Source organism: Rhinopithecus roxellana, chromosome 6 (genome assembly GCF_007565055.1).
Source record: "Rhinopithecus roxellana isolate Shanxi Qingling chromosome 6, ASM756505v1, whole genome shotgun sequence".
NCBI lineage: Eukaryota > Metazoa > Chordata > Mammalia > Primates > Cercopithecidae > Rhinopithecus > Rhinopithecus roxellana.
In genome coordinates, this window is record NC_044554.1 from 83,370,517 (window position 1) to 83,514,695 (window position 144,179).

At 40.8% G+C, this 144,179-nt stretch overlaps 3 protein-coding genes across 10 annotated transcripts; 1 reads left to right on the forward strand and 2 right to left on the reverse strand.

Annotated features, from left to right (window-relative positions):
• Nucleotides 1–5,744: 5,744 nt before the first annotated feature.
• HUS1 (HUS1 checkpoint clamp component) lies at nt 5,745–26,618 on the reverse strand. 4 transcript variants are annotated; one of them, XR_004058063.1, is made up of 10 exons: nt 26,469–26,618; nt 25,710–25,837; nt 25,439–25,615; nt 23,730–23,837; nt 22,609–22,683; nt 15,887–15,986; nt 14,479–14,598; nt 11,734–11,892; nt 11,012–11,079; nt 5,745–5,883 (listed from the first exon to the last, which is right to left on the reverse strand). XR_004058063.1 is itself a non-coding variant. In XM_010374411.2 (8 exons), the coding sequence occupies exons 1-8, from the start codon at nt 26,611–26,613 to the stop codon at nt 11,810–11,812; spliced, it is 936 nt and encodes a 311-aa protein (XP_010372713.1). In that variant the 5' UTR covers nt 26,614–26,618; the 3' UTR covers nt 9,794–11,809. The 4 variants fall into 4 exon arrangements, 1 of the variants encoding a protein (XP_010372713.1); XR_004058064.1 differs by having other exon boundaries at nt 11,699–11,892; XR_004058062.1 differs by lacking the exon at nt 5,745–5,883 and having other exon boundaries at nt 10,747–11,079.
• A 13,040-nt stretch (nt 26,619–39,658) lies between these two features.
• SUN3 (Sad1 and UNC84 domain containing 3) lies at nt 39,659–87,184 on the reverse strand. Of its 2 annotated transcripts, none has more exons than XM_010374414.2 (11): nt 86,903–86,980; nt 83,798–83,859; nt 76,363–76,460; nt 75,141–75,244; nt 66,635–66,675; nt 65,095–65,257; nt 63,809–63,893; nt 54,208–54,323; nt 52,627–52,794; nt 47,741–47,833; nt 39,659–39,959 (listed from the first exon to the last, which is right to left on the reverse strand). In XM_010374414.2, exons 2-11 carry the CDS (start codon nt 83,845–83,847, stop codon nt 39,840–39,842), a joined length of 1,038 nt encoding a protein of 345 aa, XP_010372716.2. In that variant the 5' UTR covers nt 83,848–83,859; nt 86,903–86,980; the 3' UTR covers nt 39,659–39,839. The 2 variants fall into 2 exon arrangements, with proteins under 2 accessions (XP_010372716.2, XP_010372715.2); XM_010374413.2 differs by lacking the exon at nt 76,363–76,460 and adding an exon at nt 87,115–87,184 and having other exon boundaries at nt 39,668–39,959; nt 86,903–87,030.
• Nucleotides 87,185–93,567: 6,383 nt separating this feature from the next.
• On the forward strand, nt 93,568–120,576 carry C6H7orf57 (chromosome 6 C7orf57 homolog). Of its 4 annotated transcripts, XM_010374417.2 has the most exons (9): nt 93,568–93,719; nt 94,310–94,465; nt 99,352–99,537; nt 102,157–102,265; nt 105,687–105,843; nt 109,087–109,184; nt 111,865–112,085; nt 114,054–114,065; nt 119,497–120,576. In XM_010374417.2, the coding sequence occupies exons 2-9, from the start codon at nt 94,411–94,413 to the stop codon at nt 119,541–119,543; spliced, it is 885 nt and encodes a 294-aa protein (XP_010372719.1). In that variant the 5' UTR covers nt 93,568–93,719; nt 94,310–94,410; the 3' UTR covers nt 119,544–120,576. The 4 variants fall into 4 exon arrangements, with proteins under 4 accessions (XP_010372719.1, XP_010372720.1, XP_010372721.1 ...); XM_010374418.2 differs by lacking the exon at nt 94,310–94,465 and having other exon boundaries at nt 93,606–93,719; nt 111,913–112,085; XM_030932344.1 differs by lacking the exon at nt 93,568–93,719 and having other exon boundaries at nt 94,371–94,465; nt 111,913–112,085; nt 119,497–119,925.
• The last annotated feature ends 23,603 nt before the right edge of the window (nt 120,577–144,179 follow it).

The following is a 144,179-nucleotide window of genomic DNA, read 5'->3' on the forward strand; positions in this document are numbered from 1 at the left end:
GCATCCGGGCCATTTCCTCTGAGATGAGTATGTCCTAAGTGATGTTCATTTGCAGGAAAATATGTGTTAATCTATCTGTGAGGCTCAATCGTAGCTCCACTAAAGAAAAACAACATAGTTATTAAAGTATCATGATTTTGTGAAAAATGGCTGAGTGCCCTGTAATTTGCAGTGGGAGGGCATCATGGGACACTTTTAAAGCTACTGTCAAACTAGAAAAGACAAATTTGCTGGGACTAAACACCTGGGACTAAACACTTTTAGTACACCTGGGACTAAAAGTAGGTACTTTGTCTTATATAAATCCTCAATAATTGGAATTATAAATGGCATCTCTCTCTTCTGTAGTCTTCTGTGCTTTCTATTGGCTTCAAAATAAAATTAAGTATCCATGGCTTGATATGTGATAGGCTGCCCCCAAATGCCTTGAGTCCTTTAGCCACTTGGCGTGTAGGGGAACATAACCATCCCCTAATTGTTCTCTCTCTGCAGAGTCACACGCAGCAATTCCACTGAAGGAACGCGGTGGTCACAGTAGGAATCATCTTTCAGCACTACAGAGTTTGGTGATCTCTTTGATTTTTCCCTCTCAAAAGTACGTTACAAATAGGGAATTGCCATAACCACCTTTGCATTTATCTTGTTCCAGTGCAATTGTTAAGAAAAGCACAACACATGTATTATATGGGGTAATGTATTAGGTTCTGATGCACATATTTTGTGTAGTATACAATTATCCGTATCATCTCAGCTTCCTTACCCTCACCCACCCACCTTATTTTCTTTTTTTTTTTTTTTTTTTTTTTGAGACGGAGTCTCGCTGTGTCGCCCAGGCTGGAGTGCAGTGGCCGGATCTCAGCTCACTGCAAGCTCCGCCTCCCGGGTTCACGCCATTCTCCTGCCTCAGCCTCCCGAGTAGCTGGGACTACAGGCGCCCGCCAGGTCGCCCGGCTAGTTTTTTTTTTTTTGTATTTTTAGTAGAGACGGGGTTTCACCATGTTAGCCAGGATGGTCTTGATCTCCTGACCTCGTGATCCGCCCGTCTCGGCCTCCCAAAGTGCTGGGATTACAGGCTTGAGCCACCGCGCCCGGCCGCACCCACCTTATTTTCATCAAAGTCTGTCCTTTCATCTGGAGTGGTTTCTCCACACTGAATATTATTTGATATAGACAACTGATATTTCATAAAGTATGAATAGAATCCTCTTAGGAAAGTATTGCTACTTATCTGAGCCCAGATCATATGATGGTAAATGCCAAGGCAGACCCAGGACAAGTCCCATGGTCCCTGGGCATGGCCCCTCTCAGCTTCCCCATGGAGCTGAGCTGGAGCACCACTGTTTCTCTTGGTTATTTCAGACTTGTCCAGTGTGAAGGGAGGCCCTGTCATTTGGGACAGGTTAAGCCACTAAACATCTAAGAATCACACTGGGCATTTCTTTCTAGATTTAAGACTGCATGCTCCAAAAACTGGTAAAGCCCCAGGTAGCAGCTGCTTTGGGAAGGCCAAATTTGAACTAGGTGAAGTGTTAATGAGGAGGTCCTGCATCCCATCAGGCACTTCCCTCATGAGGGCCCCTTATGTCCTCTGCCTCCTTGGCAGGGTTTATTTGCAAACAGTGAAAGAAGTGAACAGAGAAAAGTACAAAAACACAAGGTAGACACCCTCCACTCAGTTCTGGTTCTCACTTCCATCTGGTCATCTGTTTTTCTTTCCCTGTAAGGGGAGGATCCTCACCCAGAAGACTTCACTAGAATTTTCTCTCAATAAGGAAGATAACCAAACATAATTTTAAATTGAAACTAATATGGCAAAAAGTGGTTACAGTGTGTATATATGTAGATTCTTTTAAATTTTTAAATAGCTTGAGGTTAGAAATGCAGGGCTGTCTGGTTACAAGGTTTGAGCCCTAAGGTCACTGGATGATGTCATGGTGTGCTGAGACATGCCAACTAAACCTCTGTGAGCCTCGTAAGAGCCATGGAAGTCACCCAGTCTGCACTGTGTGCTGCTGTGAACTGGCAACATCTGGTTAGCAGCGTATATTCACTGAGAAAAAAGCAAATTTTTGCTTGTTTCGTTTTGTAAGGCTTATGTTATGGTTTGGGTGTGTCACCTAAATTCCTATGTTAGAAGCTTGGTCCTCTGCAGTGGTGTTGGGAGGTAGGGCCTGATGAGAAGTGATGAGGTCACAAGGGCTCTGCTCTCATGATGGCTTAATGCTGTTATTGTGAGAATGAGTTGTTATCAAAGACGGCCGCCCCTCTTGCCTCCTTTCTGTCTCCTGCACACGCTTCTGCCTTGTGCCCTTCTGCCAGGGGACAATACAGCAAGGAGGGCTTTACCAGATGCATCCTCTTACCTTACTTTGGACATCCCAGCTCCCAAAACTGTAATAACTCTCTTTTCTTTATAAATGACTCAGTCTGTGGGAATCAGCTATAGCCACACAACACAGACTAAGACCACTTATAAATGCTCACATTTTACACTTTCCAATTTAGAAACCTGCCAATGAGTAATGCTATTTTCTCTAATTCCAACCACCACAGGTGGTCAGCACGTTTAGTCACTGTTAGAGAAACTGTCTCAAGAGGCTGAATGACTTGCCCAAGACTAGGACGCTGGAAAGAGCCAAAATCCATTCCCAGGTCTTAGGGTGTAGAATTTAGCATCTTTCCAAGCTATATACGCTGGTTATGGTTTAAGATTGGTTCATTTTGTGCTACAGGCGAATAGGACCCAGATTCCAGGAAGGCAGCTACATTTTCTCATGCTACCTGTGGGGTCATCTTCCTTACTGTCCAGTGATTTGTGAAGTCCTCTGTGTGGCTGGTCTCTCCCAGAATCCTTTAGCCTAGAACTTAATAAGTGGTCACTCTGCCCTCACTGCAAAGACTTACAGATACTGATTGATCCTCATCCATGTTAGGCCCATGGTAAAAAGAGATGACTCTGCAATGTGGTGCCACCTTATTGATTGAGACTCCAGTATTCTAAACCTGGCATAATATCAAAGTGACAAATAAAAAGTCTTCTGTGAAGAGTCTGAAGTTCAGTGTTCAGGAAACTGTAATTGCCAAGTGAATACATAAAGCACTCAAATAACAAATATTTATTATTTAGTCCCTTAAAAATAATTTACTTCATTACAAAGATAGTAATACAATTTTTAGAAAATACACACATGTACAAAGATTGAAATAAAAAAACACTCATAAATATCCAGATTTAAATGTCAGTGTATACCTTCCTGATCTTTTTCTATTATACTGTATATATCAATGTCTAACCTCCTTTTTTAACTATGTCATATACATTTTGCCATATCAGTACACTTTTTTTCTGTAACATTATTTTTAGAGCCTATCAAACCATAGTTTATTTCACCGATCCCCAATTAATTCATAATTAGAATATTTCATGTTTTTCCAGCATAACAGTTCTAGAACATCTTTGATGATAACCTTTGTGTAAATTCCTTTAAGTACCGAGTCAAAGGAGACACACATCTTTTCAGGAATTCTGTATAAAATAAATACTAAACTAGACTCCAGGAAAGTGATAACAAATCACATTCCCAACAGCACTGTCCCAATGGGGCTAATTTATCTCCTTTTTAATCTCGGGCTTATTTCCAGTTATAACATCATTTTTATCTCTTGATTCAACAATTGTACTTAGAAGAAGCTCTAAAAGTCCCAAACTGAAGCTTCTTTTTAGACCCTCCCTATTAAAATCCATATGAAAGAACAGAATTCAAGAGCCATCAGCAAAATGGAGGAGTTAAAGTTACTGGCTTCTGGCCGGGCGCGGTGGCTCAAGCCTGTAATCCCAGCACTTTGGGAAGCCGAGACGGGCGGATCACGAGGTCAGGAGATCGAGACCATCCTGGCTAACATGGTGAAACCCCGTCCCTACTAAAAAATACAAAAAACTAGCCGGGCGAGGTGGCGGGCGCTTGTAGTCCCAGCTGCTCGGGAGGCTGAAGCAGGAGAATGGCGTAAACCTGGGAGGCGGAGCTTGCAGTGAGCTGAGATCCGGCCACTGCACTCCAGCCTGGGCGACAGAGCGAGACTCCGTCTCAAAAAAAAAAAGTTACTGGCTTCTGTCCCCACGACATAATTTCAACTAAGCAAATACCCAGTGGCAAGATTATTGCCCTGATTATCCCAGAAATTGGGAGTGAAGCTGTGACAACTCACTGGACCACAGAGCCAAGAAAAACCATGATCAGAGGGTAAAGAGAATGGTTCTGTTTGATCATGACACCACTCCCCCAAGCGCACATAGCACCTCACTTGGAGAATTTCTCTGGAATCACAATTTCTACAGTGGGAAAAAAGAGCAGGAGGTGGGTATTCACCTTCCCCACCATTCTGAGACTCTTCACAGGGGCACACTATGGTCCTTTCCCACTGGAAGCACTGCAGGTGCCATCAGGGTCAGCCTACTAGGTGTAAATTAGAAACAAAGAATGGGGGTGGGGCTTACAGCAATCAGTAAACAAATCACAGAGCCAACTGTAGGGAACCTGGGCTTAGGGCACCATTTGGCACTACACGGGCTGTAGCACTCAAGGGCTTAAAGACCAAAAAAGACAGTGTGCTTACAATTTCTGGACAGACCTACTGTACAAGGACAATCACAGACAAGGCCAGATTGTAAAGACTGTTTATAAATACCTATATATTCAATGCTCAGATATCAATGTGTAACTACAAGGATGAAGAACAGTCAGGGAAACATGATGTCACCAAACAGACAAAGTGCCAGTGACTGACTCTAAAGAGGCAGAGATATATGATATTCCTGAGATAATTCAAAATAGCTGTCTGAAGGCATAAAACTCACTGGTAAAAATAACTCAGGAACTGATAACCAATGATGATGATGATGAACAACCCAGATGACTGGCTGAATTCATTGCTCAAACTAGAGAAAAACACTGTCCTACTAAATGATACCATTTTAAATAAACTGATTGGTCATTACTGTCAAGCAATTGAAGTACTTTGTCCAGATACAAATAAAGATGAAGGTTTTGCTCAAATTCAAGTGAGATTTGAAAGCTGAATTAAAAGCTATTCAAGAGTCAGATGACGCATAAGCTGCTATAGCAAACTGCAAGACATTTGCTTTTGTGCATATATCTTCTGCACAATTTGAAATGTCTCAAGGTAATTTCAAAAAAAGTAAACACCTTCTTCATAAAGCTATAAAATATGGAGCAGTACCACTAGAAATGCTGCAAATTGCCATGCAGAATTGAAACCTCCAAGAAAGTAGCTGCTTTCAGAGAAGGAAAAGAGTTCATCAACATTGACAATATTAACTATCCAAGAATCATTCTCTAGTTCATTGGACATTTACAGAACAGGAACATGCTGTAATTAGGCAATTAGGCAACAGAAAGCAAAGGCATCCAAATTGGGAAGGAGGAAGTTAAACTGTCCCTGTTTACAGATGACATGATCATAAGTATAGAAAATCCTAACGACTCCACCAAAAAAACTGTTCAAACTAAAAAACATTCAGTAAAATTTCAGGATACAAAACCAACACACAAAATCTGTATTATTTCCTTTTTGAGACAAGATCTCACTCTGTTGCCCTGAAACAGAAAGTGCAGTATTGCAATCACAGCTCATTGCAGCCTTAGCCCCCTGGGCTCAACCAATCCTCCCACCTCAGCCTCCCAAGTCGTTGGGACCACCACATCTGGCTAACTTTTGTATTTTTTGTAGAGAAGGGGTTTTGCCATGTTGCCCAGGCTGGTCTCAAACTCACGAGCTCAAGCAACTCACCTGTCTTGGCTTCCCAGAGTGTTGGGATTACAGCCATAACACCAGTATCATTTCTATACATTAATGGTGAACTATCTGAAAAAGAAATCAAGAAAATCCCATTTATAATAGCTATAAATAGATACTATATATATATATATATAAAAACTTAACCATGGTGAAAAATCTCTAGGATGAAAACTATAAAACGCTGATGAAAGAAACTGAAGACACAAATAAATGGGAAGTTATCCTGTGTTCATGGATGGAAAGAATTATTTCTTAAATGTTCATACTGTCCAAAGCAATCTGCAGATTCAGTGCAATATTCCTATTCAAGATACCAATGAAATTCTTCACAGCGATAGAAAAAAAATCCTAAAATTCGTATGTAACCACAAAAGACCTTGGATGGCCAAAGCAATCTTGAGCGAAAAGAACAAAGCCGGAGGCATCATAATACCTGACTTCAAAATATACCATAAAATTAAAGTTATAAAAACAGCATGGTACTGGTATAAAAATAGATAGATCAGTGGAACAGAGAACCCAGGAATAAATCCACACATTTACAGCCAACTGATATTCAACAAAGGTGCCAATAACAACATTTATTGAAAAGAAAGGACAGTCTTTCAATAAACGATGCTGGGAAAACTGAAAATCCACATGCAGAAGAATGAAATTAATCCCTTATCTCCCACCATATACACAAATCAACTCAAGATGAATTAAAGACATAGATGTAAGACCTGAAACTATGAAACTGCTAGAGGAAACATAGGGGAAATGCTTCACTAGATTTATACAGGCAAGAATTTTATGAACAAGACTTCAAAAGCACAGGCAACAAATGCAAACAATGGGTAAATCAAACTACATCAAATTAAAAGGCTTCTGCACAGCAAAGGAAACAACCGACAGAGTGAAGAGACAATCTATAGAATGGGAGAAAACATTATATTTGCAAACTATACATCCAACAAAGATTTAATATCTAAAATATAAAAGGAACTCAAACAACTTAATAGTAAGAAAACAAATAAGCCTATTTAAAAATGGGCAAAAGACCTGAACAGACTTCTCAAAAGAAGACAAGCAAACGGCCAATGGGTATATGAGAAAATGTTCATCACTAATCATCAGGAAAATGAAAATCAAAACTATAATGAGGTATCACCTCAGTCACCTCATAGCAGTTAAAATGGCCATTACCAAAAAGATAAAAGATTAGCTTTGTTTGGGCCTTTCTTGGGGAAAAAAAAAAGACAGAAGGTAAGTGTTGGCAAGGATGTGGAGAGAAGGAAGCTTCTGTATGCTGTTAGAGGAAATGTAAATTAGTATCCCCATTAAGGCAAACAGTATGGAGGTTCTTCAAAATATTAAAAATAGAACTACCATATGATCCAGCAATCCCACTACTGGGTATTCACCCAGAGGAAATGAAATCAGTATATCAAAAAGACATCTTGCACTCCCATATTCACGGCATTATTCACTACAGCCAAGATATGGAAACAACCTAAGTGACCATCAACAGATGAATGGATAAACAAAATGGACATATACACAATGGAGTACCATTCAGCGATAAAAAAGAACAAAATCTGGTCATTTGCAACCACATGGTTGAACCCCTGGAGAATATTATATTAAGTGAAATAAGCCGGGCACAGACGATGCACGATCTCACTTATATTTAGAATCTAAAAAAGCAAATCTCATAGAAGGAGAGTAGAATGGTAGTTACCAGATGCTTAGGTGTTTGGGGGCAGCAGGTAAGGGAGATCCTGGTCAAGGATATATAATTACAGTTGGATAAAAAGAAATGCTGGGTGTGGTGGCTCATGCCTGTGGTCCTAGCACTTTGGGAGGCTGAGGCAGGCAGACTGCTTGAGCCCAAGAGTTTGAGACCAGCCTGGGCAATGTGGCAAAACCTCATCTCTACAAAAAATACAAAAATTAGTCGGGCGCAGTGGCACACACCTGTCGTTCCAGCTACTTGGGAGGGTGAGGCAGGAGGACTGCTTAAGCCCAGGAGTTTGAGACTGCAGTGAGCCGTGATTGTACCACTACACTCCAGGCTGGGGGACAGAGCTAGACCCTGTCTCCCCCAAGAAAAAAAAAAGAGCTATAAACCAGAATAGTCAAATATATAGAGACAGATATTAGACAAGTAATTGCCTGGGGCCAGGAGGTATATGCTGGGGGAGAGCAGAACAAGGGAAGAGAGAAAAATGAAAAATGATTACTTATGGTTAAGAAGTTTCTTTATTGGGTGATGAAAATGTTCTAAAATTGATAGTGGTGATGGTTGTACAACTCTGAGAACATACTAAAAACCACTAGACAGTCTATTTTAAATGGGTGAATTTGTGTGATATGTGAATTACATCTCAATACAGCTGTTTTAAAAAGTACTGAATTGTTACCTCTTCAAGATGATGGATGCTTTGCTAAATTGGCAACATACACTAAGAACATGAATGTCATTAAACACCTTTGCCTAGTGGCTGAACCAGAAGTCCAGCCCCAGGACTACTGTTGAGGCCACATTCTAGGTCCCCAAAAGTGGGCTCCTTCACACCAGGGACAGTCCCTCACTGTAAACTCAGCCTACAGAACTGACGGCTAAGCAGTTCCCTGCTGGGCCAAGGAAGCGCTGGAGGACAACAGGGCCACTTGGATGCTAGCCAGGAGCAACTGGAATGTGAAATTCTTAAGTGTCTCCAATATGGCACAGAATGACCTCAAAACTCGGCTGATAAAATTCTTGGATAAAAAGAATTGCTGGCTGTGGTGGCTTACGGCTATGATCCTAGCACTTTGGGAGCCTGAGGCAGGCAGACTGTTTGAGCCCAGGAGTCCTGGGCAACATGGCAAAACCTCCTCTCTACAAAACAATTTAAAAATTAGTCAGGTGGCCGGGCGCAGTGGCTGAAGCCTGTAATCCCAGCACTTTGGGAGGCCGAGACGGGCGGATCACGAGGTCAGGAGATCGAGACCATCCTGGCTAACACGATGAAACCCCGTCTCTACTAAAAAATACAAAAAACTAGCCGGGCGAGGTGGCGGGCGCCTGTAGTCCCAGCTACTCGGGAGGCTGAGGCAGGAGAATGGTGTAAACCCGGGAGGCGGAGCTTGCAGTGAGCTGAGATCCAGCCATTGCACTCCAGCCTGGGCGGCGGAGCGAGACTCCGTCTCAAAAAAAAAAAAAAAAAATTAGTCAGGCACAGTGGAACACACTTGTGGTTCTAGCTACTTGGGAGGGTGAGGAAGGAGGACTGCTTAAGCCCAGGAGTTTGAGACTGCAGTGAGCCGCCGTGACTGTACTACTGCACTCCAGGCTGGGGGACAGAGCCAGATCCTGTCTCCCCCAGGAAAAAAAAAAAACAGCTAAAAACCAGAATAGGCAAATATATAGAGACAGATATTAGACAAGTAATTGCCTAGGGCTAGGAGGTATATGCTGGGGGAGAGCAGAAAAAGGGAGGAGAGAAAAGATGTGCCTACCAAAAGGACGTGGGGCCCTCAGCCCAGGGCAGGCAAGGAATGGGACTGCCTTATTTTACCCTGGCATTTAGGACAGTACTCCACAAACCATAAATTCTTAAAAATCACAGCCAGTAAAAGTATGTCTCAAAATCCAGAAAGCCATTTAAAAGCAGGTCTCAACACTTTGAGATGTTAGTCTTGAAATAAGTTAATTTTTCAAATTATATTCGTTCCTCTAAATGGATTAAATTGCTATTTCTTGACCCGGCAAAACTGTACCTTGGGAGAGCATTCAATAAAGCAGCACTGTGCCTTTCTCTAAGTCTGTGGTTTTGTACGGGCTCCCGCCATCCTTTTTCACAGCTCTTTGAGGAGCAAAGAGGTGGAGGACTTGGTAGACACTAAGTAGCAAGTTGTGATAAGAATCAGAAACAGACACCAACTTCTTGAATCTCAACTAAGGTTTCTTCAGCCACATTCTACACAAAGATAAAATCTTAAGCCACTCATTAAAATCTTCAAAATTATGTGTATTTGATAATAAATATCATATAGAGCAAATGGTTAAGTCACTAATACCATTCTCTTTAACAATTTCAGTTTTATAAAACTACTTTCAGATGTTGTTTCATTTTGTAGCATGATTTTTAAGTTTTCTCACTACAGCTGGAATTAATTTTGTTACAGTGAGAAAGGGTTTAAAAATTAAAATGGTGCCTTCTAATTTTAAAATGTTAATTTAACAAAATATTCTACCCTATTTAAACATTATTAAACATAGGCCAGGCATGGTGGCTCACGCCTGTAATCCCAGCACTTTTGAGAGGCCAAGGCAGGTGGATCACGAAATCAAGAGATCGAGACCATCCTGGCCAACATAGTGAAACGCCATCTCTACTAAAAATACAAAAATTAGCTGGGCGTGGTGGCACACGCCGGTAGTCCCAGCTACTCGGGAGGCTGAGGCAGGAGAATCGCTTGAACTTGGGAGGTGGAGGTTGCAGTCAGCCAAGATCGTGACACTGGCAATCCGGCCTGGCAACAGAGCGAGACTCCGTCTCAAAAAAAAAAAAAAACCGAAACAAGCAAACAAACAAAAAACCATTATTAAACATCAAAAGAACCATTCAAATACACTGGTTTTACCAAAAAACATGAAAAAGCCAAAATATAAATTTTCATGTTAGCTAGTCTTCCATTTCTTCATCTTGTCCTAAGCAACTTAGGCCTCAGTTTTGTAATGTGACATTAAGATAACGTTTATGGATGCGTGTGATGGCTAATGCCTGTAATCCCAGCACTTTGGAAGGCCCCGGTGGGTGGGTGGCTTGAGCCCAGGAGTTCAAGACCAGCCTAGGCAACACAGTGAGACTCTGTCTCTATGAAAAATTAAAAACTAGCTGGATGTGGTGGCGCACACCGGTAGTCCCAAGTAGTCAGGAGGCTGAGGTGCGAGGATGCCTTGAGCCAAGGAGGTCAAGGCGGTGAGCCATGATTGTTGCACTTCACTCCAGTCTGGGTGACAGAGTGAGACCTTATCTCAAACAAAACAAAACAATAAAAGATATTGTTGATCATGTCCACCTCCACAGGACAATGAGATAGAATTATAATAGGAAATATGATACGTATGTTTCAGGGAGAATGAGCACATCTATCAGTACTGAATCAGCTTTGATGTTCAGAAACATCAAAGAAATATGGTCTCATCACTTAACACAGATGATACCTTAGAAGTTTCGTTTGTTTCTACTCTAAATAGAAGGGTCTTCTTTCCAGAACAACAGATCCGATGCACTGCGGAAGAAAGAAATATAAGGAATTACAACCTAAACCCAAAACTGGCCCCAGGAAGAAACTAATTGGAATGGCAGAAGGAGCTCCCAGCGAAGAGCTGTGTTGGCTGGGCCAGCTCTCCACACATCAAGAGGGGAGTGGACTCAGGTGGGCTTGAGTCCTCAGCAAGAGAGAGAAAGAGACCCCAAATGCTGCAGCTGTGACACCCCATAGCGCTCTGAGTAACCAAGGCAGTGGCGGCGGGGTGACAGAGGCTATACTTTCTGTCACTGGGCTCCAAGGGGCAGGAGCAAGCAGGGTGAACACACTGAAATGCAAGACTGACTGTACGCTACAGGCCGTGCTGAGCTAGAGCCTCTGCCTGGAGGGAAAGTACCCAGCTCCCAGGCAACAGCTGCACGAATTCTGGCTACTACACCAAGTCTAAATACATGGGGATTTTCACAACGTCAATGAGAAATTGTTCTTTAAAGCCTGAATAAATAAATTCTAGCTTTTCTTTTCAATGTCTTAAAAACAAAACAAAACAGACATGAGCAACATGAAGTGATATGTTTATCCAACTGTGTGCCATTAAGTCAACTTTTAGTTAAAATGTTAGAGAGGGACAGATAAGTACAGTGTGTCGATGTGCGGTGCTGTGAGGACACAGACCAGTGATGAGAACACAACGCCTACGGTCTCTCCCATCCTGACAAAGTCTCTGCATGCCAACTCCAGCAACAGGGTGCTAGGACAGCGCGGGGATGAAATACTGAAGGGAGACGTCTTCGTGAAGCAGATCAAAATGCACCATCTTGTTATTCACAATATCTGGGAAGAGAAAAGCCATGATTTTAAAGACCTAGTGCAGCACACATTTTGATATTTACTTTTTCAGAACAGCCTTCCCAGCCTGTGCCTCCTGTTTTAGGCATCTGTCTTCCCTGAGGCAGCTGTGGAGACCACAGTCTCTCACTCTCACTGCCACAGCTGAGGCTGCATCACTGGCATTTAGGACAGTACTCCACAAACCACAAGTTCTTATAAATCACAGCCAGTAAAAGTATGTCTCAAAATCCAGAAAGCTATTTAAAAGCAGGTCCCAACACTTCGAGATGTTAGTCTTGAAATAAGTTAATTTTTCAAATTATATTCATTCCTCTAAATGGATTAAATTGCTATTTCTTGACCTGGCAAAATTTTACCTTGGTAGATCATTCAATAAAGCAGCACATCTACCAGTACTGAATCAGCTTTGATGTTCAGCACTGGCGGCTTCCTGCAGCGAGGAAAGGAAGAGTGAAGCGGCCCAAGCCCTTGGCAAAACCCCCAGCAGGCTGGCAAACCACATTCACCCACATCAGCATCCTTCTGCAGGGAAGAGCAGCTCCTCACCAGTGAGTGGAGGAACTGTGCTGAGAAGAGCCAAGAGCCAGGATCCCCCAACACCTGGGACAGACTATGTCACACACTGCTACATGGGATGGACCCCTGCATCTCAACGGTCCTGCCAATCCCGTGAGGGCCATGGGTGATGGCTAAAATCCAAGGCATCAGGCATGCAACCAAGCAGGGAAGTAAAGACAACATGAGGGTGGGCAGCAGCACACAGTGTGACAACCACCCAGAGCTCGGCGAGCTGCAGCACAGCAGCCGAGGAAAGGTCTCCAGCAGATGTGAGTGAGTGACAAGAAACCATGTATGAGCAGGCTGCAGAGAGGCCAACCCCAGGAGATGGGAGGTCAGGGAAAGGACCAGAAAGGACAAGCAGGAAGACAAGCATTCTTTAAGAGAGGTGGTACAAGGGCACAGGAGAGGCAGAGACTGAGGGTGGCAGGACCTAGCTAGAGGAAGGGACAACTGATCCAACACCTGAAGGAGACTGATAGAGACAGAAAAGGGGCTTTGGGAAGTTAAGAAGGTATGAGAAGTTCAACCTAGGGTTTTTTTTTTTTTATTTTTGCTACATCACAATTTGCTGGTCCTCCTTCCTCTGCTACACGTGGGGACACCAAAGTGAATGTTGAGAAGACATATGGCTTAGTCAACCACCTTTGATAAGAACTCTTCTGTGTTCCTCATCAGCCTTGGATTCAGAAGGTCCCCAAAATACCAAGTTCAAAGACTGATGTTGTGCAGCGCAGGGACCCCCCAACCCCTGTGTTTCCATACTCTACATAGACGAGGAGTATTTCACCCTCTCACCATTCACACTGTGCTTGTCAGGACCAAGGGTCTGGGCATTGTACAGGAGCTTGGGAGAAGTGCAGCCATGAGGCCCAGCCCAAACTATGAACAAGGAGTCCCTTTACACGACCTCCAGGTGATCTCCATGCACATCAAGGTTCTGAGAAGCACCTTTAAGGACCTGGCACTGCCACACAGCTCCCACTATGCTCGGCCTTAGAAATATGACACCGTTCATGTCAAAGTTCCTTAAAAAGCAGCACAGCTACCTCACTCCAAAACTCCTCATGATCTGGCCTCATCTAGCTTCTCCATCTCTACCCTCAGAGCTGCTTCTCTGGTGGTATCTCCTTCTGTGCCCATCACTCCAACAGATGCCTTCCCCAATTCCCTAATACCCATCGCTCCTCCCATGGTCTCTTCTGATTCTCCTCATGTCTCTCATTTAAAAGGGCTGGTCCTTGACATTGCCACCTAGAATGTTCTGTTCCTTCTCTACAGCACACTGCAGATCCGAAGGGGATGAGGTGCAGTGTTGGCCCAACCTCCTCTCAGCTCAGCCTGGGAGCTATTCCACAAAACGTGGAACTTCAAATCCAGGCTGCAGTCGCTGTGATTTCAGTAGAAGGTGACAAAAATGCCTTGAAAAGCTCTTGGCAGGTAATGACCTTCTCATGTGTGGCCAGCAGATGAATAGCGCTGGAGCAGGTGTGTGACCTCACAAGACGGGGCCCAGCCAGAATCAAGAGGCAACTGTTAACCAGCAGCCAAGGGATAGATATGGGGCAGCGAGTGCAGGCCAGCGTAGCCACAGAAAGGAAACAAGACATCACAAGGGAAAACTTAAATCCAAGCCAAACCGTGTCTGGCACTCTGAGTAGGTCAAATTAGATGGCCATGGAGAAGGTGGGATGATCTGCACCCATCCTCCCGAGGGCGTCGCCAGGTGCGCTGGCCAGCTGAGGCAGCACACAACCCACCTACCAACCAGTGTGGCTGCAGGTTTCAGGCGCTAACAGAGTGCCCAGGGGTTGTTTCTCTGCTGCCACCTTAGGTACTTCTAAATCCAGGAAAATTTTAAAAACCCGACTGTCCTAGGAAGCTAAAGTCCACATAATTGAGCTTTTTTTTTTGGACTTACGAGACTATATGCAATCTGTTAGATTAGAGTTGACTGAAGCATTTAGAATATGAAAGAATATGAAAAACAAAACAGACAAGCACACTCACTGCATAAGGCCTTTGTGGGATTTACTTGTTGTCCAGCAAGAAACTGCAGGAGCTTCCTAATATCTACGTGCACTTCAGCCATGTGTTCCACGTTCCTGTCTTGATGGGTGCTTTCAGAGGCTAAAATGATAGGAATGCGTTTAAATACAACATCTTCGCACATAACAGGAAACCTGGAGACACTTGCATTTTACTTGAATAAGTGATTCACTTTAGCACTGGTTTTAGCATCCTGGAGAAGTACTGCAACTTGTAAATGTTGTCATTCATTAAGCATTAGGTCCTAACTATTTAAAATACTATGATAATTTCCAGGGCATCTTTATTTACAGGGGACTTGAAATATAACACAATCCCCCTCTTTAGGTCAAAGAAAATTGTATTTATTTGTACTCACTATGTATTTTAAGAGTGAAAATATATACATTAACTAATGCAAGGCCTCTCATTCTCAAGTGCAATAAAAAAAAAATCCTTTCAACTTCTGAGAAAGTACCAAAGGTAAGTCCCACCTTATGTTTATTAAAAGAAACAAAATGAGTGACATCAGAATGAATCACTTTACACAATATTATCAAAGGTATAACCACATGGATTTCACTCTGCTGGAATAGGATGCTCTCAACTAGAAAGTAAACATTCCTTCCAACTCTATGCTAAAATCTGCGTTTATATTCAAGCAAACTTGTAGTAACTTAATTCTAAACGTGACCAGGGCCGATTTTATTGGTTATGGAACACCTATGTATCATAAAATGATTTTCTCATCATCCCCAGGTGTTTCTCCCCTGGTCCTTTGCCTGCTTTCCTGCTGAGGCAGCTCCTGCTACTGTGCAGCTGCCCACTTTCCAGCCATGATTCTAACCCCTTCTTGGCTTATGACTCGCCAGACTGTCCAACCGTCCCCTCTTTCCCCACTTGCTGAACTGACTCTATCATCCCTTATTACCTTGTATGAGATGAGAAATGTGATCAAGTGAAACAGTTTTGCATCTGCTACACTAATTTCTTACATATGGAAGTAACTAAAGGAGGAGAATATAAGAACAAATGTATCTACCTTTCTGAATCCATTCCAGGTGAGAAATGGAAATCTTTAGGAGTAGAATAGGAATTGAAGAGCTGGAAGGGATCTTGGAGGTTATTTAACTTGGTCCAAATTCTACAGAGTATGGAGACCCTGCACAGATCCGTCAGCTACTTGGTGGCACAGCTTCTCCCCCTGGTGGCTAACTGCTCCACTACACCACAGAGATACGTAGTCCAATCTCAATTCCTTTGTTCTTTACCCAAGCATGAAACAAAGTCAACTGAATTTCAACCTTTTTACATTAAGAGACCTCAATAGGTAGGTTATCTGACACAGTTAACTTATCAAAAGCAAAATATAACCCACTAGAACACTTACCTAAAGGAGGATTTCCAAGATCTTTAAAATGAGTTGTAACACATACTAATTCAGTTTCTATTTTCAAATTCAATTCTCCATCTAGGTTTGCTTCAATAACCTGCAAATTGAGTATTTTACATAGTCTTAGAGAAGGAAGACAAAAGGAAAAAAACTCCACGGGCGGCAGCTTTCACACAACCAGATGACAAAGTACCCTACAAAACCTCAAAACACCTCAGAGCGCCCTGAGACCCCCGTGCTATCAGCGAAAGACAAGATAAGGCCCAAGAGCCAAGAACTCAGAAACCTCCCAAAAATCTCAAAGGGGCAGTCCCCCTGCCTGCCTCCCAGAATGGAGAACACAGTAAAGATGTGAAAACAGGTTTGCCAGGAGACTACAGCAGCACAAGGGCAGGGCTCTAGGGAGGGCTTGGTGGGGCTGATGAGAACTCCCTCACAGCAGGAGAGAGTCCTGCAGTGAGACAGAACCACGGGAAGTAAGAGCCTCAACTGAGCAGAATGGGCACCTTGGGCAAAAAAAAAAAAAAAAAAAAAAAAAAAGGGAATGACGCTTTAAATGAAGGAAAAAGAGGGACAGATCTCAGAAAGTCCCGGAGACGTGGTGAGGATGCATGTTTTAATATTTTATGGTTACAAAGAATAGAGAATTCTAGAGTCATTAAGTTAGAAAATTATTTTGGTCCACCTTCACTCCTACAATGAAACTTCCTCCTAAAATAACCAGAAAAACCACCTACAACAGCAACAACAAAAGGATTGTGGTTGACTTCCATATAATAATATTCTGAAAAAGGAAAAACAGAAATTATAATGTCCAAATAGCACACTCAGAAACTAAAGGCACTCTGCAAACCAGATGCAGAGTGTAGCCTATTATTTCAAGACCAACTAAAAGAAATGAACAATAATAAAAGCTATGACAGAACAACATAAATCAGAATTAGGGAAGCTCAGACATGAGATGACCAGACAGCATGCACATATGAAAACATAGCTGACAGTACAGGAAGTAATTAGAAACACAAGGAAAAATTTCAGAAACAGAAACTAGTTTAGAAGGAAGAAGACTAGAGCAAATAGGTGCCACAGAGAGAATAGTAAGAGAAACTGGGATGGAAAGGAGAAAAATAAAATTTACCAAACAGAAACAAAGAGATGAAAAGGATCTGACAGAAAATAATAAAGATGGTAGAGAAGAACCAAGCCCTCTGAGTCCCAGAAGAAAAAGAAAACACTGGAAAATAAATGCTATCAACTACAGCTCAAAACTTTCCTGAAGTGAATGAAGAGTTGGGCCCACTTACTGAAAGGACACACCACACACCTGGGAAAATTGACCCCGGATGGTCAAGACAGTTGGATTTAAAGAAAATGGGAAAAATCCCCAGAGTATTTAGTCCCCACCTTCAAATGAATAAATCCAAGCTGTGAAACAAAATCAGAATGGAATCAGACTTTTTGATAGCAATAATACACACCAGCAGACAATGCAGTGCAGTGAGCCAAACTGACATTCTAAATACATGATAACCAATGGAATCCTATTCCTGTGAGCCCTTGCTGAGTGATATGCTAGAGAATAAGCTTTTAAAAACCAAAAAGTCATTGGAGAACTTACAGCATAAACAGTGTGAGCCTTATTTTGACCTTTGGAACCAAAACTAAACAACAGGAGCGAAGAGGACAGAATAATGTGTAGTAATAAAATTTTATGCTCTGAGGATGTAGACATAATATAACCATTACAAAACAGGAAGGAGGAAAATGAGAAAATAATGTGGAAATCAGTGTCTTACTTTTATAAAATATAATAAACCATTTGTCATAAATACACATTTAATATGACCATAAGGCCTTTAGAATTTCACGAGAACATAGCCATTTATTTAGAAAATAAACTCACATGTTGGAAAATGAAATTCCCAAATCCAGAAGGGTCTGGGGCTGCTGTTGGGTTACCAGGACTGAGGATTGCTGAGCTGAACTCCACATGCCCAGGCTACCAGACTTCTGCCTCTCCCTCACATACCATCGGGCGCCCCTCTTCTACTCCTGCTCTTGCTGCCTTAGGACAGTCTCCACAGGTCACAAGGGGCTCCTTTCCTCTGAAGCTCCTCTCTACCGCCCCCCCCCAACAACCAATCAGTTCTTTTAATTGGATGGAACCTAGAAATGAAGCATATGTCACAGTGTGGTTTGAGGTTTTGCTAACCTATCCTGGTCCACTCCCGCACCTACAATGAAACTTCCTCCTAAAAGAACCAGTACATATTATTTCTCTTTTTGACGTTGATATCTGCCCAATGTTAAAGCCTAGGAGGTCTCTGGAAAGCCCGTGTGTAGTCTGCCAGACAGCATTTTGCCATCTTGTACTATAAAAGTGTCATCTAACAACTAGTCTTATTTAGGGCCATTCCATCCTCACAGTGCCACAGACAGAAAAGAGAGAAGGCATCCTGTCTGCACAGTTCTGTATCAGCGTCCATGTTTACTGAATACAATTTAGTGTTCCTTGTTCCTGTTCCTTAAAATTGGTTAACTCTGGCCGGGCGCGGTGGCTCAAGCCTGTAATCCCAGCACTTTGGGAGGCTGAGACGGGCGGATCACGAGGTCAGGAGATCGAGACCATCCTGGCTAACACGGTGAAACCCCGTCTCTACTAAAAAATACAAAAAACTAGCCGGGCGAGGTGGCGGCGCCTGTAGTCCCAGCTACTCGGGAGGCTGAGGCAGGAGAATGGTGTAAACCCGGGAGGCGGAGCTTGCAGTGAGCTGAGATCTGGCCACTGCACTCCAGTCTGGGTGACAGAGCGAGACTCCGTCTCAAAAAAAAAAAAAAAAAAAAAATTGGTGAACTCTGAATAGTTTTCATTCCAAAAACAAAGTTTTTCTAACTTGGGTGAACTCTTATTTCTGAGTTTTTCACATTAATAGAAAAATAGTGCCCCAGACTTACTTGTTGTATAATCTACTTTGAATGAGAAATACTCACTTTCAACCCTTTTCTTTCATTAATCCAAAAAACAGATTGTTATATTTCCTAACCCGCTTTCCTACAATCTGGAACAATAGGTGACTGAAATAAAATACATAAAACAATCTTTGTGAATATGCTGGACTGCTTATTGGGGCTCTGTAAGGCTAACACATGACTTATGCTCATTTGTTCCAAATAACCACACACTCAAGATCTGTAAATTCCCATTGTTTTGAAAAACAATGGTTTTAGATATAAATAAATAAATACTTATTCAAAAATGCAACTTGCAATGGTCTTAGATGCACTTCAGGCTTAAATGTTCTCTTGCATTTTTTTTGAATTCCTAAAAGTCTCAGTAACAGAACATTAGATTCTAACTCCCTCCTAAATGTTAACACCTGGTGCCTAGCACATGGTGGCCTTGAGTCAATACTTATTGAAGAAATTAACAAACAATTAATTCTCTGAACACTGGTCACCCATGTCTATTTTATGATTCGGTTATTTGGAATATTATGCACATCAACATACTTGATTTCTTAAGTATCAGGGTATGATCTTTTCAATGATTTCCTTAAAATAGTCACCTATTGTTTACTGAATGCTGACTATACTGGGCACCTAGTAAAAATTATCTCTAAATTTATAAAAAGTGACGAAGCCCCTGTCATAGCTGCACTGTTATCCCTATTTGGGGTAGTACCCAGCACTAGGGCACTCACTGCACAGCGCAGCCTGGAGCTGAACCCAGGTGTGTGGCTCCAAAGACTCCCCTCTTCCACATCATGACTCTAAACATAGACTCTCTGGTTTCCATCATTAAGGTGACCCTGCAAAGCTGTTTCTCAGATAACAATTGAAGTACAATATAGTATGGCACTGATATGGTTTGTTTTGGCTCAGTATTCCCACCCAAATCTCATCTCGAATTGTAATCCCCAAGTGCTGACGAAGGGGCCTGATGGTAGGTGACTGGATCACAGGGGCAGCTTCTCCCATGCTGTTCTCATGATAGTGAGGGAGTTCTCATGAGATCTGATGGTTTTAAAAATGACAGTTTTTCCTGTGCTCTTCTCTCTTCAGCTGCCATGTAAGACGTGCCTTGCTTCCCCTTTGCCTTCTGTCATGATTGTAAATTTCCTGAGGCCTCCTCAGCTAGACAGAACTGTGAGTCAATTAAACCTCTTTTGTTTATAAATTCCCTGGTCTCAGGTAACATATTTATAGCAGTGTGAAAACGGAGTAATACAGGCACAAATCACAAAGTACTGTTACGTGATGTGGTCTGAAAGCAGGCAGCACTGACATCCCCCAGGAGCCGGTCAGCAATAGAGCCTTAGGCTCCAGCTCAGACCTCCCAAATCAGAATCTACACTTTAACCAGATCCCAGGGGATTCACACACATGGTAGAACTTAGAAGTAATGTCTTAGAACATGATGTCGATTCCCTCCAGTTCTTGCTTATTTTTCTGTTCCTGCATGAGTCACATACACAACCCACCCCATCAGTCACACTTCACATTTAATGAAAGGAAGTGACTGGGCATCTCTAATGGGAAGATGGACATTTTTAGTGTGTTGAGTCTACCATTTTCCTTAATTCTACTGCCTGTAATATTCAGACACAGAATTCTGGATACCCAGGAAGACCTCATTATGTACTTTGCTACAGTAACTTGATTATGTACTTTGCTACAGTAACTTGATAACTTTCCATTTAGTAATTCCAGAATGTAGTAGCCACTCCACAAAATGTCTGTTTTTTAAACTACAAAAAAGAGAAAACAGAACACCTCTGATGATTCTAAGCTACTCTTCTACCTCTCTACTTTGCTGAATCATTTTCATTGAACAGAAAGAACAAACAAATGCCATCCTTCAATTAACCATCCTGTCTTTTCTCTCCTGGGCCTCTTTAAATTTCTCTGGAAGTCCCCAGGGTATCCCTAGATGAAGCCAGCCTGACAACTGGATCAACATCACTGCAGTCACAGGTGACACCAATGTCGGCACAGTGCACACTGCTTCATGGAAAACAGATTTTAAATTAAAATGAGCTCTATATAGAATTTATGAAAGAAAAGCCTTGAGTTAGGTCCAACGACAGCAATGCTCTTAGTGAGCAGAACTCTAGGAAAAAACAGCCCAGTGTACATTTTCTAGGCTTCAAAATACTTTTGTGATTTCAAAGACCTCTTGAAGCTAAATTTTAACACTAAAAATTTAACACACTAAAAATGTCCACCTTCCCATTAGAGATGCCCAGTCACTTCCTTCTTTCATTAAATGTAACACTTAACTGCTGCCTACCGAGTGGCAATCTCAAACTGGGCAGCTGGGACACAAAGATGATTAAGACGGGGTTTCCCTTATCAAGAAGCTGGTGGTTCAGGAGACCTTCAGAGATATTAGCAGGTGATTTACCATGTACACTGGACAGCTCAGCTCCATGGAGGAGGGGCTTCCAGAGGGGTGGTGGGGAAAGGTCTGCTATGAAGCATGAGAATGGCTAAGTGCCTTCCAGGGAGATGGAGAGAAGAAGCCATGTGCGAAATGGCAAAGAAACTGAACAGAAAAGAAGAGGCATTGTTGGGGAATACCAGAACCCAGCCTGGTTCTGCGGGGAGGGTGTGGCAATACAACAGAGATGTGGCTACAGAGGTGGCCTGGTATGCTAGGAAGATCAAAAGTTTATGCTTCATCAGGTGGACAGTGGTCTTTAAAAGATTCAGGGACATAACCAAGTGTGTTTTTTGGAGTGGGGTAGGAGGGAGCAGGGGGCAGGGGGAGGGGCAGTGAGTGAAGGAAGAACTCAGAATAACCCCAGGTATGAATGAGGATAATCCACGTATTTCCCACCACTGTCACACACTGTAACATTTCGAGCCACGTGGCCATAGGAGACTTTCACAAAATAAACAGAAAATAAACAGAAATATAAAAGTGCCCCCTAGCTTGGTGTGAGGGGTGCTTGGAATAAAGGCTGCTATGGTGTGGCATACTTTTGTCCCTGGCTCACTGAAAGACATTTGGCATGCAGACAGGAAACTCCAAACTCACTGTCAATCGTATCAGTGACTCATAGAAAAATATGGGCACATTAGCATGTAAAAGATACAATGTTCTGGCCGGGCGCAGTGGCTCACACCTATAATCCCAGTACTTTGGGAGGGATCACGAGGCAGATCACGAGGTCAGGAGATCGAGACCATCCTGGCTAACACGGTGAAACCCGTCTCTACTAAAAATTCAAAAACAAAACAGTAACTGGGCGTGGTGGCGGGCGCCTGTAGTCCCAGTTACTTGGGAGGCTGAGGTGGGAGAATGACGTGAACCTGGGAGGCGGAGCTTGCAGTGAGCCGAGATCGCACCACTGCACTCCAGCCTGGGCGACACAGTGAGACTCTGTCTCAAAAAAAAAAAAAAAAAAAAATGTTTCATCCAAAATGTAAGAGGAAAAACAGGCAGAACGGCTGAACAGATCCTTAATATACTATAAACACAAGGGATTAAAGGCAAATATAAAAGCTTTCCTCAGTGAATGAGACTTGAAAAGTACTGGGATAGGTTTCTAAATCCAACTAGCAATCTGCAGGTTCTCAGCACTAGGCCAGGTCCTCATGAGTGGGAACTTGGTTAGGAGGTGCCCATCTGCGTGGACTGCTGCAGGGTGAGCTAGAGCACCCATGCCGCCCCACCAAATACTTCAGAGTTCTTTTCTAAAGAAGTTGTGACTTACAAGGTGATTGCTGATGTTTTTCATTTTTTCCACAACACTCTTCATAGTCTTCAAGACTGGTAAATAAATACTAACCTACAAAACCAATGAGAAAAAGCACAAGTATTAAAAATATTAATATACTCTAGTAATGACAAGGGCTCCATAACTAACTCTGGAACACACTGCATGCTCAAAAACTACGGGATACTATTTTACAATTTTCTGAATAAAGTTCTTTTAAAAATATAAAAAGAAAACCAATTCTATTTCACTAACTCAAGGATGCTCAAGCAAAATTAAAGAATGGAATGTCTGCCTCTGGTTACCTCAGCAACCATGTCCCTGCGGGCATTCTTCTGGCTCAAGAAGGAATAGGGCACTTCAGCTGAGAAGCCCCTATATTGGTCCAGGGGGAATAAAACTCAGGCACTCAGCAGTAGGCCCTCCTCTAAGGGACATTTACACCTATGATTCAGGGGCCTTTTCCATGCTCTGTGCAAAAATATGGCACAGAGTCACTGCATCACACCTGAGACTGTTACCAAGAGTGCTCTATAAAACATGGGCTTTTTCGAAATCAGTGTAGAAGTCGTCTAGTAAAAGTCAAGTAATTATTTTACCCAGCATATTTTTGTACTTTCTTCTTAAATAAATTGTGAGCAAGAGGAAATGGGCCCTTTGGCATCACCTTTACCTTCTGGGGTTCTAGGGTTAACCATCAGCATGACTGTTAACCCATATTAGCCCTAAACCATGCAATTCCTCTCTTCTTGGCTTTCGTGCACATCCAGATATCGCTCCTGACTGGCTGAGGAAAAGATCAAGTCTTGGAAACCCAAATTGGTGTCTAAGGTCAAGAATACTAACAAATACTAATTGTCCTCCAAAGTATCATTTCAGTTGTGTTTTAAATGATGTTGCTGAGTGAGACATTTTCTACATATAGGAAGGCATGACATTTCTATCATATGCAACATGTTTTAAGATGTTTTATGTAAATAACAAAAGGCAAATATTCTGATGTTTTCCTTAAGAATCCTTTAAAAATAAAATATACTGCAAGACTACAACTGAAATTAGAGAATTCAAGTCATGCCATTTAATGTGGGGTGTACAACAGGATTGCGGGCATCACCTACATCAGGATCTGGGACCACCGGTTCTTGCAAGTCCTTCCACAATTTCCTAGGAATCACCTTTATGGGGATGTCATGTGTCACAATGCGGCTACTGCTTGACATAGATAACTGCCAAGAAAAGAATTAATTTAAAAATATTTCTGTTGTTAATATTAAGCAACAACAAAACAACCCAAAGACAGGAGGACAAAAAAGTTGAAATGCCAAATCTAAGTGGAATGCTGTCAATTTATTCCCTGAAAAGCCATTCGACCAATATTGATGGTGCCAATATTTATGGAACAGACTCTGGGTACTTTCAGGAACTGGGAAGTGTGGTGAATAAGACAAAAAGGTCCTCAGTGTTCCAAACGGATCAATAAAAATGCAAACAAATGAAATTGCATGACATGCTCATTACAGTCGTGAGAAAGCAAACCACAGTGACCAGGGTGAGTGTGGGGGAGTTTCCTTAGACTGACGAGGTGACATTTCAGATACCACCAAAAGCAACAGCCATGGGAAGACAGGAACAAGGGGACAGGGTTTCAGGCTGGGGAAACAGCACATGTAAAGTCATGAGGCAGAAAGAAGCAAGCCTGCTATGTTGACGCAACCAAGAGAAGGCCACTCTTTGGGCATAGGACACTCAGGGTGCTGCAGTTTCTAAACAGTTAAAAGGCAAACTATATTTACTTCTAGGGGCTTCTATGAGACTCACAGAACAAAATATCTTGCACTTTTGGACAAAAAGTATTATACATTACTATCTTGCTTTTCCTTAAGCAATAGAAAAAACATACCAAACTTATGTTGTGACATGAAATACCCTAATTAGCTCTAAGAACTGCCTGACTGCAAAGAGTCGAGAGTTATGAAGAAAAGTTGGGTCGGGTGCGGTGGTTCATGCCTATAATCGCAGCACTTTGGGAGGCCTTTGGGAGGACGAGGTAGGTGGATCACTTGGGATCAGGAGTTCAAGACCAGCCTGGCCAACATGGTGAAACCCCAAATCTACTAAAAAAATACAAAAATTAGCCGGGTGTGGTGGTGGGTGCCTGTAATCCCAGCTACTTGGTAGGCTGAGGCATGAGAATCACTTGAACCTGGGAGGCGGAGGTTGCAGTGAGCCCAGATCGCACCACTGCACTCCAGCCTGGGTGACAGAGAGAGACTCAGTTTCAAAAAAAAAAAAAAAAAAAAAAAAAGGAAATATGAACCTCATTCCATGAGTAACAAGAGCAACTCTGGGTTGTATGTGTGCGCATGAGGTTGTGTATTTGTGTGTTTGGAGGACAGCTGTGCACTAAATTCATCTGGCAGTAGCATATAAAACATATGTGTACTGAACAATGAGGGGCCATTTAAAGGCTATTACAGCAGATGAGGCAGGGTACGAGTGGGGAGAAAACATGTCAACGGTGAAAATGCATAGAAACCATGATTTCTAGACAAGGTGACAATACCACTACAAGAAATAGAGAGGCTGGAAGTTTTATGGCTTGGAAAAAGCAGCAGTCTAGCCGAATGCATATGATAACAACACTATTTTAAAATGAGGAGGAACTGACTCTAATGCAAAATATAGTTATGGACCAGATCTTTAAATTTAAATAAACCAAATAGCTTTCAACAATATTTATTGTTAAAGAGGCTAGGCTAACTGTGTCTATTCCTTCGAGGCCAAGACTTCTGCGGGAAATTTCTGAAACCCTGACTCTCCTACTCACCAGCTCCACGGAGACTGTGAGGCAGGGAAAGTGTTTATTAGTCAGTTTGATTTTCAAGGCTCTGGCATTCTGGGCAGTTTTCAAGGCTCGAGATAAGTTTTCCGATGTTAGCTCTAAATAAATCTCATTGTTTTCTGCAGAGACACCTTCCATTTGAAATTCGTTGAAGAAGTTCTCCTATGGGAAAAACACGGGGGATGAGGCAGGGCATTTGTGGTCTTTCCAGAGACAATCTGCAGAGTGTGCGGGCCTCTCAGAAGTTTTTGCTCACCTGTTCCAGCTCACACCACATGCTCACCCCTCCATTAGCCAGCTTGTCACAAAGGATGAAGTTAAGCTTATCAGGGCTGATGCGGAGGGTGCAGGTTTTGGCAAGCTTGGCTATCATGTTACTGATTCCTAAAGCAGGGGTTAAAATAAGGAATTACTAAAACGCACATCATGTATCCTAGAGACCAACTTATTTTACAGAATTTCTTGTTCATCATGGTGCAACTTCTCGGTGGAAAAATAATCACTTACACTGGTATCACACTGGAAAGTCTGATGTCACGCAATTCTCCCAACAAACCCGGGGAGATGTACAGCACACATCATCAGTGCTCAAATACGAAAACAGGCACCTACTAGTCATTCATTCATTTAACACGAACTTACTGCAGTACAGAGTTCAATGCAAGGTTAGGCACTGTCAGGGTGCAGGGACGAATGGGGCCTTGAAGGAATGTCAATGCCTGATAAAACCGTCTGTGGGAGCAGTGGCCGCTTGCTTTTAAAGCCGCGTGATCGGAATCAAGTTTCAGAAACGTCCCTTGAAAGCCGCCTTCACCCCCACAAGTGCCCTCCGACCCGACCCGCGCACTCCCTGCCCCATCCTCTCGCGGCCTCCACCAGCACCCCTATGCCTGCCCCATCCTTCCGCGGCCCCTTCCGCCGCCCATCCCCGCTCTGATCTTCCACCGCGGTCCACACCGCGCGCTCACTGCTTCCTTCCGTTCTTCCCTCGCTCCCCTCCGGCCTCCCTGCTCACGTGTAAAGTGGTTCAGACAGGCCCCATCCACGATCTTGGCCCGAAACTTCATGGCCCCTCCTGCCGCAGCCGCGACGGCCTCTGTGGTAACAGATAAGTGTCGCGCCCTGAGTATCCCCGCCCGGAAACACGGCGGCGCGCACATTGGTTCCGCCCGGCTCCGGCTACCCGGTTTTTGCCAGGATTGCCTCCGGGCCACGCCCCTGGGGTGGTGGGGCCAGGGGTAACGCCCCAGAGAAGGTGGGGTCACGGGTCAAGGATCACAGGTCACGCCCCGAGGAGGTGGGGTCCCAGTCTCCGGGTATGCCTCCGCGCTCCGGGGTAATGGTGGAATCTACTTTTAGTGAGGCGGTGGCTTCAAGCCCCAGATTTGGGGAGGTGGTTCTGAGAATTCACGTTTTGAAAGAATTTTGTGACACCTACTTCAAGTGCTATTTTAAAATATCCAAATACAATTAGTCGTTTATAAAGGTTAAACAATATTATCTTAAATATACCTCTCTAAGGTAGAGCAGCTTTAAACCCTCCAGCCTCAGATGACGGTACCGGTACTTTGGTATTGAATCATCTTGGTTGATTAAGGTTCTGAAAACTGTTTTAAATGACTTTTTAAAAAATTTAACATATTACTGGCTAGTTGGTAAAGACGGGATGCTTAAAGAACACTGACGTTAAGTGATAATTCTGCAGTTTGCCTCAAGACGAACTTTATTACATCCGATAAAATTCTTATTAGCATAAATAATGTCATTAGGTTTTTTTAAAAGGAAAGAAATTTTAAAGGAGGAAATGAAGTAACAGTTGTATCTAATTTGGTTTTTCAAAGACTAAAGATTATCTAGGTTAATTGTTATTTTTAATGCCCTTTGCAAATAGGAGCCTAGACCGTTGTCTTTAACTTGACATATAGAATCAAGACAATGCAGGTGATGATTATGATGATGATGATGATGATTTTGAGATGGAGTCTGCCTCTGTTATCCAGGCTGGAGTGCAATGGCGTGATCTCGGCCCTCTGCAACCTCCACTTCCCGGGTTCAAGGGATTCTCCTGCCTCAGCTTCCCGAGTAGTTGGGATTACAGGCACAAGCTACTAGGCCCGGTTAATTTTTTTTTTTAGACGGAGTCTCGCTCTGTTGCCCAGGCTGGAGTGCAGTGGTGCAATCTTGGCTATAATCCCAAAGTGCTGGGATTATAGGCATGAGCCACTGCGCCAGGCCCAGATTATTTTTAAAGACACATGCACATGTTATGTTTATTGTGGCACTATTCACAATAGCAAAGACTTGGAACCATCCCAAATGTCCATCAATAACAGACTGGATAAGGACAAGTTGGACATATACACCATGGAATACTATGCGGCCATAAAAAAGGATGAGTTCATGTCCTTTGCAGGGACATGGATGAAGCTGGAAACCATCATTCTCAGGAAAATATCACAAGGACAGAAAACCAAACACTGCATGTTCTCACTCATAAGTGGGAGTTGAACAATGAGAACACATGGACACAGGGAGGGGAACATCACACACTGGGGCCTGTTGGGGGATGGAAGCCTGGGGGAGGGATAGCGTTACGAGAAATACCTCATGTAAATGACGAGTTGATAGGTGCAGCAAACCAACATGGCACGTGTATACCTATGCAACAAACCTGCATGTTGTGCACATGTACCCTGGAACTTAAAGTGTAATAATAAAAAGGTGCAAAATACAAAAATTGCAGTTTTTGCCTATTTTAAGACTATAACATGAAGCAAAATTCTAATCTTCATTGTCACATGCGAGTGTTTACCAGACCAAACTTAATATACCACTTTCAAAGTTATGCCAACAGGCAGGGCAGAGTGACTCTCTCCTGTAATCCCAGCATTCTGGGAGGCTGAGGCGGGTGGATCATCTGAGGTCAGGAGTTTGAGACCAGCCTGGCCAACGTGGTGAAACCCGGTCTCTACTAAAAATACAAAAATTAGCCCGACGTGATAGCTTGTGCCTGTAATCCCAACTACTCAGGAATCTGAGGCAGGAGAATCACTTGAACCCAGGAGGCGGAGATTTCAGTGAGCCGAGATCTGCCACTGCACTCCAGCCTGGGCAGCAGAGCAAGACTCCGTCACAAAAAAAAAAAAAAAAAAGTTCTGCCAACATTTTTTATTTGCCCCATATGATCTGCAGGAAAAAAGCATGTTTTTAAATTTCCTCATGAATGAGTAATTTGAAGAATTGAGCATCACATTAAATAAAGTGGCTGCTAGTAGATAAATGAATATAATTAAAGAGTGTATCTAAATAAACTTTGTAAACAATGTTTTGTAACTTCTTGAACTTTACTGTAAATTGCTTAATTTTATGTCATAAAAACTGATAAAGCAATTTTTTAAATTTCCTAAGAAGATGTGATATTATACATTCTGCATTGATAAAGGCCCAAATCATATAGGAATTTGACTCAAGAAATAGAAAATAAAGCTGCAGTTATCTTTTCTTGGAAGAAGAAAGGAATATTTTGTGTGCTCTTGCAATTTTCTTAAATAGGTTTAGCAAATTAATTCAGTAACTTCAGAATTGATAATTAAATATACTGACACTACTTCTGTACTTTCCAAATGATTTTGAGGCAAGGAATGTGATCTCTAGAGATTTCTAGAAGCCGCATGTGCCACTGAGTTTTCTAATGCAATGTATATTCATGTTCTCATCCAGCTACGGTAAATTGCCTTCTGACTTAAGAACTGCTAAACCTCAGAGGTTAGTAATTCAGTCACACAATGATTTGGGAAACAGTGTTGACGCTGTTCGTTAAGTTTGTTTAGTGGGGAGGTAAATGCCTTAATCTTGTGTTAGAAACTGAAATAAACAGTGGTGCAAATAAAATGTCAGTCAGGATGCATGTAGTTGGAAGTAAGGGAAATAACCTCACTACAGCTGCAGATGGTCAGTTCTGTCTAGGTATTTGGCCAGTCTCTTTCAGGTACTTACTCGCCTTCTCTAGTCCCTGGGGGAAGAGAAAGCAATTTGCAGCCCTGTTGTTAGCAGTTAATGTCGGAAAAATTACCCAAGGGAAACATGTGACTAGCTCAGTTGTTACGCATCAAATTTGAAAGGCAGTATTTGTCTTCTTTTTTAACATGAGAAAACTGTAAAATGAAGGAAAGCATACCCTAGAGGTGGCATGAGTGAATGTCTTTTGAGAATTGTACTTGTTCTAAGAGATGGGTTTTTGCTTAAGCACCTCTTCAAAGACTCTTCTCATCTTTAAAGTGTCAAAAAATTCTTCAATAAATTCCATAGATACTTTTTTAAATGAACATTTGTGGAGCACATGAGAAGTGTCAGGCATGGTAGTGAGTGATGGGGATTAAGGAAGGGGACCAGCCCCACTCAAGAGGAGGGTGATCAACATTTGTTGGATGCCTTTAAAGCACTATCTAAATATTATTGATCAGTAGGATGAGATAGATAGCTCTAATTTTATAGCACTCTGCACTGATATCATCACTTAGATAACATTAACACCCATAAAATAAGCACTATTATTCCTATTTTATTTTATTTTATTTTATTTTATTTGAGATGGAGTCTTGCTCTTGTCGCCCAAGCTGGAGTGCAATGGTGCAATCTCGGCTAACTGCAACCTCGGAGTCCTGGGTTCAAGTGATTCTGTTGCCTCAGCCTCCCGAGTAGCCGGGATTACAGGCACCTGCCACCATGCCCGGACAATTTTTTGTATTTTTAGTAGAGATGGGGTTTCACCATGTTGGCCAGGCTGGTCTCAAACTCATGACATCAGGTGAGCTGATTGCTTCAGCCTCCCAAAGTGCTGGGATTACAGGTGTGAGCCACCACGCTTGGCTTGTTATTCCCATTTTAAAGATGGGGACAGATAGAATTGGCAATTTTGGCCATGGCATGCCCTACCTCACACTCTTGATGAGAATCTGCATCACTGGATTGCTGAGTGTCCAGTGACCCACATGCTCCTGCTGACCGGACCAGCCCTATTTACACTTGACTTTCAGGAAAACAATTGATAGTGTGGAAATAAATGAAGACCAACCAAATGGAACAGGCAAAGCCTATTTATTCAGAGTCAGCCATCATCACTTGCATTTCGGCAGAGACTCAAAGGCAGGCAGAGAAGTTGGAATGCTTTATAGTGGAAAAGGGAAGGCCCTGGGTGAGCCCTGATGGAGGCTGTCGGCCTGGAGAAGCTGAGGGGGCTCACCAGAAGGGGTGCTTCCCACATGATTGTTTAGGGGAGGATATTTGCCTATCTCTAGTTATTCCTAAGTTGCAAGCAGGGACAAAAATTAGGGAATCTGCCAGTTATTAATCAAATCCTGGCCATTTGCGGTGAATTATTAGAGGAGTTGTTTGGCCTCCTGCATCAGTTGTTAGACAGAGTTGTCTGTCTCCTACCCGGAGTGTGTCTCCTAGGTAGCAAGCCGGCACCTGGGCCGGTTACTGTAGAGAATGGCTTGGTTTTCTGGTCAGCTTGCTGCAGATTGTGGGCCAGAGTTCAGTTCTGTTTTCATATATGGTCTGGCCATTTGCATATTCATTCTCTCAATAGGCTGCCAGCAACTTGCAGCCTGGGTAAAAAAAAATAGAAATGGAACTCAGTGGATTCAGGGTCCTCTTTCAGAAACTGGGGATAGGAACCTGGGGAATTGCAGTAATTGGGGAGTGGGAAGTATGTTGGTTCCCTATTGATGTGTAAGACACTCCCCCAAACATGTGACTTCACCAAGGATTTAGGATGTTGGCTGAGTGATTGCTCTGCTGCTTTCACCTGCGCTCCCGAATGAGGCTGCATTTGGCTGAAGGTCTGCTGGGCTGGAAGGTCCAAGGTGGCCTCATTGACATGCCTGAGAGTTGGTGCTAGGATGTTGCCTGGGCACCTTGTTCTCTGCTACATAGTCTCACACCCTCCAGCAGGCAAGTCCAACTTCTTGACAAGGTGGTTTCTGGACAGCAGTCCAAACAGAGAGTGGAAACCGCAAGATCTTTTAAGGCTAAGGCACCGGAGCTCCTAGAACATTACTTCCATCACAAACTACTATTCAGAGCAATCCATGAGCCAGTCTAGATACAATGGACTAGAGAAACAGACTTGCCTCAATCATTATCAATAGATAACTAATATATTCCCCATTTCCTGATTGCTACAATTTCTCAGGTTCCTATTGCCAGTTTCTTCTCTTCCCCCTCCACCTCCTTGTCCTCCTCCTCCTCCTCCTCGCCCTCCTCCTTCTTCTTCTCCTTCTCCTTCTCCTTCTTCTTTGAAGTTTCACTCTTGCCCAAGCTGGAATGTAGTGGTGCGATCTTGGCTCACAACAACCTCCGCCTCCTGGATTCAAGTGATTCTCCTGCCTCAGCCTCCTGAGTAGCCGCCTGAGTAGCTGGGATTACATGCCCAGCTAATTTTTATCTTTTTAGTAGAGATGGGGTTTCGCAGTGTTGGTAAGGCTGGTCTCAAACTCCCAATCTCAGGTGATCCACCTGCCTCGCCCTCTCAAAATGCTGGGATTACAGGCGTGAACCACCACATCCAACCCCTATTCCCTGTTTCTAAAAGATAACTCTGAATTGGTTGAGCTCTGTCTCTATTCATTTTTTTATCTGAGCTGTAAGTTGCTGGCCACCTAATGAGAGAATGAATTTATAGAGACAAGTTTCTTTTGATTTTAATTGATAGTAGTGGCGGCATGATGACACAACGGGATGGGCCAATGCCATAGGAAGAGTCCCTCTTCAGGGTCACACAGGGAAGCATCAGTTTTTGGTCATGCTATGGTTTGGATGTTTGTTCCCTCCAAATCTTATGTTGAAATGTGATTCCCAATGTTGTAGTTAGGACCTAATGAAAGGCATTTGAATCATGGGGACAGATACCTCATGAATGGCTTGTTGCCATACTCATGATAATAGTAAGTTCTAGCTCTATTAGTTCCCGTGAGAGCTGGTTGTTGCGAAGAGCCTGGCACCTCTTCTGCTTTCTCTCTCTCACTTCCTCTCTCTCCATGTGGCCTGCATGCCAGTTCCCCTTTGCCTTTTGCTATGAGTAGAAGCTTCCCGAGGTCCTCATCAGAAGCAGATGTTGATGTCATGCTTCTTGTATAGCCTGCAGAATTGTGAGCCAAATAAACCGTTTGTTCTTTATAAATGACTCAGCCTGAGATGTAATAGAGTAATCCAGCCTTGAAATGCACTTGAAAACTTTTTTCGCTTCCTTTCTGATTTCAAAACGTAGCCTTGTACTGTGAGATTCTTTGTTTCTCTGCCTTTCCCACCAGGCACATTGGTGCACAGCTCTTGCTTATCTAATTATGTGCTTGCTTAGAAATTCCCAGGACCAATTTTGAAACAAACCAGGCAGAGAGACCCAGCTGCAGAATCTTCCTGCTCACAGGAAGTTAGAAACGTTGAGCCTACCACTACCAGGCCAAAGGCAGGATGATGCAAATTGGTCTTCAGGATGGGTGATTCCTCAAGGTAACCATCGGAACAATATAAGCAGCCCATAGTTCGGTGCGGTGGCTCATGCCTGTAATCCCAGCACTTTGGGAGGCTGAGGCAGGCAGATCACCTGAGGTCAGGAGTTCAAGACCAGCCTGACCAACATGGTGAAACCCCATCTCTACTAAAAATACAAAATTAGGCAGGTGTGGTGGTGCAAGCCTGTAATCCCAGCTACTTGGGAGGCTGAGGCAGGAGAATCGCTTGAACCCGGGAGGCGGAGGTTGCAGTGAGCTGAGATCGCACCATTGTACTCCAGGCTGGGCGACAAGAGCGAAACTCTATCTTAAAAAGAAAAAAAAAAAAGGGACAGGCAGCCATGCACTCTCTTTTTCACTACTCCTGTAAGTTTTCCACACCTTTTTTCTTCTTAAAGCCCTTTACTCAGCCCAGAAGGCTGAGAGGGTTCCTTTGAGGCTGAGTCCAGCTATTCTCTCATCTGCTAGCATTTGATCAATAAAAGCTGCTTTCCTTTTACCACACCTCAGTTCTCATTCTTTGACTTCTGAGTGGCTAGCATCTGGACGTGAGTCAGTTACACAGGTATTTCTTTTTTTTTTTTTTTGAGATGGAGTCTCACTCTGTTGCCCAGGTTGGAATGCAGTGGTGTGATTTCAGCTTACTGCAAGCTCCGTTTCCTGGGTTCACACCATTCTCCTGCCTCAGCCTCCTGAGTAGCTGGAACTGCAGGTGCCTGCCACCATGCCTGGTTAATTTTTTGTATTTTTAGTAGAGACGGGGTTTCACTGTGTTAGCCAGGATGATCTCGATCTCCTGACCTCGTGATCTGCCCACCTTGTCCTCACAAAGTGCAGGGATTACAGGCCTGAGCCACCACGCCCAGCCAGGTATTTCTTTATAGCAACACAAATGGACTAAGATAGATCAGGTGGCAAAAGTAGGAGCAAGCAGACAGCCTGAGCCAGAGCCGTTATGGGGATTTCCATGGCAAAGGCAAGGCAGGGAAGGGTGAACAATTTAGAACTGGCCCATTTGAATGATGTTGGCAGACACTGGGCTTTAGGAGTGGTCTCTAGTTGTCTGGTACCTGGCCCTGGATGATTTAAGGCAGGAGAAATATTGGCTTTAGATAAGGAAGTAATTGGGGCGGTTGTGTCCGCATATGAAAGATGTGTGATCTCTAAGAATTGGCTAGCCCTGGATGGGGCAATCTCGCTTCAGATTTTTATTTTAATTTTTTTTAACGTTTTTAAAAATTGGCCACTTAGAACTCCCTCCTCTCCCCAGACTTTTTTTTTTTTTTAAAACAGAGTTTCTCTCTTGTTGCCCAGGCTGGAGTGCGATGGTGCAATCTTGGCTCACTGCAACCTCTGCCTCCCTGGTTCAAGCGATTCTCCTGCCTCAGCCTCCCAAGTACCTGGGATTATAGGTGCATACCACCACATCTGGCTATTTTTTTTGTAGTCTTAGTAGAGTCGAGGTTTCACCATGTTGGTCTGAAGCAGGAGTTAAAAGAGAAAAACAAGTTTCCTGTACTTAGCTCACTCATTCCAAGGACAGTGGTAGACAGGGCCCTGGCAAAACCTTGACAACACTGTCTGGAAAGTCGGAGCCCAAAGGACTGGGCTCCAGACATTCCCCCAGAGCAAGGTTAAGAAAAACAAATTCCTTTACTGTCTCCCCTTCCCCTTGCTGTAACTCATAGCTATTTTTATAAGCACCTGTATTTTGCAAGTTTTGTAAGTTTCTGTTTCTCCTTCAATGCAGCTGCAAGGTCACAAGCTATGCTGAAGATTATGAGCCCTGTCACTGTTTGATTAACTGTCTTTGATCTGTTTCTGTAAGCTTGCTTGTAAAAGTCAAGCCCTGTTTTTGTTCAGGACTCAGCCTTTTGGTTGTGAATCTGCTGAGCTGGTGTGCACCTTAATAAAATCCTCCTGTTCCACCCATTGGTCTCTCTAGTCCTCTGATTTCCTGCAACAGGTCAGGCTGGTCTTGAACTCCTGACCTCAAGTTATCCACCTCCCTCAGCTTCCCAAAGTACTGAGATTACAGACTTGAGGCACCACACCCAGCCTCCCCAGATTTTTATAATGCCAAATCATCATAAGATATAGAAAAGAGAAAAGAATGATTGAAACAAGACTTCACCCCTGGATGGGAGGAGCAGCAGAGTTCCACTGTCAGGGGGCTTGCACATGGGATGTGTGGAAGCAGGAGTATGTTGCCATTAAACAGCTCCCCCACTCCCAGGAACCTGGCTGGTATTGAACAGCCATACTAGTCATGACTGCAACTCCAGAGAACAGCTGCAGCTTCAGACCCTTGGTCCTATTCTCATGAGGTCTGGCTATATTTCATTTCCTGTCCTTGCATTTCATGATCTTTTGGGAACTTTATAAGAACCCTCTCCCAACTACTGCACTAGTTGTAGGGCCTTTCTCTTTCTTATAACCAAAAATTCCTTTCTAGAACACTCTTCAAGGTCACAGTGCTTGTTAGCTTTGAAATTGATTTTTAACTCACACCTCCTGATTTCAAGCCTGCACTCTAAATTTACACCACCCTACTGGAATTAATATCCACCACTTGAAATAGAATTCCATACTTTATTCCTCAACCTAAGGAAAGCCAAGGGAACACAAAGGGATGCCAGCATCATTACTACCTGTGAGAAAGCTGGCTTTGCCAAGTATTGGTGCATGTCATGGGTAATTGCTGGAAGGAGGCTTAGTTCAACTGCCTTAAGGAAAAGACTCTTGCGAACTGATTTCCACTTTGAAAGCATGGAAGCAATTGCTTTATTTACCCCATGAGAGCAGTGGCTATTTGTGACTCAGAATGGATCCCATCCTAACCAGCCTACTGGCCCTTTCCATTGATTCTGTTTCCCCTTTTATTTCCATTTGCCTCTCTCCATCCTGCTGTCCCCACTAATTGCCACCCGGACTATTGCAGCAACTCTCTCACTGACCTCCCCTGCCTACTCCTGGGCCTCTATGGTCCATTCTCCACATGCCAACCAGTGTGATATGTCTAAACTCCACTTCAATTATATCACAATCTTTTCTTAGATCCTCAATGGCTACGAAAACATTGCTCCTCAGTTAAAGTCTAAAGTCTTTTGTCTACTTCCCTGAGTAGCACTGCCTACATTTTCCAGCTACTCCATTTGTCTGCTGCCATCCCATCAGTCTTAAGCCATTTTTGCAAAGCTCTTGAACTTATAGTTCCTCCAAAGTGTCACACATGTGCCCCCATTATAGTCAAAGAATGACCACCCCTAGCACTGCTGCCACTCCCAACCCCACTTCACTGCACATGGCTTTCATGGTTTCATAAAAAGCCGCCTTTTCAATGAAGTGGTACGTTTTTGGTGGGCTACCTGTCAGCAGGTAGAAAACACACATTTACATAGAGAATTGTTTGCTAAAGCTTCCAATCTGCTTAGCAAAGAGACAGAAACTAGGCTACGGCTGTGTGGCCACATGAATAGGAGGAGTTTAGAGCTTCTCTTAGCCCAGGGTTGCTAGAAGTGGACCCTGTATTCAAGAGGGTGATTTAGAAGGAGATGAGGATCATAATTTTGTGCTGGTTTTCCATGCTGAAAATGGGAGGGCTGACATTACTATGCCTCATAAAAGGCACCCAGGTCTTTTCCATTTTCACACCACCCCATCATATCCACATCCTCAAGAGGATATACAGAGGCAGCACCCTGGTGTTGTTTTCTCTACCTTCATCTTTCCAGCTCTTGGGTGTTTCAGAAAGCCCACTGATTTTTCTGGTATGACCAGGGGAATCTAATACAGAGGGTAGCCCGAGACCACTATCTCACAAATGGTTTTCCTGGCAGGGGGCTTCCCTAGTCTCCTGGCTAAGGTCCCCTGGTTTCATGTGTCCCTTTCTTATTTTTTTCTTTTCATTACATTTATCACTCTTTACTTATTGAATATCTGTTTTCTCCTTGACCATTGTATTAAAAAACAAAAGAACATGTCTATTTAAAATATCGTGTAATGCCTTAATTGGCAAAATATTCACATGGTTTAAAAACAAAATAGTATAAATATACAGTAAAACACTTTGGTCCTGCCTATGTGGGGACCTCCTGCTACCCCATTCCTACCTCTCTCATTACATTTCCTCCTGGGAAATATTGCTGATGAATAACATTTTGTATATGGCATTTTGCACATAGTTAAGTTTTTCAGTCAAAGGATATATTCATCTCTAATTTTTATAGATAGGCCAAGTTCCCTCCATAAATGTTATACCTATTTGCATTCCTTCCAGCAATATGTGAGAGATCCTGTTTCCCCAAAGCCTTGGAATAAAATATTATCAAACTTTTGGATCTTTCTAATTTCATCAGTGAAACACGGTACAATATAATTTTTGCCAATTTTCTTAAGTAAATAAGCTTGAATATCTTTCATATGCTTCTCTAGATGATCTATTCACTGGCCGTTTTTCTAATGGGTTATTGATATTATAATTGCTTTCGGGGACTGTGTATATATTGGAAAGGTTGGTCCTTATAATGTCAATTGTGAATATTTTTTCCATTTTAAGTTTTGTTGGCCATGCAGAGGTTCTTGATTTTTATATAGTAGAATTTTTTTTCTTTTGTGGCTTCTAAATTTTGAGTCATATTTAGAAAGACATTCCTCTATTCAGTGCCATACAGGAATTATCCCAAGTTTCCCTGTTAATATTTTTATGGTTTTATTACCTACTTGTATATATTTTACCATATTGGGAGTTTGTCATATTGTAAAGTGAGAAATACGGATGGAATTTTATTTTCTTAATGACTAGATAATTGTCCCAAGTAATTTATTTTTTTCCCTCATACTCTTTTGAGATGCTACCTTTATCATACACCCAACTTCCACATACATGTAAATGTATTTTTGGACTTGTTTATCTGTTCCATTGGTCTATCTGTTTGCCAGTATCATACGGTTTTAACTATTGTTTTATACCTATGTCATAGAGCTATTTCTTTTTGTTGATTTTTTTTCAGACATTTTCTGGCTGTCCTTTTGCTAAGTTGATACTTCCATATGAACTTTAGAATCAATTTCATTTAAAACATACCCCCCCTTTGGGTTTTTAAAAATATATATGTCTTAATTTTTTAAAAAACTTTTTAATTGAAAATATCAAAAATTTATAAATCTAGACAGAATAGTATAATGAAGCTCCATGGACTGGCAGCATCCAACTTCAATGATCATTTCATGGCCAATCTTTTTCATGAATTTCCTTATCAATTTCCTCACCTTACATTATTTTGGAAAAGATCCCACATATACCATTTCAACTTTAAATATTTAAATATGTAAAAAAAAGTTAAGGTTTATTTTTAAAGCATCATTGTAGTACCACAATGACACACACCTATAATTTGTTTTTTTCAGACAGGGTCTTGCTCTGTCGCCCAGGCAGGAGTGCAGTGATCATGGCTCACTGCGGCCTCAAATTCTTGGGCTCAAGTGATCCTCCCACCTCAGCCTCCCAAGTAGCTGGGACTGCAGGTGTGCATCGCCGGGCCCAGCTAATTTTTTTATTTTTAATAGAGACAGGGTCTCACTATGTTGCCCAGGCTCATATTGAACTCCTGGAGTCAAGTGGTTCTTCCACCTTGGCCTCTCAAAGTGCTAAGATTATAGGTGTGAGCCACCATACCCAGCCCTAATTATTTTTTTAATAATAATTCTTTAATATATCATAACTGTCCCATAAATGCCATATTTTTCTGGTTTTTAACTGAGATCAAGTTACATTTATAAATTAACTTACAATTGACATCTTGACAGTTGAGATTTCCCATCAAAGGATATGGCATATAGTATATCTATCTTTCCATTTATTTTATTGAAGTTTTTTTTTTTTTTCTCCAGACAGGTCATCCAGGCTGGAGTGTAGTGGCTCGAACACACCTCACTTGAAGCTTCAACCTCCCAGGCTCAAGTGATCCTCCCACCTGTCTCCTGAGTAGCTGCAACATGCAAGACGTCTGGTTAATTTTTAAATTTTTTGTAGGGATGGGGTCTTGCTGTGTTGCCCAGACTGGTCTCAAAACTCCTGGGCTCAAGTGATCCCACACCCTTGACCTCCCAAAGTGCTAAGATTACAGTTGTGAGCCACTACGCCTGGCCTGAAGTCTTCTTTTAGTCATTCACTGCTGTTTGGGATTTCTTCACATAGATATTTTATTTTCTTCTTTTATTTGATGTTTATTATCTAAAGATAATAATGGATTTTGTAAGTTATACTCTGTAACTGGTTGTTGTTTTTATTTATGAATGATATTGATTTATATGTGAGAATTTTGCATCCACTAACTTACAACAGTTTTTCCTTGTTTGCAATTCTTTTAAAATAGACTCTATTGCATTTCAAAGAATTCATCAAATTATCTGCAAATGGTCATGGTCAGAACTCCTCACTAATTTTTACCTCTAATTTAAAAATTACTGGTTTCCTATCTAATTGCGCTGACCAGTGCCTCCAGATCAGCACTAAATGATAGTGGTAATAGTGGACACCCAAGCCTGGTGTAAATAAATGAGTCAGTGAAGGCAAAGATGGTATTATGAGAAAGACTGATGATGAGACTATCTTCTTCTAAATACAAAATGAGTTTTCAATGCTCTAACAACATGAAGCATCCTTCAAGACTAAACTATGGCAAGGATATTTAATTTACTTCCATATTTTTTATTAGTAAAATTCGTTTACTTTTTATAGGCAAGTATGAACCACTTTGAGGTTTTCTTCCCACTCCTAATTCTCAATTCCTATGGGTGCAGTATCATCTAAGAGAATAAATGTTCTTGAATATTCGGGACATGTGGCATGACCTTCTGCACCAACTCTTCTAGATGTGCTTGCCTGGTGTGCCGTGGACCCTGAATCGATATAAACAAGTATACTTCGGGTGTCCCCAGTTGCTAAAGATGTTAAGTTTCACACATAATAAATATTCAGAAACAGCATGCTGAAAATAAAGAAAAGAAAATCAATGCCTCATAAAGAAGTTCATCTCAAGTAATCCCAATGAATACTGATAAAAATTTTAAATTATATACTCTTCTTTTTTTTTTGAGACAGGATCTGGCTCTGTCACACAGGTTGGAATGTAGTGGCATGATCACGGCTTGTTGCCACCTCTACCTCCTGGGCTCAATGCCATCCTCACAGCTCAGACTCCTGAGGAGCTGGAACTGCAGGCACATCCCACCACACCTAGCTAATTTATTAATTTTTTGTAGAGACAGGGTTTTGCCATGTTGCCTAGGCTGGTCTTGAACTGCCTGGCCTAGGCCTCCAAAAGTGATGGGATTACAGGCGTGAGCCACCACACCTGACCTATATACTTTTTTCTTTTCTAACATAACTATTTTCAAATATCAGTCTAATGAATGAGAAAATAAGCTACTGGAATAAAGAGCTTATGAAAAGATAAGTAGAGGGAGAGGAGGATAATACGGCAGCCAAGTGACCTCTGTGTTCCACTGTTTCTCCCTTCTACACTCCTTGCTGGCTGTGCCAAGGAGCAGGGGAGAGAGGGCTTGTTGTCTAAAAACCAGATCTATAAAGCCAACTATAAGAACAGATAATATGAGTTCAAATGCATACGAATATATAATCAAATATGAAACTCGACAAATATGCTCATTTCTAACATATATTATTATCTTTATTTTCCCACTATTTGGCCAAAAAGTGTCATAAAGGGGAGCGTGCCCAAGAAGGCCAAATAGGAACAGCTCCAGCCTCCAGCTCCCAGCATGAGCAACACAGAAGACGGGTGATTTCTGCATTTTCAACTGAGGTACCAGGTTCGTCTCACTGGGGCATGTTGGACAGTTGGTGCTGGTCCGCGGATGCAGCCCGACCAGTGAGAGCTGAAGCAGGGTAAGGCATCACCTCACCTGGGAAGCACAAGGGGGAAGGGAATTCCTTTTCCTAGCCAAAGGAAATTGAGACACACAACACCTGGAAAATCGGGTAACTCCCACCCTAATACTGCACTTTATCAAGAGTCTTAACAAACGGCACACCAGGAGATTATATCCCACACCTGGCCCGGAGGGTCTCACACCCACGGAGCCTCCCTCATAGCTAGCACAGCAGTCTGAGATCTAACTGCAAGGTGAAAGTGAGGCTGGGGGAGGGGCGCCCGCCATTGCTGAGGCTTAAGTAGGTAAACAAAGCTGCTGGGAAGCTCGAATTGGGTGGAGCCCACCACAGGTCAAGGAGGCCTGCCTGCCTCTGTAGACTCCACCTCTGGGGACAGGGCATAGCTAAACAAAAAGCAGGAGAAACCTCGGCAGAGGTAAATGTCCCTGTCTGACAGCTTTGAAGAGAGCAGTGGATCTCCCAGCATGGAGGTTGAGATCTGAGAACAGACAGACTGCCTGCTCAAGTGGGTCCTAACTGGGAGACATCCCGCACTAGGTGCAGACCGACACCTCACACCTCACACAGCTGGGTACACCCCTGAGACGAAGCTTCCAGAGCAAGAATCAGACAGCAACACTCACTGTTCAGCAATATTCTATCTTCTGCAGCCTCCACTGCTGATACCAAGGCAAACAAACAGGGTCTGGAGTGGACCTCAAGCAAACTCCAATAGACCTGCAGCTGAGGGTCCTGACTGTTAGAAGGAAAACTAACAAACAGAAAGGACACCCACACCAAAACCCCATCAGTACGTCACCATAATCAAAGACCAAAGGCAGAGAAAACCACAAAGATGGGGAAAAAGCAGTGCAGAAAAGCTGGAAATTCAAAAAATCAGAGCGCATCTCCCCCTCCAAAGGAATGCAGCTCATTGCCAGCAATGGAACAAAGCTGGATGGAGAATGACTTTGACGAGTTGAGAGAAGAAGGCTTCAGTCGATCAAACTTCTCAGAGCTAAAGGAGGAACTATGTAACCAGCACAAAGAAACTAAAAACCTTGAAAAAAGAATGGGTGAATGGCTAACTAGAATAACCAATGTAGAGAAGTCCTTAAAAGAGTTGATAGAGATGAAAACCATAACATGAGAACTACGTGAAAAATGCACAAGCTTCAGGAACCAACTCGATCAACTGGAAGAAAGAGTATCAGCGATTGAAGATCAAATGAATGAAATGAAGCGAGAAGTGTAGAGAAAAAAGAGTAAAAAGAAATGAACAAAGCCTCCAAGAAATATGGGATTATGTGAAAAGACCAAATTTACATCTGATTGGTGTGCCTGAAAGTGACGGGGAAAATGGAACCAAGTTGGAAAACACTCTGCAGGATATCATCCAGGAAAACTTCCCCAACCTAGTAAGGCAGGCCAACATTCAAATTTAGTAAATACAAAGAACACCACAAAGATACTCCTTAAGAAGAGCAACTCCAAGACACATAATTGTCAGATTCACCAAAGTTGAAATGAAGGAAAAAATGTTAAGGACAGCCAGAGAGAAAGGTCAGGTTACCCACAAAGGGAAGCCCATCAGACTAACAGCAGATCTCTTGGCAGAAACTCTACAAGCCAGAAGAGAGTGGGGGCCAATATTCAACATTCTTAAAGAAAAGAATTTTCAACCCAGAATTTCATATCCAGCCAAACTAAGTTCCATAAGTGAAGGAGAAATAAAATCCTCTACAGACAAACAAATGCTTAGAGAGTTTGACACCACCAGGCCTGCCCTACAAGAGGTCCTGAAGGAAGCACTAAACATGGAAAGGAACAACAGGTACCAGCCATTGCAAAAACATGCCAAAATGTAAAGTCCATCCATGCTAGGAAGAAAGTGCATCAACTAACGAGCAAAATAACCAGCTAATATCATAATGACAGGATCAAGTTCACACATAACAATATTAACCTTAAATGTAAATTGACTAAATGGTCCAATTAAAAGACACAGACTGGCAAATTGGATAAAGAGTCAAGACCTATCAGTTTGCTGTATTCAGGAGACCCATCTCACCTGCAGAGACACATATAGGCTCAAAATAAAGGGATGGAGGAAGATCTACCAAGCAAATGGAAAACAAAAAAAAGCAGGGGTTGCAATCCTAGTCTCTGATAAAACAGACTTTAAACCATGAAAGATCAAAAGAGACAAAGAAGGCCATTACATACTGGTAAAGGGATCAATTCATCAGGAAGAGCTAACTATCCTAAATATATATGCACCCAATACAGGAGCACCCAGATTCATAAAGCAAGTCCTTAGAGACTTACAAAGAGACTTAGACTCCCATACAATAATAATGGGAGAGGCCAGGTATGGTGGCTCACGCCTGTAATCCCAGCACTTTGGGAGGCCAAGGTGGGCGGATCATGAGGTCAGGAGATTGAGACCATCTCGGCTAACATGGTGAAACGCCATCTCTACTAAAAATACAAAAAATTAGCTAGGTGTGGTTGCAGGCACCTGTAGTCCCAGCTACTTGGGAGGCTGAGGCAGGAGAATCACTTGAACTTGGGAGGTGGAGGTTGCAGTGAGCCAAGATCGTGACACTGGCACTCTGGCCTGGCGACAGAGCGAGACTCCATCTCAAAAAAATAAAATAAAATAAATAAAAATAGTGGGATACTTTAACACCCCATTGTGAACATTAGAGAGATCAACGAGACCAAAAGTTAACAAGGATATCTAGGAATTGAACTCGACTCTGCACCAAGCGGACCTAATAGACATCTACAGAACTCTCCATCTGAAAGCAACACAATATACATTCTTCTCAGCACCACATTGCACTTACTCCAAAATTGACCACATAGTTGGAAGTAAAGCACTCCTCAGCAAATGTAAAAGAACAGAAATTATAGCAAACTGTCTCTCAGACCACAGTGCAATCAAACTAGAACTCAGGACTAAGAAACTCAATCAAAACCGCTCAACTACATGGAAACTGAACAACCTGCTCCTGAATGACTACTGGGTACATAACGAAATGAAGGCAGAAATAAAGATGTTCTTTGAAACCAGTGAGAACAAAGATACAACATACCAGAATCTCTGGGACACATTTAAAGCAGTGTGTAGAGGGAAATTTATAGCACTAAATGCCCACAAGAGAAAGCAGGAAAGATCTAAAATTGACACCCTAACATCACAATTAAAAGAACTAGAGAAGCAAGAGCAAACACATTCAAAAGCTAGCAGAAGGCAAGAAATAATTAAGATCAGAGCAGAACTGAAGGAGATAGAGACACAAAAATCCCTCCAAAAAAATCAATGAATCCAGGAGCTGGTTTTTTGAAAAGATCAATGAAATTGATAGACCACTAGCAAGATTAATAAAGAAGAAAAGAGAGAAGAATCAAATAGACACAATAAAAAATGATAAAGGGGATATCACCACTGACCCCACAGAAATACAAACTACCATCAGAGAATACTATAAACACCTCTATGCAAATCAACTAGAAAATCTAGAAGAAATTGATAATTTCCTGGACACTTACACTCTCCCAAGACTAAACCAGGAAGAAGTTGAATCCCTGAATAGACCAATAGCAGGCTCTGAAATTGAGGCAATAATTGATAACCTACCAACCAAAAAAAGTCCAGGACCAGATGGATTCAGAGCCGAATTCTACTAGAGGTACAAGGAGGAGTTGGTACCATTCTTTCTGAAATTATTCCAATCAATAGAAAAAGAGGGAATCCTCCCTAACTCATTTTACGAGGCCAACATCATCCTGATACCAAAGCCTGGCAGAGATACAACAAAACAAGAGAATTTTAGACCAATATTCTGGATGAACATCGATGCAAAAATCCTCAATAAAATACTGGCAAACTGAATCCAGCAGCACATCAAAAAGTTTATCCACCATGATCAAGTGGGCTTCATCTCTGGGATGCAAGGCTGGTTCAACATATGCAAATCAATAAACATAATCCAGCATATAAACAGAACCAAAGACAAAAACCACATGATTATCTCAATAGATGCAGAAAAGGCCTTTGACAAAATTCAACAGCCCTTCATGCTAAAAACTCTCAATAAATTCTGTATTGATGGAACGTAGCTCAAAATAATAAGAGCTATTTATGACAGACCCACAGCCAATACCATACTGAATGGGCAAAAACTGGAAGCATTCCCTTTGAAACCTGGCACAAGACAGGGATGCCCTCTCTCACCACTCCTGTTCAACATAGGTTAGGTTTGGAAGTTCTGGCTAGGGCAATCAGGCAAGAGAAAGAAATAAAGGATATTCAGTTAGGAAAAGAAGAAGTCAAATTGTCCCTGTTTGCAGATGACATGATTGTATATTTAGAAAACCCCATTGTCTCAGCCCAAAATCTCCTTAAGCTGATAAGCAACTTCAGCAAAGTCTCAGGATACAAAATTAATGTGCGAAAATCACAAGTATTCTTATACACCAGTAACAGACAGAGAGCCAAATGATGAATGAACTCCCATTCACAATAGCTTCAAAGAGAATAAAATACCTAAGAATCCAACTTACAAGGGATGTAAAGGACCTCTTCAAGGAGAACTACAAACCACTGCTCAGTGAAATAAAAGAGGACACAAACAAATGGAAGAAAATACCATGCTCATGCATAGGAAGAATCAATATTGTGAAAATGGCAATACTGCCCAAGGTAATTTATAGATTCAATGCTATCTCCATTCAGCTACCAATGACTTTCTTCACAGAATTGGAAAAAACTGCTTTAAAGTTCATATAGAACCAAAAAAGACCCCACATTGCCAAGACAATCCTAAGCCAAAACAACAAAACTGGAGGCATCACGCTACCTGACTTCAAACCATACTACAAGGATACAGTAACCAAAACAGCATGGTACCGGTACCAAAACAGATATAGACCAATGGAACAGAACAGAGCCCTCAGAAATAATACCACACATCTACAGCTATCTGATCATTGACAAACCTGACAGAAACAACAAATGGGGAAAGGATTCCCTATTTAATAAATGGTGCTGGGAAAATTGGCTAGCCATAAGTAGAAAACTGAAACTGGATCCTTTCCTTACTCCTTATACAAAAATTAGTTCAAGATGGATTAGAGACTTAAATGTTAGACCTAAAACCATAAAAACTCTAGAAGAAAACCTAGATAATACCATTCAGGACATAGGCATGGGCAAGGACTTCATGTCTAAAACACCAAAAGCAATGGCAACAAAAGCCAGAATTGACCAATGGGATCTAATTAAACTAAAGAGCTTCTGCACAGCAAAAGAAACTACCATCAGAGTGAACAGGCAACCTACAGAATGGGAGAAAATTTTTGCAATCTACTCATCTGACAAAGGGCTAATATCCAGAACCTACAAAAAAACTCAATCAAATTTACAAGAAAAAAACAACCCCATCGAAAAGTGGGCAAAGGATATGAACAGACACTTCTCAAAAGAAGACATTCATACAGCCAACAGACACATAAAAAAATGCTCATCATCACTCGCCATCAGAGAAATGCAAATCAACCCACAATGAGATATCATCTCACACCAGTTAGAATGGCAATCATTAAAAAATCAGGAAACAACAGGTGCTGGAGAGGATGTGGAGAAATAGGAACACTTTTATACTGTTGGTGGGACTGTAAACTAGTTCAACCACTGTGAAAAACAGTGTGGCGATTCCTCAAGGATCTAGAACTAGAAATACCATTTGACCCAGCCATCCCATTACTGGGGATATACCCAAAGGATTATAAGTCATGCTGCTATAAAGACACATGCACACGTATGTTTATTGTGGCACTATACACAATAGCAAAGACTTGTAATCAACCCAAATGTCCATCAGTGACAGACTGGATTAAGAAAATGTGGCACATATACACTATAGAATACTATGCAGCTGTAAAAAAGGATGAGTTCATGTCTTTTGTAGGGACATGGATGCAGCTGGAAACCATCATTGTCAGCAAACTATCACAAGAACAGAAAACCCAACACCACATGTTCTCACTTATAGGTGGGAATTGAACAATGAGAACACTTGGACACAGGAAGGGGAATATCACACACCAGCACGTATTGTGGGGAGGGGAGGGGGGGAAGATAGCATTAGGAGATATACCTAATGTAAATGATGAGTTAATGGGTGCAGCACACCAACATGGCACATGTATACATATGTAACAAATCTGCACGTTGTGCACATGTACCCTAGAACTTGAAGTATAATAAAAAAAAAATTGCCATAAAACACTTGGTTTTACATGATATAAAATGTCTTCTACATCTCTTCAGTTACTCCCTGTGGCTAATTTAAAAAATGAGTGTATATTTCATACGCCTTGGTGAGTTTCAGGGGATTTACAAGTTAACAGTTGATATTTTCCCCCATTGGATTAGGAGTTGTACTTGTATTATCTGATATTAAATCTTTATCCACTCTTCCTTTGAGCTTCTCTCTGCCTCTGTCCACTTCATATTGTACCATCATCCTCCTCCCCTATACTCAAGCAAGGTGAGGTAGTAACTACTACACTTAATAATATTCAGGGAATGGAATAGCTGAGAAAGAACCAAGAAATTAAATATATATTATAAAAAAGTGATAGCAGGTGAGGAAGAATTTGACTTAGAAACTGGTTTTGCATTTGTCTGTCTTTTGCATTAAAATCCTTGTAAGCACTTGGAGCTAAGAATTGAAGTTCAGATAAGCTTTGTGTAACTCATGCTTTTGTCATAATTATTTTCATACATCACTTTACAGGAAGCAATCCCAACAAATTTCTTCCAGTGATAGAGCTACTTATATCATTTCCCAGGGCACACATTACCTGGAGTTCAAATGTTTGAACGGTGGTTCCTGTTTTGTTGTATATAAACTGACCTAGAAAAATTTCTTCTCCTTCACATTTTTTTGTGACGCCCTATAAAGAAAGCAACAGATATAGAGATTGTAATGAATGGATACAGTTGTGTTTTCAAAAAGAAGAAATAATTCACCAGATATCTCTGTGTGTACACCAGGGGCACAGTGTTGTGATCATGCCAGTACTAATCTGTGCACCCAGAGGGCATTTAACAAGGGACCAGTGAGGCCAAAGGCTGATCACGGGACTGACTAGAAGGACAGAGGATGGATGGATACATAGATAGATAGATAGATAGATAGATAGATAGATAGATAGATAGATAGAAGACAGATGAAAGATAGATGATTGATAGATAAACAACTGATAGATGAAAGACAGATACATACATGTAGAGCAAATCCCAGCATTAACTCTGGTCTGATAACTATATTTGCAATAAGCATACTTTGAATAAAATAAAAATGGGTCCCCATATTGAACTGATGTTTTCCAAAATGAGATAAACATAGGCCAATTGCTAGATTTTGATCACACAAATAATTTCCTCTAAAAAGTCAGCTTCTGTTGACTGATAAAAACACTGATTTTTTCTTTGTATGCAATTTCTCTTGTGCTTTTTGTTCTTCCTCTCTACCCTTCAAATTGAAGATTTGTGAGAGGAGAATGCACTGCTGCAAACTAATTCATTATGTGAATCTGAAGTTTATTGTTAGGTTCCTTAAATTGTAGTAACACAGCAAAACAAAGAGTACATTTGTTAAATCATTTTGTAATAAAAATATTAATATCAAACTATAACATTTTTATTAAAAGAGTTGGATACATCATGGTTACATAATGTACTGACAATTATATATGTATATATGACTCAAGCCTCATATATTCTCTTTAGCTTAAGAGAGGAGTGCTAGTTTTATTTCTACCTTCTTTATCACCTTCTTGGGTTTTTTTTTTAAGAAACAGGATCTGATGGAATACTATGCAGCCATAAAAAAGAACAAGATCATGTCCTCTGCAGGGTCATGGGTAGAGCTGGAGGCCATTATCCATAGCAAACTAACACAGGAATAGAAAAACAAATACCTATGTTCTCACTTATAAGTGGGAGCTAAATAATGAGAACACATGAACACAAAGGGGAACAAATAGACACTGAGATCTACTTGAGGGTGGGGTGGTGGGAGGAGGGAGAGGAGCAGAGAAATACTTGCTGGGTATTACTACTTACTGCCTATATAACAAACCTGCACATATATCCCTGAACCTAAAATAAAAGTTAAAAGAAAAGAAAAACAAACAAACAAACAACAACAACAACAACAAAACGGGGTCTGGCCGTGCTGCCCAGGCTGGCCTTGAATTCCTGGGCTCAGGTGATCCTCCTGCTTTAGCCTTTTAAGGAGGTGGGATCACAGGAGCAGCTACTGCACCCAGCCCTTTTATCACCTTGTTTTGATTTTACTTGTTTCGTAAATTCTCTAATGTAGAAAAAAATAATGAGAAGCAGTTTTTATTACTAAAGGATCCCTGCCTTTGGGATTCACCCGTAAGTTTTCTAAACAATGAATATGTTCACCTTTCTGAGATGGAACTCAGCTGCTCAAACTCAACTTTTCAGACACCACTTGCAGGTGGTGCGGGCTTCTATGAAAGGACAGCAGCCCTTTGTTGTGAAACTCTACATATGGAATGTAGAGGCATTTGGGTGGCATGTAAGGCAGGCTGTTTAACCCGGGGCCCTCCTCCAGATGGGAGGATCAAATAATTGAAGTAAGGCATAAACCTATAAGGCAAAAGTGGGAGTAGACAGTAAAACCAAAAACCAAACCAAACCAAAACAAAAAGAAAGAAAGAAAAAAACACCAAAAAGTGAAGATGGCCAAATGGCAGCTGGAGAGAAAGAACACAAACTACTCTGGCTTTAGGTGAAACTAGCAGCGCAGGACTTAAGCGGCAGGTTCCCAGAAAGGCCGGAAGAGGGAGTCCACGTGGGGCGGGGAGGTGTGGGGGAAAGGAGCCCAAATCTGCGGTTTAGCTGACAGTCATTTCAAAAAGCAGTTACAACCTCTCCACGCCCCTCCAGCCCCGCCTGGCCCAGCAGAGGGCTCTGTTCTTCTCCCATCTCTAAGACCACTGCCGGCACCGCCCCAGAACCGCCCACAAGAGCATGACCCCTGCACAAAGTGGCTGCCCCGCGGCCCTCCTCTCCCCAGCAGTTCCTGGTGTGGTTGGCCAGGCTGGTACCTCCTGTGCACTGCAGGAGTCCTCTCAGGGTCAACTCTCCTGATGGCACACTTGTGACTCCCGACGAAATGGCCTGACCTGATGATTCCCGGGGCAAACTCACGACATATGAGCCCCACCGTGCGCGCAAAGCTTCCTGCTGGTTTTGCATCGCCTAGGAATTCATGTGACAAGCATCACAGACATGGGAGAAAAGCGTTGTACAGGAAACAGAGAGACCATACGCACAAGGGGGAAAAGTGGGGCTAGGAAATCCAGACCCGGAAGCGAGCAGAAGAAAGTGAGACAAACCTACAGTTAATATCTTCAGAAGCATAAGAGAAGGTACTGCCATCATAAAAGAAAAAAAAATATAGGCTCTAAAAAAGGGAATATGTATAGAAACAAGAAGTCTCAGAAAGTATAATCATGACGGCAGGAATGAAAATTTCCATAGAGGGGTTAAAATATGAATTGATATGATCTTCCAGAAGGTGGAACAAAAAACAGAAAAGGGAAATAAACACTTTTTAAAAATAATAAATTAGACAATAAGTTGAATCCTCAGGATGCAGGCATGAAATCCCATGACAACAGTTGTGCATCAGGCCTACCTAACAAGTCTGGAGCAAAACGCTGAGGGCGCCAGAGGGATATCTTGGGGAAAAAGAAAAAAGAAAATAAATGAATAGAAAATGAAGGAAGGGATGAAGAATAGAAGAAATTTATAAATTATCTCATGTGAATCAACATAATGGGGGAATATTTGCACTTCTGAAGAAGAATTTGGAAAAGTTTTAGTAATAGGAATAGAGAAAACTAAGCAAATTAAAGAAAAATAGGCTGGGCACCTGTGGCTCACGTCTGTAATCCCAGCACTGTGGGAGGCCAAGGATGGAGGATCCCCTGAGCCCTGGAGTTTGAGACCAGCCTGGGTAACATATTAAGACCCTTATCTCTACTAAAAAACTTAAAAAACAATCCCATGAGTTTGAAGTTGCAGTGAGCTGTGATTGTGCCACTGTACTCCAACCTGGGCGACAGAGCTGAGACCCTGTCTCAAGAAAAAAAAAAAAAAGTAAAGCAATTATTACACTCAGAAACATAAAAAAAATGGAAGAAAGTAGTATTTAAGTACACTAAATAGTTCAGCTGAGAGCTGTTTTGTTCACATAGTCACCATGAAAACATTGAGTATTGCTTGAACAAAAAGATAATACAGTCTTCTAGCAGTGCCTCAAATGTTAAACCTACGTTTACCATGCTATCTAGGAATTCCAGTCTTAGGTATACACCCAAGCAAAACAAAAACTCATGTCCACACAAAAACTTGTACATGAATGTTTATTGAAGCATTATTCATAATGACCAAAAAAATGAAAATAATTCAGATGTCAATCAACTGATGAATAGATAAATAAAATGTCATATATTCATACAATGAAATGTTATTCAGCAATAAAAAATAAATGAAATATTGAGACATACTATATCATGAATGAAACTTAAAAACAGTGTGCTAAATTAAGCCATTTGCAAAAGATCACACATTATAAATGATTCAATTTATATGAAATGGATAGAATGGTAAATTTATTGAGACAAAGTAGATTAGTGGTTGCAAGGGGTTGGAGGAGTACACTAGGGGAATAGGAGGTGATGGCTAAGGGGTATGGGGTTTCCTTTTAGGGTAAGAAAAATGTTCTAAAATTGATTATGATGATCGATACACAACTCTGTGAATATACTAAAAGCCACTGAAGGGTGTACTTTAAGTAGGTGAATTAATTGTTATGGGAATTATATCTCCAGAAACATGTTTTGTTTTGTTTTTGTTTGTTTGTTTGTTTGTTTTTGAGACGGAGTCTCGCTCTGCCGCCCAGGCTGGAGTGCAGTGGCCAGGTCTCAGCTCACTGCAAGCTCCGCCTCCCGGGTTTACGCCATTCTCCTGCCTCAGCCTCCCGAGTAGCTGGGACTACAGGCGCCCGCCACGTCGCCCGGCTAGTTTTTTGTATTTTTCAGTAGAGACGGGGTTTCACCATGTTAGCCAGGATGGTCTCGATCTCCTGACCTCGTGATCTGCCCGTTTCGGCCTCCCAAAGTGCTGGGATTACAGGCTTGAGCCACTGTTCCCGGCCACATGTTTTGTTTTTTAAATCAAGACATAAACATGTTGGGAGGATGGAAGTGCCATGGAAAAGAGCTACTCTTCACTTTCCGTGAGAGGATGTCATAACCAAAACTGAAAAATCAAGAAGTAATGGTAAAAGCCAACACGGAGGCAAGTACCCAAATAAACATCTAAAATTGTTGCAAATAGAAGCTCTGGGATAATGAGAATTGGAGATGTGGAGAAGTGGGACAAGGAATAACTATTTCTTTACAAACTTTATGGAAATACTTGATTTTTACATGTACATGTATAACTTTAATAAAAGTAAAAAAAAAGTTGAATAATATAAGTCATTTGGTCCAACTCTCTCTCTTTGTAGGTGAGAAAGCAAAAGTCCAGGAAATAAGTGACACAACTAGTTATCAGTCCTAGTTCAGAGGACAGCCCCTAATTCCCAGCCAACTACCTTCTATCAGGCCAATCTGAATGACAAATTTAGATAGCTTCTTACATAGACAGAAAATTCCCTGGGTGCACTGGAGATGTTTCCTGAGGGAGACACCTTCTCTGAGATGTGCTCCATGGTAACAGCAGTAGGTATAATCTTTGTAGCAAGCTTGATTAGGGTATGACCCTGGGAACCTGGAAAAGCCCAGCACTTTCCAGGATAGACATCCGGCTGGAAAGAAAACACTGAATTAATCTCTTAACTAGTTATGTGAATCCATTCCCACAATACTGATCAGCTAATCACTATTGACTGCAGATCTCTCTTATGCCTATAAAATAGGAAAACTCCCAAGACACCTCTAGTGTGGTTGCTCTTCCAGAGCACTGTATGCTTATATCAATCAGAGTCCTTTATCATATGAGCATGTTTTCTTTCATTGCTCTAACTAAACTGTGACCTGTTATAAGGCAGCTAGAGGGCATGAGTGGGGTGCTGGTAAGGCTAGTGATGGTGGTAGTGAGGATGATGGTGGTGACCACTGTGGTGATCATTGTGGTGATGATGGTGGTAATAATGGTGGCAGTGGAGGTGATGGTGGTAGTGGTAGTGGTGATGGTGATGGCAATGGTGGTCATGGCAATGGTGGTGGTGGTAGAGGTAATGGTGATGGTAGTAATGGTAGTGGTGGTGATAGTGATAGTGATAATTGAAGTAGTAGTGGTGAAGGTGGTGATAAAGGTAGTGGTGGTGGTGGCAGTGATGGTGGTGGTGGTGGTGGCGACAGTGACATTGGTGGTTGTGATGATGATGGACATGGGGATAGTGATAAAGAAAGATGGTGGTGGAGGTGGCGGTGGTGGTGGCAGTGATGGTGGCTGTGGTGGCAGTGATGGTGGTGGTGGTGATGGTGATGGACGTGGAGGCTGTGATGAAGAAAGATGGTGGTGGTGGTGGTGATGAAGATGAGGGTGTTGATGGAGATGGGAGTGGTGGTGGTGATTATGGTGGTAGAGAAGAAAAATGAGGTCTACTACTTTGTAGGTATAAACTACAGCCTGGAATAAGATCAATGGGTTTTACCCCTGAAAGTTCTAAATTTGCGACTACCTTCAGGTGTATGGATCAAAGTTGAGAGGTGCTCTGCTGTCTATTGATGGCTACTGCCTTTAGAATGTAACTGAAAAGTTTGGTGGGGATCTTACTTGGAGATTTCTCCTGTTATAATTAGACTTAAGAACATGTGGTCTGAATAGCACTTAACACAGTACAGTACTGGCACTTAGCAGGCAAGTACTTTCAACAAATGTTTGTTGAATGACTGAAGTTTTCAATGGAAAAGGATGGTCACAGAATCAACTTACAGAAAAGACACGGAATGTATATGTTTTATTTGAGAATAAAATAATCTAGTTTACTAATCTTAAAATGATAAACAAGTAAATAATTAATCATAGTTTACTGACCATAAAATAAGACATAATTCATGCAGTGTACTGACTATAAAAAATGTAATGAGATGATTTCAGGTTCTGTAACAAGTTCGCACACTCTTATATTGCCTCTATTTTAAAATTAACATTTTCATGATAAATAAGAACAGAATTCTAAAATAGAAATAAGTGATTCTTAATTTAGCTTTACCTGAAGAATAATATCTGGAGGCATTTCATGATTTAGGAAACCTATCCCATGCCAGTACAATTTTGCTTTATTATTTTTATAACTTTCTGAGGTCCCAGCTTCAATGATGGAAGCTCCTAAAATTATAAAGTAAATTTTAAAATAAAGAAACAACATACACCATTCAAAACACATCATTTGAATTTTAACAGTGTCTCTAGAAAATTATTACTGGGCAAATTATAAGTGAGGTAAAATTCATACTCAGGAATTGATAGGAAAAGTATGACAGTTTTCACTACTACTGAAATTTTGTCATTTTGAAGAAAACAAGTTTGCTCTGTTTAGTTTCACAAAATGTAAGATAAAAATTGAATTTTGAGGCAAGTAAAGTAGAGATGAGAATATTATATGGATTCTGTATCACCTAAAAATGTATATAGATCTCTATATTTTAACAGCTCATGCGATAAATGAGACTTCCTGTCATCCCCATTCACTCAATAACAAAAAAAACAGAAAACCAACAATGCTCCAAATGTCCTTCAAGTTACATTTGCAGCAATTATGCAGATTCATTGAACTCAATTTTAATCAAATAAATATGAAATATACTCATCAAACATTATCCCTTCAGGTTACTTCATTTTAGAAGCAAAATGTATTTTATGCATAAGAAATAAAGAAAATGCAAATGGCTTTTTCAAATTGCTAAAAATACATGTGCCTCATCAAGTTTTTTTTTGAGACGGAGTCTCACTCTGTTGCCAGGCTGGAGTGCAGTGGCGCAATCTTGGCTTACTGCAACCTCCGCCTCCTGGGTTCAAGTGATTCTCCTGCCTCAGCTTCCCCAGTAGCTGAGGCTACAGGCGCCCACCACCACATTGGCTAAGTTTTTGTATTTTTAGTAGAGACGGGGTTTCACCATGTTGGCCAGGATAGTCTCCATCTCTTGACCTAGTGATCCACCCACCTTGGCCTCCCAAAGTGTTGGGATTACAGGCATGAGCCACCGCACCCAGCTGATTATCCATACTTTTTCTAAGATGACACACTTTTTGAAATAGTAAATAAGTTCCTAGAGTTGCCAGATTTGGCAAATAAAAATAAAAGATGGCCATTTAAATTTGAATTCCAGGTAAACAAAGAATAAGTTTTTAGTTGTAGTCATACAACTTTGGGATATATACATACAATATTTGGGATATATTTATACTAAAAGATTATTTACTATTTGTGTGAAATTTAAATTTAACTGGGCTCCCTTCATTTTATCTGGAAACCCTATGTGTACTTCGTCTTTGAAGGCTGATACTGACTGCCCACTCACTATTCCTACTCGACCAAGTGGCTGGACAGAATCTACACTTTCAACTGCTAATGTGAGGACTGAGCACCCCATCCGCATCATCCTTTTCAGAAAAAAATTAAAATTTTAGTGTTGTGGAATTTTGAAAATAATTCATATTTATTCATTTTCTCATTCATTAAAAAATTTAAGTCAGCTTTATTAAGATATCATTCACATCCTAAACAATTCACTCATTCACAGTGTGTGACTCAGGGTTTTGTATTATATTCTTAGAGTGGCACAGCCACCACAACCAATTTTAGATCATTTAGTCAGCCCCAAAAGGAACCCATAGCAGTTAGCTGTCATTCCCCATTTCCCCCAACATCCCTCCCCAAGCCTTGGCAATTATTAATCTATTTTCTGTCCCTGTAGGTTTACCTATTCTGGACATTTCTTTTGCTGCTCCCTTGTAGTCAGTCACAGTATGTAGCCTTTTCACTAAGGCTACTTTCATTTAGCCAATGCGTTTGAGATTTATGAATGCTGTAATGAGTATCAGAAGTTCATTCCTTTTATTGACTGCAGGTTAATATTCCGTTGTATGAATGCATCTGTTATTCTTTGTTGATGGACATGGGGTTATTCTTAATTTTGATGATTATGAATACAGTTGCTATAGATGTTCTTGGCAAGTTTTGATGTGAACATGTTTCAATGTATCTTAGATAAATATGTAGAAGTGGGATTGCTAGGTCAAGAAGATGTTATATTGAACTTCATAAGAAATTGTCAGACTTTGCCAGAGTGGCTGTGCCAGGTTACATTCTCACCCACAGTGTATGAGAGGTCCATTTGGTTCATGCTGTTGCCAGCACTTAGTATGGTCAGTTTTGTTTTGTTTGGCATTCTAATAGGTGTGTAATGATATAACATTGAGATTTTAATTGACATTTCACTAATGAATAATAATGTGAGGCATTTTTTCATATACTTTTTTGATATGCATATATCTTCTTTAATGAAGTGTCTTCTAAATCTTTTGCCTATTTTGTATCGGGTTGTCTGTTTGCTTAATTGAGGCTTGACAGTTTTCTATAAATTCTGGATTCAAGAATGTGTGTGGTTTCCAAATATTCTCCCCCAGCCTGTAACTTGTCTTTTCCTTCTCGTAACTGTTTTTTGGCAGAGCAGAAATTAATTTTGATGAAGCCTGTATTATCCATTATTTTCCTTTTACAATCATAGTTTTTGATGTTGTGTTTAAGAAAACTTTTTCTAACTCTAAAAAATTTCTCTTATTTTTTTCCTAGCTTTAAGATTTATATTTAAGACTGTGACCCATTTGGGGTTAACTTTTACAAATTGTGGGTTTTGGTCCAAGGCTTTATTTTTTTTTCTTTTTTTGCATATGAATGTCCACCTGTTCCAGCACCACTGACTTGCCTTTTTTCCGTTTTTCAAAAATCTATTCACCACAGGTGTGAACTACTTCTAGACTTTTTGTATTGTTCCATTGATTTCAGGAATACCACATGCTCTTGATTACTGTAAACTTATGGTAAGCCTTCAAATCAGGTAGTGTGAGTTCTCCAACTTTGTCCCCTTTTTTCCCAAAACAAATTTGGCTCTTCTAGTTCCTTCACCATTTCACATACATTTTGAAAACAGGTTCTCAATTTCTACAAATAATCCTGCTGGAATTTTGATTAGGATTATATTGAATCCATAGAAAAGCTAGACAGTATTGTCATCTTAATGGTATTGAGTCTTCTAATCCATAAACATGGTATACCCGTCCATTTATTTAAATCTTTTTTTATTTCTTTCATTATTATTTTTTAGTTTTTAGCTCTCAGTTCCCACATTTTATTACCCTTATACCTCAGTATTTTATGTTTTTTTACTGCATTTATGAATAGTGCTGCTTTTAAATATTTTCTAATTTTCTATTGTTAGCACATAGAAATTGTGTATATACCCTTGAACTTGTAAACCTCACTTATGCTAGTAGATTTTTTTGGTGGTTTTTCTACATAAGCAATCATGTTGTCTGTGAATAGAATCATTTTTATTTCTTCCTTTCTAATTTGCATGCCTTTCCCCCCACCCTCTGCCTTTCTTACTCTCTCTCTCTCCCAGTTTTTCTTCATTTCCTTTTCCTGCCTTTTTTAATATTAGTTGAAATTTTTAATTTAAAAAAATTTTTTTATTTTTTTGAAACTGAGTCTTGCTCTGGGGCCCAGGCTGGAGTGCAATGGCACAATCTCGGCTCACTACAATCTCTGCCTCGCCTTGCGGGTTCAAGCGATTCTCCTGCCTCAGCCTCCTGAGTAGCTGGGATTACAGGCACGCACCACCACACCTGGCTTTTTGTGTTTTTAGTACAGATGGGGTTTCACCATGTTGGCCAGGCTGGTCTCGAACTCCTGACCTCAAGTGATCCACCCGCCTCGGCCTCCCAAAGTGCCAGGATTATAGGCCTGAGCTACTGTGCCTGGCCTCCATTTTGATTTCTCTATTAGCATTTGGATATCTCTGTGTTTTAAAGTAATTATTCTCATGATTACAACGCACATACCTAGCAGCTCATGGTTTATTTAAGAGTTAACTTTTTATCATTCATGTAAAATCTTTACATTTACAGATGCCCATTAAATCTCACCCACTGACTTTTCCTTTATGGTTGTCGTAGTATTAAATCTATTTATATTAGCCCTCCACCCCCAGATAATGCCATACATTTTTTCCTTTCAACAGCCATACATATTTTGAAGTACTTAAAGAAAGAAAATTACCTCATCTTTTGTTGCTGTTTTGAGATGGAGTTTCACTCTCGTCACCCAGGCTGGAGAGCAGTGGTATGATCTAGGCTCACCGCAACCTCCACCTCCTGGGTTGGGTTGAAGCTATTCTCCTGCCTCAGCCTCTGGAGTAGCTGGAATTACAGGCATGCGCCACCATGCCCGGCTAATTTTTTATTTTTAGTAGAGACAGGATTTCACCATGTTGGCCTGGCTAGTCTGGAACTCCTGACCTGACCTCAGGTGATCCACCCGCCTCAGCCTCCCAAAGTGCTGGGATTACAAGGTATGAGCCACCGTGCTGGGCCACCTCATCTTTACTCACAGATGAGACTGTTGCTCCTTCTTCATTCTTTAAGTCCCAAGTTTCTTTTTGGTGTCATTTCTATTGAGCTGAAGAACTTCCTTTAGCGGATTCATTGGCAGAGAATTTTCTTAGTTTTTCTTTATCTAAGAGTGTCTTCATTTTGCCTTCATTTCCTGAAAGATATTTTCGCTGGATCTACAATTCTGCATTACTAGATCCTTTCCTTCCGCACTTTAAACGTAGTTTCCTTCTCTTCTGGTCTCTTTTTTTTTTTTTTTCGAGGCGGAGTCTCGCTCTGTCGCCCGGACTGGAGTGCAGTGGCCGGATCTCAGCTCACTGCAAGCTCCGCCTCCCAGGTTTACGCCATTCTCCTGCCTCAGCCTCCTGAGTAGCTGGGACTACAGGCGCCCGCCACCTCGCCCGGCTAGTTTTTGTATTTTTTAGTAGAGATAGGGTTTCACCGTGTTAGCCAGGATGGTCTCGATCTCCTGACCTCGTGATCCGCCCGTCTCGGCCTCCCAAAGTGCTGGGATTACAGGCTTGAGCCACCGCGCCCGGCCCTCTTCTGGTCTCTTTAACTTCTGGTAAGAAGTTAAATACGCATTATTACAATGCGTAGTTTTTTTTTTTTTTTTTTTTAGCCTCTTTCAAATATTTTTCTTCATCTTTGATTTTGAGCAATTTAACTGTGATGTGTCTGTATGTCATTTTCCTTGAATTTATCTTGTTTCTGATTTGCCATGCTTTTTGAATCTGTAAATTTATTTATTTATTTTTAAATCGAGTTTGAGATGTTTTTGGTTCTTACTTCTTTAGATTATTGTCCTACATTGGTCTCCTCTTCATCTCCCTCTGAGACTACAAGGATAAGAATATTATACCTTTTTATAGTGTCCTATACGTTTCTGAAGTTCTGTTTGCATTTTTTTTCAAACATTTTTTCATTCTTTGAATTGCATAATTTCTTTTGATCTATGTTCAACTTCACTACTTCTTTCTTTTTAATTTTTAAGTTTGGGGTATATGTGCAGGTTTGTTACATAGAAAAACTTGTGTCATGGGGATTTGTTGTACAGATTATTTTGTCACCCAGGTGTTAAGCCTAGTATCCATTAGCAATTTTTCCTGATCTTCTCCATTCTCTCACCCTCCATCCTCCAATAGGCCCCAGTGTGTGTTGTTGCCCTCTATGTGTTTATGTGTTCTCATCATTTAGCTCCCACTTATAAGTGAGAACATGTGTTTTTGGTTTTCTATTCCTGTGTTAGTTTGCTAAGGATAATGGCCTCCAGCTCCATCCATGTCCCTGCAAAGGACATGATCTTGTTCTTTTTTATGGTTGCACAGTATTCTATAGTGTCTATGTACAACATTTTCTTTATCCAGTCTATCATCGATGGGCATTTAGGTTGGTTCCACGTCTTTTCTATTGTGAATAGTGCTACAGTGAACACATACATGCATATATCTTTATAAAAGGACAATTTACATTCCTCTGGATATCCCAGTAATGAGTCTGATGGTTCGAATGGTATTTTTGTCTTTAGGTCTTTGAGGAATCACCACACTGTCTTTCGCAGTGGTTGAAAGAATTTACACTCCCACCAACAGTGTATAACCATTCCTTTTTCTCCACAACCTTGCCAGTATCTATTAGTTTTTAACTTTTTTATAATAGCCATTCTGACTGGTGTGAGATGTTATCTCATTGCAGTTTTGATTTGCATTTCTCTTATGTTGAGATTTTTTTCAAATGATTTTTGGCCATATGCGGGTCTTCTTTTGCAAAGTGTCTGTTCATGTCCTTTGCCCACTTTTTAATGGGGTTGTTTTGTTTTCTTGTAAATTTGTGCAAGTTTCTTATAAATGCTGGATATTAGACTATTGTTGGATACAGAGTTTGCAAAAATTTCCTTCCATTCTGTAGGTTGTCTGTTTACTCCGCTGATAGTTTCTTTTTCTGTGCAGAGCTCTTTAGTTTAATTAAACCCCATTTGCCAATTCTTACTTTTGTTGCAATTGCTTTTGATGTCTTTGTCATGATATCTTTGCCCATGCCTATGTCCTGAATGGTACATACAACTTTCAGGCTGAGACTATGGGGTTTTCTAGATATAGGATTATGTTGTCTGCAAACAGGTATAGTTTGACTTCCTCTCTTCCTATTTGGATGTGCTTTATTTCTTTCTCTTCCCTAATTGCCCTGGCCAGGACTTCTAATACTGTGTTGAATAGGAGTGACTTCATAGGCAATACCTAGGTTGTCTTCCAGGGTTTTTTATTTATTTTTATTTTTTATTTTTATTTTTGTAGTTTTGGCTTTTACATTTAAGTCTATGTTCCATTTTCAGTTATTTTTTATTTTGGTATATGGAAGGGGTCCAATTTCAGTCTTCTGCATATGGCTAGCCAGTTATTCCAGTACCATTTATTGAATAGGAATACTTTCTGCCATGTTTGTTTTTGTCAGATTGGTAGAAGATTAGATAGTTGTGTGTGGCGTTATTTCTGGGTTCTGTACTCTGTTCCATTGGTATATGTGTCTGTTTTTGTGTCAGTACCATGCTGTTTTGGTTACTGTAGCTCTGTAGTATAGTTTGAAGTTGGGTAATGTGATGCCTCCAGCTTTGTTCTTTTTGCTTAGGATAGCCCTTGCTATTTTTGGTTTCATATGAATTTTAAAATAGTTTTATCTAGTTATGTGAAGAATGTCAATGGTAGTTTAATAAGTATAGCATTGAATCTATAAATTGCTTTTGGCAGTGTGGCCATTTTAATGATATTGATTCTTTCTATCCATGAGCATGAGATGTTTTTCCATTTGTTTGTATCATCTCTGATTTCTTTAAGCAATGGTTTGTAGTTCTCTTTGTAGAGATTTTTCACCTCCAAAATTATCTGTATTCCTAGGTATTTTATTCTTTTTGTGGCAATTGTGAATGGGAGTTCGTTACTGATTTGGTTCTTGGCTTGACGTTTGTTGGTGTATAGGAATGCTAGTGATTTTTGCACATTGATTTTGTATCCTGAAACTTGGCTGAAGTTGTTTATCAGCTTAAGAAGCTTTCGGGCTGAGACTATGGGGATTATGTTGTCTGCAAACAGGGATAGTTTGACTTCCTCTCTTCCTATTTGAATACCCTATATTTCTTTCTCTTGCCTGATTGCCCTGGCCAGGACTTCTAATACTGTGTTGAATAGGAGTGACTTCACTACTTTTTTTTTCTCTATTTTTGTTTTTCTATTATTAAGCATATATAGTCAATTTTTATTTTAGATATTGTATTTTTCAGTTCTAAAATTCCATCTAGTTCTTTTTATTCTCTTGGCTGAGAACAGGTGTCTTTTCATTCATTTCAAGTGTACTTAACTTTCACCTCATAAAGCATAATTATGCTAACTGCTTCAAGTCTTTGTGTGACAATTCCAACATCTGTATCATCATGGGGTTGGCATCTGTTGTCTTTTCCCTTGGTAGTTGGTCTTACTTCCCTAGGAGTTTGCATGCCAAGTAATTGTGATTTGTACCCTAGACATACTGAATATTATATCGTAAGACTCTGAGCCCCATAACAATCCACTAGGGAATGCTTGCATTTGCTTCATCAATCAGCCTAGAAATGTGAGTCCTCCCTCCTTTTATGGGTGGTGGTTCCAATCTCAATTCAGTCCTCAAAACCTTTGCTACAGGCCTGTCATGTCCATGTACCACTCAGGGGTTAGTCCAAGACTTGAGCCATAGTTTACATCGTTGCCAAATGCGCAAAGCCTCCACTTTGCTGCTTTGGGTCTGTTCCCATGAATGGGCAGCTGAGAGGTGAGGCCAGAAGCTGGCCACAAACCTGCAGGTGAGCAGGCATCTTCTTTGCAGCTTTGCCTTCCCAGGCTTTCTCCCCACCCTCTCTGGCCCATAGGACTACTTTATTCTGCGTCTTTGGCAAGAAAAATGGGGCCTCTCTCAGTTTTAGCTGCCCAACTTGCTGCCACGTTTGCAGCTCTGTAATTGCTGCCTGCCTCAGCCTATGCTGCAAGAGAAAAGAAAAGAAAAAAGGAAACTCCCACAGGGCTCACAACTATAGTTTTTGGTTCCCCTCTTCCAACTGCCTGCTTTGTTTACTTTTCAGCCCACTCAGTTAGTTGCTTTTTGAATTTTGTCCAGATTTTTTTTTCATTGTAATCAGTTGGAAGGGACTTAACAGGCTTTTTCCATCTTGGCCAAAGCCAAAGCAGAACTGACATTTATTTCCACATCTATGGTTACAGAGAAGCCCGATTATCTCCTTCTTTTCCTCACTCTCCATGCGCTACTTGTGCACCTACATTTGTCATCATAGGCTTTTCAAAATGAAAGTTGTAATTACATCAATTGATGTAAATACATCAATACAAAGAAGAAAGCATTTAAAAAGTGTATCAGAATGCCAAGACCAAAAAAAATAAAAAAATAAAGAACTATGGTCCCTCTCCCATCTTACCCCAACACTGATGCTTTAGGGAACCAGGTTCAGGAAAGTTCTGCCCTGTAACTCACTCTCTCAAAAAACACACACTCACAAGCCTGAGTAATCATGCTGTTCCAAATGCTCTCCAGTTCATGCAAGCTGGAAATTTATTTCCCTGGCATAAATTTGACTATCAATTGATTAAAATTAGCATTACTGTGTGTTTTATATTTCCTTTCTCCTTCTGTCCCTTTCTTCTTTCCTTCCACATTGTTCACTGAACACATATTGTTCGTAGTCTATTATAGGCAGAGCATGGTAGAGAAGATTAAGGTTAATGATTCATAGCCTTAGCCCTTAAGAATTAATTTTAATTGAAATATATTAGGAACATTATATATAACCTTTAAACACTGTCATTTAATCCCTAATAATGCATTTAGATTGGTTATCATGGTCATTTTAGTATATAATAATGTAAAATGTCCTAATATTTTGTGCCTTTCACAACTTCACTGTGGCATCTTGGTTTTCTTGGTGGTTCTTTTAGATGCGTGTTAATGAAGTTGCACAGGCTTTGTTCCCTGGAACATTTGCACACAGAAAGCAATCAGTGACAGCTATTTCTATTCTCTTCTTTATTATCTAAATTGATTCATTTCCCCCCTTTCAAGTTACCAGATAAACATGTTTTCCTCATAAACAAACGTAGAGGATAGAGACACTCCTGAAGCATTCTTTTTTTAAATGTTCCTCTTTTCACTTTTTCTGTACTCACCGGCCGACTTCAGAGCATAATCAGCCATCTGGACTTGGTCTTCTCTCAACTTTTTAAGTACATAATTGACCAAGTTTGACATTTCCTGTAGAAATTTTAGAAACAGTTTTCTGTTAACAATATCTGCCAACTGCTTGAGTTTTGACCATTCGTTTTATTGATTTGGACCTAATTTGCAAAATTAGAATAGCAGTGAGCACCCATCAGCTGCACTCTGAGCCAGGCACTGTGCATGAGTCATGGACTGACATCTTCACGGCTCCTGGAAGTGTCCCTCTCAGGGATATGATGTAAATAAAGCCAAGGTGTGTTCAGGGATTCCCACAAGGTCACGCAGCACGGTGGACCTAGGGTCACTTCTGAAGCCCTAACCATTGCATCACAGTGCCCTCCCGGTGAGGTGTGAAGTGAGGCTGTGCTGTGACCTACTGCGTTCCATCCCTCATTAGTGTCCTGTGGTTAGCAGTAAAGACTGAAAGACTTGAACATTCTAGAGTTACTTGGGAATCAAGGCAGTTTACACAGACTACATGATTACTTATATTAGACATTTTTCACCGACACTAATTAATACTGGGTTCTGAAGGATGCTGTCATTCTAAAAAACAAAAACAAACAAACAAACAAACCAACAAAACCATAAGCACCCTAAGCAGGCACAACAGTTCAAGTTCCAGCTGCTTAAATTTAACACCTTCACAGTGACAAGGATGAAATGGGGCCTGGCGGGCGGCAGGTGGTCTGTGTCAGATTGCTGCGTATTTCAAAAAGTAGACATTAGGGAAGAAAAAGAAAGTAGTAATGACAGCAGAAGAGAAAGAAGCAAAACAGAGCTCATGGTTTCCAACACAGTTTTGCCTGAATCTGATGCTGACTAGACTAACTACATTAGCTACAAAGATGATGAATGCAAATCTTTTGCTATTTAAGGTATTTGTGTATACAGCTCAGAGACTGTTCTTTCTTTCTCTCTCTCTTTCTTTCTTTCTTTTGTTCTTTCGTTCTTTCGTTCTTTCTCTCTCTCTTTCTTTTTTTTTTTTTACTGGAAAATAGAACAGTTATTTATTTTGGTGTGAAGTAAGTCATATGCAATAGAATGTCTTCTCTGTGACACAGCATTTATGAAACAGTGGGTTTCTGTACACGAACCAAATATCAGTCAACACTGGACTTCCCATTGGGAGAAGAAGTGGATGTGACACTGGAAGGACATACTCCCCGTCACTCTGGACATCGTCACTATCCACCACCCCATCCCGCCCAACACGCCTTGCCCCATCCAGGACCTCCGTGTGGTCCGGGTCCTCCACAGGGTCTCCATGGGTGTTCCAGCTGTGATTATTGTCCGTACCATCCTTCATATCTCTAAGCAATGCCTTCAGGACATCTATTTGTTCAATCAAAAGTAGAATTTTACGAAAATTGTTTTCCAGAGTCTGGCTTTCCTTCCTGTAAAGGGAGAACCTCAGCATGAGAGGAAGAAAGTGTAAAGCTCCTGTTATCAGCTGTGGCTGGGCTTCGGAGCCTGCCATGTGATGAGGTGCTTTATATTGTTGAAGATATACATTCTTGAGTGAGGGGAGAGCAGAGCACGCCCATTTCTCTAAAGCATCATGCTTCACTAAAAAAAAAACAAACCCGAGGACATCCAGGGGTCACATGGCTGAGGGTGTCCTAGTGCTTGGCCGGGCTCTGCAGAGGGCAACAGGCAAGGCTCAATCAACCTGAGTGATATCACACAGGTGAATCCTAAATCCCACTGGTTCCCTCCTTCCGACTGGGAACACCTTGCATTTCCAGTGTAGTACAGAGCAGTGGCTTTTGAACTGTAGCCTGAGTTCAGTGGAAGTGCCTTGGGCAAGGGGTGCTGGAGGATCCAGCCAGTGGGCAGCGACTGGTTACCAGACTGACAGCCTGAGCATGCAAGATTTTACTTCCCAAGAATGGGTTTTCTGTGTTTACAGTTTGAAAATTACTAGTAGAGAGAAAAAGAAAATGTCAAGCGAATAGGTATTTCTTTATGCTGAAAAAGTATAAACACTACTTATCTAGTATTTTTCCCCATTTGTAAAACAATACATGCTTAAAATTGGGGAAAAACCAAGCATTTAGAAGAAATAAACACTGTTAAATTTTAATGACTTTCTACCAGTTTTTATTCCATACAAAAAATTAGTAACAAAATAGAAATAATATTTATAATTTTGTGTCTCCACTACACTTCCAAATGATTACACCTATTTTAAAATTATTTAAATGGCTTTATAATTCTTCATTTCATGAATATATTCCAATGTATTTAACCATTGGCCTATTTTTCTTATAGGGTTGTTTTCCGTTTTTAATTATCATAAATAACATGGAAAGCACACCTCAGTGTGTATTTTGTTAAGGAATGCTCCATAGAAGTAGAAATATATAAAGGGGCAAGTAATTTTCTAAAGTACTAAAAATGTTACTGTTTTAAATTATGTAGATGCACAAGTGAGAGAAGGCAACTTTAATTGGGTTGTTTCCTTCTTCTGAGAAATCTAAATGTACTATTTTTAATACTAAACACAGCAGGAGTAGATTAATTCACCTCTAACCCTTTAATCTTTTCTATCTTCTTTTTTTTCTTTTTCTTCCTCTCTTCTTTCCATCTGCATATATACATAGAGAAATGCTAGGAATGATGTCATTAACTATTAATAATAGTTATTTCTGGGAATGCAATTTTGAGTTATTTCAGGGAGTAACTTTTCTTTCTTATACTTTTTTGTACAAAAACATTTCAGTATTTGAAACCACACCAAAAAGAGATACATAGCAAAAAATCTCACTCACTTTAAAAATTCCAGTTGCTCTTTAGGCATACGAAGTCTGGCCTGAAAACAACAGAAAAAGATAAATCATTCTGAGTTCTGCTTATTCAAGTAGAGTTTTTTGTTTGTTTGTTTGTTTTCTCAGAAAAGGAAAATAAATAGCATGTTGACTCCTGATATATAGATGTGCTGGCTGGAACTCAGGAGCGTCCTCTGAGTGGCCCGCCTCTTTCCCAGCCTCATCTGTACATCATGAATATATTTGAAGGAGATGAGGTAATGCAAATCTATTTAATGAGTGACATTCAACAGGAGCTCTTGGATGGGCACATCATTTCCTGTTTCTCAAGACTGTAAAGGCCTGAACACAGTCTGATGGGGAGGAGAAAGGGAGGTTGGAAGAGGAAAAAATAGAGGGAGGAGGAAGAGAGGGAAGGGAAGACAAAGGCGAGAGGCGCCCCTGGTGAATGTGGAAAAACCCAAGGAGCACATGGCGACATTAGAGGGCATGCTGAGCTCTTTGGGCTTGTCCCTGAACAAGGAGGGAGACTCCCATTTACAAATAAGAAAGGGATGTGATTACTTTTGGGCTAGATTGGCCATCACAATCAGAAAACTGCAAAAATGTATCTAACATTGGTGACATGTGTGATATAGATAGTCTTTGGGTGGATGGTCTTGGTGGTTACCAAACTAAGACAAGAAACCGGGAAAAGGTAAAATTACTGTTTGGACACAACGTTTGCCTTCAGAGGACTTTCTTCTGTGGAGGCGGTCAGTGAAAACATAAACACTGGAGAGATAGAGGATGCCAGAATGCAGGCAGCACTCTGGTCTGCAGTACCGGGCTACTGGGCTGCTGGTTCCTCACCTGGAATGGGGGAATGGCCTAGCCCCCTCTTCCTGTCACTGAGAAGACCTTGGGCCTGGGTGGCCAGCACCTCTATGTCCCTTAGCTCATCCTGCTGTGTGTCTTCCAGGCCCTGCCACAGATGACGGTGGTTGGTCAGGTGCTCACATTTTTCTTTTGAGAGGGACGTCTTGCTCTGTCGCCCAAGCTGGAGTGCAGGGGCGCCATCTCGGCTCACTGCAAGCTCCGCCTCCCGGGTTCACACCATTCTCCTGCCTCAGCCTCCTGAGTAGCTGGGACTACAGGCGCCCACCACCATGCCCGGCTAATTTTTTTGTATTTTTAGTAGAGACAGAGTTTCACCGTGTTAGCCAGGATGATCTCGATCTCCTGACCTCGTGATCCGCCGGCCTTGGCCTCCCAAAGTGCTGGGATTACAGGCCTGAGCCACCGCAGCCGGCTAAGGGTGCTCACATTTCAAATGCCCTACAAGTCATTAGCCTGGGAGCATCCAAAGCCCTGCACTCTCTTCCCATCTGTCTTTACCCAGCATGAGACACACACACACAAACACACATACTCCACATACACACACTCATACACATATATGCCCATGCTCATATGCACACATGCACAGCCTCTATTCCGAAATGGGATGGTTGGAGAAGATCAATAATATTACCAACAGAGAAAGGAGGGCAAAAGAGAGCACCTTGGGGCACCAATCTTGAAGGGCTCAGAAGCCAACTGAGTGGACAAGCTGGTGAGAAGGGGAGGACAAATGTGGAAGGGTGATCTCTTCCCCCAGAGAATTCCAGGAAAAATAGTCAACAATGCCTATCAACAGATGGCTCCTGACATCCTTTCTTCATATCTGGAACTCTCCTACCCTGATATGTTTTACTCAAGTGATTTATCAATTAAGAGGCAGTATCTTTGACTACGTACCAAGAAAATAATGTAGATCAGAGTGGAGGAATGATAAGTGTGAAAACGAAGTCTGACCCAAGCAATCAATTCCCTTGGGTTTAAACTTAAATCTTGGAGGATTCCCACAACAGTTTCCAGAATTTTGTCTCATCCACATACTCTCCCTGCCAGGCTGGGAAGCAGACACCTTTGCCTTTAATGATCACTTTCTTGTAGCAACAAAGCTCATACTTCAGGCGCCCAACAGATAACTCAAAGTGACCATATGAGTTTCCTGGGGCTCTTGACACACATGACCACAAACGAGGTGGCTTGAAACAATGGAAATTTATTCTGTTGCTGTTCCGGAGGTCAGAAGCGTAAGGTCAACGTGTCTACATGTCCTCAGGGAGATTCTGTTTCTTGCCTTTTCTAACTTCTGGTGGTTCTGGGCACTCCTAGGCTTTTGGCTACATCGCTCCAGTCTCTGCCTCTGCCTTTACGTGGTCTCCGCTTCTCCTCACTGTGTCTCTCTCCTCTGTAAGTCTCCTAAAGAGATCCCTGTCATTGTATTTAGGACCCATCTGAGTAATCTAGGATGATTTGATATCAAGAACCTTAATTACATCTGCAAAGACCTTTTTCCCAAATAAAGGTCACGTTCCCAGGTTCTGGGGGTCAGGAGGTAGACATATCTTTTTGGGGATCACCTTTCAGTCTCCTACAGTGACCATCAATGTGTTATCTGGGAAATAATGCTCCATCTTTATTCAGTAATTAGCCTGCTTTTCTGTTTCAAAGACTGGCTTTTTATCAGTTTGCTCTGCCCAAAATAGTGCCACATACTGTAAATGTGTTGTATCTTGTATGGTGCTGTTGTGTCACGTGTGAGAATGGTGTCAGAATGGAATGTAGTGTGACACATGGAAAAATATTGCCTTACTTTTGTTCTGAGCAATTACACTTCTTATATGTTCTCCTCATCATTTTGATTTTGACAAGGATGTGAATTTGGGAGCTTATCATTGGTAGATATTCTCACTTCTAGTTTTTCACATTCTGTTTGAGCAAGTTCCCTGTCAGTAGGAGCAGTGTTTTCAATTTGTTTCTTTTTTCTGTTCTAGCCATAAAATAACATATAGAAAACACTCCTCAGTTAGTTTGCTGATAAATGAACTTGAGAGTTCCTTGAAAAATAAAATTTTTCACAATTTTAAAAACATTTTTATTTTGCCTCATTCCCAAAGGCATTTCAGGCAAGTTCTACTATGGGAACATATGTAGTATAAGAACATGTAGGACAAAACAGTAAGTGAGGAAGTCAAAGTGAAGATAAAACAAAGATTGGAAAAGTAAGGTAATGCAAGAAGGATGAGGTTGGAACCTACTCGTGCCTGAAATTCTTGAAAGTTATTAGCTGTGGGCTATAAATTTGTTTCAGAGCATCACAGCAACCAAATGGGTGGGAAAGGGGGCAGCAGGCCAATGACCAAAATTTACCACATCCACAATGTGGAAAAAGAAAATCAAAAGTGTTATAAAGGCTGCCTTGTGTATAGTTGATGATCTTTCTGCAACATTTCTGGCAATGAGATGGGGGTTCAGTGTCCTAGGAACCTTCCTAAAACATCCCTCCCTGTAGGCTGTTGGCCTCATGACAAAGCCTACCTCAGAGAAAGCCTCGTCAGATGTGAAAATGTCCAAAGCACTCATTAAGAGGACACAGCCTCCAGGGATATTGTTTTCAGCAACAAAGCCCCTGTGCCCTATCCTAACCATGGATTAAGGTAGGGTCTGTCTGCATGTGCTGTCAATTTACAGCCTCCTGAGATATGAAAGCGTCAGGTAGAGGCTGGCAAAGAAATAGCCACGGGCAAAGCCCAGTTTTATTTGTTTTTTGTTTGTTTGTTTGTTTGTTTGTTTGTTTCCAGATAATGTTGACTGAGACCCAAAGCTTTATGCCTTGGAACATGGCTGTAGTAATTTGAACCAGGATAAATTCAATGATGTGTTAACAAATTTCTTACATAGTATTAAAATTTTTTTTCTCAGTGAAGTCCCATAAGATATCTAATTTTAAACCATATGACTTCAAGGTGAATCCTACAAACTATAGAGATTACAGACTATGTTGTGGGTAAATAACTAAGCTTGCTGCTTAATACAGGTTTTAAGATAGAAACCAATTAAATACTGGAGTAAGAAATTTGAAGTCATTTGTTTTGAACTCACGACTGTGATCACTATGGCTTGAATATCTATCTATGTTTCTTCCAAAATTCATGTTGAAACTTAATCTCCATTGTGGTGGTGTTAAGAGGTAGGGTATTTTGGGGAGTGATTAAGTCATGAAGGTACCAACCACGTGAATAGCATTAGTGCTTTTAATGAAAAGCTCAAAGGAATTAGCTTAGGCCCTTTTTGCCCTTCGACCTTCTGCCATGTGAAGACACAAGAAAGCTCTCATTAAACATAGAATGCTCATGCCTTGATCTTGGACTTCACAGCCTCTAGAACTGTGAGAAACACATTTCTGTTGTTTATAAGTTACCCAGTCTATGGCATTTTGTTATAACAGCACAAATGGATTAAGACTGTGCTGAAAGTGCCATGTGACAGTAAAATTTTGTTCTCAGTGTAGCAGTGAGCAAAGTCTTAATCTGAATGGCAGGCCCAGTCTCAACAAAATCTGGATCCTCAGGGAGGACTATTTCAGCTCTGGAATATGCAGTGGTGTGACCACAGGTTGCCTTCCTTCACTGTGCTGATCCAGCTTCCTAATCTAGAAATGGATTTAGTAATACCCTTACTGAAAGGTCATTTCGAGGATAAAGTGTAATATATATTTAGTGTTCTTAGGATCCCTTCTGATGCATAATTATTGCCATTATCCTGTTCTCCATGGTGGAATATGGGGCGATATATCCAGCTTTTTGAAAAGTAATATCAAATCATTAGGATTCAATATGAAAACAAAGTCACCTAAAAATTATAAATATTCTTTACTTGTTTTTCTTTTAAGAGTTTATCCTAAGTAGGTAATCAATGAGAGGCAAATTGATTAAGCCATAGGATGTTTATGTTTATAATATTTAAAAAATTAGAGACAATCCAATTGTTTAGAAATAAGTATTCATTGGAAATATTCATTGGAATATTTTACCATCCATTAAATGTCATTATAAAATAATATCTAAAGGCAAGGGGGCATATTTAAAATCTATTACTGGCTGAGTGCAGTGTTTCATGCCTGTAATCGCTTGAGCTCAGGAGATTGAGAAACAGCGTCTACTTCATGTAGCTTGGGATTTATAAAGAACTCACGTAGAAATAAGTTACAATCAGTCTCCAGTGATTTCTGACAGTGCTCTTGTCTATGTGAAAACCAGGTTAACACTGGTCAAAAATTAAATGATCGTAGCTCAACCTCAACCTCACGAAAAATACTGTCCTTAGAAACACGGCCATAGACATTTTATTTTATATTTTGAGACAGAGTCTTGCTTTATCACCCAGGCTGGAGTGCAGTGGCATAAGCACAGCTGACTGCAGCCTTAACCTCCCAGGCTCAAGTGCTCCTGCCACCTCAGCCTCCAGAGTAGCTAGGACTACAGGTATATGCCACCATGTCTGGCTGATTTTTTTGTTGCTCAGGCTGGTCTTGAACTCCTGGAGCCAAGTGATCTGCCCACCTCACGCACCCAAAGTGCTGGGATTACAGGAATGAGCCACCATGTTGGGCTGGCTAGACATTTTTAAAGGGTTGAATTTGCTGTTGAGTATGCTGGTTAGTCTAAAATCAAAAGGTAGAAGGGAAGGATGCCTTTTTAAAATGTGATTAGTCTCAGATAATTTATTTATTTATTTGTTAATGTATATATTTATTAAGCCTCCATTTACCTGGGGACTCTTCTAGGCTCTAGATAAGCTCCTTGATCATTACATTTTAGTTAAAAGGGGAGAATGCAAAAAGAGAGTTGGTAAAGAAATCGATGAGTGTCTAAGATAAAGCAGGGGTAAAACTAGGATGCATCTACACCTGGATATTGTCACGGGTGGTTTGGGTGGTCACAGAAGCCTGTCTGATGAGGAGACATTTGAGCTAGCTGGAATTTCAGAAAGAAACCATCCCTGCAAAGATCTGCAGCAGAAGACTATGGGCAAAGGGGCACCCGATATTCAGGCACTAACAGAACCTGCCAGATAAACTTATGAGTGTATTAGTCAGGATTCTCCAGAGAAACAGAACCAAGCCAATGTATATATATAGGGAGATTTATTTTGAGAAATTGGCTCAAGGGGCTAAGTCTGAAGTTTTCAGGGCAGGCTGGCAGGCTGGAGAACCAGGGAAGAGTTGATGTTGCATCTCAAGTCTGAAGGCTATTTGGAGACAACATTTCTTCTTTCTTGGGGGATCTCATTCTCTATTCTGAAGACCTTAAAATGACTATAAGATGAACCCACACTGTAGAGGGTAGTCTTCTGTACTTAGTCTATAGATTTAGATGTTAATCGCATCTAAAAAATACCTTCACTGAAATATCTAGACTGGTGTTTGACCAAACATCTGGGCACCATGGCCTAGTCAAACTGACACACAAAATTAACCATCACAATGAAGCTTAGGCACAAATTGGCAATAATTGGAGCCACCATTGACCACTCTGCATGCTCATCTCTGCTTTTCTGGTGATGACCTAACTATCCAGCTTCAGTTCCCATGGGCTTGGTCTTAGTCTTTGATGTGAGGACCTCGTGGAGTAGGAGCTATCTGAGCTGACTCTCTCTGTGGGGTTCCCAGGTGGCTGTGCTTTTGTCTAGGACTGGGGTCTCACAGATTCTCAACATATGCAGACTGAGTAGCACATTTGAGATAGGAGTTATCCCGGGCATCAACCTATGAACGTCCAGGGAGGCTTCCTCACTGGACTGGAATGCTATGGGCATCATACACGTGCAGTCTCCTCCCTTTAGGGACTTCACATGGCAAGACACGTTGAAATGAGGCAGTTGCTGGAGGAACTGGGAAGAAGAAGATTTCAGAGACCCTCAGCGAAAAGGGTATGAAGTATGAATCTGATCAGTCAGGCCCAAGGTCACTGACTGGGGTCACTGAAGTCACTATGGGTTAAAAGGTCAGCATACTGGTGGAGACAGGTCAATATGTCTGTCCATCTTCCCACAGAGCAGCAGGGACCTGGTCATAGCTTCTGCTGAAACCATCTTTGCAAAAATGATAACTGAGGGAATTATGACAGTGAAAGAGACAAGACCCATCCTACTCCATTGTGCTTCTAACCTTTAAGCTGTCCTTGTTCATTCCTGGGAGTAGTAGGCCAAACTCACTTTGGGAAGGAACTCAGTTCATGGTTTGACTCTGAAACAAAATTGATAATAATAACCCTTTCCTGAAAAGATCCCCTTCTTTCTTGGGGACCAATCTGCCTTTTTAGGACTAATAAATTCTCTACAAGATGAGAAATTACAGTTTAGGGGTCATGCAGCCCCTGGCTCCAGGAGTCTGAACCTCCCCAAATTGTTCCTGGGGATAACATCACTATTGTAAAACCTGAGATCAGTGCTTGAGATATTTTGCAGACCCTGCACTGGATGGATCAGCTGATACCACCCAGACCGGTAATGTGACTCAACCAGTTCTGCCAGCCCACCCAGGAACAGAAGACAGCAAGAAAACCTCACTTTGACCCTCTATGATTCCATCTCCAACCTGACCAATCAGCACTCCTCACTTCCGAAACCCCTACCTGCCAAATTATCTTTAAAAACTTTGATCCTCAAATGCTTGGTGAGACTAATTTGAGTAATAATAAAACTCTCGTCTCCTGCACAACCGACTCTGCATGAATTAATCTTTCTCTATTGCAATTCTCCTGTCTTGATAAATTGGCTCTGTCAAGGCAATGGGCAAGGTGAACCCTTTGGGTGGTTACACTGCCATCCTCCTCCCTCCAGTCTTCTGAGTTTCTGAGCATAGGATGGGCAAGTCTTATTCTGGAATGCTGGGGGTAGAGTGAATCAGAAAGAGGACATTTAATGACTGGCCTCAGTCTAAGCTGACTTAGATCTAACCAGCTTCAGGATAAAGGGAAGTGCCATACTCCTGTCTGGTGTCAGGCAGTGTCAGGCAGTGTCAGGCAGAAGTTGATGATAAAGATTTATTTGCCATTTTATTTGTGCTTAAGATTCTCTTGGGGAACTGTGGAGAATTTTTAGGATGTCATAGCTATAAAGTGATTGTCTTTGTCTGTTTTCTGCTGCTATAACAGAATACCACAGCCTGGGTAATTTATAAACAACAGAAGTTTGTTTGGCTTGCAGTTCTGGAGGCTTGGAAATCTGAGACCATGGCACTGGCATGTGGTGAAGATTCTACCATGGCAGAAGGATGAAAGGACACAGGAACATGTAAGAGAGTGAAATGGGGCCAAACTCATCCTTTTATTAGGAGCCCACTCTTCAGTTGACTCTCGCATTCCAATGATAATGGCATTAATTCAGAGCTCTTATGATCCAATCACTTTTTAAAGGTCCTACCTCTGAACACTGTTACAATGGCAATTAAATTTCGACATGAGGTTTGGCGGTCACAATCAAACCATAGAAACCACTTAATAGAATTCCATTTCCTACATTTACTTTATCAGATATTCTCATATAAAACAAAGATAACATATTGAAAGTTGAACTAGCCTTGTAGCATATTGAACTTCAAATGAGTGATATACAAAATGATTTAACAAAACATCACCTGATATTTATAAAGCCTTGAGCCATATTCTGCAATTATGGCATATAATTGTCTGGATTTCTGAGGAACCTCTGTTTCTTTAAGCCACTGATGACTTAGGAGTCCTGTTAAAGAAAAGACAAACTCTGATTAAAGAGTTTCTCTGGAAACATAAAATATTTTACATGTATTCATAAGAATTTCCCTAAACATGAAGAATATATATACTCTTAAGAATATCAGATCCTTGGGTGACATCATGGAAAATGGTGGAATAGTACACACAAAAAATCAAGCCTCCATATAAACAGTATAGCTGGTAAAGATTGACAGAATCAAATTTTTTAGAACTCTGGAATCTAATCCAAAACCTACAGCAGCCAGATAACTAAGGATAGGAGGGCTAGTTTCTAGAAACAGATCATGTGGCATTTTTGTTTACCTGACTACCATCTTCCATTTCCCAACCTGGTGGTGGCAGCTATAGGGACAGCATTTCACATCCCTTTAATATAGACCTTGTTCTTAAAATACCATGGCAATGTTTTCTGACCCATCTAGTGGTTCCCTGAGGGGCTGGCACAGAAACTGACCTGTGTTTATTCCACTCCCATAGCTTTCTAGGAAGTGGCAATATCTATTGAAAGACTTCAAAGACACACTGCCCAAGCCCAACTGGGACAAAAGACAGTAGATGATGGAAGTGGCAGACAGACCCAAAGGCCCATGAATAAAGAGGCAGTCTCTTGCTGGAAAAAGGGCTCAGAAGGACTGCTGCATCATATATTAGGAAAGAGAGAATGTAATGTACATTTCTAGGACTGGATACATGTTCATAAATGACCTCAAGAAGATACTGGGTTGCACCTCTGGTGGATCTGTAGATTGTGTATAAGCAGGAGGTGAAGGCTAAGGCAGAGTTGTAAGTGGCCTGGCTTAGTCTCGAAGGAGTGTCCCAGCTTAGAGCCAAGCTGCAAAGACTGAGAGAGTAATCCTCTCTGTCTCTGTTTCTCTCTCTCTCTCTGGATTCAGGAATTCAAGGAAATATGTGTTAAATCAGTGGCTAACCACTGAGATAGTGGAATAGTAAACATATATGACAAGAAATACAGTCTTAAAAATAGTTTTGGGAGGCCAAGGTGGGCGGATCATGAAATCAAGAGATTGAGATCATTCTGGCCAACATGGTGAAACCCTGTCTCTACTAAAAGTACAAAAATTAGCTGGGCTTGGTGGCACTTGCCTGTAGTCCCAGCTACTCGGGAGACTGAGACAGGAGAATTGGTTGAACCTGGGAGGTGGAGGTTGCAGTGAGCCGAAATCACGCCACTGCACTCCAGCCTGGTGACAGAGCAAGACTCTGTCTCAAAAAAAAAAAAAATTTTTTTTGAAAATGTTACTAAACAAACAAGTGATTGCAGCCCTCAACATGCAACAGCAGGCAAACCCTGGGGAATAGGAAAATCTGATTTCTAGAGCTGTTAATTATAATATTAAAATGTTCAATTTACAAAATCACATGGCATACAATAAAACAGGAAAGTATGGCCCATTCAAAAGGAGAAAATGGCAGAAACCATCCCTGAGGAATCTGACATTGGAATTACGAGACAAAAACTTTAAATCAGCTATTCTACACATGTTCAAAAACTAAAGGAAACCATGGACAAAGAACTAAAGGAAACCAGGAAGATTATGTATGAATAAAATGAGGATATTGATAAAAATAAATTATGAAAGAAACCAAATATAAATTCTGAAGCTGAAAGAGGAGTAACTAAAACGAAGAACTTACTAGAAGGGCTCAACGGTCGATTGAAGCAGGCAGATGAAAGAATCAGTTAACTTAAAGATAGAGCTATTCAAATTATTGAGTCTGTGAACAGAAAGAAAAAAGTGAAAAAGTGAACAGAACCCAAGAGACCTATCAGACACCATGAAGTGGATCAACATATGTATTGTGCATGTGTTGAAACAGGAGAGAGAGAGAGAGAGAGAGAGAAAGGGGCAGAAAGAATATTTGAAGAAATAAACAAAACCTATGGGATACACCAAAAAACGTACTAGGAGGGAATATTATAGTTCTAAGTGCCTATATTGAAAAAGAGGAAAAACATACTATAAATGACCTAATGATGTACCTTAAAGAACTAGAAAAGCAAGAGCAAACTAAACCCAAAATGAGCAGAAGAAAAGAAATAATAAAGATAAGATCAGAAATAAATAAAATTGAAATGAAGTAAACAATACAAAAGATCAATGGGACAAAGGTTTTTAGAAAAATTAAATGAAATTGGCAAACTTTTAACCAGATTAAGAAAAAAAAAAAAAAAAAAGAGAAGATACAAATGAAATTAGAAATAATAAAGGAGACATTAAAACTGGTACTGCACGAATTTAAAGGATGATTACTAGCTACTATGAACAACTGTATGCCAATAAATTGGAAAATCTAGAAGAAACGGACAAATTACTAGACACATACAATCTACCAAGATTGAACCAGAAAGAAATTCAAAACCTGAACAGACCAATAAAAAGTAATGAGATCAAAGCCATAATAAAAAATCTCCCAGTAAAGAAAAGCCCAGGACCCCATGGCTTCACTGCTGAATTCTATCACACACTTAAAGAAGAGCTAATACCAATCTTATGCAAACTATTCTGAAAAAGAGAGGAGGAGGGAATACTTCTAAACTCATTCTACAATGCCAGTTATTACCCTGATATGAAAACCAGACAAAGACACATCAAAAAAAAAAAAAAAAAAAAGAAGAAGAAAAGAAAAGAAAACTACAGGCCAATATCTCTGATGAATATTGATGAAAAAGCCCTTAACAAAATACCAGCAAACTGAATTCCATAGTACATTAGAAAGATCATCCATCATGACCAAGTGGGATTTATCCCTGGGATGCAGAATGGTTCAACATATGCAAATCAATCAGTGTGATACACCATATCAATAGAATGCAGGATAAAAACCATATAATGGTTTTCAACTGATGCTGAAAAAGCATTTGGATAAAATTCAACATCTCTCCATGACAAAAACCACAAAAAAAATGGGTATAGAAGGAACATACCTCAATGTAATAAAAGCTATAAATGACAGACAGATTCATAGCTGATGTCACACTGAATGGGAACAAACTGAAAGCCTTTCCTCAAAGACCTGGAACATGACAAGGTTTCTCACTTTCACCCTGCTATTCAACATAGTACTGGAAGTCCTAGCTAGAGCAACCAGACAAAAGAAAGAAAGAAAGGGCATCCAAACTGCAATGAAAGAAGTTAAATTATTCTTGCTTGCTGATGATATGATCTTATATTAGGAAAAAACCTAAAGACTCCACAAAAGAACTATTAGAACTGATAAACAAATTCAGCAGTGTTGCAGGATACAAAGTCAATGTACAAAAATCAGTAGCATTTCTATATGTCAACAGTGAACAATCTGAAAAATTAATAAAGTAATCTCATTTATGATAGCCACAAATAAAATCAAATATCTAGGAATTAACCAAAGAAGTGAAAGATCTCTACAATGAAAACTACAAAACATTGATGAAAGAAATTGAAGAGATTTCTTCAATTTCAAAAAGTAGATAACTCATGTTCATGAATTAGAAGATCAATATTGCTAAATGTCCATACTATCCACAGCAATCTACATATTCAATGCAATCCTTATCAAAATATCAATGACATTCTTCACAGAAATAGAAAAAACAACCTACAATTTATACAGAACCACAAAAGACCCCAAATTGTTGAAGCTATTCTAAGCAAAAAGAAGAAAATTGGAGGAATCACATTACCTGACTTCAAATTATACTACAGAGCTTAGTAACCAAAACAGCATGGTACTGCCCTAAAAAGAGAGAGATAAGCTGATGAAACAGAATAGAGAACCCCTACAGAAAACTCATTTTCAACAAATGTGCCAAGAACATACACTGGGGAAAACATGATCTCTTCAATAAATGGTGCTGGGAAAACTAGATATTCATATGCAGAAGAATGGAGCTAGACCCCTGTCTCCTGCCATATATAAGAATCAAATCAAAATGGATTAAAGGCTTAAATCTAAGACTTTAGACTATGAAACAACTATAAGAAACAACTATAAGGGGGAAAATCTCCAGGTTATTGGTCTGGGCAAAAATTTCTTGAGCAGTACCCCACGAGCACAGGCAACAAAAACAAAAATGGACAAATGAGATCACAGCTAAAAAGCTTCTGACAGCAAAGGATACAATCAACAAAGTGAAAAGACAACCCACAGAATGGGAGAAAATATTTACAAACTACCCATCTGACAAGGGATTAATAAGAAGAACATATACGGAGCTCAAACAACTCTATAGGGAAAAAAAACTGAATAATCTGATTTTAAAAAATGGGCCAAAGATTCAAATAAACATCTCTCAAAAGAAGACACACAAATGGCAAACAGGCATATGAAGAGGTGCCTGTTTCATTGATTGTCAGAGAAATGAAAATCAAAACTACAATGGGATGTTATCTCACCTCAGTTAAAATGGCTTATATCCAAAAGACAGGCAATAACAAATGCTGGAGAGGATGTGGAGAGAAGAGAGCCCTCATACACTGTTGGTGGGAATGTAAGTTAGTACAACCACTGTACAGAATAGTCTGGAGAATCTTCAAAAAATGATAAACAGAGCTAACATGATCCAGCAGTCCCACTGTTGGGAATATACCCAAAATAAAGGAAATCAATATACCAAAGAGATATCTGCACTCCCTTTTGTTGCAGCATTGTTCACAATAGCTAAGATTTGGAAGCAGCCTAAGTGTCCATCAGCAGATAAATGGATAAAGAAAATGTACATATTCATAAAGGTGTACTACTCAGCCATAAAAAAGAATGAGATAATGTTATTTGCAACAACATGGATGGAATTGAAGATCATTATGTTCAGTGAAATAAGTCATGCACAGAAAGACAAATATCACATGTTCTCACTTATTTGTGGGAACTAAAATTTAAAACAATTAAACTCATGAACATAGAAAGTAAAATGATGATTACTAGAAGCTGGGGAGGGTAGTGTTGAAGATGGAGGAGGTGAGGATGGTTAATAGGTATGAAAAATAGAAAGAATAAATAAGACTACTATTTGACAGCACAATAGGTGATGACAGTAAAAAATTACTTAATTGTACATTTTAAAATAACTAAAAGATTGTAATTGGATTGTTTGCAACACAAAGCATAAATGCTTGAGGGGATGGATACCCCATTCTTCATGATATGATTATTTCACATTGCATGCCTGTATCAAAACATCTCATGTACCCCATAAGTATATATACTATGTACCCACAAAAATTTAAAAATTTATGAATTCTAAATAAGAAAAATAATATTTAAATAAATAATAGCTGAAAAAGTTCTAAATTTGATAAAAAGCCATGAATCTACACATCCAAGAAGCTCAACAAATTTCAAGTAAGACAAACTTAAAAAGACTCATGCTGAAACCTATTATAATCAAACTGTTGAAAGACAAAAACACAGAGAGAATCTTGAAAGCAGAGAGAGAGCAATGCCTTGTCATATAGAAGGAAGTCTTCATTGGATTATCACCTGATTTTTTCTTCAGAAACCATGGAGGCCAGAAGAGAGTGGGATGACATATTTAAAGTGCCAAAAGAAAAAAAATTCTATATATGAGAAAACTATTCTCCCAACTGAAGAAAAAACTAACATATTCTAAGATAAATAAAAGCTCATGGTGTCTCTACCACTAGACCAACCCTTCAGGAAATGCTAAAGGGATTCCTTCAGGCTGTAGTGAAAGGATATAGAGAGTAACTCAATGCCACATGGAGCAATCAAAATCTCCAGTAAAGGTAATAGAGAGGTAAATATGAAACCAGTATTATTGTTTTGGGTTTGTAACTTCTTTTTTTATTTCCTACATAATTTAAAAGACAAATTTATAAAGCATAATTATACATCCATGTTTATGGATACCCAATGTGTAAAGATGTAATTTCTGACAACATAAAGAGGAGTAAATCCCAGTGAATACAGATCATAAGGAGGAAAAAAAAAGAGGAGCAGAGCTGAATAGGAGCAGAGTATTTGTATTCTATTAAAGTTAATTTGGTATAAATTTAAACTATATTGTTATAAATGTAGGGTCTTAGTTGAAATCCCCATGGTAACCACTAAGAAAATATCTAAAAAAAATATAAAATGAAACAGAACAGAATCAAAACAGTACACTACAACAAAGCAATTAATCACAAAAGAAGGCAGTAAAGAAGGAAATGAAGGACAAAAAAGATATAAGGTATAGATTTTCTAAAAAATAGAAAAATGGCAGAAGTAAGTCATTCCTTATTAGTAATTAATGTAAATGAAAATTGATTAAACTTTCCAATCAAAAGGCAGAGGCTGGCAAAATGAATTTAAAAACGTGATTCAACTATATGCTGCTTACAAGAGATTTACTTTAGAATCAAAACTGAAATTTATAAAACATGGCTGAAAGAAATAAAGAAAACCTAAATAAATGGAAGGACAACTTGTGTTCATGAATTGGAAGATTTACTATTGCTAAGATGGCAAAACTACCTAAAGCTGTCCATAGATTCCAAGTAATCTTTATCAAAATCCCAACAGCATGATACTGGATAATGATAGACATATAGACTAATGGGCTAGAATATCCAGAAATAAACTCACTCAACTATAGCCAATTCAGTTTTTGGAAAGGAGGACAAGGCATTCAAAGATCCCTATAGGGAAAGAGTAATATTTTTAGCAAATGGTCCTGGCACAACAGGCTTTCCACATGCCAAAAAATGAAGTTGGATCCCTTGTATCATATACAAAAATGAACTCAAAATGGGTCAATTACCTAAATATTAGAAGAGCTAAAACCACAAAACTCTTTAAAAAAGATTTAGCAATGGGTTCTTCGATATGACACCCTTAAAATTACAAACCTTTGTGTATCAAAGGACAGTATAAAGAAAGTGCAAAGACAACCCAGAATGAAAGAAATATTTTCAAGTGATATATCTGAGAAGGCTTTGGTATCTAGAATACATAAAAAACTCTTCCAACTCAACAACAAAAGGACAAACAACTTAATCAAAAATGAGCAAAAGACTTTAATGGACATTTCTCCAAGGAACACATACAAACGGTCAATAAGCACATAAAAAGATGCTTGACATCGTTAGTCATTAGAGAAATCAAACCATGATGAAACATGACTTTTCATCCACCAGGATGGCTGTAATGAAAAAAAAAAAAAAAAAGGAAAAAAAATGTTAGTGGAAATCTAGAGAAACTGGACTTCTTGTTTTAATCCATTTGTGTTGCTGTAAAGGAATATCTGAGGTTGGGCAATTTATAAAGAAAAGAGGTTTATTTGGCTCACAGTTCTATAGGCTGTACAAGAAGCATGGCACCAGCATCTACAGCTGGTGAGGGTCTCTGGCTGCTTCCACTCATAGTGGAAAGCAAAAAGGAGCCCGCATGTGCAGAGACCACATGGTGAGAGAGGGAGCAAGAGAGAGTTGGGAGAAGTCAGGTTCTTTTTAACAATTAGCTCCCACAAGAACTAATAGAGTGACAACTCATTACGGCAAGGATAGAACCAAGTGATTCATGAGGAATCTGTCCCCATGACCCAAATGCCTTCCATTAGGCCCCCACCTGCAACATTGGGTGTCAAATTTCAACATGAGATTTGGGAGGACAGATATCCAAACTATAGCACTCCTCCTACACTGCTTGTGGGAATGTAAAATAGTGCAGCCATTGAGGAAAACAGTCTGGTGGTTCCTCCCCAGAAATCTCATTCCTAGGTATATATTTGAAAGAATTGAGAACAGATGTTCAAATAAGCACACATACACACTTATGCACAGCATCACTATTCGCAATAGCCAAAACATAAAAGCACTCTAAATGTCCATGAGTAGGTAAATGGATAAACAAAATGTGGTATATACATACAACGAAATATTATTTAGCTACAAAAAGGAATGAAGAACATGCTAGGATATGGATGAACCTTAAAAACATTATGCTAAGTGAAAGAAGTCAGATAAGAAAGATCACATGCTATATGATCTTTTTTATAACAATAACTGGGTTGAAACTTTGATTTTAATGGGAGATACATGCCTTAAGTTGTCAATATATTAAAGAACAATTTTCCAATGTGCTGGGGGTTGTGGATTGTGATATTTCCCAATATGAAACTACACACTGCACATTCTGCAATAATTTTTGGGGGAACTGTGTGATGAGCAAGAGTTTCTGGTTGTCAAAACCTCCCAAATGCAGTCACTTAAATTTAGAAAAGGTAAAATGTATAATGTGTTTGCAATAAATATATTAGAAATCCTTAACTTTAAAGTAACATATATGACTGCAAAATTTGCAAAAAGCAAACCACAATTCTAAAAGAAAAAAGTCCTTTCTAAATTTTCTATTTAAAAGCCAATATTACCTTTACAATCAGAAATAAAAAACAAACAAAAAAGCTTTGATAATGTGCAGGTCACCTCCAGCACTTTCCGTGGCATTTATTTACAAATATGAGTCATTCTGTTGAGATCTCTCTCACCAGGCAGACAGATAGAGAAATGGTTTTTAAGGATCATTACTTAGGAAGACTTACCTACAAGAAGAAAAATCAATGTAAACATTGTACTTAGAATAATCTTCCATGATCGAGTTACCCTAAAAGAATAAAAACAATGATTAGAAAAAGAATTTAACAACATCATGCATTTAACTTGGACTTTAGCCACTACTCCCAAGTCAGCAAACTTACTTATTCTCATTCTTGCTTAATCTAGGTTGAGTCTATGAATTACTTTAATTTCCAATCCACTATTTTTTAAATCGAGAGATCATTTTCATGATGATACACACTTACCAGCATATATGTGAGCACATAGATTTAGTCATACCTCTCACTTTCACATATGCAATGCTTATGCTAGTATATGTCTATTTATATTCTTAAAATGCTTATAAGAAAAAAACAAAGGCAGTTTTCTAGAGGTCTCAAATGTAGAATTAGCTACGAAAAAAGAAAAAAAAGAAAAATCAGGCTCTAATTTTATGGAAATTCGGTATTAAGATAAAAAACTATGACAATTAACAAATATCTGATAAAATTCTTTGGAATCATCATGACCTTTTTTCCTACTCTGTGTTGAAGTATAGTATGCTATACAAATACGATTTATGCTCTTTTCTGTATAATTGTACAGCCCAGTAATGCTTCACAGAAAGAACACATCCATGAAACCTCACCCAGGACTGGAAATTGAGCACACTCAGTTCCATGGACTGAATTGCACTCCACCTCCCAACACAAACACACACCACATGTACTTTCATTTGTTGAAGCCCTACCCTCATTGTTACTGTATTTAGAGATAGGGTCTTTAATTGCTAATTAAGGGTAAAAGAGGTTATCAGTGGGACTCTAAACTAGCAGGATTGTTGTCCTTAGAAGAGGTGGAAGAGAGACTAGAACTTTTTGCCTCTTTGTGCAGTCAGAAGAAAGGTCACATAGGGACACAGTGAGAAAGCAAACCAGGAAGAAAGCCCTCACCAGAGACCAAATTAGCTGGAATCTTGGACTTCCTAGCCTCCAAAACTGCGAGAAAATAAATTTCTATTGTTTCAGCCACCAAGTCTGTGGTATTTATTGTTGCAGCCCGAGCAGATAAATACGCCAAGCCCATTAGAAGCCCATCTTGTGCCCTCATCAACCCTATACCTCCCACCTCTGAAGGTACCTGCTCTCCTGAGCTCTATCCCCATTAAGTGGGTTTGCTGGGTTTGAACCATCTGTAAATGGACCCATGCGGGTATGGGCCCTATCTGTCTGCCTCCTGTTCCCAGCCTTATGTCTGTGAGAGTCAACTGTGCTGTTGTGTATAGCTGTGGTTCATTCATTCGTATAACTGTATAGTATTTCATTGTGTGAATATACCATGTGGTTATCCATCCTAACATTGATGGGTGTTTGGGGCTATGATAAACAATGGAGTTATAAATATTACTACAAGCAATGCAGCTATGAACATTCTTGTACATGGTTTTTGATGAAGACAAATATGTATTTCATTTAAGTATATTCTCAGGTGAGGCATTGCTGGGTCATAGGATACATGCACAATCCGTTGCAGTAGATTTTGCTCAGTTTTACAAAGTGGTTGTAATGATAACCTTTTCACATCCAACCTTTTAAAAAGCCCTAAAGGGTGGATGGGGAGGGAAGCTAAAATGATCACATTAAACTAAGGTGAAAGTTGTAAACTTCTGGATAAAGTATTACAAGTTGGCAAACTAAAAATTTCTACTTAAAACATAAGAAAAATCACATTAAGATGGATCATTTGTTAACTGTATTCACTAGAGTGGGCCACCTAATTCTCCCAGAACATAATCTTTAAGTAGCTTATCTCCCCTACATAAAGCAGTCATACCTATTAGCCATCCAAGAGTGTGAGACAGTATGGAAAGCAACTAAGAAGAGAATTTTCTTAACTCTCTTCCCTCCAGCAAATGTATTCTGAAACCTCTTCCTTTTAACTATTATTGGAGATGTGGAGAGCGGTAGGGGGTCCACTGTATAAAAAAGTTGTTCGTAGGTCAATTATGGTCTATAAGAGCTCTTCTGGTGGGCTGCATTAAATGAATATTATCACATTACCATATTTACCAAAGATTAATTCCAGTGTTTTTTTTTTTTTTTTTCTACTAGAAAACTTGCTGCCAGGCTCTGCATTGCAAAATTCCTTCGGTGCCTTCGCCCAGCCAGTGGGATTCTGCCATTTGGGGCAAGCATATTTTGTTATTACTGTGATTTTGAAATGCTGCTCTACTTATACTAATAACTTTGTAGTATTCCTTTTATTTTTATTGGCAGTTTTGTTTCTGTGCAAGTGCTTCATTGTTGCCAATAGGAAGGTTATTTCATCACCATTCATAATGCAGATGGCCACCACACCCAGCCAGGGCATGGACACGCATCTGCCTCTCTGCTTCAAGGGCCTAATTGTATATGTCAAACCCACTGAATAATACAAAGCCCCCCACCCCATATACTTACCACTTTTCTATGGCAAATCTGGATGTTTTGCTGTGTTTGCTTCAGTGCTTTTCTAATAAAGTTTTTGTTTTTCCAGCAGGCAGCGCATGGGCAGGGCATTTGTAAATAGGTTTAGGGTCTTTGGATTCCCTGCTATAATAATCCCCACATATGTTCTCACTAGAGGAAGCAGGGTGATTCACTCAAAATGTGCATCCTCTACCAGAGTCTTTAGTCAATTATCACCCAAGAATGTAATAAATGCCACTCTGTGCCCAGAGTCCTGAGCCCGGTGCTAAGCTCTGCATACCACCAAGACTATACAAGCTAGGCCAATGACCAAAAAAAAAAAAAAAAGTGAATTATCTGGAAGGTTTTAAGTTCCTGCTTCTGTGGCTCATTCTTTTAAACAGGGTGGCTCTCCTTTCTTAATCCTTGTCCCCAGTCTGCTGTTATTAATCCAGATACTGTTGACATAGAAGTATTGTGATCAAGTGTAAGTACTGTGATCAAGAGAAACCTTCAAAGGAAACTGTTTCGAAATGATTTTCTCTATAAAGGAGGAAAACACTGTCTGTCAGGTAATAGGTAACAGGTGAACAGGACACAAGTGACAGATGTAACACATACAACCTACAAGTTCAGGCACACCATTCTGCCATGTTTACCTACCCATTCGCATCAGGGTTTTCATCCTCTGATAACAAAGTATTGCCACTGGTGCTACTGCTGGCGTCTTCAGAGCAACCTCTAAAAAACATGGCAGCCCTTCTTGCCTTTGCTTTTCCACTCATGATCCCCTACCAAAGAACAAACAGCTGGTAGGATGAAGAGCAACATTTGTCCTCATTCCTATTTTATTAAAAACATGAAGCTATACATACAGTTTTTAAATTTTTGTGTAATGTCTTCTTCCTCCATGGGTGTTTCTTCTTGAAGAAAGAATTTTGTAAAGCTTCTGAGTCTTCTGTTGCATCATCCTCCGTGACACCTCATAATGCAGATGGCCACCATGTCCAGCCAGGGCATGGACATGCATCCGCCTCTCTGCTTCAAGGGCCTAATTGTACCATATGTCAAACCCACTGAATAATACAAAGACCCCTCCTCCCATGTACCTACCACTTTTCTGTAGCCAATCTGAATGTTTTGCTGTGTTTGCTTCAGTGCTTTTCTAATAAAGAAAATATCAGAAATATAGTGGTAGACCCCCAGGTATCCTGAATCTCAGCCCTCTCTCTTATTTTCCACAGATAACTACAGCCTGAAAATTGATATACTCTATTCTCATTATTTTTGATACTTTACTATGTAAATGTGTATCTACAAATAATATTGTTTTCATGCTTAAAATGTAGACTAAATGTTATGCCACTCTTGGTTTTCTTACAATATTATCCATCTTGAGATATTAACTCCACTCAATTTAATTGCTCTATGGTATTTCATTATATATACCTCACAGTTCATTTGCCCATCCTTCTACAGATGCATACTTATGTTGTTTTCAGTTTTTTGGGGCAAAGAATAATGCTCATTGCATGTTGTTATATACACATCACAAAGTTTTTCTAAACGTACACCTAGAAACAGAATAGTTAGGTGGAAGGATGAGCTGGTTTATTTGGGGCATAAATTCTAGGATGACGGTTATTTCACTGTCAGCACTTTGGAGATACTACTCCATGGCCTCATGGATTGATTGTTGCTGATGAGAATTCTGTCTGATCTTCATTTCTCTTTTGTTTTTGGCAATTTCTCTGGTAGTTTTTAAGATTTTCTGTTTATCCATATTTTCCAGTTGTATTTTAGTGTATCCAGGTTTGATACTAGTTTTTGTTTTTCCTCACTTATAACTCAGAGAGTCTTTTCAGTTTGGACACTTGTGTGTTTGTTCAGTTCTGGACTATTTTTCAGCCATCAAGTCTTCAAATATTGCATCTCTGCCACTGCCCCAATTTTCTTAGAATGGTCCACCTATTGACACTTGTATCTCCCCTTTACTTCCCGTATAGTTCAACTGCTCCTTCATATTTGTTTTTGCCCTTTTCTCTTTTTACTTATGCTGATTTCTGGGTGAATTTGTAAGTGTTATTTTTCAATTTACTATCTATTTTCTGAGAGTCTAGATCTATCCCAAGAAACCCCCAAGTTTCTACTTTTTTACTTATTGGTCCAAAATTTGAAAGTTACAAAATGGTACACAGCAAATATGGCCTTTCCACCCTGCATTTGCCTTCTAGCTATTGGTTCCCCTCCCTCCTAGCATCTATGCTATTATTTATACTACTTCCTTTCAAAGATGTGATATGCATGCACAACATGTGACATTGTATTATATATGTAGCATTTTATATGTATATTTATCTCTCCACATTCCTAATGGTAGCTTACTATAAACTGTGCTCTCCATCTTCCTTCTTTCACTTAAACATTTATCTTGGAAGTTTTTCTGATGGTTTGAGATAATCTTCCTCATTCATTTATGATTGAATAGTGTTTCATTGGGTGCATGGGCCATAGGCTGTTTAGCCTGTCTCATTTGATGGGCAATTTGATATTTAAAATAATGTGCAATAGTAATCTTATATTTAAGTTATTATCCATATGTGTGAATATATCTTTAAGGATATATACCCAGAGGAGGAATTTCTGGGTCAAAGTCTGTGTGTATTTTTCAAGAATAAACCCGTACATATACAGCCAACTAATCATTGATAAGTTTGCCAGGTGTACACAATAAGGAAAGGACACTGTATCCCTTCAATGAATGGTGCGGGGAAAACTAGATATTCACATGCAAAATAATTAAATTGGACACTTATCTTACACCATACCCAAATATTACCTTGAAATAGATAAAAGACTTAAACATAAGAGCTATAACCATAAAATTCCTAGAAGAAAACAAGAAAAAATCTCTTTGACATTGGTCTTGACAATGACTTTTTACATATGCATCAAAAGCACAAGCAAAAATAGATAACTGGAACCACATCAAACCAAAAACCAAGAAGCTTTTGCACAACAAAGGAACTTAATAGCAAGAAAACAAATAACTGAATTTAAAAGTTGGCAAAAGTCTTGAATAGACATTTTTTTTTTTCCAAAGAAGACATACACATGGCCAACAGGCATATGAAAAGATGTTCAACATCATTAATCATCAGGGAAATGTAAATCAAAACAACAATGAGATATCACTTTACAGCTGTTAGGATGGCTATTATAAAAAAGATAAGCAGCTAGTGTTGCACAAAGTGGTACACGCCTGTAATCCCAGCTACTCGGGAGGCTGAGGCAGGAGGACTGCTTGAGCCCAGGAGTTTGAGACCAGCCTGGGCAACATAGCCAGACACCATATTTTTAAAAATTTGTTAATCTTAAAACAAACAGAAATATGTAAAGATAAGTGTAGGCAAGAATGTGGAGAAAAGGTAACCCTTGTATACTGTTGGTGGGATGGAAATTGGTATACTCATTATGCAAAACAGTATGGAAGTGCCTTAAAAAAATTAAAAATAGAACTACCATATGATTCAGCAATCCCACTTCTGGGTATATATATCCAAAGGAAATGAAATCAATGTGTTGAAGAGATAGTTGTACTTCCATGTTCATTGTATCACTATTTACAAGCCAAGATATAAAAACAACCCAAGTGTTCATTGATAGATGAATGAATGTGATTTATGCACACGCACGCATGCGTGCGTGCACACACACACACACACACAAGGTGGGTGGGGGTTGTGGGGGGAGAGAGAGAGAAAGAGAATGGAATATTATTCAGCCGTAAAAAGTAGGAAATTGTGTTATTTTTGTCCACATGAATGAGCCTGGAGGACATTATGCTAAGTAAAATAAACCAGACACAGATAGGTGAATACCGTATGATCTAATTTATATGTGGAGCCTAAAAAGTCAAATTTGTAGAAGCGAAGAGTAGAACAGGAGTTGCCAGTGGCTGGTGGGCAGAGGGAGTGGGAATGGGCAGATGTTGGTCAAAAGGTGCAGAGTTTCAGTTACAAGAGGAATACATTCTGGGGATCTAATGTACAGCAGGCTGACTACAGTTAGCAATACTGTACTACATACTTGAAATGTATTGAGAGGGTAGATCTCAAGTGTTCTTACCCCACACATGCATACACAAAGGTAACTAAGTGAGATGATGAATATGTCAATTAGCTTGATTGTAGTAATTATTTCACAATGTAGATGTGTATAAAATTAATATGTACAACTGAAACATAGAAGTTTTGTTTGTTAATTATATCTCAATAAAGTTGGAAAAAATCCAAAATGTGTCATTTTCCTCGGGAAGAATTTCAAAGAAAAAGGCCATTATTTTAACATGCGGAGCACTGCAGAGTCAAAGAAATCCAGTCTCTCTCCTGTGTGAAAGAAGATGATCTTGTTTCTCCAACGAGGTTGAAAACCCAAACTGCTATATAACATTGAAATACATAAATATATATCAAAAAAGAAAAGCTTGTCTTTAAATTACTCAGATTATCAGAAAAAAGCACAAAATGTAAAAGCCCCTCCAGTTTGTGAAACCCTGGTGAGAGTGTGTTGTATGTTCTAGGGGGAAAGACTGAACCCACAGAGGTGAAGTTTGGCGAGGGGAATTATACAAGGGTTTTCAGCTGCTTGAGATAGGAACAGACAGTAACAAGCAGGGCAAAAGTGGAGAGATGGAAAAGCACACACAGAAGATGTGTCCTGAAAGTTTAAATAAACCAGCTTCTGCCAACAACATGGGTAAACCAACAGAGACCAGGCAGGAAAGAAGGACCAGAGGGCTTTGAAAAATCCGAATTTGTACTCAAATACATTTTTCCTCTTCTCAAAAAGGTCATAAGCAGGAGATTATCTGCATATCTACAAGTAAAGTGAATAAAATTAGGCATAAAGTGAAAACATATGTCAGAGAATGTGGGCTCTTTCTAAATACTGAGGGCCATAATGTGGTAGAAAGATGATCATGTCATAAAGTATAGAAAATAAAGACATTGAGATATTCTCATTATAAATAAATTATTCTTGTATCATGTTTTAATTTGCATGGTATCATTACCTACATTCTTATCTGATCTGGTTTGCAAATATTTGTAAGTTCAATCACACTGCAAAAGTCAAAAATTGGCCAGGCATGGGGGCTCATGCCTAGAGGCTGAGGCAGGAGGATCCCTTGAGGCCAGGAGTTGGAGACCAGCCTGGGTGACATAGCAAAACCATTGTCTCTACGAAAAAATTTTAAAATTAGCTAGATGTGGTGGTGTGGGCCTGGAGTCCTAACTACTCTGGAAGCTAAGGTGCGAGGATCTCTTGAGCTCATGAGTTCAAAGCTTCACTGAGCCATGATCACACTAATGCATTTCAGCCTGGATGACAGAGCAATATCCTGTCTCAAAAAAATAAAAAATAAAAAAAAAAATAAAATAAAAAGTTTCTTCTAAAGAATGATAACACTTCATTATCACTCAACTTATGATTTCAGCTAGTCAAGAAGTTATCAGCTTGGATGAATCTGTACTCTTCTGTTAATCTAATGGAGAAATAAAGATGCTCTTTGGTAATGACAGCTCCAGTTATTGTGATCAATTAAAAAAAATAACCTTCTTGACCAGGAGCCGTGGCTCATGCCTGTAATCTCAGCACTTTGGGAGGCTGAGGCGGGTGGATCACGAGGTCAGGAGTTTGAGACCAGCCTGACCAACGTGGCGAAACCCCGTCTGTACTAAAAATACAAAAATTAGCCAGGTGTGGTAGCACGTGCCTGTAATCCCAGCTACCCCGGAGGCTGAGGCAGGAGAATTGCTTGAACCCAGGAGGTGGAGGTTGCAGTGAGCCAAGATCGCGCCACTGCACTCCAGCCTGGGCCACGGAGCAAGGCTCTGTCTCTAAGTAAATAAATAAATAAATAACCTTCTCTTGACCATACAATCGTGTAGCTAGAGAATGCCGTGACTTGCACAAACAAAAGCATTTGTCATGCTTGGCAATAACCTAAGAGCCTGTATATGCAGTGGAACAAACATTTGACATTGCAGTATGAAGTCTTGATTACTCATGACTGGACCACTGAAGATGCTTAGAATTTGTTATGAAATTATATTACAGCAGGATAAACCACAGAATTAGTTAATTCCTGAACAAAAACTATCTTCTCTTTAACCAGTTCTGATATTACCTGTCTCCTGCTAGATTTCTAAGGCTATACTCATGTAACAGAAACAGACTTACGTTCAGTTCAAGTTGTCCAATACCCACCATTACAAAAAGTCTTGATTTTTAAAAAAATTTTTCAACAAGAGAAAACCAAGGCTACTAACTGTTGGTGCAGTCGTTGGAACAACAGGATTTCTTTGAATGTTCTCTGTATCAACTTATCCCCTCAAACTCTCACAAGGGGTTACCACTGGGTAATTAGCCCTATTATTTTTGCCAGGGTGGCATGGGGCTTACTGGGTATCAAAAGTGTCTCCTACCGAACTGTGCCATAGCTGTTGGTGTCTATTGACCTAACCAAGCATATGCCAGATCGATAATCTTCATTCCCATGAAGCACCATTGGTAATATATTCACTGTACTTTCTGTAGACCTCAAAATCCACGCAACCAAAAAGTTCGCACTTAAGCCAAGTGTTTGGAGTTCTAAACACGATTCTATATAAATATGGTCAAGAGCTTTAAAAAAAAGTCTCTCAACTTACAAAACAGAATTATTCCCGAAAAATAAGATATAAGGAAGAATGTTCACATAATTTTATCATCGACACACGATTTCCAAATACTTATTAGTCTTTAAAAAACGCATTACATGAGAAATTTGCAAGCAAACTTGTCTAAAATTAAGGATTCCTTTACTAAGTGAACCATTACTCCTGCATCGCATTAGTAAATTTTTTTTTTTTTTTTTTTTTTTTGTATACTGGTGGGGTGTTTTGCTTTGTTTTGTTTTTAGGGTGAGACAGTTATACTTTGGAAAACATGATGTATGTCCCCAATTTTTCTGGACCTCTCTGCAATAACTGTGGTTCCCAGCCAGAGCCGCACTAGGACTGAGGCCTGACTCTTGCCTTTCGCCCACGTCCCCACGCCCCCACACCCCCACACCCCCACACGCTTGCAACAGTGAGGCCCTGCTCCCATCCCCGCTAAGTCCCGCCCGGCTCCGGGTGGCATCGCGGCGCAGCTCTGCTGTGGTGCGGCTCTGGGCTCCGGGCAGTTGACACGCGGCGCCCGCGCTCTGCTTCCGGCCCTGATTGGTCCACCGCTGCCCACCAGGCTTCCCCTATTGGCTGCCAGTGATCCCGCTGCGCCCGCCGGTTGGCCGTTCAGCCGTTGCCCTGGCGACGCCGATGTTGTGGTTCCGCAGTGCCCTGGGAGTTTGCGTTTGGTTGGCTGCAGCCCGCCAGCCGTGTAAAAACTCCAACGCCTGGCGCCGCAGGCAGCACCCACGGAGACCCGCGGGGAGCTGGTGAGCCTGAGCGGGCTGGAGGACAATGGGGGCGCCCACAGGGGTCCCGGACAGGGTCCCCGGCCTTGTCCACTGTGCGGAGCTCACGGTGCGGGCAGTGCGCGCCGGGGCTGGAGGGAGGGGACCACCTTGTCGCCGAGTTCTGATGAGCACAGGGCGGGATCTCCCAGCCTGCCCAAGTCCCGCGGTCCCTTGGTTACCTGTTGTTTGTCCTCTCTGTACCTACTGTGTCCCTGGCGTGGACGTGCCTGTACTGAATACCCGACGTGACGTACCCCCTGCTGTGTGCCCTGCACGCACGCGTCTCTGCTGAATACCCTGCGTGAATGTGCCCCTGCTGTGTACCCGGAGTGCGTACGCCCCTGCTGTGTACCCTGTGTGGACATGCCCTGCTGTCTACCTGGAGTGCATGTGTTCCTGCTGTATACCGGCGTGATGTGCTCCCTTCTGTTTACCTGGCGTCGACATGCCCCCTGCTGTATACCCTGCATGGAAGTGCCAGCGCTAGGCGATCGCAAGGCGCCTGCAGGCGTGTCAGGTGGAGGCGTACAGACCGACCCAGAGGGGGCGCGCAGATTCTGCTTTTGCAGTTGCAGCTTCTGGCAGCGGGTCAAGCAGGCAGCGTCCAGCGCACCCGCGAGCACCAGGTCCGGCAGCATCTGTCTTTTCCCGCAGCGTGCAGCGCCTGACCATGAGGAACACGAGCAAGGAACTTCAGGGCGCCACGCACCGCTACGCTCCCTGCGGTGAGTGCGCCCTGAGCGCGTCCCGGCCAGAAAGAGCTGGGTGCGTGCACTCTGCTTGCTAGACACGCTGTGGACCCGTCGTCCTCTATGTGGGCTGGAGGGGGGTGTGAACGATGGAGGACCAACTGATAAAACTAACAAGTCAAAGAAAGCCACAAACTGCTCCTGTGCCTGCGTGTGAAATCAAGACTTAAAGAGACATATGAGTGGGGGAAGTCTTGTTTTTCTTTATTTTCAACAAGAGAGAACCAAGGCTACCTATCTTGGTTCAATCTGGAGCAACAGGATCCCTTGGAAGTTTTCATTGTCATAGTTCAACCCTATACAATTCTCACAACTGCGTTCCTGAATGTTGACCTGGGAAGTTTCTTTTCTAGCAGAATCAATCCCCTAGGTATTTCACTGAATCCCTAGACCTTGCTCCTACTTTAGACCCCAAGCAAGTTAAACATACATTTTGGTTTTAGTGTCTGGATACAGGAAAAGGAATTCAGTGAGGTTCATGTCTTCTTATGTGCCAGGGTTTGAAGCGGAGGAGAGGGGAAGGAAGATTAAGTCTTGAGATGCTGTCATTTTTTTTTCTTTATTCCTGTTGTATTTTATTGTGAAAGACTGTAAGAAGGTAGAGAAGAGGGTCATGGGGATCAGCTGGGACAGCCGAGTTGGAGCTGGTCGGCACCCTGGAGCCAGCACATCTGCTCAGAAGTGAACCATTTGTGGCCCTTCTTCATACTCTAAACATGCTGCTAGGCCAGAGCGCTACCTTGTGACCACTATTGAAGATAGTGTGGCCATGCTGGGGATTGGAAAGGGAACAGCACAGAAGGCCTGACTGATTTGCCTTTTCCCAGTGGGCTCTGGAGCCTTTATGTGACTTGTTGGTGTCTTCTAGTGGCCTTGTCTGTATGAACAGCACTAAGGAACACTAATAACTGCCAGGCACTATTCTAAGTGCTTTATATTAATATATACTAACTCATTTAACCTCATAACAGCCCTACAAGGTAACACTACCCTCGTTTTATAGAGTTTGGAGTAATTTGCCCAAGGTCACACACTTTGTAAGTGACTCCACAGCTGTTAAGTGAGGCCACAGCAGCCTAAAGCAGGAGCCTGTGCCCCGCGGGTATGTGAGCATATAACACGCTGCCTTGTGCCTTAGAGACCAGAAGAGCTGGGGGATCTTTAGTTTATCTTATAGACTGTCACAGACTGTGTTTCCTCACTGATGAAATAAGGGTACTAATATTTGGCAAATGAGAAGGCAGGGAAGGCTATATATAAAAAAACCTATAGGATAGTAAATGATTGATACAGTACAAGTGCCAACAATGTGTTTTGCATGATAAAAGCTGTGATAACTCTTAGTCCCTTTAACCCTCTGTGTGTGTGTGTGTGTGTGTGTGTGTGCGCGCGCGCGCATGAGGTGATCACGGTTGGTTCTTACTGATCCGGGCCCTTGCTCTCTGAGTGCCTCCTTTGCCTGCATTTAGAAATGGCCAACCAGTTCAGTGCCTATTCACAGCTTCCAGTAATGAGAAGAAGGTAGACAACACACTGTTCTCTGTGGATTAATTAGTAATCAAAACACTGAGTGGAAAAATAAAGCAACAAAATGCCTTCTCTCAAAAAGAAAATATTTGAACTGAATATGATCAGACTATGAAGCTCCTAAATTCTCCTATTCATTCTTAAATTGATTCTGTGTGATCTTTTGTGCAATTCTTTAAAACTTTTCCAATTTTTTTCTTTCCTTTACAAAATCATATCGTGTTTATTCAGCATTTAATGTCCTTTAGGTACTTAAAAGATTGTCTGTATTAAATACCATCCATTAAAAATTCAATGTCTAAGCTTTCAGCTTTAAAGGATGGTTACTTCTCATTTCTCTATGCTTACATGAATTGATTTATTCACTACTATTTTCCTGTGTGTCTACTGCATTAGTCAGCATTCTCCACACCAACATAACCAACAGCATATCCATGTCTACCTTTCTATATACATACACATATATACATAGATAGATAGATAGATAGATGTAAAGAGAGAGAGAGAGATTTGTTTTAAGGAATTGGCTCACATGATTGTGAAGCCTGGCAGGTTCGAAATTTGCAGTGCAGACCAGCAGGCCAGAGACCCAGGGAAGAGCTGATGTTGCAGTTTGAGTTTCAGAGCAGTCTGGAGGAAGACTTTCCTCTTTCTGAGGGAATCTCCTTCTTTTCTCTTAAGACTTTCAATTAATTGCCCACAAAAAGAGTCAAACTCTGTAAAATATTTAAAGAGGTTTATTCTAAGCTGAATATGAGTGGCCAAGGCCTGTGACACAGCCCCAGGAGGTCTTGAGAACATGTGCCCAAGATGGTTGAGTCACAGCATGATTTTATACATTTTAGGGAGACAGAAGTTATAGGAAGACATCAATCAATCCATGTAAGGAATACATTGATTCAGTTTGAAAAGGTGGGATAACTCCAAGTATGTGTGTGTGTATGTGGGTGGGAGTTGGTTTCAGGTCATAGGGGGATTTAAAGATTTTTCTGATTGGTAATTGGTTGCAAGTTATTATCCAAAGACACAGAATCAATAGAAAGTAGTAACTGGGTTAAGATAAGGAGTTGCAGAGACTAGGGTTTTTGTCATGTAGATGAAGTCTCCAGGTAGCCAACTTCAGAGAGAGTAGATATAAACATCTCTTATCAGACCTAAAAAGGTGTCAGACTCAGTTCATTCTCTCCTGGATCAGGAAAAGAGCTGGAAAGGGAAGGGGATTCTCTACAGAATGCAGATTTTCCCCACAAGAGACAGCTTTGTAGGACCATTTCAAACTATGTCAAAGAAATCTATTTTGTGGTAAAAGACTTCAATTTCTTTCAGGACCTGCTATCTGTCATGTGATGTTCTACTACAGTCAGGTTGCAATTTGGTCTCTGATTGCCACAAACAGTCTGTTTTTTCAGTCTTAAGATCTCTGTTTTAATGATAATGCTGGTCTGCTGTGCCTGAATTCCAACGGAAGGAAGGTATAAGGAGGCACGTGCAACCTCCCTTCCCATTATGGCCTGAATTAGTTTTTCAGGTTTACTTTGGAATGCCCTTGGCTGAGTAGGGGGATTCATTTAGTCAGCTGGGGGATGGGGGGGCATGGGGCTTAGCATTTTATTTTCGCTTTACTCTGATTGGAGGAAACTCACCCACATTACAGAGGACAGTCTACTTCACTCAAATTCTACTGTTTTTAATGTTATTTTCATCTAAAAAACGTCATAGACACAACTAAAATAATGCCTTACCAATATCTGGGTACCACGGTCCAGCCAAGTTGACACATAAAATTAGACATTATATCTACCCAAGAAGAGGGTATTGTGTTAGACTCTGAACATACTGCCCCCGTGACAGTACATTCTGATAGGTGCTACTGAATACACCCAGTCACTTATGTCACATTAATTGCATCTTTTGTATCTGACATTCTTCCTGGGTTTTGTTTCTAAAGTTCTCAATCAGGTGTGATTTTTTTGTCTTATATTTGGGTATCTGGTTAATCAATTTCAGATTCAAATAGTTACCTAGAACACCAGTTGTCTGAATGCCCCAGATCTCTTCTCTTTGTGAGGGTCATCAATAAACACTGGTAACTCCAGGTCCCTGGGATTTTGCCAACTCACTTGACAGAAGCTCCCAATAGGACTCCAGGGAGTCTCCTGCATGGTCCCAAGCCAGTCTGCAGGGCCTGTCCTGGATGCCCTCAGCTCAAGGCCTTAGGGAGCCTCATGGCTTCACCAGGCCCATGTTCAGCTTCTCCGTCCACAGCCCCTTCCTGCATGGGCTCCAATCAGGAAGGGAGGAAGGACAGAGAGTAGCTCTCCTCCTCCACTTGATTGTGCCTGGCTTCTTCATGGGACCTTTGACAATAGAAGCCACACAATCTACACGCCCTGTGTTTCAACTTGATCTTTCTCAAGGGAGCCAAACCCAGTCACCTTAAGAATCTCTGAGTTTCCACCTGAGAATTTTTTCCATAAGACATAGTCACTTGTTTCCACCACTTTTCAGGAACCATCTAGACCTCTGGCCACCTTTCACTGCCCTCTTTGGCCTCAGGCATAAGCAAAGCCATTATTATTGAAAACAGTAATTACACATTAATAATAATGAAAGGGACAAGGAGAGACGGAGAAGGAGAGTGATAAGGTGATATGAACTCTCATGTGCGGAGTCTGGGTGGAGGGAAGGTACTGTACTCGCTCATATGGAGACGGGCTGCTGAGCTGATTCGAGCGCCCTTGCTCCGTGGACAGGTCTCTTTGACCACTCCCCAGTCCTGCTTCTTCTCACTTTTGTGCTAGTGGTAAATGTGTTCAAACAGGCTGTTATTTCTGTGACAGAACTTAGATTTCAGTATTTTTAGCATACTAAATTTAGCAAATCTTGGTCAACATTTAGCCATATATTCCACAGGCTTACCCATAACATTTTATTTAAGTGATTTGGGATTTTTCAGGAATGTATATTTCCCAGCATAACCAGAAATACAGTTGTCTTATTTTTATGGAGGATTAGGAGAGAGAGACAGAGACCTAATGAGGCTTGGGTAACTCCCTGGGAAGCTAAAGCGCTCATGAAAGAGGCTGAGCCCTCAGAGCTTTCCCCTCGGTTGGTGCCAGTGGTGGCATCTTGGTGGGAAGTAGAGACTGGATTGCATGGCTTGTGTTATGATTCACATCAGGAACTCAGAAGAGGGCATTTTCTTCCTTGCTAATAGGCTCTGTGGTCTGCACTACTCCACCTGATGGGGGTGTCTGCATTGACACTCTGGTAGAGGACTAGAGGCCACCCTGGCACACAGCAACAGCGTGGCCCTCTGCCTCTCTCCTCTATAGATTGGTATTACCATGTTCCAGTGAAGCGCTCTGAGAAGGCCGTGGATGCTCCACCAGCGTCCCAGATCCCAGGTCTCAGCAATTTGGGAGACTCACACAGCAGGGACCTGCCTGGGACTCGGAGATACTGGATAAAAGAAACAGATTCGGAATATGTGAAGCTGGCGAAACAAGGTGGCAGGCCTGGTGAGCCCCCTCCTGCCCTGTTCAATGTGGCAGCCTCGTGGGCGGTGAGGGGGGCATTTGTTCCTAATTTCTTCCATATAAAAGTATTACTGTAGAGTCTACATGTTTAGCTTAGGGCCTTTGGAAATTTAGGTTAATTAACTAGGTGTAGGGATGGGCATGCTCTCCAGGGATGAGCTAATTTTTATGATGTTAGAATAAATGGGCCGAATTCACAGAATTGCCTGTGTAGGGTATTTCTTCTGAGCAATGCCTTTGCGATGATTCAACCTTCCTTCACCCACTTTGTATTCTTATTACAAAGAGAATCTCAGGAAGTTGCCTCCAAGAGAGAATCTGTCTTTGCACGCTACCAATCCTTGGCTAATTTTTGAAAAGGTTTTGTTTCCTGTTGTTTATTCTCATTGCGGCTTGTCCTTTGTATGAAAATGTTTTAGAAAATGAAGACCATAGATGAGTTTCAGTGTGATGTTGATGAGGATCAAATTTTGATACATGATTTAATTGAGAAAGGACTGCTTAATCATGCTAAAAACTAAGGTATTTGAGCTCAACAGAAATTACTCAGAGGGTTAGGAGACCACATCTAAAATGTCTCAGAGCCAGTCTTGGGGTCAGTGACTCGGAGAGACACTAACCTTCTTTCCCCTCTGGCTGCCATTACTCCTGTGGGGACTGTCAGAAAGAAAATGGGAACCAAAATGGTGACATCTTGGCTTTAATATTAAAAATGTTGGACCAAACAATGTGAGGGACTAGGTGTGACACTCAGAGAACAGGACCTAGACATTTTTTCTTAGATTCACCTCCTTCTGCTGTTGTTTAAAAGACCATTACGGGGACAAACTCTGAATGTCGGCAAATCAGATAAAAGAATTGCATCGGCCGGGCGCGGTGGCTCAAGCCTGTAATCCCAGCACTTTGGGAGGCCGAGACGGGCGGATCACGAGGCCAGGAGATCGAGACCATCCTGGCTAACATGGTGAAACCCCGTCTCTACTAAAAAATACAAAAAACTAGCCAGGCGAGGTGGCGGGCACCTGTAGTCCCAGCTACTCGGGAGGCTGAGGCAGGAGAATGGCGTGAACCCGGGAGGCGGAGTTTGCAGTGAGCGGAGATCCGGCCACTGCACTCCAGCCCGGGCGACAGAGCGAGACTCCGTCTCAAAAAAAAAAAAAAGCCGGGCGCGGTGGCTCAAGCCTGTAATCCCAGCACTTTGGGAGGCCGAGACGGGCGGATCACGAGGTCAGGAGATCAAGACCATCCTGGCTAACATGGTGAAACCCCGTCTCTACTAAAAATACAAAAAACTAGCCGGGCGACCTGGCGGGCGCCTGTAGTCCCAGCTACTCGGGAGGCTGAGGCAGGAGAATGGCGTGAACCCGGGAGGCGGAGCTTGCAGTGAGCTGAGATCCGGCCACTGCACTCCAGCCCGGGCGACAGAGCAAGACTCCGTCTCAAAAAAAAAAAAAAAAAAAAAAAAAAAAAAAAAAAAAAAAGAATTGCATCAATAGTAGTTTCCTGAATGTGATCATTGTGCCATGATTATGTCAGGAATGTCTTTTGGCAACATCCGCTGAGGTACAGGGGGATGACTGGGCATTATGTCTGCAACACGCTGCCCAATGATTCTGAAAACAATAATGACAACAAAAATAATAATGAGAGAGAGGGATAGACAAAGAGAGAAAACATAAAGCAAATATGGTAGAATATCATCTGGGGAGCCTAGGTCAGGGTACAGGGGAACTCATACTATTCTTGCAATGTTTCCTGTAAGTCTGAAACATTTAACAACGAAAAGTGCTTTAAAAGTGAAAAAAAAAAAAAAAAAAAGAAAAGTTAAAATTTTATTATTGATAGTAATAGGTCAGCCAAAGTTGTCTGCTACTGCCATGGGCACTGTTATCATTTTGCTGTCCTTATTATCAGGAAAGTCAGTTCTTCCCACTCCCTGCCTTTTGAAACCAGAGGAGGGAAGTGTGGGGAACTAGAAAGCAAGTGGGCGAGTCGGGACTGGCCTGGGCCTCTGAGAAGGACCCTGTACTCTCTGTGCCTCTCAGGGTTGGCTCCAAGGTAACTGTGAAATCTCCCAGGTACCTTTCAGGGGCTTGTATCCAACTTTCCCATCTGGAAACATGCAGGGGTAGCTTCTTCTGGAAATGGTGGGGGTGGGGTTAGGGACAGCTCCACAGTGGCAGAGGACAGTCAGACTGTCCTATGCTAGGAGAATGGTGTGAGGATAGCTGAGGATGAGGGAGCCAGCTCATGTGTAGCCCCTGGAGACCTCAGCAGTGGAGGGATGGGCCCCCTCCAGGAACTGGTGGATGCTGGCCTGCATAGATGCAGCTCAAGACCAAGAGCTCTGTCCAGATCTGCAAAGAGTGAGATGTGGGGAGGCATACAGGATGTCCCTTCCTGAGCACAAAGCAGGACGCCCACCTGTCAACCTGTGCAGAGACAGGTGAGGATCAGGGATGCTCTGTTAGCCCCTGAATCCCAGAGGCAACCCCAGGGAGACCTACAGTTCCCCTTATAAATTGAGCCTATCACTGGCAATGCTGTGCGTCTGTGTAGGGGCAACGAGGTGTCTCACAGCCATGTCTTTTTCTCTTTGAGATTTGTTGAAGCACTTTGCCCCTGGGACCAGGAAAGGCTCCCCGGTGGCCTACTCCCTGCCAGACTGGTATATCCACCACAGCAAGCCACCGACAGCCAACCAGCAAGAGTAAGTATCTTAAAGCACTCACATTTTTGTTTATCTTTACAGGAAAAAAAAATAGCCCAATTTGAATTTTAAAAATACAAATGTCTCATACTGATAGCAAGCATGTGATATGACAACTTCAGGTTCTCTTTTACAATAGCCTGCTCTTTGAGGGATATAGCCTAAGTTGTCAGAAAACCAGGGTTCTGGAAACCTGAAGAGTGTGCAGTTGCAAGATTTAATACAGTGCAAACAGAGCTCCCATACAATGGGAGGGGACCCAAAGGAGTTTGCCACTGCTAGCTCAGATGCCTGGATTTATATCCTGATCATTGTCCCTCCCCCTGTGCTCTCAGGCAACAGATGATTGACTATTTCATTATCTCCTGCTTTTAGCCTCATTGGTATTTTAGTGAGCTCTCTTTACTATCTGATTGGTCGGGTGTGAGCTGAGTTACCAGTCCGGTGTTTAAAGGTGGGTGCGGTCACCTTCGCCAGCTAGGCTTAGTAATTCTTTTTTTTTTTTTTTTTTTTTTTTTTTTTGAGACGGAGTCTCGCTCTGTCACCCAGGCTGGAGTGCTGTGGCCAGATCTCAGCTCACTGCAAGCTCTGCCTCCCGGGTTCACGCCATTCTCCTGCCTCAGCCTCCTGGGTAGCTGAGACTACAGGCGCCGCCACCTCGCCCAGCTAGTTTTTTGTAGTTTTTAGTAGAGACAGGGTTTCACCGTGTTAGCCAGGATAGTCTCCATCTCCTGGCCTCGTGATCCGCCCGTCTCGGCCTCCCAAAGTGCTGGGATTACAGGCTTGAGCCACCGCACCCGGCCAAGCTTAGTAATTCTTAGCCGGCCTAGGAAATCCAGCTAGTCCTGTCCCTCAGTAGGACTGACCACATCCTCCTGACATAGAAATAGCAGCCTATCCCAAAGGGTTCTCATTAAAGACAAAAGGCACTAGGTAAAGCTACAAATAGATGAAATCCTAAATTTCTACGTTCAGTATTGAGTTATGAGGAGCCATTTTTCCCCTAATATTTGAAATGTCTAAGAAATGTCTATTTGTGGACATGCAAACTTTGTGTCCAAAACCACCTCTCTTGGATTGAGAGGTAAAATGAAATATCATTTCAGGCCATTTCCCCATTTTTTTTGGTTTGAAAATAGGACTACCATAGATATATTTTCAAGTAGTTATCTGGTGTTACTTGAATATTCTGCCATGGTCACAGTGCGGCTTTTGTCTTCAGGATTCTGGTTCCCTCTGTAGTTTAAAATGAATACGCAGGGTGGCTCACACCCAGGTGGGTGGATCACCTGAGGTCAGGAGTTCGAGACCAGCCTGACCAATATGGTGAAACCCCATCTCTACAAAAATTACAAAAATTAGCTGGATGTGGTGGTGTACGCCAGTAGTCCCAGCTACCTGGAAGGCTGAGACCGGAGAATTGCTTGAACCCAGGAGGCAGAGGTTGCAGTGAGCCAAGATAGCACTGCTGCACTCAAGCCTGGGTGACAGAGCAAGACTATCTCAAAAAAAAAAAAAAAAAAAAAAAAAAAAAGGAATACTCTGTGCTAACAGAGGTTACATCAAAGTGGATGAGCTGAGCAAGAAGAGAGAGTCTTAGAAGGGGAAGCAGGAGACTGGGGGCACTCCTGCAATGCTGCTTGCGCTTGCAAGAACAGAGCAGGGCAGGCAGCCTCAGGTGAGAGTAGAGCCCGAGTACCCCAGGCAGATGTGGAGGGATTTCCTGAGCACCCTTGACCCTGAGCTCTGACTGAGAGGTGCCCAGTGGTCCTGCGGCTACTGGACTCTAAGCAGCTGTGCACTTTCTTGCAGCCGAGGGCGGCTCCTGTTCTAGCTGGGTGCCCTGAGCCAACGGTTAATTCTTGGGGGGAGTTGGGGGCACTTCATGTCTCTGGGGTGCTCCTGGAGAGCATTACCTCAGGCATGCCCCTTCCTCCCATATCCACACTTCCACATGGCCTTTTTCGTCCCTTCTTTCTGCTTTTTCCTTCCAAACTGTTGGTACCCCTGTCCCTTTGCTGTCTTCTCCCACCCCATATGTCCTTACGAATTGTCCAAGCCTTCTAGTGATGATCTACTTCTGGGGCCTTTAGTGTTTTTTGTCCTCCTGGGACCTTGTCCTCCTCTGGACTGCAGACCACCTGCTCCGGGTCCTGGGACAGGCCGAGGATGTGAAGAGCGGGAAGCACAGGAGAAATGCGTCCTTCATTGAAAATCTGGGAACCCAGGAGCTACAACTTAACATGCTTTTTTTAAAAAAATTTTCCCTCCCTTTGTTCTTTTCAATGCTCATCTGTCTCTGTGGGCTTTTTACTGCCCTCAGACTGTATCAGAAGTGGGAGGGCTGGGGAGAAGTGCCGCTTCTCACACCTGTGCTCCCTGAGCAACTCAGCCACACTCGTGGCTTCTCTTACTGGGTATCTGCGGCCACCTTCCAAGCCTGCATTTCCAGCCTCTGACCGCTGCTCCCTGGCCTCTTCACTTGTTCTCTCGGAGGCCCCCAGCCACCTCCTTTAGGTGCTTTGCTGCAGTGGTACCCTACTCCTCAACCTTGCCCTTGATGCCCACTTTGCAGCTGGGGCCTCTTTTCAGCATCCTGGAGCCCTGAGCAGGTGCAAATGAGGAGCAGGACATGGGCGGGGTGGGGGGGTGGGGTCCCTGCAGCCCCTCAGACACTGCGTGGGGGGGTTGTGCTGCCACATCAAATTTGAATGCAGTGTTCTTCCCTGTTCAAACCTGTTATGTGTACAGGGATCTAAAGGCTGAAGCATTCCAGTGCCTTTGATGCCCCTTCTGTATGCGCTGTGTGTATGGGAAGACTGGTTGCTAGTTTAAATGCCCACAATAAAAATGACCATCCAACAGGAAACAGAACATGTTATTATTATGTTAAATGAACATGTTAAATGGTAAACGTTTAAGGGTGCTTAGTTATTTTAAGGGGTCAAAGTGGTAGATGCTATTCTAAAATAAATAATTATTTTAGAAGATATGTTTTATAATTTCATATTTTAGTATATCTCGTTTTACTAATGTTGAGACCCTGTGATTTCTGAGTGGGCCTCCTGATCCTGGGAGGCAGACCCCGGAAGGGTTGGTGTGTTGTTTAGCAGGCACAGAAGGGAAAGGCCCATCTGTGTTTTCAAGGAGGATGGGTAGTGCCGATGTCAAGAGAGACCGAAGAGAAAAGAATAAGGGAGGGAGAGAAAGAAAGAGGGAAAGAAGAGGAAGAGGAAAAGAGAGAGAGAGAGAGAGAGAGCAAGAGAGGGAGAGAGACAGGAGAAAGGAAAGGAGGGAGACAGTGAGAGAGGGAGGGAGACAGAAGGAGAGGGAGAGGGAGAGCCAGCAATGGAGATGGAAGGAAGGGAGGGAGCTGAAATGGCTCAGAGCACCGGGCTATAACTGCTGTCTGTCCCTGCAGAGTGCGGGCTGTCTCCATGCCGGATTACATGGTTCATGAAGAATTTAACCCCGATCAGGCCAATGGTAGCTATGCATCCAGAAGAGGGCCCTTCGACTTCGACGTGAAAACAGTTTGGCAAAGAGAGGCTGAAGAACTTGAAAAGGAGAAAAAAAAGGTGACGGGAGCCCATAAATAGATGGCATCTGCATCCACTTTGCTTCTGTGGCCCCGAGTAATTAAGTGCTGTGATGTTAGCTGCTGGTGGCGTCTTATGTTGTCCGTGGCATCGGCCGCGTGCTCTGTGTTTTAAGTTTGGATCTACTAAAAGGCAAGCAGCCACCATACTGTGGTCTTTCTTTTTCTTTTTATGAATAATGACTTTAAGAGGTAAGATTCCTTTTTGCTAAATGATTTATAGATAGTTAATGCTTATCTAGAGGAAAACTGGCTTAGCACTTCTGATCTGGCAAATACAGAAAAGGAATTTTATATTTAGTCATCCCATTTCTGAATGTTTTCATTTATTTAAGTATTGAGCATTTTCTGGAATACTCTTTGTTGATAATAAAGGAAACGAAGATGAATTCTCTTCTTCTATGTGAAGTCCTGGTGGTGTATTTGATCGCAAAGGAGTGACTGGCCGTGCAGCGAAGGCTTCTCAGAGGATGTGTATTTTAAGAATGCAATGAAGAAAGTTGGAAGCAATCTTGAATTGGTGGCTCTGTTGTTGGGAAGTCTTGATCAGAGGCCCTTCTATCCCCTTTCCTTGTGCCTGGAAGAAACAAGAGCCAGGCCTGCAGCTCCGCCAAGGGCTCAGTGTTGCCCGGGGCTTCAGCACCAGGTCTCAGATTAGTCTCAGTTCTTGCAACTTTGGGGTTTATGAGTGAAACGGTGAAGTTCACATTACAAATAACTGTAGTGTTTGATACTGAGAATAAGAGTGAACACCGTTGTCACTTGACGGGTGATCATTTTGAACAGTGAAGAGACTGGATGTGTCTCAGCATAGGCGGCAGTTGTTATGAACTATCTATGCCTGATTCCTAGACTGTTGCCTCAGCATCTTGGTTTGAAGGGAAACCCCTCAGTTTATTTTGGGGACTTGAGTAGCTGAACACTAAGTAGAATGTCAACTGGCTGCAATGGGCCACATGCTTTTTCTTTAAGATCTCCATGTCCAGCTGTGATTCGGATTTTGGGTTGTTTCCGTGATCCGTGCAAAGGCACTGGACCTTTTATTGTTGTTTTTGTTTTTTATTTTTTTTTTAATTAGAAGTTCTCGCTCTGTCACTCAGGCTGGAGTGCAGTGGCATTATTATAGCTCACTACACCCTCGAACTCCTGGGGTCAAGGGCTCCTCTGCCACAGCCTCCTGAGCAGCTGGGTCTACAGGTGCATACTACCGTAGACACTCAGCCAAAATGGACCATGTTAAGAATCAGATCTATCTCTTAATGTTGTGCAAGTGGCCAATTACACTGAGTTATAGCCTCTAGTGACAAATGAACCTTTGGATATTAACCATGGTTACAGCTCATATCTACAGAAATCTTAAAATGCTAAATGCTGTATCATTCTCAAGTGGGGTTTCTAAGTTAGTACCCATTTACAAAAGGTGTGCTAGGGGCTGCACGAAGTTCCTGAAGCCAGCCCCTCACTGTGGGGAAGGAGATAGGGTGACAAGTGGTGGTGGTTAAAGATACACATGCTGAATATTTAACAGGTAGAGGGACATGGTGTTGGGTAAGGTGCAGGGGATGAACAGCGCATTGGGATGGGCTCCGATTGCCCTAATAAGACAACACAATCACCACTTTGGTACGAAGGTCACCTATGAGTGATGATCACATCCTGGGCGTTGGCCAGCCGACAAAGTGCTTCCTCAACTGTGCCCTGGCCCCACATGGGGCATGTGGTGGACGCTTGACAAGACTTGGGGCACATGTGTTGCCTGTTGGTTACCAGCATTCATGGGGGTCTTGCTCACCTACAGGGTGATCGGGCGATCTTGTTTCCTTTTTTTGAATAGCCATCTTTTCTTCCTGTAATTGTTAGCAATACCTCCATGGATTTTGTTTGCTTGGTTTGGTTTTTTCCAGTTTTCCTGTAGCATTTATTTATATTTCTTTTAATAAGAAATAATTTACATAGAGTGAAACCCACCTTTTATAGAGAATTGCTCTCCAGGTTTTGACTAAGGTGTCCCTTGTGTACCACCACAGCTGTCAAGGAACATAGCAGTCCTGTTGCCCCAGCATTTCTACAGCTTTTTGTGGTCAGCCCCTCACCAGACCCTTGCAAGTCCTGATCTGTTTTCAGTCTTTATAGTTCTTCCGGACAGAGCAGGAGCATCGCCATCTTGGACAAGCCTCTCATTCTAAAAGTTCACCTTAATAAAAACCGCCTAAATCCAAGGGGCATTAGCCTAACAGCTAAGGTCAACATGACCATGAACCACAGGTAACATCTCCAACCAGAAACATTCAAACTCCTCCCTGACCAGAGACATGGTGGCCCCTAAATAAGCTCCCTCCAGCCAGGAAGATGCCAGACCCGAGTTAACCGCCCTCCAGGCTGAAAAATGTCTGCCCCGAGATAACCTCCCCTCCTCCCAGAGAGTTTCCAACCCCACCATGAACTTCTCCACACACATGGACATTCCAAGCTTCTCATAAGCCCCCTCACCCTAAAACCAATATATACTTTTAGTCTGTAAGAAAAAGTGCTCCTGACCACAATCGGCCAGGAGTGCATCTCAGGTTTTAACTAAAGAAAACCTGTCTTTGACTGTCAAGCCGCATTTCGTGTTTCTTGCCTCTTTCTTTAATTCTTACACTTCCTTTTCCAGAATGTGAAATCAATGGAATCATATGGTGTGAAGTCTTTCCTGCTTGACTTCTCCAATGTGGTGTAATGCATTTACATTATGCATCTACATTACATACGCGTGGCCGTGCTGTTCCGAGTATCAGTAGTTCATTCATTTCTGTTGCTGAGTTTCATTGGCTGATCATGATACAATTTGTTTATCCATTCATTTGTTGGTGGACATCTGGGTTGCTTCCAGTCTGGGTGATTATTACAAAAGCATACAGGTGCTTTTGTGAACATATGTTTTCATCCGGGTGTGGGAAATTCCTGCAGGACCAGGCTGTTAGTTGTTCATTGTTTTTTCTCCTGAGCAGATGGCATCTTTACTCGAACATAGCAACTGCTTTTGAGTTACAGATAGTCCCTTTTACATAACTATCTTGTTGAATGAGATGATTGCTGAATTATATTTTATTGTGACCATTTACAATGACCACATTGAAAGTCCAGCCCTACAAGCTTTGTATCTTTGCTACCATTGGTGAGTTTTCTTCTAGTTGTTGAATGCTTTCCACTAACTCAGGGTTTTGTGTGTTTCCTCACACAGCTGAGGCTACCGGCCATTGACTCAAAGTATCTGAGCAAAGCAGACACCCAACTTGGCCCTAAGGACCCTACAGGAAGTAGACTGTCCTTCCCCCCCATGTAAGTGCTTGAGCTACGCCCGCACTGTCTGGACTGGGTTTGGGTTTGGCCTTCCGTCTTTCATCTGGTGATGACTGCGCCAGTGACAGCATCCACACAACTTCTCGAAGCCCTGTCTGCGGCCTGGCCTGGCTGTGCCTGTCGCCCCCTCACTGTGGTTTCTCTTCCTTCCTAATGTCATTCTGCCGCTGTTGAACACATCTGCCCTTCCACGTCATGCTTGCTGCAGGTTGGCAGTGTGGAGGCCATGCTTCTCCATCAGGCTGTGTCCTGCCTGAAGCACCCACCCCCTCCAAGACACCACCTTCACCATAGTTTGCCGGGGCTGCTTGTCCTGCATGTAGGGGCCACTAGGTCCTGACGTTTCTGTGTCCAAGGCCTGAACTGAGGTGTCTGTGCCTTGTAAGCGTGCTGGCTCTGTTTCCAGTTAGAAGATATAGCAGGCACACTGACATTTGCTGATCCTCCAGCTGGAGAGTGAAATCCCTGAGGCCTTAGGTGTCTTCTTGCTCTCTCAGAATCCAAGTTTAATGCTAGGATAAATGTTATTCATTACCTGACTAATTCTTCAAACAGCTTCTTGTCCAATGGGGAAAAAATAATTAGATACATTGCATTATGACAAATGCCATGACAGCACCAAGCTAGACTGATAGAGAGGGGAATATACATGTATTCATATGTGTTTATATATATGTAATTATATAGGTATACCTAGACATGTATTTATAGATGTGCAAGAGAGAGAAAATGAAGCATTAGGAGTGGCCTTGATAACAAAGTGATTGGGCGCAAGAAATCCTCCCACCTCAGCCTCACAAGTAGCTGGGGCTATACACATACACCACCACACCCAGCTAATTTTTTATTTTTTGTAGAGATGAGGTCTCATTATGTTGCCCAGGCTGGTGTCAAACTCCTGCACTCAAACAATCCTCCTGCCTCTGTCTCTCAAAGTGCTGAGACGGAGGCTCAGAGGGAACAGGTGGTGGGTTGCTACTGATCGAGCTGAAAGCTCACACTACCTCTACCGTGTCAAACTGCCCTGTCACTCTTCAGTGTGGGTCAGGGCAAGATATGTGAAGATGCAGTAGATGGTGAAAGGCTAAGCTAACATCAAGAAATGACTGGAGACAAACCTGTATCAGAGAGTGAAATAGCAGCAGGTAACCATTGATAAGGACAAGAAAGAACCAATAAGAAAGTAATCATTTCTTTTTTTTTTTGAGATGGAGTCTTGTTCTGTTGCCCAGGCTGGAGTGCAGTGGTACAAACTCAGCTCACTGCAGCCTCCACCTTCCAGGTTCAAGTGATTCTCCTGCCTCAGCCTCCCAAGTAGCAGGACTATACGTGCCTGCCACCACAGCTGGCTTTCTTTTTGAGACAGAGTCTCGCTCTGTCCCCCAGGCTGGAGTGCAGTGTTGCGATCTTGGCTCACTGCAAGCTCCACCTCCCCTCCCAGGTTCACACCATTCTCCTGCCTCAGCCTCCTGAGTAGCTGGGACTACAGGCGTCCGCCATCACGCCCGGCTAATTTTTTGTATTTTTAGTAGAGGTGGGGTTTCACCATGTTGGCCAGAGTGGTCTCGAATTCCTGACCTCAAGTGATCTGCCCGCCTCGGCCTCTCAAAGTGCTGGGATTACAGGTGTGAGCTACTGTGCCCAGCCCCCTTCCTTCCTCCCTTCTCTCCCTCCCTCCTTTCTTTCTTTCTTTCTTTCTTTCTTTCTTTCTTTCTTTCTTTCTTTCTTTCTTTCTTTCTTTCTTTCTTTCTCTCTCTCTCTCTCTCTCTCTCTCTCTCTCTCTCTCTCTCTCTCCCTCCCTCCCTCCCTCCCTCCCTCCCTCCCTCTCTCTCTCTCTCTTTCTTTCTTTCTTTCTTTCTCTCTTTTCATTCCTTTCTCTTTTTTCCTTTTTTCTTTTTTTTGAGACTGAGTCTCACTCTGTTGCCCAAGCTGGAGTGCAGTGGTGTGATCTCGGCTCACTGCAACCTCCACCTCTCAGGTTCAAGTGATTCTCCTGCCTCAGCCTTCTGAGTAGCTGGGAGTACAGGTGTGAGCCACCATGTCCAGCTAATTTTTGTATTTTTTGTAGAGACAGGGTTTCACCAGGTTGGCCAGGATGGCCTCGATCTCTTGACCTCGTGGCTGCCTCCCTTGGCCTCCCAAAGTGCTAGGATTATAGGCGTGAGCCACCGCACCCAGCAGTTTTTTTGTTGTTCTTTTTGTTTTGTTTTGTTTTTAAAGGTAGTTCTGAGCAATCCATTACTATGAAGGAAGGGGGTGGTGTTTTCTTAGGAAGGCTAATACTAGAATTATTACTAGAAATACTAGAGTGAAATACTAGAGTGAAATACTAGAATTATTACTAATTCTTAATTGACTATCACAAAGAAAGATTTTGGAAGCTGAACTAAACATGCTCTCATCCCTGTACAAGAGATGCTTTGACATGCACTTGTTATGCTTAAAAATGGAGACAGTGAGACAGACAGAGAAGCAGAGGGGGAGATACGAAAGGGCAGAGAGAGATAGAGGGAGAAAGAGAGAGGGAGAGGCAGAGAGAGAGGTTTTTTAGGTTTGAAGGGACGGTGACACCTCCTATTTAGTGTGTTCACGGAATGCTGCTTCTGCTTTATCATTAACCCTTGTGCTTAAGTTTCACATTACTTTTACTCTTTTTAAGGCCTGGTCAAAAAAACAGTTCACCTACCAATTTTTCCAAACTCATTAGCAATGGTTATAAGGATGAGTGGTTGCAGCAGCAGCGAGCTGACTCAGGCAAGAGGACCCCGAAGATTTCCAGGGCGTCAGTGTCATCTCAGTCCCCACGAGACCCAGAAGGTCCCCAGGATGCAGCGAGGCTCCAGGACGGAGAGGCTCCTGAAGGTCCTGAGGATGCCCCAGGTGAGGCACGGGCAGCCATCTGTGTTTACTGGAGGCTTGGTTAATTGTGATGCAGCAGCTGATGTTCTTATCGCATGATGCTTCTCGTAATGAGAAATGAGGAACCCAAAAATGATGTGAAAACACCCATAGAAGTACCAAGGTTACAGGTAAGCAAGAGGGTAATACATGTTTCGCTCTTTCCTCTTTATTCAAATGAATAGCGGAAGTCATGACTTTTGGGGTTTTACATTTTCTTTTTCTTTTTTTTTTTTTTTTTTTGAGACGGAGTCTCGCTCTGTCGCCCAGGCTGCAGTGCAGTGGCCGGATCTCAGCTCACTGCAAGCTCCGCCTCCCGGGTTCCCGCCATTCTCCTGCCTCAGCCTCCCGAGTAGCTGGGACTACAGGCGCCCTGCCACCTCGCCCGGCTAGTTTTTTGTATTTTTTAGTAGAGACGGGGTTTCACCGTGTTAGCCAGGATGGTCTCGATCTCCTGACCTCGTGATCCGCCCGTCTCAGCCTCCCAAAGTGCTGGGATTACAGGCTTGAGCCACCGCGCCCGGCCTGGGTTTTACATTTTCTTATTTGTCAAAATGTTTGATAGTCCATTTGATATAACAAACAAATAACATACCAAATAATATCAACTTTTATTCTTTCAGATCCAAAAAATGTTGACCCTAAAATGCTTGGACTTTTGCATAAGCAGCTGGTCCTTTTTGAGATCACTTTTTAAAAAGTTTTGAAAATAAGTCAAAATTCAAACTGAAATTACTCCATTATTGGCATATCTTAAACTTTGAACAATTTAGAACTTTCTCCGTAATTAGACGGTCAAAGTACTATATTAGTTTTTATTTATTATCATATTTTATTTTATTTATTGTTTGAGACAGAGTCTTACTCTGTTGTCCTGACTGGAGTGAAGTGACACAGTCACAGATCACTGCAGCCTCGAACTCCTGGGCTCAAGTGATCCTTCCACCTCAGCCTCCCAAGTAGCTGGGACTATAGGCATGCACCACTACACTCAGCTACTTTTTTGTTTTTCATAAAGACAAGGCCTCACTATGTTGCCCCGGCTGGTCTCAAACTCCTGGGCTCAAAAAATTCTTCTACCTCTGCCTTGCAAACTACTGAGATGACAGGTGTGAACCACTGTGCACAACCACTCATTTTTATTTTTAATAGTACAGAAAGAATTCATCTTATTTTTTCAACACATCCATCTTAATACCTATTGAGCATTAAGTTCAGTATCCATAGCTCTATTAATTATTGAACATTTGCTTCTGGGAAGCTTGTTTTTACTCTTGAGGCTTGAGTTCTTTGATTAAGAGGAAAGATGGCGTGTTATACCTCTTCAAACATTTCAAGTGTTTGGTGTGGTTATTTGTAAGTGAGGTCACTGTTTGCCATTATTCCACACCCTGTTCCTTACTGTATTTGTTGAGCAAGATCTGCCACTTACTGGCTGACTCTCTCCTTTATTATCCTGGAGGATAAGATGGTGACAAGTTCATATTCAGTGTTGGTAAAAAGCACCCTATTGGCTGGGCACGGTGGCTCATGCCTGTAATCCCACACTGTGGGAGACCGAGGCAGGTGGATCAACTGAGGTCAGGAGTTTGAGACCTGCCTGACCCCATCTCTACTAAAAATACAAAATTAGCTGGGCGTGATGGTGCATGCCTGTAATCCCAGCTACTCAGGAGGCTGAGTCAGGAGAATCACTTGAACCCGGGAGGCGGAAGTTGAGGTGAGCCAAGATTGCGCCATTGCGCTGCAGCCTGGGCAACAAGAGGGAAACTCCGTCTCAAAAAAAAAAAAAGTGTGCCCTATTGAACTTTACAATGTCAAGAGTGTTTTATGACTTATTGCTTTAAGTAATATAGAATTTTTATTAACTCTTTAAGTAATTATGACTTCTTTTAATACTTGGTCTGTTTCGTTAACCTGAACAACGAATGTACTTGTTTTTTATTACAGAGTCTTCTCAAAGTGAGTATTTATAAGGTAACCTGCACCAAAACAAGACAAAAGTCTTACACAAAAAAATCGATGGACATAGTCCTGCAATCTGAGACTACAGCCCCTCGGCAGCCTGGAATGTCCATCTCCAAACTGCATGCATTCTGACTACAAAGCCTGTGCCATGTATGTTTTAAAAAAAATCGGAGTTCCAGAAACATAACTTAGGGAGAGCAAAAAGAGGATCGCTTACACTGTTACAACATGAATCTTCTTCTTCTTCTTCTTCTTCTTTTTTTTTTTTTTTTTTTTTTTTGAGAGGGAGTCTCACTCTGTTGCCCAGGCTGGAGTTCAGTGGCGCAATCTCGACTCACTGCAAGCTCTGCCTCCCGGGTTCACGCCATTCTCCCGCCTCAGCCTCCCAAGTAGCTGGGACTACAGGCGCCTGCCGCCACACCCGGCTAATTTTTTGTATTGTTAGTAGAGACAGGGTTTCACCGTGTTAGCCAGGATGGTCTCGATCTCCTGATCTCGTGATCTGCCCGCCTCGGCCTCCCAAAGTGCTAGGATTACAAGCACGAGTCACTACGCCTGGCCTATTGTTCTTTTATACATGTTACACAAGCAAAAACGTACTTTAGTTCATAGGCACACACTGTTTAACTCGCCATGTGAGAGTCATACTGGAAAAGGTAAGTAAAAAGCCATGGGAGACTCCAATTTATTTTTTAGTTTACTTTTTATTTTATTTTTAATTTACTACTAATAATTGCATACAACTATGGAGTGCAATGCAATGTTTTGATATATGTACACATTGTGGCATCATTAAAGATAACTAAAATATCCATTACCTCAAATACTTATACTTTTTTTTGTGGTGATCACACTTAAAATCTGTTCTTTTAACGATTTTGAAATATACAACATATTATTATTAACTTTATTCACCTTGCTGTGAAATAGATCATTAAAACTTAACTCATCCTGTCTAAGGGAAACTTGGTACTCTTTGACCAACTTCTTCTCTTATCCCATCAACTACTAGCCCATCCCCAGCACCTGGTAGCACATTCTGTTCTGCTTCTATGAGTTCAACTTTTTTAGATTCCATGTATGGCTGCAATTATACAGTATTTGTCTTTCTGTACCTGGCTTATTTTACTCAGACGAATGTACTCCAGGTTCATCCATGTTGTCACAAATGACAGAATTTACTTCTTTTATAAAGGCTGAATAGTGTTCCATCGTGTATATACCACATTTTCTTTCCTTATTCATCTGCTGATGCACAGTGAGGTTGATTCCATAGCTTGGTTATTGTGACTAATGCTGCAGAAAATTTGGGAGTGCAGATATAGCTTTGTGACATACTGATTCCATTTCCTTTGATACATGCCCAGCAGTGGGATTGCTATATCATACGGGAATTCAATTTTTAGATTTTTAAGGAAACTCCATAATGTTTTCCATTATGGCTATTCTAATTTACATTTCACCTTCAGTATGTAATGGATCCTTTTTCTCCATATTATCGTCAACACTTACTTTTCATCTTTTTGATAATAGCCATTTTGACAGGTGTGAGATGATACCTCATTGTGGTTTTCATTTGCATTTCCCTGATGACAGTAATGTTGAGCTTTTTTATATATACCTGTTGGCCATTTACATGTCTTCTTTTGAGAAATGTCTGTGCAAGTCCTTTGCCCATTTTTAAATTGGCTTATTTGTTTTTTTTTTTTTTGCTACTGAGTTGAGTTCCTTATATATTTTGGATATTAACCCCTTATCAGACTTATTGGAAACTTATACATTTTCCAAATATTTTTTCCTGTGCTGTGGCTTGTCTTTTTATTTTGTTGTTTGTTTATTTTGCTTGCAGAAACTTTTTAATGTAGTCCCACTTATTTTTCCTTTAGTTGCCTGGGTTTTTGGTGTTCTATCCAAAAAATCATTGCCCAGACCAGTGCTGGGGAGCTTGTTCCCTATATTTTTTCTATAGGTTGAGCATCCCAAATCTGAAAATCTGAAATCAAAGGAAATGCTCATTCAAACATTTCAGATTTTGAATTTTTGGATTTGGGATGCTCAACCAGTAAGTATGCAAATATTTCAAAATTTAAAAATAATTGAAATCCCAAACACTTCTGGTCTCAAGGATTTGAAATAAAGGATACTCAACCAATAGCAGTTTTACAGTTTCAGGTCTTTTGTTTAAGTCTTCATCTATTTTGAGTTGATTTTAGCATATTAAATGAGATGAAGATCCAATTTTATGTCTCTGCATGTGGATATTCAGTTTACCCAGCACCATTTATTGAAGAAACTGTCCTTTCCCTCATTGTGTGTTCTTGGCACCTTTGTTGAAAATTAATTGACTGTTAATGCATGGGTTTATTTCTTGGCTCTATCCATTGATCTATACTTCCATTTTTATGCCAGTACCATGAGGTTTTGCTTACTCTAGCTTTGTAATATATTTTGAAATCAAATAGCATGATTTGACTATTAATTATTCTGATCCATGTATGTAGGCTATGTTTCCATTTATTTGTGTCTTCTTCAACTTATTTCATCCATGTTTTATAGTTTTCAGTGTACAGGTCTTTTACCTCCTTGGCTAAATTTATTCTTAAGTATTTTTTAATGCTATTGAGATTGGGATTGTTTCCTTACTTTCTTTTTCAGATCATTTGTTGTTAATATATAGAATGCTACCAATTTTTGTCTGTTGATTTTGTATCCTGCAATTTTACTGGATTTGTTGATCAGTTTTCACAGTTTTTTGGTGGAGTCTTTAGGGCTTTCTATATATAAGATCACACTGTCACCAAACAGAATATTTCACTTGTCTCTTTATAATCTGAATGATTTCTATTTATTTTTCGTGCCTAATTGCTCTGGCTAAGACTTCAGGTACTAAGTCAAATAGAAGTGGTGATAGTGAGCGCCCCTGTATTTCTCCTGATCTTAGAAAAAAAGCTTTCAGTTTTCACTGGTGAATGTCATATTAGCTGTGGGCTTCTCATGTATGGCCTTTATTGTGTAAAGGTACATTTCCTCTATGCTTAATTTGTTGAGAGTTTTTATCATAAAAGGATGTTGAACTTTGTCAAGCACTTTTCCTGTATCTATTAAGGTGACCATATGGTTTTTGTCCTTCATTCTGTTCATGTGGTATATCACATTTAATGATTTGCATATGTTGAACCATCCTTGCTTACCAGGGATAAATTCCACATGATCATGGTTTATGATCTTTTTAATGTGCTGTTGAATTTGGTTTGCTAGTATTTTGTTGTGAATTTTTGCATCTATGTTTATCAGGGAAATTGGCCTATAATTTTCTTTTCTTATAGTATCCTTGTCTGACTTTGGTATCAGAGTAATGCTGGCCTCATAAAATGAGTTTGGAAGTGTTCCTTCCTTTTCAATTTTTTGGAACAGCTTGAGAAGAGTTAGTATGAGTTCTTCCTTTACATGTTTGGTAGAATTCACCAGTGAAGCCATTATGTCCTGGGCTTTTCTGTGATGGGAGAGGTGTTTTTTTTTTTTGTTTGTTTGTTTGTTTTTTACCTGATTCAATCTCCATACTCACTCTTAGACTTCACATTTTCTATTTCTTCATGATTCAGCTTTGGTGGATTGCATGATTCTAGGAATGTATCCATTTCCTCTAGACTATCCAATTTGTTGGTGTATAATCGTTCACAGTCGTCCTTTGTGGTCCTTTGTGTTTTGCAGTATCAGTTGCAACATATCCTCTCTCTTTTCTTATTTTTTTCAGTCTTTTCTTTTTTCTCTCTTAGTCTAACTAAGTATTTGTCAATTTTGTTTATAATGAAAATATTACTCTTACATTTTTGATCTTTTCTATCTTTCCTTCTGCTAACCTTGGGCTTAAATTATTCTTCTTTAGGACCTCAAGTTAAATATACAAATGCAGCAGGTACAGAAGATCACCTTCATAAGATATGATAAGGGTTTTATTATTCTGCATTGTCTTAAGAAGATAGAATTTACTTCACCATTGACAAAATATTACATATCTGATCAAGGGACTATCATTTGATATTCATATAAATGTATAAACTTTATATTGCAGGTGTTATGTAATCTTTGTGTTTATATTATCAGCAAGATCTGTTTAATTTTGAAGAAACTTTTTAAGCTTTCAAATTAATGAAAGCCTAAATAAGCAGCAAAGCCCCTAAGAGCTGGAAGAATCATCATGCAGAGAAGAGGATCTGCTCTGCTTAGTTTCTGGATAGCTGAGGCGGGTGTCACTATGAAACGCTTGCTCCCACCTCTCAGTATCTCTGATTTCAAGGCTAATGCTAGAGCTTTTGACATCCACACTCTCTCCACTGTCAGTCTGACCACTGTTTTCCTTCCTGTATTTCATTTCCTTGTCTTTTTTCCTATTTTCCCTGCTGTCCATCATGGTTTTAACTTTATAAACAATAGGCAATTTAGAAAGTGCCTTTTTTTCCTTCCAACTAGACATCTCTCCACTTAGAATGTGTTGCTATAACTTTCTGGAGACTAATCTTGTCAAGGCTTCTTATTTTATTTTATTTTATTTTATTTTTTTAAGATAGGATCTTGCTCTTTTGCTGGGCCTGGAGTGCAGTGGTGCAATCATGGCTCACTGCAGCCTTGACCTCCTGTGCTCAAGTGATCCTTCTGCCTCAGCCTCCTGACCAGACGGAACTACAGGTGCATGCCACCATACCTGGCTAAGTTTTGTATTTTTTATAGGGATGAGGTTTCACCATGTTGCCCAGGCTGGTCTTGAACTCCTGAGCTCAAGCAATCCACCCACTTCAGCCTCCCACAGTGTTGGGATTTTAGGCGTGAGCCACCACACCCAGCCTAAGGCTTCTTCTTAATGTTTCTTTCCCTCCATGAGACACAAGATTATTATTATTATTGTTATTGTTTATTGCATTTTTTTCTAGCTGTCCTAGATATTTTGACATGCCCTAAAGCTAGGCATTAGGAAACTGGTACACTATTGTACTTTGGGAGGGTCAGCATTAATGAAGATTTCAAAAGACTTGGGAGCAGGGACACATGCCATGCCAAGACTGACAGCCTGAGTTGCCCCACCTCCCTATTTGCCTTGCCCAGGCTGTGCTCATACTATTTATTTAATAATTCTTGTCAGTGTGCTTATGTCAGCAGAAACTTTCCACAACACACAGGCAAAACTCATGAATTAAACTGTTTCCAATGGGGCACTCTCTTCTAGTCTACCAATGCAAAAGTTGTAGTCTTGTGTTTCCAATGTATGATTTATGCCAGGATCATAAGCTCGATTTTTCTGTAGACTCAGAAATAATCCTTATTAATAGGTACAGAACTATGTGTTTTCTTATATTTAAAGTTATTTATGGTTTTTTAATTTATAGAAAACGTCATCTTTGTCTACTTATTTATTTACTTTGTGTTGCAGGCCCAGAAGAATCTGTATCTGCATCAACACCAGCAGAGCTCAAATAAATCCTGATGCAATATATATTTAGGATAATTTTGAAATGGCTAAATATGACATGACTATATTATAGCTACATTTCTGAGGCTCTTTTTGTATTTAATTAATATAGACTCTCATTGAATAATTTAACTTGTAGCAGATTTGACATTGCTGCATAGAAGGGGCAGGTGTTGGTTTTTGTTTCTTGAGTTTCTCTGAGATGTGAAACACATGGCTAACAAGCACAACTATGGCCTCTGGTACCCTCTGCCCTGCTGGCCTGTTGATGTCCCAGTATCTCAGAACCAATCACTTGCACCCTGTCATCAACTAACATAACCTCCTACTGTGTGAACCACTCTTAGTGGGCATTACTACTGGATTCTTGACTAGAGGAAACTTACAGAACAGGTGTTAAACCTTTTCCAATATTTAGTATTGCAATCTTTACAGAAATCATTTTCTAGTTACAAAAAAATTTAATTCCAAAATATGGTGATACAGTTTATGTTAAGAAAAATATTTTAATTTATTATGCCATGAATTTAACATTTAATATAAAATATTGTAACATTTGCTGTTTTTAAATGTTTGCTATTTTTTCTTAAACTGAGATTCAAAATATTAAACATTTATTATTTTGTATAAAACCTTTAAGTAAAAATATGCTGTTTTAATATTTAATTTAGTAAAATTAACAAAAGCTCCCAAGCTGAATTACTTTGTTTTATAAATGTTAAATTGTTTATATTTAAGTAATTAGCTAAAATATAGTTCTATGTTTTGTATATTAATTGATTAATAACATAATAATTTTATGTGGGAATGTTTTAAAAAAGCCAAATAAAGCCACAGATATTTTAGCTTCTTTCCCAGAATAAACTTATCATGCATTTGCTTACCTAAAATTTAAGTTTCAAATTAGTTCTCTATATGAGACACTTAATTGAGCATATATATCTATATTCATTGATCAAACTGATATGCTACGGGAGAATGTATGCAACATGTAAAAAATGCAAATGGCTGTATGCATTGAATAAAAATCATATGCAATTATAGTAAAAAGTTTGTTTTTTCCCTTTCCTATTCTCTTCCTTCCTCTATATGAATTCTTACCTCATTCCCAGATACCTCCGCCTTAATGAAATAGTCATCAGGAACAGATGTCAATAGTGTAGAACTCTTCAATTCTTTATTTAGATTATCATAGTAACAGAAACCTGTGGTTTAGGAAAAATGAGGACAAAATTTGGAGTAAGGACCAGTGATCAAATTTAGGCTCCTCCTACAGTAGCCAGTGTCGTCCTAAACAACAATCAGAGAGGCTGTCTGAAAGCAAATGGTATTTATTTGGGAATGAGGCAGTTCAATGGAAATATAGTAAACTATGCACATATAGTAAACTGTGCACATATTCATGGAGGTCAAGGAAGACAAAAATAGAAAGGATTACATAATTGTTTTGATATAATTATCCTTGACTATAATGATCAATAATGAGGGTGATGCCACTCCAACTTTGAAAAGGCAGTGGCTGGACAGATGTCCTCACAGAAGTATTTTTTTATGTATGGTTGCAATACCCTTTGTTCAAGGTTGCAGTTTTATAGAGTCTTTTGTGATAGCTTTTGCTATTCTGTGCAATTCCAACTATATGGCATGCTGGGAATGGTAAAACTATGGCTACAGTAAAACTATCACTAATAGACAGGGATTAGGGAGGAGGAATGAATAGACAGAGCACAGAGGAATTTTAGGCCAGCTAAACGACTCTCTGTATAATGCTACAATGGTGGAGACATATCATTATAAATTTGTCCAAACCCATAGAATCTATAACATCAAGAGTAAACCTTAATATAAACTATTAAGTTTGGGTGATAATGGTGTCTCAATGTGGGTTCATCAATTGTAACAAATGTATCACTGCTGTTCCAGGTGTTGACAGTAGGAGAGGCTGTGAGTGCTTGAGAGGAAAAGGTATATGGGAACTCTGTTCTTTCTGCTCAATTTTGTTGTGATCCTATAACTGACCCAAAAGGTCTATTAAAAATAAAAAAAATAGGATAATGCCCTATATGTCATAAAAAAATTAAAACTACAATGTGAAAAAAGCAGGTTGGGCATGGTGGCACATGCCTATAGTCCCAGCTACATAGGAGGCTGAGTAGAGACTATTGCTTGAGCCCAGGAGTTCAAGTCCAGCCTGAGCAGCATAGCGAGACCCGGTCTCATAAATAAACAAATAAATATTTGTATGAAGTAGAAAGTGCTGGGTATGCTGCCTGCAGTGCTAAATGATGGGATATACAAGTGGTTACATCACATCCCTTGAGTTAAAGGTTAAAAAACAACAGATCAACTTAGGTCTAAAGGACAAATCAGCATTAGTAACATTTAAAAATGAAAATAAAGGTGCTCACCAGGGCAGCCCATATACTAAAAATGAAAATAAGGAGGAAAAAATATTTTCAAGCCTTTTTGCCCTTAGAGAGCAAAGCTCAGCAGCTTTGATAGGCTCTCATGCTCTTAGTTTAGATTTCACGTGGGAGCTCTTTGTGAAACAATGAAGAGCCTGTCTATGCAGTTTTAGCAAGTACAATAATGCGCAACAGAAATTCTGATTCAGTAGCAAGCTCTTCAGGTGGTAAGACATGAACCCTCCTTTGAGACATACTGCCCTGTAACTTGGGTCAACGCAACTTAGAATTAAAAGATTTTGTTTTGAATGTGCCATGTTTTATGAGGTTACTAAAAGATTTGCAATAAAGTACAACTTTTCTACCCAAGAATATCCTAATTTCTTTGAAACTACTCGTTACGTATTAATATGTAGCGATTCCTTGCCTCATGAACTATAGATGTAAAATTATTTTAAAACTGCATCTTGGGGACTTTCTAGTAGTTAGTTACAACCACCTCAGCTAAATCTCCCCACACATCATTTAAAAATTGAGCAGATCAAATAACCAAATTGAGCAGATGTACCAATCTTTGTACATCTATAATATAAAGACAACCACCAATGGCCCATTTCTTCAGCACAATTAGAAAAGAAAGGGCACCATAAGCTTAAAATGACCTGTAAATAGACAAACATAAACTTCCAGCAGAGTCATTTCTACAGCTCCCACCACACACTTTACTGAAGATGAGGGAAGATCCAGAAAGACTCCAGAAAGAGAAGAGAAGGTGCAGGTAAAACTACCTGCAGAAGGAAAAGTCCCGATTATGTGGGAACATAGTAAAAATGCGTGGTGAAGGGGAAATCGAAGTGGAGAAAACGGAAGATTCTATCAAACAACAGTAAGCCAAAAAAAATGGAAGGACACACAATTCCTTCCCTGTATGTATGAAAACAGCCACTCAAGAAAAAAATCTTCACATCTCACTACTGATAGAAGATGGCACATTTGAATCGTATAAATCATCCCAGTAGCCAACTCTATTCACAAAGTAAAATATACTAGAAGTCTTTATCAAGAGTACAATAAGACAAAGACAAAAACTGAGAATAAAAATATTTTGGCTGATAAAAATTTTCTCCAAAAAGTTAACAATGAAACACAAGATACCTCTATTACAACACTTCTCAAGCAAGCATTTACAGGTTTTAAAAATGTGCACACAACAACAAACATACACTCTGGCTTGGAAATTTAAAAACTAAGAACATAAATTAATTCCATCCTGTAAAAAAAAAGAACGAATAAAATGTGAGTTTATTTAATTTCAAGAAGAAAAAGAATCACAAGAAAAATTCTATCGGAAATAAGTACTATAAGAGGCCCCAAGGAGAATAGATTAAAATAAAAATGTAATGTGGGTCATTGAAGAAAAGAAAGAAAAGAACGAAGAGATTGAAAATGAGATGAAATAGAAAGGATTAGAGGGAAATTTATCGAAATGGAAGACAATGAAAGAAGATTAAACGTGTATAACTGGATTCTCTGAAGAAGGAAAAAGCTATACACAGTGGAATAGAACTAATATTTCTAACTGCAACTCTAGAAAATATTTCAGAAATAATACTTGAATCTACATATTGGAAAGATCCACAATGTACCAGGAAAACTTATCTGTAACAATGTCAAGACATATTCTAATAAAATTATGAGATTTTATTGGAAATAAAATATTCCCAGTTCCTCTAAACAAAAAGATCTAATAATTTACAAGGTCAAGCAAAATTATCTGGCATAAGATTTCTCCAAAGCAATATGCAAGGCAACACTGAAGCGGCATTTTCAAGAAACTCAATGAAAGAATATATGAACCAAGCCAAACTGTCCCTCAAGTATCAAGGCTACAGAAGAACGGTTTCAAACATGTAAGAATGAGCCTTCTCTGAAGCACCAGCTAGAGGATGAGATTCACTCAGCTAAAAATGACTGAAGAAAATTCAGCAAAAGGACTACTGATGAGCACTTAATATAGTTAATTATGGACCTAAAACTAAGATAAAAGTGGGGAAAACATGAGAGAATAATATATAAATGTTCTATATTCTGACAAACTAGAAATAACATAACTAAAAATTTAGAAAAGGAAAAGATAAATCTAAAATAAACCCTTTGGTGGATAGATCATGCACAGTACTCAAAGAATACCATTAGAAACTGACAAAACAGATAGTAAAAAATTAAATAAGAAAACAAAAATAAGGGCACTAAGAAAGACATAAGTTAAAAAAAATTACAGAGAGAAAGAAAAATAGTAAATATAATACTCAAAGTAATTACAATAATGTGACTGAATTAAGACGACACCTGTAAGTCATATCAATAAATGTAAATGAGCTTAACTCATCTGTTAAAAGATCTTCATTTTGGTTTACAAAGCAAGACACAAATGTCATATGCTGGAGACATGAGACACATTTGAAACAGAGGATTCAGAAAGGCTAAAAATGAAATGATGAGCCAAGGCATACCAGGAAAACTGAAATAATAGAAAACACAGGTAGCAATATTTATGTCACACAAAGTAAAATTCAAGCACTAAACATTACATGAGACAAAGAACTTTTTAATACTAAAAGCCAAAAGTCACTGGAAAGACAGTACAGTTATGAATATCTAAGTGTCGAGTATAACAGAGACCACTTTTATGAGGCAGGAACTACAGGAAATGCAAGGAGTCAACTACTAATAGGATGCTTTAACACATCACTCTTAGTGCAATTCAGATCAACCAGAAAAAGATAAGAAAGGTTATAGAAGGCCTAAGCGGTGTAATCAATATGATAGGTCTTATGGATATGTATCAAAAGTCAAGATGTGATAATAGAATGTATACCTTCAAATGCATGCACAGAATATTCACATAAATAGTTGTTATAGTGGGACACAATAATGTAGAAACGTGCAAATACTACTCTGACCACAGTTCAATAAATCTGGAAATTAATCACAAAATCAATAAACTTAAAAAATTCCCACCAGGAAATTTTTGAAAGCTTGCACAACTTATATTTAATGCCCTTGATGAAAGAGAAAGTAGTAACATAAATTACAAAATTTCTAAAAATAAATATAATAAAAATACTCCTAGTATGGACCTATGAGAACTAGACCCAACACATTTATACAGAACACTACACCCAACTAAAGCAGAATGCAAAACCTTCTCAAGTGTACATGGAACATTCTTCAGGACAGAGCATATATTAGGCAATAAAATAAGCCTCAATAAAGCTAGTAAGATGGACATCATACAAAGTATCTTCTCCAGCCACAATGGACTGAAACCAGATATTAATAACAGGAAAACTGGAAATTTCACAAATATGTGGAACTTAAACAATACATATGTAAGTGACCAGTTGGTCAAAGAAGACATCACGGGGAAATTAGAAAATAGTTTGAGATGAATGAAACAAAAGCACAATATACAAAAATTTATGGGGGCCAAGCTCAATGGCTCACACCTTAATCCCAGCATTTTGGGAAGCCGAAGTGGGTGGATCACCTGAGATCAGGAGTTCAAGGCGAGCCTGGCCAACATGGTAAAATCCCTACTAAGAATACGCAAATCAGCTGGGCACGGCAGTGCATGCCTGTGATACAAACTACTGGGGAGGCTGAGGCAAGAGAATCATTTGAACCCAGGAGGTGGAGGTTGCAGTGAGCCGAGATCACGCCGCTGCACTCCAACCTGGGTGACAGAATGAGACTCTGTCTCAAAAAAACAGAAAACAAAAAACAAAAAACAAAAAAAAAACACTTATGGGATGCAGTGAAAGCAATGGTCAGAAATTATAAATTTAGAAAATTTAGAAATTTTCATTATAAATTTAGAAATGTATAATTCTTGACCACTGTTTTCACTGCATCCCATAAGTCTTTTTAAAAATTTTTACATGTTGTACTTTTTTAATGTAAACAAATACATGAAAAAAGAATAAAGATCTCGAATCAATAACCTACCATTACATTTTGAGGAACTGTAATAAGAACAAACTGAACTAGCAGAAGGAAGGGAATGATCAAGATGAAAGCAAAAGTCAACAACATAGAGAATAGGAAAAAATACAGACTCAATGAAACCAAAGTTGGTTCTGTGAATAGATTAACAAAGCGGACAAACTGTTAGCCAGAATGACAAATGACAAAGAAAAAAAGAGGGAAAACTCATATTACCAAAAAAAGAAAAGAAAGTAAGGACATTGCAACCAACATTAAAGAAATTAAAAAGGATTATAACACTATGAACAACTGTACTCCAATAGAACTAGATAACCAAGATGAATGGTCAAATTCTTAGAACACTCATATTACAAAACCTGACTCAAGAAGAAATAAGAAAATATGAACAGATCTATAAAAATTAAAGATACTGATCCCAATAAAGGAAGTAGCCTTCACTAGTTACCAGTTATTAACAACAACCTTTCTCCAGCTCTTCTAAAAATCGAAAAGGAAGGAGTACTTCCTAACTCATGAGGCCAGCATTACTGTGATGCCAAAGTCAGACAAAGGACATTGCAAAAAAAAATTACTAACCAATATTCCTTATGAATATAGATGCAAAAATCTTTAACAAACAGTATTCAAACTGAATCCACTAGCATATTAAAAGAATTATATGTCATGACCAAGTGGGATGTATCCTAAGAATGCAAGGCTGGCTAAATTAATCAACCACATTGAGGGAATGAAAGGAAAAAAAAAAAAGAAACCATAATCATCTAAAGTTATCCAGAAATGTATGTATAGCATACATCCACAATATATCCAATATCATGGTAAACACTGAACATACCAGGATTTGAAGGGCACTTCCTTAACCTGATAAAGGACATTTATGAAAAACCCGCAGCTAATGTCAAAATTAATGATGAAAGGGCCAAAAGCTTTCCTTCTAAGATCAAGAACCTGGTAAAAATGCCTGATTTTGGCCGGGTGCTGTGGCTCACGCCTGTAATCCTAGCACTTTGGGAGGTCGAGGCGAGTGGATTGCCTGAGCTCAGGAGTTTGAAACCAGCCTGGGCAACATGGTGAAACCCCGTCTCTACTAAAAATATAAAAAAATTAGCCAGGTGTGGTGGCTGGGCGCCTGTAGTCCCAGACTTGGGAGGCTGAGGCAGGAGAACTGCTTGAACCTGGGAGGTGGAGGTTGCAGTAAGACGAGATCACGCCACTGCACTCCAGCCTGGGGACAGAGCGAGACTGCATCTCCAAAAATAAAAAATAAAAAAACAAAAACAAAAACCAAAAAAAACCCCTGCTTTTGTCACTTCTATTTCAACAATGCACTGCAATTAGGGAAGGAAAAAAAAGGCATACCAACCTGAAATAAACAAGTAGAATTATCTCTATTTCCAAATGGTTCTACAGTTTGAGTGTTGGTGTCTCCCTACTCCAAATTCCCAATTAAGATAGTATTTAGAGGTGGGGACTTTAGGAAGTCATCAGGTCATAAGGGCAGAGTCTCATAAATGAGATTAGTGCCCTTATAGAAGAGGCTTGAGAGAACCTGTCTGCTGCTTCTGCCATTTGAAGATGAAGCAAGAAGCCACCATATTTGAAGCAGACAGTGACTCCTCACCAGGCACTGAATCTGCTGGCCCCTTGATCTTGGACTTCCCAACTTCCAGAACAGTGAGCAATACATTTCTGTTGTTTATTAATTAAGAAGTCGAAGGTAATTTTTATAGCAGTAGGAACAAACTGAGACAGATGGAATGATCTTATACAGTGCAGTATACAGAAAATCCTAAAGAATACACACATACACACACACACACACACACACACCCCTATCATATGGCCTATGGTCAATAAATGAATTCAGCAAAGTTGCAGAATACAAAATCAATGCACAAAAATCAGTTGCATTTCTATACTCCAACAATGCACAATCTGAAAACCAAATTAAGAAAACATTTCCATTTATAATAGTATCAAAAAGAATAAAATACTTAGAAATAAATTTAAATAAGGAGGAGACTTGTACACTAAAAACTACAAAACATTACTAAAAGAAATGAAAGAATAGAGAGTAAATCCAGAGACATCTGTGGTCACGGATTGGAAGACTTAATATTAAGATGGCAACACTCCTGCAAACAATCTACACACTTAATGCTGTACTAATGGAAGCATAGTTGTGCTGGCATAAGAAGAGACATATACACCAATGTCACAGAACTGAGTGTCCAGAAATAGCGCCATATGCCTACAGTCAGTTGACTTTAAACAAGGGCGTCAAAACCATTCATGGTGAAATAATAGTATGAAGTTCTAATCCTTTAATTTTACCTTGGTTTTTCCTAATCCTGAAGCTAATCTAGGGGCCCTAACCAAAAAAGGCATCTCATCATCATATAAACGACACTCTTTTTCACTCTGGAGATTCCACAGGTTTTAGGAGTTGTGTGCCAAAAACCAAAGACAAAACCCAAGTATCTTTTAAAAATTATAACACAGATAGTGTATCTGGAAAACCCTAAAAAATAAATAACAAAACTAACCCAGACTGTAAGACAAACCAGTATTATTAGCATATATGATCAATATGCAGAAATCTGCAATATACATTTTTTAATTGACAAATAAAATCATATATATTTATGGTATGCAACATAATGCACGTTATGTATACACAAACAATGGCCATTTAGATGATAAAATGGTAGAGAAAATTCCATTTACAGTAACAAAAAAGAAGAATAAATATTTGGGAATAAATTTATCAACAAGAAAATCTATATGAGAAAAAATTTTAAAACACTCCTGAAGACACAAAAGTAGTCTTGAACTAGACATCCCTTGCTTTAGCCAGGATAGCAATATTATAAGGATGCCAGTTAATGTATAAATTTAATACAATCCCAATAAAAATATGAATAACACTTTTAAAGTCAATACTAAAACCCCTACAGAGGCCAGGCTCAGTGGCTCATGCCTATAATCCCAGCACTTTGGGAGGCCAAGGCTGGTGGATCACCTGAGGTCAGGAGTTCGAGACCAGCCTGATTAATATGGTGAAACCCCGCCTCTACTAAAAATACAAAAATTAGCCAGGCATAGTGGCAGGCGCCTGTAATCCCAGCTACTCAGGAGGCCGAAGCAGGAGAATCGCTTGAACCTGGGAGGTAGAGGTTGCAGTGAGCAGAGATAGTGCCATTGCACCCTAGCCTGGGTGACAGAATGAGACTCTGTGTCAAAAAAAAAAAAAAAAAAAAAAAAAAAAAAAAAAATGCCCTACAGAAAAGAAAATATGCAAGAATAGAATGAAAACAGTTAAAACGGAAAATCTACAAGCGAGGCTAGGCCTACTAAAAAGTAAAACATACCAAAAAGCCTTCATAATAAAACAGTGCGGTTCTGGCACATGAATGACAAACAGGCCAGTGGAAAAGATGAAAAAATAATACAACCACAGGCATAGATAAATACGTGTATAATAAAGGTGGCATCGCATATCAACCGAGAAAATAAAGTTTTTAATACATGGGACAAGTATACAGCCATTTGGATAGATAAAAGGAAAAAAAGAGAAAATTAGATGCACATTTCGCACCACACACAGGTAATACTCAGCATGGACCCTGAGAAGGCATGTCATCAGTTATGTGGTGCCAGGCTACAGTTGCAAGCTCCTCATCTCTCAGTCAAGTGGGAAGGACAACAGCATTGCTAGGTCTTCTTCCAGTTCTGAGAAAAAGGAGTCAAAATTCATGAAACCTGACACTTGGGTCTCTGCTATCCCAGTCTAAATGCCCTGGTGAGAGCTTAATCTGTACATGACACCAGGTGTCATCTGGAGTGTGAGCTACCTGCAGCCCTTCAAGGGAAAACAGGATTCAGATCCACTTTTTAGAGAAAACAGAGGTTCTCAGAGCATGTTCCCAAGGGTGCTTGGGAATACCCAAGACCTGTTCAGGACTCTGCTAGGTCAGAACTATTTTCATAATAATTTAAAAACTGTATTTATCTTTTTCTCTTATTTTCTCCCTGTATTCGGCAGTGTTTACTGTACTATATGACATATGATTCTATTTCAGATTAAATGCAGAAGCAGACCTGAGAATTCAACTGTCTCTATTAAGTTGGATAGTGAAGGAATTTGCAAAAATGTAGAATTATGCCACTCCTCACATGTTTTTTGGTTTGTAAAGATATAGTTCTGTTTCATATAAATGTTATTTATACTAATGTAACGGGTTAATTATTGTTACTTTAAAATAAATTAATAAGTAAATAGGCTACATATATTAGTTTTAATATCTAATATAATAAATATCAATAGCTAAATAGCTACATGCCCATTTCTTTGAAGTCTTCAGTGATTTTTAAGAGTGTAAAGGGGCCCTGAGACAAAAATGTTGGAGGTCTGTTGAGTTACAGCAACTCAGAGAGGTTAAGTGACTTCTCTGCTATCACACAGCATGTGTCAGACAGATGTCTGTCCATCTCTGGACTTGATGCTCTTTTGTTTCTCGTTTTACTGTGTTCCAGCCTTTGCATTACCCCACATGATACATGCAAATTGGATGCCACTTTTTAAAAACCCTTACTTAAATAATTCTATTTTCATTTGGTGCAGTGTTTGTGCTTTGCCAGTGGAGTATAAAACACTTATTCTTTCCACTCACTCAGATCTGGAGTTGAAGGAGTTTACAGGACAAGGACACCAGCTCTCCACTTAGGATGTTACCTAGAAAGGCTTTCTGATATCTCAAGGTTGTGCAAGGGAAAGCTCACACCAGCATTTCTTTTGAGATAGACCTGCTTTGGACAGTCATCTGCCGCAGGGTGAGGTGGTGTGGGACACAGAAGGCAACAGAGGAGAAATAAGCAGAAAAGAATAAATGTCCAAACTGCTTGGCAATGCACAGTGTATATTACATAGCATACAATGCACAGTGTATATTACATAGCTGTATATTACACAGTGTATATTACATGTTACATTACATATACACAGTGTATATTATATATTACACAGTGTATATTATTGTATATTACACAGTGCATATTACATATTACACTGTATGTATTACATGTAAATAGGTGTACAATGTGCAATAGAAAGGCATGCACTCATACACGTAAAAAGCAGGAAGTGTAGTTAAATCACTGTACTTCCCAACATATCCTTCACCGTAGCTATCATTTCCACTTTTTCCTATTTTATTTTATTTTATTTTTATTTTTTGGGACACAGTCTAACTCTGTTGACCAGACTGGAGTGCAGTGACGCCATCTCGGCTCACTGCAACCTCCGCCTTCTGGGTTCAAGCGATTCTCCTGCCTCAGCCTCCTGAGGAGCTGGGACTACAGGCATGGGCCACCACGCCTGGCTGATTTTTGTATTTATAGTAAAGACAGGGTTTCCCCGCGTTGGCCAGGCTGGTCTTGAATTCCTGACCTCAAGTGATCCACCCACCTTGGCTTCCCAAAGTGCTGGGATTACAGGCGTGAGCCACCGCACCTCGTTCTATTTTATTTTGTTCCCTCCAAATCATACCTCATTCAAAGCTCAAAAAAGTTAAATAGGGCTGGACACCATGGCTCACACCTGTAATCCCAGCATTTTGGGAGGCCTAGAAGAATCGCTTGAACCTAGGAGGCAGAGATTGCAGTGAGCTGAGATTGCAACACTGCACTCCAGCCTGGGTGACAGAATGAGATTTGTCTCCAAAAAAAAAAAAAAAAGCTAAATATATTGTGCACCAGCAGGGGTCCAGGAACAAAACTGTACGTGCCATGGGGCTTGGTGCCCTCCCAGCATTGGCACAGGACTCAAAGAAGGCTGGTAATTGCTGAGGAAGTGGAGTGTGTGTGCGTGTGTGTGTGTGTGTGTGTGAGAGAGAGAGACAGAGATAGGCAAAAATTAGCACTGTTAGCTACCATATGTGACTCTGATAATAATAACCCCTACACCCCTACATTTATTTTCCTTTGTATACTGGTGTATTTGGACAGCACATAGTATCAATCAGGGTTCTACTAGGGAATTAAATAATGTGTGTGTGTTTGTGTGTACCTATATGTATGTATGTGTGTGGGGTGTGTATACACTCCCCCACCCACACATACACGAATTAGCTAGCACCTTTGTTGAGGTGGCTGGGCAAGTCTGAATTTCATAAGGCAGATGATCAGGAGGGGTAGATAGGAACTCTCTGGTGCAAACTAAAGCTGCTGTCCACAGGACTTTTTGCTTCTTCAGAGGAATCTCAATTCTGCTGTTAAACTGTTTCAATGGATAGAATCAGGCCCATCAAGATTATCTAGAATAATCTCCCTTACTAAAAGTCAACTGATTATGGACCTTAATCACATCTACAAAATACCTCACAGAAACACCTAGATTAGTGTTTGACTGAATAACTGTGGACTAGAATAGCTGGCCTGGCTAAGTTGACACATGAACTGACTATCACAAAGAGCAAATGTTTATTTAACAAAGGTTTTATGGTTTTGTTTTTCATGTTTTTTGTTTTTTTACTTTTTAAATTTAGAAAATAACACATATAGATGAGAACCTAAATCACACATGTATAACATGACACATTGTTGTAAAATATACCCTCTTGTTATTACAACCAAGGTCCAAAACCAAAATAGTGTAGCTCCAGTACCCTGACACACTCCTTCCTATCAAGCCCTATTCATCCTCATGTTCAGGCAATCACAGTCCTGACTTTCTAAAACTCACTTCTTGCTTTTCTTTACAGTTTCCCTCTTTATTATAAATCCTAGACAATATGCTTTAGTTTTGCTTTTTCGCCTATAATGGTGCATTTCTCAGAATGTATCTCCAGTGCTAATTGAGGAATAACTCTACATCAAAATTTGTGGGATGCAGCTAAAAAAATGCTGAGAGGAAAATTTATGCCCACGTTAGAACTGAAGACAGGCTTCAAATCAATATCCTAGGTTGTCACCTCAGAAAACTATACAAAAGTAGCAAAATAAGCCCAGAGAAAGCAGAAGAAAGGAAACAATAAAGCTCAGAGCAGAAATCAATAAAGTTGAAAATAGGAAAACAGTAGAGGAAATCAATGAAACAAAAGTTTGTTCTTGAAAAAAAATCAATAAAATCAACAAACCTCTAGCAAGACTGATAAGAATAACAAGAAAGAGGATACATACACCTATTTCAATAATGAAATAGGGAATACCACAACAGACATTGCAGCCATTAAAAAGATGGTAGCAAAAAACAGTAGGACCAACTTTACCTTCATAAACCAAGCAACTTGTAAGAAATAAATGAATTCTTCAAAAAGTACAAACTACCAAAACTCAACCAAGATGAAATAGACTGCTTGAATTGTTCTATACCTATTTAAAAAGCTGAATTCATAATTCCTCACAACATGGAGGTTTCTCACATGATTTCAATGGGGGAATTCAACAAAATGTGTAAAGAATGAATGCCAATTTTACACAATTTCTTTTAGAAATTAAAAGAGGAGAGAACCCTTTTCAACTTATTTCATGAGGCCAGTATTATCTTGATGCCAAAATGAGATAAGCACAGCATAGAGGAGGAAAGCTGCAGACCAATATTTCTTATAAATTTAGATTTTAAAATCTTCAACAAAATATTAGCAAACAGAATTCAAGAATGTATCAAAATAATTATATCCAATTACCAAGTGAAATCTATTACAGGTCTGCAAGGAGGTTCAACATTCAAAAATCAGTTTAGTGCAGTTTGCCATGTAAATATGCTAAAGAAGAAAAATCACATGATTCTAGAAATTGACACAGAGCATTTGGCAAAATTCAGCATCTACGTATGACAAAATCTCTTAACAAATCAGGAATCAAGAAGGACTGTCGCAATTTGATAAAGAACATTCACAAAAAGCCCTACAGTTAACATATTTAATAGTGAAAGATGAAATGCTGTTTCCTTCAATGACCAGAAACAAAGCAAGGATGTCCACTCTCACCCTTCTTATTCAACATAGTATTGGAAGGCCTAGCCACTGAAACAAGGGAAAAAAACAAAATAAAAGGCATACAGGTGGGAAAGGAAGAAATAAAACTGACTGTATTTGTAAATGAGATGATTATCTATGTAAAAATTCACAAAGAATCTACAGAAACACTCTTAGAACTAATAAGTGAGTCCGGCAATGTTGCAGTTTAAATCACTCTTCTATATATAACAATGAAGATGTAAGAATTGAAAATTTAAAACGCAATGCCATTTACGTTCACTTTAAAGATAATGGACTGCTTAGGTATACACTTAACAATACATGTACAGGATCTGCCTGTTGAAAATTACAAAATGCTGATGAAAAAGTTTTTAGAAGACTTACATTATAGAGAGGACATACTGTGTGGATTAGAAGACTCAACATAGTAAACATGTCATTTTTACTGTTAAAGAAAAAATATTAATCATGAAGCTTATTAAAGATAGTAGAGAGGCTTTATTCAGGACTTTTGCTACAGATATAGGCACCACTATGATGGGTTTTTACAGTGGGAGAGAGAGATCGTGAAAGAACCTTTGCAAAAATTATGACAGTGAGAGAAACTTAATATGCCTGACAACATCTTGCTTCTAGTCCCGCGGGCTGTCTTCACTCCTTTCTGCACATAGGCCAAGCTAACCGCAGGAGGAATTTAGTTTATAGTTTAAGTTGGAAACAAGGATAATAATAGCATTTCCCTAAAACTAAGCTTCTCCTTGCTCAGGGACTGAAAATTGGTAAAAGTCCATGAGATTAGGATCATGGGAAGAACATGAACTCTGCTAAAATGTAGGCACAGTTTCTATAATTCTTTACTTCTCAAGAGTCATCTGGCCAGAGGTCACAAGATTGGTGACTTCACCAATTGCTCCTGTAGATAACATCACTATTGTAGAACCTAAGATTGCTTTTTTGAGATGGTTTTCAGATTTTTGCCTTCTGGCAGCCAGCTGACTTCATTTGGAGCCATGACTCACGGCTCCACCTGGCATGTAGCCCGTACGCAGAGGCCGGCTCAATTTTTCAATCAGCATCACCAATTCCCTAGCCCCCTGCCTACCAAGTTATCTATAAAAACTCATCTCTGAGTTTTCAGACTGATTTGAGTGATAACCCCAGTCCTTCTGCTCAGTTGCCTTGCTTTAATTCACCTCTTTCTTTACTGCAATACTGTGGTCTCAGTGAACTGGTTTTGTCGGTGCAACAGCCAGGACTAACACATCAGGTGACAAACCTTGGAATAGCTCAACATTTTAACAAAGAAGAATCTAACAGGAAAATCACTCTACCCTATATTAAAGTCTAGTACAGTGATGAAAAACGTACAATATTGACAGAAGAGGGATAGACACATACATGATTGGAACAGAATAGAAAACCCAGAAACACACCCACACAAATAAGCTTAACTAAACTCTGACAAAATGCCATAGCAATTCAATGGAGAAGGATAGCCTTTTCGATCAGTGGTCCTAGAGCAATTGGATATCCATAGGCAAAAAAAAAAAAAAAAAAAATTCTTCACCCAACCATCACACCTAAAAACAGATCATAAACTTAACTGTAAAGTAGAAAACTATTAAACTTTTAGAAAAAAAACATAAAATGAAATTTTCAGGATCTAGGACTGCAAGACAGTCTTGACAACAAAAGCATAATTCACAAAAGTGATAATATATGAATTAAAAATTAAAATCAAATTGAAAATTAAGGCCAGGAACGGTGGCTCATGCCTGTAATTCCAGCACTTTGGGAGGCCAAGGCAGGAGGATCACTTGAGGTCAGGAGTTTAAGACCAGCCTGGTCAACATGGTGAAACCTTGATTCTACTAAAAATATAAAAAGTAGCTGGGCATTGTGGTGGACACCTGTATTCCTAGCTACTCTGGAGGCTGAGGCAGGAGAATAGCTTGAACCCAGGAGGCAGAGGTTGCAGTGAGCCAAGATCACACCACTGCACTGCAACCTGGGCAACACAGCAAGACTCTGTCTAAAAAAAAAAAAAAAAAAAAAAAAAAATTGAAAAATTTTTAAAATGCTCTATAACAGCTCAAATACATGAAGAGGATAAAACAACAAGCTAAAAACAGGGAAAAAAATATTTGCAAACATGTATTCAACAAAAGACTGATATCAAGAATATACAAAGAACTCTCAAATCTCAACAAGAATAATAACAACAACAACAGAAAACCCAAATAATTCAATTAGAAAATGGGGAAAAGACATGAACAAATATTTCACCAACGCAGATACACAGATGTCAATAAGCATCACAGGATGCTCAACATTGGCTAGGCGCAGTGGCGTAAGCCTGTAATCCAAGCACTTTGGGAGGCTGAGGTGTGTGGATCACAAGGTCAGGAGATACAGACCATCCTGGCTAACACGGTGAAACCCTGTCTCTACTAAAAATACACAAAATTAGCTGGGCATGGTGGCAGGCGCCTGTAGTCCCAGCTACTTGGGAGGCTGAGGCAGGAGAATGACATGAACCCTGGGAGGCAGAGCTTGCAGTGAACCGAGATCATGCCACTGCACTCCAGCCTGGGTGACAGAGCGAGACTCCATCTAAAAAGGAAAAAAAAAAAAGTGCTCAATATCATTAGCCACCGGTAAGGGCAAATTAAGACCACAATGAAACATTGAGACATCACTGAGCATCTATCAGAATCCCTAACATTTTTAAAAATGACAACATTGAATACTGGTGAGGATGCAAAGAACCTGGATCTCTCATAAATTGCTTTTGGGAATATGAGATGGAGCAAGGACACCCCTTTTAGGGGCCTGCAGGTCCCCCACTCTTCAAGCATAGCAATAAAGGAAAACCCCGAGTTTCTTCAAGGAAAATTCTAGACATGTAGCTAGCCCTGAGAAGTACATAAGCAACCTGATAAGTAAGAAGGTAATAGTAGCTTAGAACAATAGCCGAGGAAGCTAGAATCACAGGATGTTTGGTTCCCCTATAGAAGTTAAAGATAATAGCTTCACATATGTCCCTGAGTTGTTTTTCAGGAACCCAGACCCCTACCAAATGGATCTGCCAGCACATAGACCTCAGATAAGGGGAACTGGGGACTGAACTCTGACTATCATTCTTCATTCTAAATTTCTTCCTGAGGGATCTGGAGGAAGTCACAGCCATGAGCCAGCACTAACATTCTTTTCTGCTGGCCCCAAATTTTAAAACAAAGCTTCTCTTCCCTAGCCAGTTGGAAATCAAAATATCTTTGAATTAACCTGTGACCTGGAAGCCCCCATTTCATAGCCCATCCTTTAGGCCAAAACCAATGTGTGAACTCCATGTACTGATTTAAAATTTTGCCTGTAGCGTGTGCTTTCCTGAAATCACCCTGCCTTAAAAATCTCTTACCTGGACGGGTGTGGTGGCTCATGCTTGTAATCCTGGCACCTTGGGAGGCTGAGGCAGGGAGATCACCTGAGGTTAGGAGTTCGAGACCAGCCTGTCCAACACTGGTGAAACCCCGTCTCTACTAAAAATACAAAAATTAGTACCGCATGGTGGTGGGCGCCTGTAGTCCCAGCTACTTGGGAGACTGAGGCAGGAGAATCACTTGAACCCGTGAGGCGGAGGCTGCAGTTAGCTGAGATTGTGCCACTGCACTCTAGCCTAGGTGACAAAACGAGACTTTGTCTCAAAACAAAAACAAAAACAAAACAAAACAAAACAAAACAAAACAAAACAAAACAAAACCCTTAGCTGACAGGCATCAAGGAGGTCAGGACTTAAGTGTGAGCTGGCTGATGCTCCTTCCTTGGTGCCTACAAACCTCAGTGTGGATAATTGGTCTTCCCATGCCAGGGGAGTGGACTCTAGTTCAGTTAGATAACAGATATAAAACATTATAGCCACTGTGAAAAACAATTGGGCAACTTCTTATAGAACTAAACATGCAGTTACCATACCACTCAGCAAGTGCACTCTGGGCATTTATCCAAGAAGGAAGAAAAGTTGTTGCTGAGTTGTATGGTACTTGCATACATGAAATTTCATGCCAGCTTTATTCTTAATAGCCTAACACTGAAAACATCCTGGATGTCTTTCAACAAGTGAGTGGTTAAACTGTGGCACATCACGCCATGGAATATGGCTCAGCAGTAAAAAGGAATGAACTACTGATACACACAACATGGGTGAATGTCTGGGGAGTTATGTGGAGTGAAAAAAGCCAATTTCAAAAGGTTACACACTGTATATTTCCATGTACGTAACATTCATGAAATGGCAACATTTTAGGAATGGAGGACAGATTAGTGGATGCCAGGCTTAGGGTTGGAGTGGGTGAAGGGGAATTGGGGTGAGATGGGTGAGCTATAAAAGGGCAAATGAGGGATCCTGAAACTGCTGAGGACCTTGACTGCGATGGTATCACACTGTGACAGAATTGTATAGAACTAAATCCGGCACAAAATGAGTACAAGAAAAACAGGAAATCTGAAGATTGGTGGATTATGTTAATGACATATCCTGGGTGTGACACCCTCCTATAGTTTTTCAAGACATTACCTCTGAGGGAAACCAGGTAAGGACTACAAGGGATCCCTCTGTGTTATTCCTTAAAACTTCATAATCAATTAAAATGCAATTTAAAAATTGCAGGGTCAATGGGCTAGAATTTCAGGGACAGGGCTCTAGAAGAACCGGGACTCAGGGAAGGCTCTCTGGGAGATGACCTTTACGTTGAGACCTAAATGAGGAAGGAAGAGAAGATGCCTGCAGGGTGAGTGAACACTGAGTGGAAAGGCCTGGAGCAGCAGCAGGATATGTTCAGAGAGCAGGAAAGGAACCCGTGGGGACAGCTCAAGGCACCTGGATGATCTGACAGCACTTGTCTTCTCACAGACTCCTGGACATTTCCACACCACATGCTTTTTGGCTTCCTAAGTTGGATTATGGCACTTCCAGAAAATGAACAGTGAATCCCTTAGTAATTTAAATAACCATGCCTTTAAGGGTCATCTCTGCCAGGGGTCCCCAATCCCTGGGCTGTGGACCAGAGCCAGTCCATGGCCTGTTAGGAACTGGGCTGCACACCAGGAGGTGAGCAAGCAGGTGAATGAGCAAAGCTTCATCTGTATTTAGGGCCATTTTTCATTGCTCATGTTACTGCGTAAGCTCTGCCTCCTGTCAGATCAGGGGCAGCATTAGATTTTCATAGGACCATGAACCCTGTTGTGAACTGCACATGTGAGGGATCTAGGCTGTATGTGCCTTATGAAAATCTAATGCCTGATGATCTGTCACTATCTCCCATCACCCCCAGATGGGACTGTCTAGATGCAGGAGAACAAGCTCAGGGATCACATTGATTCTACATGATAATGGATTGCATAATTATTTAACATTTCATTATATATTATAATGTAATAGAAATAAATGTACAATAAATGAACTGTGCTTGAACCACCCTAAAACCATCATCCCCATACCCCACGTCTGTAGAAAAAATATCTGCCAAAAAAATTGAGGACTGCTGATCTATGACATCATAGATGTAAGATTTAGTCAACCTGAAGTTTTTTAAAAAGCAGCAATATTGAAGGTATCTCAGGGCACTGAGTAGTTCTATATGATGAGTGAGTGCTGGTGGGAAGAATCTCACTTTTCGTATTTTGGCAAGAATTTGCCAGTTTTAATACATTTTTCCCTGACTCCAACCATCCTGCAGAACTATATTATTCCCTTGGGTAGATGAGGAGGCTGGCTCAGATGGGTTTTGGTAACTTGCCGAGTCATCAGCTCGGGTGCGGCATGGCCAACGACCCCTGTGTCAAATCTCACGAGGAAAATGTCTCCATGGGTCATATGGTGTGCTGAGCCCAGTTCAGAAATGAACCCTTATTATTCCCGGATGGAATTTGTGAAGAATTTCAGTCTGAGATAGTAGTTAAGAGCAAAACCAGTCAGGTAGAAGGCTGCCTGGAAAACTGGAGTGCAAATGGAGCTGTGTGGCAGCGAGGCATGAGACAAGGGTGTTTCCTAGATTAGATGGTTTCAGAGGCCCTGCATGAGAAATGCCACATCCTGCCAGCACCTCCTGTCCTAAAAGTGAAGACCGAGAGGGCAAGAACCAGTCAGCCATTGGCATCTGTCGGGTAGTTGGCTGTGACTCCTAAGTGTTTTGTATGAATATCTCATGGCCAGTATCTTTTCTGTAAACATGGATATGCCTGTGCAGCCTCTGGGCAGCTGGAATCCTGTGGGAATCTTTCACTTCCTTGGAGGCTAGTCATTGACTGTGAGGACTAAGCTCTGATGATTTTTTATCTTGTTCAAATTCTTATCTAAGGGCTCTGGGGAGTCATGCCCTACAAATGGGTTTTTGAGATGGGTTTTATTTAACCCTATGTATCGTGACTTACTTTCTAACCTGACTCTGGCATAACATTACGAGACAGGGAAGAAAATAAAATTATTTTATCCCAAAACATGTTTCTTTGCCATATCTTTAAATGGCCCTGCAAAGCTGTCCTTTGTGGGGGAAATTTGTATCTGTAAAAAATCTCTATTAACATAGCTAGAGCTTTTTCTTCCAGGCTCTCCCAATTTTAAAGAGATTAAGTGTCTAGCACCTTTTATTAAAGATCTGAATAGGAAACATTTGTCATCTGTTGTCTCTAAGGGCAACCACTGTAAGACTTCAAAAAACCTTGGTCTCCACAATCTTTTATCTTAACCCGAACATTTCCTTTCCATCAATCCAGGTCTTTAGACAAACTCAACGAATTGTAAACCAGAAAATGTCTAAATTTACCTATAGCCTTGAACCCTGCCCCCTACCCCGCTTTGAGTAGTCTTGCCTTTCTGGACCAAACCAATGTATTTCTTAAATGTATTTGATTGCTGTCTCATGCATCCCTAAAATGTATAAAACCAAGCTGCACCCTGATCGCCTTGGGCACATGTTCTGAGGACCTTCTGAGGGCTGTGTCACAGGCCATGGTCACTCAACATTTGGCTTAGAATAAATCTCTTCAAATATTTTACAGAGTTTGACTCTTTTTGCTGACAACTAGGACCAGCAACCTGGGAAGGTGATGGCTTATCAGACTGGACTTGGCTGCCAGGGGAGTGAGCCTGCCACTGTGAGCCTCTCTGAGCTGGGGGCAGGTCAGGAGTCTGGGGTCTGAGTCATGCTGTAGTCTCACCACAGGCCCCAGGGGAGTCAGCCTCTGACCTGGGGGCCTGGTTTGGGTTTGTGGTGTCTGAGTCATAGTTTGTGTGGCAAAAGTACGTGCTCTGGTGTGGAAAGCAGGCAGAGGCTTTTCCACTCTATTCTATCTCATTGACAATGAAAACGCTAGCTGTGACCCACCACATGGGTTTCATAACCCACGGATGGACCAGGCAGCTGTTTAGAAAACACTGCACTTCAACTTCTGCCCTCTCTGAAGGGTGTTCTAGAAATCTGTATGGCTGCTGGGTTGGAAAGAAAAGAGCAATTGCATAAGGAATTGGGAAGTGAGGCCAAACAGAGAAGAAGCCTCAGTTACTATCATCTGAGAAAGAAAACAAACAAACAAACAAACACCAAACACATTTCTTTTCCCGAGGAAGGTGAACCCCTTTAAATTATCAGGCCCAGAGAACATTTAGAAGGGAACTGAAGGGGTGGCTTGTCCCTCCACACCTGTGGGTGTTTCTCGTTAGGTGGAACGAGAGACTTGAGAAAAGAAATAAGACACAGAGACAAAGTATAGAGAAAGAAAAGCAGGGCCCAGGGGACCAGCGCTCAGCTTACAGAGGACCCACGCCGGCACCGGTCTCTGAGTTCCCTTAGTATTTATTGATAATTATCTTTACCATCAAAAAGATAAGGGAGTGGCAGGACAATAGGATCATTTTAGGGAGAAAATCAGCAGTAAGACATATAGATAAAGATCTTTGTGACCTGAATAAGTTCAAAGGAAAATGCTGTGCCTTGAGATGCATATGCAAACATCTCCATAAACCTTTCAGCAGTATTGTTCCAGCAAATCCCACCTTATTCCTAAAGGTGGTTTTCTCTTTGCTCAGTAAACAAAGCACACAATGGGTTTTACACGGAGATGTTCCATTGCCCAGGGACGGGCAGGAGACAAATGTTTTTCTCTTACTTGAGATTAAGAGAATGGTGATGACCTTTAACCACAAGCAGCCTTTAGGCACTTGTTTAACAAAGCACATTCTGTACAGCCCAAAATCCTTTAAACCTTAAATCACCACAGCACATATCTCTTGCAAGGACAAAGTTGGGGGTAGGGTCACAGATTAACAGCATCTCAAATACAGAACCAAATGGAGTCTCTTAAATCTACTTCTTTCTATATAGACACAGTAAGAGGCTGACCTCTCTTTTCCCCACAGGAACAACAGTCACGGCTCACTCTCCCTTCAGCTAAATGGTTACCTCTTGAAGCCACTTGCTATGTGGCTCTAGACTGAGGCCAATTAGTCATAAGATGTCATCCACCCTATAGTTCAACACTGTGTAGCCAATCACTAACCAATGTTATTTCCATAAACCAATGAGGATTCCTGACAACTCTGTAATCACCCCATCTCCTGAACTGTTCTTTTTTCTTGAAAAACTTGGGCCTCCTTTTTGTTCTTGGAGCACTCCCCAAGGCAACTTGGAAGTGTGTCCTGGGCTACAGTTCTCAACCTGAGCACAAATAAACTCTCTATGTTAATTTTGTCTCATCTTTCTTTTAGGTAGACACATTAGCTTTGGGAGAATTTCAAATAGTTTGAAGTTACTCAGATCTGAGAAATCTCAAGGGCAGTGGGGTGTCACTACCTGGTGTGGCCTGGCCTTCAGCCTCTCAGCCCCTCCCCTTCCCACCTCTCAGAGCTCAGGGCCAACTGTATTTCTGAAAGAGCCCAAAGACCTTGTTGAGGAGCAGGGGGAGCCTGGCTGAGCCTGCAAGCCCTGGGTCCCTTCCAGACTTTCTTGCCTCTAGCAGCTGCTGCTCCAGGTGACCACTGGTGGGCTGCATTTGCTCTCTGCTTGCAAACATTGATGACACAGGCATTTTGGGTGTGGTTTAGTAGCGGCCCAACACAATTTTGTTTCCAGTTTGTCACACTGACAGGGTTTTAACCTGACAAATGTTAAACACAAATTATAGGAGGCCATTGTTTTGGACTAAGCTCTTGCACTAGGCCCCAAAAGACAAGACTAAAAATAAAAATAAACATAAAGTCACCCATGTTAAAGTTTCAGTTCACCAAACTATTACTGGAAAGGGGTCCTGATCCTGACCCCTAGAGAAAGTTATTGGATCTCCTGCAAGAAAGAATTTGGGGTGAGTCCACAGAATAAAGTCAAAGGAAGTTTATTAAGAAAGGAAGGGAATAAAAGAGTGGCTACTCCATAAGCAGAGCATCCCAAGGGCTGCTGGTGGATATTTTTTATGATTATTCTTGAATATGTGTTAAGCAAGGGGTGGATTATTCATGAGTTTTCCAAGAAAGGGGCGGGTTATTAGGTTATTCCCTCTTCCCTTTTACAAGGGAAGCCTTAATCCTAAGGGTGGTAGAGCCAGGAAATATGTCAGAAGGAGTCGACTCAGAGACTCTTCATCTTGAATAGGAGATGGGTAAAATGAGACTGAGATCTGCTGGAGTGCATTCCCAGGAGGTTAGGCATCCTTAGTGACAGGATGAAATAGGAGGTTGGCAGGCTGGTATCACAAGATACAGGTTACAAAGACCTTGCTGATGAAACAGGATGCAGTAAAGAAGCCAGCGAAACTGGCCAAAACCTGCCGAAAACCAAGATGGTGAGAAAAGCTACCTCTGGTCATCCTCATTGCTCATTATTCACTAATCACAATGCATTCTCATGCTAGACGACACTCCTACCAGCACCATGACAGTATATAAATATCATGGCAACATCTAGAAGTTACCCTATATGTTCTAAAAGGAAGAATTCCTAGAAAACTCATGAATAATCCACCCTTATTTAGTATATGATCAAGAAATAACCATAAAAATAACCAACCAGCGGCTGGGCACGGTGGCTCACGCCTGTAATCCCAGCACTTTGGGAAGCCGAAGTGGGTGAATCACAAGTTTAGGAGTTTGAGACAAGCCTGGCCAGCATGGTGAAACCCCGTCTCTACTAAAAATACAAAAAATTAGTTGAGTGTAGTGGTGGGAGACTGTAATCCCAGCTACTTGGGAGGCTGAGGCAGGAGA

Coding starts and splice junctions, on each gene's coding strand:
- HUS1 (XM_010374411.2), bottom strand. CDS start 26,613: ATGTGCGCGCCGCCGTGTTTCCGGGCGGGGATACTCAGGGCGCGACAC. Junction 22,684..23,729: donor CGGTGGTCCCAGATCCTGAT/GTAGGTGATGCC, acceptor TTGGTTTTGTAG/GTTAGTATTTATTTACCAGT. Junction 11,893..14,478: donor TCCCACAAAGGCCTTATGCA/GTGAGTGTGCTT, acceptor TTCTCTTCCCAG/ATATTGTGAATAACAAGATG.
- C6H7orf57 (XM_010374417.2), top strand. CDS start 94,411: ATGAGGAACACGAGCAAGGAACTTCAGGGCGCCACGCACCGCTACGCT. Junction 94,466..99,351: donor GCACCGCTACGCTCCCTGCG/GTGAGTGCGCCC, acceptor TCTCCTCTATAG/ATTGGTATTACCATGTTCCA. Junction 105,844..109,086: donor TTGAAAAGGAGAAAAAAAAG/GTGACGGGAGCC, acceptor TTCCTCACACAG/CTGAGGCTACCGGCCATTGA.
- SUN3 (XM_010374413.2), bottom strand. CDS start 87,024: ATGAGTGGAAAAGCAAAGGCAAGAAGGGCTGCCATGTTTTTTAGAGGT. Junction 66,676..75,140: donor CAAGGCTTTATAAATATCAG/GTGATGTTTTGT, acceptor TGTTGTTTTCAG/GCCAGACTTCGTATGCCTAA. Junction 47,834..52,626: donor CCAGGGAATTTTCTGTCTAT/GTAAGAAGCTAT, acceptor CTTTCTTTATAG/GGCGTCACAAAAAAATGTGA.